At 43.4% G+C, this 144,179-nt stretch overlaps 3 protein-coding genes and 1 pseudogene across 3 annotated transcripts; 3 read left to right on the forward strand and 1 right to left on the reverse strand.

Moving 5' to 3' along the window:
- Positions 1 to 9,825: 9,825 nt before the first annotated feature.
- On the reverse strand, positions 9,826 to 78,282 carry Tbc1d22b (TBC1 domain family member 22B). The gene is made up of 13 exons (XM_047559494.1): positions 78,078 to 78,282; positions 64,156 to 64,212; positions 55,078 to 55,385; positions 52,421 to 52,600; positions 51,824 to 51,894; positions 49,676 to 49,804; positions 48,346 to 48,411; positions 44,123 to 44,237; positions 29,771 to 29,877; positions 29,236 to 29,311; positions 26,800 to 26,927; positions 26,429 to 26,524; positions 9,826 to 11,884 (listed from the first exon to the last, which is right to left on the reverse strand). Exons 1-13 carry the CDS (start codon positions 78,131 to 78,133, stop codon positions 11,756 to 11,758), a joined length of 1,518 nt encoding a protein of 505 aa, XP_047415450.1. The 5' UTR covers positions 78,134 to 78,282; the 3' UTR covers positions 9,826 to 11,755.
- A 5,033-nt stretch (positions 78,283 to 83,315) lies between these two features.
- On the forward strand, positions 83,316 to 86,475 carry LOC124989306 (P antigen family member 3-like; annotated as a pseudogene).
- A 27,862-nt stretch (positions 86,476 to 114,337) lies between these two features.
- Tmem217 (transmembrane protein 217) lies at positions 114,338 to 114,907 on the forward strand. Its single transcript, XM_047559744.1, has one exon. The coding sequence runs from the start codon at positions 114,338 to 114,340 to the stop codon at positions 114,905 to 114,907; it is 570 nt and encodes a 189-aa protein (XP_047415700.1).
- A 12,771-nt stretch (positions 114,908 to 127,678) lies between these two features.
- Tmem217b (transmembrane protein 217B) lies at positions 127,679 to 128,233 on the forward strand. Its single transcript, XM_047559211.1, has one exon. The coding sequence runs from the start codon at positions 127,679 to 127,681 to the stop codon at positions 128,231 to 128,233; it is 555 nt and encodes a 184-aa protein (XP_047415167.1).
- Positions 128,234 to 144,179: the final 15,946 nt, after the last annotated feature.

Genomic DNA, 144,179 nt, shown 5'->3' on the forward strand with positions numbered 1-144,179 from the left:
ACAAGAGATCACAAGAAGTGGGGCATGGTGGCACATTCCTATAATCCCAGACTTAGGTGGCCAGTGCAAGAGGATCGCCAATTCAAGGCCAGCCTCTTCAATTTAATAAGCCCTAAGCAACTTAGCAAGACCCTATCTCAAAAAATAAAAAGGGGGGCTGGGGAGATAACTCAGTCGGTAGAGTGCAGGCCTTGCAAGCACAAGGCCCTGGGTTCCATCCCCAGCACTGCAAAAAATAAATAAATAAAATAAAATAAAATAAATAAATAAATAAAAAGGGCTGTGGATGTGGCTCAGTGGTTAAGTGCTGGGGTCAACTCCAAGTACAGAGGAGCAGGGGTGGGAACAGAGACCAACAAACAAGATCTCTCATCCTACAACATCTTATGTGAACTTGTACTCCTCACATTGCAAGATGGAGTCTGTATTTCCTCCCATGAAGTGGAGGTGGATGCTATATCATAAAAGGCAATACAGCTGCCACCTGGTCTCTTTTCTATACTTGTTGCTAGAAGTCAAGTCACCATGAGAAAGTGGAGACATCACATGAGGAGGCCAAAAGTTGATGTTTTGGTCAACAGCCCCAACTGAGGTCCCAATAGACAAACAGCATCAACTGCCAAACAAGGGAATGAAGATGTCCCTAGATGATACCAACCCTTCAGCCTAAGTCACCCCAACCTTTGAGTCTTTCCAGCTGAGGCCCCAGACACTGGAGTAGATCCAAGCCCTCTGAGTTCCTGATCCAGAGAATCTGTGAGCATAATACAATGCTTATGCAGCAAAAAGGATGGAACAGAGCTGGGGGCGGGGGCACACGCCTGTAATCCCAGCAGCTCGGGAGGTTATGGCAGGAGGATCACGAGTTCAAAGCTGGTCTCAGCAACTTAGAGAGGCCCTAAGCAACTTAGAGCCTGTCTCTAAATAAAATATAAAAAAGGGCTGGGGATGTGGCTCAGTGGTTAAGCACCCCTTGGTTCAATACCTGTACCCCAAAAAAAGAATGAACAGGAAGGGTGTGGAGACATGCTGGGGCTCTTGGGTTGGTTGTGTGCTTTCTGTATTAGGATAGTACTAACTGATGTAACATGCAAACCCCAAATTTCAGTGGTTTAATGCAATCGAAGTTTACTACTCACTCACATTGAGTTGTCACTCAGTATCTCTGGGGGAATGGTTCCAGACTCCCCATCATACCAAAATCCACACATATGAAAGACCCTTATAAGCCAGGCACAGTGGCATATGCCTGTAATCCCAGCGGCTCAGGAAGCTGAGGCAGGAAGATCATGGGTTCACAGCCAGCCTCAGCAAAAGTGAGGCACTAAGTTACTCAGTGAGACCCTGTCTCTAAATAAAATACAAAATAGGGTTGGGGATGTGGTTCAGTGGTTGAGTGGTTGAGTGTCCCTGAGTTCAGTCCCCGTAAGCACCCCCCAAAAAAGACCCTTATATAAAATGGCAGGGTATTTGCCTATACCCTATGCTTATTCTCCCCTATACTTTAAATCATCTCTAAATTTCATATAATATCTCATAGAATGTAAACATTGTGTGAATAGTAGTTTGTACTGGTTAGGGAACAATGACAAGAAAAAATGTCTACACATGTTCAATACATACACAATTTGTTTTGAATATTTTCAGTCAGTGATTGGTTGAATCCACAGGTGTGGAACCCAGGGAGTCGGTTCATTGGTTCACAGCAGTGTCCCTGATGGGTGGACTGCCTTCCATCAAGCCACCCAAGAACTCAGAACTACTCGTGGTGTGTCTTCTCTTCCCCAGGGCTTAGCATGCATCTTTTGTGTTCAGAAAGTAAAACCAGGAGAGAGGAAGGAGAAGGCAGGCTTATTCTTAACTGTCTTGTCCCCAAAATGACATATGCAAAGTCTCTTATTTGGTAAATGACAGAGCTTGTATTTGAACTCACCGCCAGCTCCAGAGTCCACACAACTAACCACCCTGCTCAGCATCCTTGGAGTTGAATGAGTTGGTCACACAAGCTGTGAAGAGAGCAAAATGCCAAGCTTTTACCCTGGTCTTTCACCTACCTCTCTGCTTCCTGGAAATAAAAAGAAAGGAAGCAGGAGAGAAAGCTTTGTCACCATTGTCATTTTGATTTATTACCTTGGGTTCCAGAGTCTGGTAAGATTCACGCTCCCTAGCTGGGCACAGAAATGCACGCCTGTAATCCCAGTGGCTCGGAAGGCTGAGGCAGGGGATTGCAAGTTCAAAGCCAGTCTCAGCAACTTAGCAAGACCCTAAACTTCTCAAGCAAAGTCCTGAGTACTCTGTCCTCTCTCAGCTTGCGGCCACAGGCCAACTTTTCAACACATCACAGAGTTTAGCGTCTTAGGGGTAGCATGGGAAGAGAGCAGAAATGGGCACCCTAAGCTTGGGGCACTGCGGGGTGACTGAGACAGTGTGATCCCAGATGGGATGATACAACCCAGGGAAGAGGATTGGGGAACGGGGTGAGGTACTGATGGTTCCACATTCCAGATGATTCTACCTTTCCCTAACTCCTTTATTCCCTACCATCTCTTCTCCACCCATCCCCAAGGGAGGTGGAGATGTCACACTCTATGCTGAAGGAATTGGGGGAGTTGTCTTGATTTTTAGGGGAAATGTTCTAGCAAACCAAACAGGATAAGGGACCATCTGCTTTGGATGTCTTGCAAATTAAGTGCTATTTAATGTAAACACAGGGTTTCGAGTATAGAATTATAAGATATTCTGATAGCTTTAATCGAGTTTATTATATTTTAGAAGTCGTTATAACAAGTCATCATAATTATATTCTGGAGGTATCTGTAGATCTTGATAATTAAGATGGATATTGTGAAGGTACTTATAATTAGTATTGTATGTAATTGTTTTCTCATTTAATTTCTTTTTAGCCTGGATTCTGGCTATTTAAGCATCTACATCCCTTAGCTTGCCAAGGATCAGCATCCAGTTCAAATATTTACTACCCATCTGATTTTATGGAGGAGGGGGAGGGAGTGAAAGGAGGCGATGGGAACAAGGCATCAGTGATTACTGCCTGCTTTCCTTTCCCTCAAGAGTTGGCTTCAGGTTGTTGATTTTTGAAAGTAATATACAGTATCAAGTGCCTAATATAAAATTTGGTCATGGGCTGATTTATTATGGAATTATATCATTCTGAGTTGACTATTTGTGCACTATAAAAATCACAAAATTCCACAATTCAATTCATCTTTGTTCAGGGTTGGAGAAGATGGGGAGAAAAGGTGGGTTTGAACCTTGAGTTCTGTAATCCAAGGTTATAAAGCAAATGAGTCTCGTCCTGTGTGTGTGTGTGTGTGTGTGTGTGTGTGTGTGTGTGTGTTTTGGGATGGAAGCCAGGGCCTGTACCTGCTAGGCAAGTAAGTGCTCTACCACTGAGCTGCACCCAGCCCAGATTGTAAATATATTAGGTTCTGTGGGCCATGATGTTCTATCACAATCATTCAACTCTGTTGTTGTAGTGCCAGAGCATTTGTTGACAGTGTGTAAATGAACAGGCTTGACTATGTTCCAGTAAAGTAGTTACAAAAGCGGGAGGGGCTGCGGTCATAGCATAGCATGCTCGAGGCCCTGGGTTCAATCCCCAGCACTTGCAAAAACCAAAAACAAACAGGAGAATGGCGTTATTGTAGAGAATTTTTTTTTTTTTTTTTTTTTTTTTATGGAGCTGGGAATCAAACCCGGGCCTTGTGCATGCTGGTCAAGTGCTCTACCACTGAGCTACACTCCCAGCCCACTGTGGAAGATTTGAACAAGACCCAGAGTGACAACATAATGTTCAAAATAATGTCTGGACACAATCCAAAATTACTCAACATAGCCCTAGGAACATATGACCAATTTTTATAAAAATGATAAGAAGATACCAAACCCCAAGCTGATCCAGAGGCTGGCATTATCAAACACAGACTTAAAATACCTATTATAACTATACTCTCTGAGGTAAAAGTAAGAACACTTGAAGGGATAGAGAGACCTTCTCAGCAGAGAAAAAGAAACTATAAAAGGAACCATATGGGAATTTTAGAAACAAAAACACAATCTGAAATAAAAATTCACTGGATGTGCTTGATAGTAGAATGGAGATGACAGAGGCAATGAACTTGAAGACAGATGAAGAGAAAATATTTAATCTGAAGAATAAAATGAAAAGGGAATTGACAAAATAATGAACAGTCCCAGAACTGTAGACCTAACAGTCATATTATCAGAGTCCCAGTGGAAGGGGAAGAAAGAGATTGATGCAGGAAAAAAATAAAGACATGTTCTCAAATTTGGTGAAAGACATAAAATTACAGATTCAAGAAACTCAGTATGGGCCAGGGGGGTAGCTCAGTGGCACAGCACTTGCCTACATGCCTGAGATCCTGGCATTAATCCCCAGCTGCTGTGGGAGGGCGGGGGATGCAAAAGAAGAGAAAGAAAACTCAGTGAACTCCAAACAGGATGAATTCATCTGACTATATAGGAAAAAACAAACTCAGCTTCTCCTATATTCTCACTCAACAACAATCAACACGGATTCTTTTATTTATTTATTTTTTTGTACTGGGGATTGAACCCAGGACACAACCACTGAGCCACATCCCCAGCTCTTTTTTATATTTTATTTAGAGACAGAATCTCACTGAGTTGCTTCGGCCTTGCTACATTGCTGAGGCTGGCTTTGAACTCGCGATCCTCCTGCCTTAGCTTCCCAAGCCACTGGGATTACAGGTGTGCGCCACCACATCCGGTTCAACAGAGATTACTTCTGACACCAGATGTGTTGGATTTTTCCCCCTCCACACATCAAGCAAGTAATCAATTTGGCAGTGGGCACCAGCTGCCCACTGTCAATTAAATTTTGACATTATCTACCTGGAGAGCACCAGATTCCACAGGTGGAGGGCTCAGTCCCAAAGATTGTCACCTTTCCTCACAAGCCCATGATTGCTTTACCTGTGTTTCAGAGGGACCAACCACAACCCCCTTCCTTGGGTTTGATTAATTTTCCTAAGTGGCTCATTGAACTCAGAGAAACACATTTATTAGTTTACTATAAAAAGAATACAGATGAAAAGATGGAGGGGGAAAGGATGGGGGTTTGGAGTTTGCATAACCTCTCTGGCTCAACCTCTCCAGGAACTTCCACATGTTCATCTACCCAGAAGCAATCTGAACCTGTCCTTTTGGGCTTTCATAGAGGCTTCATTATACAGACATGATTGATTAAGTGATGGGCCTTTGGTGATCAAGTCAAGCCTCAGACCCCACTCTCCACCCTAGAGGTTGGGGTGGAGTCGAAGGTGTCAACCCTCTAATCCTGCTAGGTCTTTCCAGTGTCCAGGTCCCATCCTGATGCTACTGAGGGAATACCAGCCATCAACAAACTTATTAGCATACAAAAGGAATCTGTCACAACCTGCTCAGTGGTGCACACAAGTGGGAAGCTGAGGCAGGAGGATTAGAGGTTGGAGGTTATCCCTAGCAACTTAGTGAGACCCTGTCTCAAAACGAAGCTCAGGGGTAGAGGATTTGCTGAGCATGTGCAAGGCTCTGGGTTCAAAATCAAAATAATTCAAAAGGTGGCAGGAAAGGGAGGAGAGAGGAATAGAAAACAAACAAAATGTAACAGGGATTTAGAGAAGCTGTTTTTGCTAAAAGCAGTGACTCTTGGGCCTGCAGACATCCAATGGACAACTGAAAGCAGATAAAACTTGGCATCTCTGTCTTCATTTTGTATCTGTCTTCAGATCCCTGCTCTGCTCTGCACATAGGCATGTTAATCATTTAGGGAGTATCCATCTAAAAACTGGTAATATGAGATTTATTAGCCCTAATTTTACCTTGTCTGACTTTCCCCCTTTAAGACTAAGGCAAGATTTACAGGTACATTTGACTGTCAGTTTTCACAGCGTCCTATTTTAGACCCCTGGAGTGGTGCCTAGAGTCTCCAATCATTGCCCTAAATCTGCAGTCACTTCCAGGAACAGGGGAATTTGCAGGCACATCACCTCACAATGAGACTGCCTTCTGAAATAGAAGCCATTCTCATGGGAACTGGGAATCGCCCCCATCCAGAATTACAGGTTTGATAAATAAACACTCTGAGAAACAAATAAAAATTGCTCCCTCAAGTGATAATGACGTCTCTGGACTTCTCCAGAGCCACTGCACAGAACCAGAACTAAGGGAATGATCAATTAGACCACAGTTTGACCAAGACCGCTTAACTAGGCATACCTCTTCCCTTGCCCCAATTCTTCCTCTGTTTAAACAGAAAGTTCAGCTGGGCACAGTCGCACACCAGCAGCCCCAGCAAACTGCGAGGCTGAGGCAGGAGGATTGAAAGTTCAAGGTCAACCTCAGCAACTTAGCAAGACCCTTTTTCAAAATTAAAAAAAAAAAAAAAAAAAAAAAAGGGCTGTAGTTTGGTGGTAGAGTCCCTGGGTCAATCCCCAATATTGCAAAATAAATAAATCTAAAACTTCTATCAGTGCCTCAAAGACAGGGTGAGATGGTTGGTCTCACTTTGCCTTCCTAATTCAGCCATTTTGATTGAAGTTTTCTTTCCTGCTTTTCACCATTAATTTTTCTATTTGTTTTTTGGGGTAAGTGGCTGAACCTACTTTGCTGGAACTCCCAAAATCATGTCTCTGGCCTAGGACTCTGGTTATGAAAAGATAGACCTAAATCCAACTATATTAATTATAAATGGTATAAATTCACCAAAGACAAAAAACAAAAACCAACCCCCCACAAAAACAAAAACAAAAACCCCCAAGAGATTGTCAGACTGAATTGAAGAATAAGATCCAGCTCTATTTGTCTTTAAAAATCCACATTAAATATAAAGACACATACAAATTAAAAGTAGAGTCCAAAAAAATAAAATGGAGACCAGTGGTCTGAAGAGAAGAGAATGTCTGGGTTTTCTTCTCTCAGACACCTGGGTTGGGTGGGACAATGGAGGGGATCACCAGTGAAATGAGCAAGGGTGGCTACAAGCAAATGTACCCCAGGGTCTAGCTCCAGATTCCCCACACAGCTATCACACTCACCTCGCCCCCCGGAATCCAGGGCTCAGAACCCCCTGCAGCACCAAACTGAACAGGGCTTCCCTTACTTCCAAGAATTCTAGTTCAACCTTTGCCAAAGGCAGGGAATGCTTTTTTTGCCACAACTGTGCGTGCGCTACCGCTACCCTGGCAATGGACACAGACTCATGAGGTTCCGGTCTTGTGGCATTGTACTTTATGCTTTCTGATTCTTTGTGAATTTCATATTTTTCATCATGAATCTAAAAATCAGTACTTGGATGTCCATGGTAGCTACCCAAACTGCCTTCAACCAGGAGGTGTGTATTGCCAAGTCCCAAGAGAGGACCTGGCTACTGAAGGCCTGGGCTCCTGGGGCTGTTTCTGTCTCAGATGCTCAAAGCTTCACATAGAAATACTGCCCAAGTCACCTGCTGTCAAGAAGAGAGTCTCCTCCAGAAGCAGGCGAGGCCACTGCTTGAGGAATCTGTGCCACTGTCCCTTCACTGGTGAATAAAAACCGAGGGAGGGCCTACTTAAGTAGAACTATGGAGATTTGGAGTGCAGAAATGTTGACTGAATTGCAGTCAGAGTATCAGTGTGGAAGTCTTCATCAATTTTCTAGTCAGAATCAAACATGGTTTAGAAGATGCTTGACTTTCTGCATAAATGAAAAGCAGAATTTTTGAAGAAAGCCTAGTTCAGGTTAGTTATTTTCAGCCTCAGGAACAATTAATAGCCTCAGCACAAATAATATGAAGTAGAAAGAGTGCCCATGTTTAATGACAAAAGTTAAATTCTAAAGTTAATTGTGAATAGTCACTAGAATTTCGAAGTCAAATTCCTTCCTTGTACTTATGGGAAGTCTGTCTTCATTTTCAACTTATTTTCATAAATTGTTTTTTGGAGTGCTGGGGATCAAGCCCAGGGCCTTGTGCATGCTAAGCAAGCAGCTCTTCACTGAACCTCCAGCCCTTCTTTTTTTTGATACAGGATCTGGCTGTTGCCAGGCTGGCCTCAACCTTGCCATCCTCCTGCTGCAGCCTCCCCAATAGCTGGGATTACAGGCAGGCACTAGCTGCACCTGGCTCCTTCTATTTTGTAACTTTTTTTTTTAGTTGTAGATGGACATAATGCCCTTGTTTATTTTTACGTGGTGCTGAGAATCGAACCCAGTGCCTCACACATGCTAGGCAAATGCTCTACCACTGAGCCACAACCCCAGCCCTCTATTTTGTAACTTCTTTAATCCATCCTGTTGCTTGGAAAAATACCTGGAATTGGCCAGGTACAACAGTGCATGTCTGTGATTCCTTGGCCTACGCATATGAGGCTAAGGCAGGAGGATCACAAACTTGAGGTCAGCCTAGGCAACTTAGCCTGTCTCAGAATATGTTTTTTTTTTTTTTCCATTTTTAAAAAATTTATTTATTTTGATTCATTGAACATAAGTGAGATACAACTGTTGTTTCTCTGGTTGTATATGGAGTCGCACCATTTGTGTAATCATACATGTACATAGGGTAATGATGTTTGTCTCATTCTGTTATTTTTCCTTCCCCCCACCTCCCACCCCTCCTTTTCCTCTATACAATCCATCTTTCCTCCATTCTTGCCTCCCTCTCACCCCCTGTTATATATTGTCATCCACTTATAAAAATAAGTGGGGATGTAGCTCAGTGGTATAGTGCTTGCTTAGCATGTGTGAGGTTGTGGTTTCAAAATCCAGTTCTGGGGGAAACAAAGCAATAAAAAACCCCACCACCAAGGTGCTAGCGAGCACCTTGAAACACGGATCACTCCTAGGAATGGAGCTGAGCTTGCCCACGTCATCAGCACAGCCCTGGGTTGCCTACTTTTGGATGTCTATGTGAGAAGTAAATTCCCATCTTGTGAAAACCGCTGTTGGTTTCTGTTACATGTAGCTGAGCTGCATCCTTATACAGGTCTAATGACAGAAAGCAAGAAACACTCGAATGAATCCTAGAAAGGACTTCTGGGTGGGAAAACAATTCCAACCTATTCTTTGTAAATGACAAATGGTAAGGTTACCAAAAGACCAACAGCTCGTAACAAAAGTCCTAAGTGAGGACCCTCAATGGAGAGGGCCAGTCTTAGTTCTACACACCTTTGTTCTATATAGTTTGGTGAAAAAACACTCAACAGGAAGCCAGAAGGAGCCTGTGTACTCGCTTGACTCTGAGGCTGCTTTCCTGGCCAGGGCTGGGATTTCCTCTGCACCATGAGGGTGTTGAGCCAGCCATCTCCAGGATTTTGTCCAATCCTGAGGTTCTAGTCCCTTTTCAAACACCTTTAGATTATATAATCCTTTTTAAGGATAAAAATTTTTTTCTTGTAGTGTATGGACAGCATGCCTTTATTTATTTTTAGGCAGTGCTGAGGATCGAACCCAGTGCCTCACACATGCTCGGCGAGTGCTCTGCCACTGAGCTACAGCCCCAGCCCCGATGGCATGCTCCTTTTGAACACCTGAACTAATCCATGAGAAGAGCTGGCCACAGAGCTTGGCACACGTACAGCACATGTTATCTTTTAGGAACCATGTCGCTGATTTCTGTGGTTTCCACAGTACCTTTCACAAAGCAGGTGCTCAGTATTGCTGACCTGGGAGAATGCCCGCTGGTCTTCAGCGGATCCCCTGCCTGCCCCCCAGAAGGCCTGCCCCCACATTTGGGTATCAGCAAGAAAAACCCAGGAAAAGGAGACACCTTTGGCTCCAGGTGAGCCGTTGCATCAGAGAAAAAGCAGCAGATGGAGGAGGAAATACACTATTTATTTACAATTTGTTCACTTTATCCACAATTTCCCATACAAACATAAAAACTAAAAAAATAAAACCACCACTTGGGAACACAAGTGTCTTTCTTTAATTAGTCTGGTGGAGGGAGGGCCGGAAGCCCTCTCGCTCTGTGAAGGAGACTACTGAGGCACACCGAGGGGGAGGAGAGGAGGAGGACGCCTGAGAAACAGCTCCACGAGAACCTCGCATAGCGGTGTGGGTGGAGGTGTGTGGAGGGGCTTTGCTGGCAGAGACTCAGGGATGTCCCCCCTGGGGACACGGCTTGGCTTCCCAAGAGGATGACAGCTTGCCCCCGTTCCCCCCACTTCTCCACTACCAAACACCAAAAGTCAAACACGGGTCGCACATCTCATGAGCTGTGTGGGTGTGATGGTGACAGTAGGGATACCAATGCTGCTCTCTGAGAAGAGCCCCAAACCCAGGGGCACTCAGGACACTCCTTCCCTTGGCACTGACTAGTTGGTCACAGCTTCTGTCCTTAATCCAATGCTGACTTAAACATGGGGAAATGAAAGCCCTCCCCAGAGTCCAGGGAAAGGCAAGAGTCAAAAACAGGGAGAAAGGGCTTCTGCCTCTGCAGTCCCTTCTTGGGGAGGCTGTGGGGTGGCAGGGGAGCTCTGCCACTGAGGAGGGGCGGGGGGGGGGGCAGATGTTCCAGAAAGGCCCAGGATGGGCAGAAAGGGGAGGAAAGACACTGAGACACGGACACTCCGGCTGGCAGCTCCACTGGCCCGGCCTCTCTAGCAGACTCCCTTCAGAGGGGTGCCTGGAAACCAACCCGGAGGCGCTGAAGCCACCTGCCTGGCGATTTCACCTGTGCGAGTGATCTAGGTTGCTTTCACGTGTTGATGCACAATATAAATATAAAATCATATCTGCTACAAAGAGGACATATATTTTACATCTTCACCCATATACATAATAACACAATTTACACATAATATCTTGGAGTGGGTCATCATGGAAACAAAAGTTTGGAGAGGTAAAAAGCCCCTTCTCCCTTCCTGCCTGGTCATTCTCCAGGACGCTTGTACCCTTGGTCACTGGGGCTCTTCCCAACTGGTTCTGATGGGGCTAGTGTGGACACAGCAATTCAGACATGTAACGAAATGCTGATGGGTGTGTACATACACACTCACACACATGCACATACGCAGGAGTCTGGTGAGAAAAAGGAAAAGAAAATTCCTAGCCCTTGGGTGTAGGCCTCTTCCCAGAGTTAACAGCATCAGTGCCTCCTCCATCTGAGAACCGTGGTTCTCAAGCAGCTGCCCTTCAGTGGCTCAGACTCGGGCAGAGAGAGGAGGATTAGGAAACCAGGGAGGGGGCGGGGCCTGGAGTCTTATGAAACATAAGGCATATTTGACCTGTGATCAAATCAAACTAAGTCACAAAAAGCAACCGTATCAGAGCCTAATACTTCCATGCCTTAGGCATGTAATAAATTTGTGGGTTCTTCTTCCTGTTTAAAGAGAGAGAGAGAAAGAAAAAAAAAAAAGCAGTGACATCACTTGGGACTGCAGGCGAAAGCCAGCCAGTCCATGTCAGTCCATGTGGGGACAATGTGAGTGAGACCCTGAGCCTCCCCTTCTTTTGTCCAGTTTTTTTTTTTTTTTTTAAGGGGCAGACAACCCTGTACCTCCTTTTCTGTCCTCTCCCAGAGCTGGGCCCATCCACACGGCATGGAATACTGAGAGTGGTCCAAGAGACACATCCAGAGACATGGAGTGGTGGACGCCAAAAAGTTAAGACCTGGGTGGTGGGGGTGAGCTTTTTACAGCAGGAGTGTTCCTGGCTGGGGTCCACGGCTCGCACAGTGGCCACAGTGATCAGATTGCCATCAGAGATGGGGGCAGTCTGGGTCCCCGGGGGGAGACAGCACCTATCGGCGGTAGTGATTGGGGGCGTCGGCAAACATGTACTTGAGTCTGTACGCCTCGGCCAGAAGCAGCCCGATCTCTTCGTTGCCCCAGTGTATCGTAGGTAGGTTCTGTAGCAGCATGAGGAGACCCTGGAAGGCAAGAAAGGGCTTTTACTGCTTTCCAGGCTGCAGGTCCCAAACTGGCAGCCCCCGTCTCAAGACCCAGAGCTGGAATGGGGCCTTCCTCCTGTGCTGCACGTGCCCAGGTCCAGCCTCCCAAACTGCACACAGCCTTGGCCCCTGGTTCACCCCAAGAAGCCGTGAAAAGCCTCTGCTGATTCTCTGATCCACTAGCACATGCCTCTTTAAAAATCATAAATGGAGAATGATAACAAAAAATCTTTTAAGAGAAATAACAGCTTATCATTCAAATACAGCTCTCCTGCTTTTGAGGTATTCCTTTTCAGTAATTTTTCCCATGTGTGTTTCTTTAAATAGTTGTGATAATAATTATGATTTTATATGTACTTTAGTCATCTTTTTTAAACTATAATTTTCATGCTTTTCAATCCAGCCTTCATAAATGGTTATTCTCAAAGCTAGTAGGCCATGGAGGCTAGACCCTAATGTGCTCAGCCACTTCTCCTTGTTAGACAGGGAATTCACTTCTTTTTTGTCTTTATTAATAATTATTGCAGTGTGTATCCTTTGGCATCTGGACATCTTTCTCCTAATCTCACTGTTTACTTGCTGTCGCCATGTTTCCCTTGTTCTAAGGTTGTCCTCAGCCTACCTGGTCGGCTTATTGCCCTTCCGCCCCGCCCATCCAGCCAGGTCCACTTCAACCACATTTATCGGTGACTCCATGGTTTAATTTATGCTCTTCCTTTCATTTGAACACTTTCTCTTTTCTCCTCCACCTAGCTAAATCCTATTCAGCTTTCAAAGTCCAGTTTTCTCAAAGAGCTCCATGGACATAGCCTATTAAAGAGGATATTAGAATAAAATGAATGTGATTTTGGGTTATCTCTGTAATTTAGTTACCCATGCTATCCGCTGCTGCTTCTTTTATTTTTCTGTCTTTCTGAATTGGATATTCTTATTTTTCCAATTATAAAAGTAAAGTCATAAGACACAAAATGCAGAAGCCATAAGAAACTTATAGGATTGATTACATACAATTCTTTATATGTCAAGAGACACTAAAAACAAATTTAAAATATAAGAAACTAGGAGAAAATATTTATACCACCTTATAAAAGATAAAAAGGTCAATATCCACATTGATAAAGAATACCACCAGGCATGATGGCGCACACCTGCAATCCCAGCAACTTGGGTGGTAGAAGCAGGAGGATCACAAGTTCAAAGTCAGTCTCAGAAACTTAGTGAGGCCCTAAGCAACTTAGCAAGACCCTATCTCAAAATAAAATATAAAAAAGGCTGGGAATGTGGCTCAGTGGTTAAGCGCCCCTGGGTTCAATCCCAGGTACACACACACGCGTGCACACACACACACAAAGAGTACCTAACAGATCAGTGAAAGAAAAGACAAAACGGGCCAACAGAAGAGTGATGAGAACAGATAACAGAAAATGCCTCCAGCCCTTCCACACACTATTATCACTTCCAAAAACCCTGCTTGCAGCTGATCTGCATAGCCCGCCAGTGCTTCATAGTTTTCAGTGTCAAGGTCTTACACATTTTCCAGGAGGTTTCTTGCTTTAGTTAAAGAAGTTTAGCTGGGCACATAGCTGCCCATGGCACTTCATTGCCATGTGCAGCCAATATGACCAAGTCTGAGCCACTTCTGGGATGGGAGCAGAAATGATACACATGTAACTTCTAGCTTCTGCCCTAAGCTTCTCCTCCTCTTCCTAGAAAATGGATATGAATGAAAGACTGGAAACCGTCACCTATGCATGTGACTAAAACAATGTGATGAAGATGGCAGAGCAATAAATAGAAGACACCTGACTCCCTGCCTCTCTGGAACCATGACATTAGTCCTGGACTGCTAGTTCAGGGAAAGTAAACAGCCATCTTGTTTTAAGTCACTGTTATTTTGGGGTCATCAGTTACAGAGACAATTTTATATCCTCTTAACAAATTTGGCTGTACCTATCAAAATTAGAAATGCCCATAGTTGAGCCTGGCACAATGGTGCTTTCTGTAATCCCAGCTACTCAGGAGGCCAAGGCTGGAGGATCACAAATTCAAGGCCAGCCTGAGTGACTCAAAATAAAATAAATTCTCAAAAAAAAATAAATAAATAAATAGAAAAAGGGCTGGGGATGTAGTTTAGTGGCAGAGCACTCGCTTTGCCTGTGTGAGACTTTGGGTTCAATCCCCAGGATCACCACCACCACAACGAAATGTGTGTGTTTGGGCTAGGGCTACAGCTCAGTAGAATAGCACTTGCCTAGCTTCTGCAAGGATGTCAATTTGATCTCTTGCATGGCAAAACAAAAACAAAAAAAAAAAAGAAAGAAAGAAAGAAAAAGAAAAAGAAGTACATGGTCTTTGATCTAGCAACTCTATCCTGGGGAAATATTTACATTCATGGTCAAAGGTACACACTGCATCATTGCTTCACATGATGGGGAAAATGCCCGTCACTATGGCAACAGATAAATGAAGAATTACCCACATCATGAGAGAAATGGTGGTGCTCATGATAAATGAAGGTCTACCTGGACTGACATGGAAAGACAGCCAAGACATTTTTAAATGACTAAAAGCGAAAGTTGCAAAAAATATTTATAGTATATCTCACATATCTATATATATTTATATCTATAAATATCTGTAGTATATCTCACTTAGGTAAAAGAAAACATGACACATTTGCATACACACGCATGTACTTAACAACTTGGGTGGTAAACTCTTAACAGTGGTTACCTTTGGGGGGTGAAATCTTTCACTTTTCTCTATACTTTTGTATCTTTTAAAATGAAGTCTGTATATTACATGTATGATAAAATATTTTTTTCATGTAGTACAGAATAAGTTTTATTTAGTCAAAAGTAAAAAAGCAGAAAATAAATTGCCCATGACTTCATAATCAAGAGGAAGCCATTTTTAAACATTTTGGCATATTTCTTTCTAACCCTTTTCCTGCACATTTTATATAGTAAATATTTTCTCTATATAATTTTGAATCTATTTGACATTTATCATAAGCATTTTTCTCTATTATTAAAAACTCCCAGCTGGGTGCAGTGGTGCATGCCTATAATCCCAGTGACTTGGGAGGCTGAGACAGGAGGATTCCAAGTTAAAAGTCAGCCTCAGCAACTTAGCAAGGACCTAAGCAACTTCGAGAGATCCTGTTTCTAAATAAAATATGAAAAAAGGGCTGGGGATGTGACCCAGTGGTTACGTGCCCCTGGGTTCAATCCCTGGTACTAAAAAAAAAAAAAAAAAATTTCCTGTAGACATTTTCAATGGCCAGAGAATTTTTCCATGATGTAAGATGGCATAATTTATATCTTTGAATTTAATTATTTCTGGGTTTTCACTATAATAAAATTATAATGAACGTATTCGCACATAAATCTATCCTTGGATTATTTTTTGGGGTAAATTCCTAGAAACGAAATTATCATTTCAAAGGGCACAAATGCCTGTAATCCTAGTTACTCAGAAGGCTGAGGCATGGACTGGGGATATGGCTCAGTTGGTAGAGTGCTTGTCTTGCAAGCACAAGGCCCTGGGTTCAATCCCCAGCACCGCAAAAAAAAAAAAAAAAAAAGGCTGAGGCAAGAGGATGGCAAGTTCAAATCCAGTCTCAAGGAATGCTTGCCTAACATGTGCAAGGCTCTGTGTTCAATCCACAGTACTGAAGAGGGTGGGGAGGGGTGGCCAACCTTAGTAACTTAGTGAGGACCTTGTCTCAAAAGTAAAAAATAAAAAGGGACTGGGGGTATAACTCAGTGTTAGAGCACTCCTGGGTTCAAAGCCCATTACTGAAAACAAACCAAAAACAAACAACAACAAAAAGAGTGCAACATTTTAAAGGTACTTAATTCAGAAAGTGCATTCCAAGAGAACACCCTTTTCCTTAGATCACCAATACACTCATTAAAACAGACAGACCTTGTTGTGATGGTTTTCCCTTAGATCCCCAAGGTTGAGGACAGAACTCAAAACCTATAGTCAAAATGGTGATGAACCCACAGGAAGGCCATCATGAGGAAAGAATCAGGTTACACACTTCCGTATGTCTATATTCTCCCTTCCATGGTTGCTAGCATTCTTTCCTTCCTTTTCCTTTTCCTTTTTCCTTTCCTGTCCTCCCTTCCATTCTTTTTTTTTTTTTTTTTTTTTTAACAGTACTGGGAATTGACCCCAGGGATGCTCAACCACTGAGTTTCATCCCTAGTCCTTTGTATTTTATTTGGAGACAGGGTCTCGCCAAGTTGCCCGGGCTAGCCCTGAACTTGTGGCCCTCCTGGGTCAGTCTCAAGAATCTGGGTGTGATGACCTTGGAATATAAATGCCCTCCCTGAACTCCCTGCCCTTAGGTCCTTTTGACTCTTCTTTCCTATTTGCTGCTCCTTCCCTTAACACGTCCGCAGCCCCACACAAACTGGAAAAGGCATATCTCTCTTTGCCAACCTCCTTCTCAGGAGTCAACTTTTATTTTCAGTTGGGCAGATTCAATTCTCGAGGCCTTAACCTTTTCTGTTTCTTAGACTTTTGGCTGTCTGGTGAAGCCTAAGAATCCTTTCTCAGAATAATAATTTAAAATACATAAAATATATAATATAACTATTAAAACCTATTTTTAAAATGGGCAATGCTTACCTCTATATGGCAAATTTTCAGGTACCCATTTTTTTCTTTTTTGGTATTATTAGAATTTAAATTTTTTTCTATAATACTTACATAATTTGTATAATTGATAAACAAAAACAATCAAGAAAGAGCTAAGCTCTCTAGAAGAGAATATACTCTGCTCTGATGGGAGAAATCTATAACTTCTAATTCTTCTAGGCTTAACAGAAACTTCTGGGAAGCTTCTAAATACTTCCACCCCTGGAAAGTTAACCTCTCACTTCCTCCTAGAGAAGCGAGGCTTAGCTGCAAGGAACCACTCTGCCACCTGGCGTCCATGCCTCTGAACTGCAGTACCCCACCCCCAGCCTCCATCACCCCCATGGCTCCCCATCGCAGTGCTGCAAAAATGGGAAACCCTGTCTAGTGGATAAAGACATAGCGTAGTGAATAACCATAGCTGGGGGACAAAGGTATTAATCACAAATCAGGAGCTCTTATCTAGGGGTAGACAAGAGACACTGCAGGGAATGGCTGAAGATTTGTTACAGAGCCAGTTCCGCGGGAGCATTAGGCATGACCAGCAGTTAGATGAAATACGAGGTAGACAGTCGGGAGCAGAAGACGGCTTGTAGGGCAAGCAACAGAGAGCAGTTTTCAATTAATGGGAAAGGGGAAGCTGCCTTTTATAGAAAAGGGCTGGAAATGGCTGAAATGGAAGAAAAGGGCCTGGCATAGCACCTGCTGAGAATCCACAAATCCCAAAGGAAAAGGCACTGTGACAGAGAAGGAATTTGAGCCATGTGCGATGAATGGAAGAAAACAATTAGGTTAGAGGCTAAAGGAGGAGGTTATTAGGTAGTGAACAGAAACTCTGATTAAGAAAAGGCAGGGGGAAGCCCATTAGCAAATAAGTAACTGGGGAGGAAGTGGGAGGACATCAAGGACAAGATCAATCAGAACACCACTTACTGAGGCTTACTAAATACCAGATGGGGCTCTGAGTGCTCCACCTGTACTTTGTACTCACTCAATTAGTCCTCACATCAACTCTAGAAGTTACATATTATATCCATTTTAGAGAAAACGAAACTGAGGCACAGAGGTTAAGGAATCTGCCCAAGGTTACAAGTGCTGACAGCCTGGCTCAAGAGCTTGTGCTCATAACCACAGTACCATGTGCCGCCAGCCCTGGAGTGAGAAAGAAGTGGGGCATAAAGTAAAAGGAACAAAAAGAAAACAAGTCCTAGGAGAAGCTGTTGGAAGGAAATCTGCAAGTTGATTAATTTCACTCAGTGATAAGGGTTCAGCACAGCCAAAGACAGGATGTGTAAAAATTAACAGCAAAAGAACTTAAAAGGTAGCATAAAATTAGACTATTAAATAAGATGCTGTATACAGAATCACTTTGCAATATCGGAACATTATTTGCAATATAAAGTGTATTCAAGCATGTAAAAATACTTCCCTAGTCAAATACGTACTTTAAAACAAACCTCCCCTATTCTGAGAATCAGTGAGGTAACAAAATATTTCCCCTGGTTCCAATATAACTTTTCAAAAACAAGTCCTTGCCACGAACTTCGAACTTCGAGAGTCAAATCTGTATCCATTGGCTTCTCCTGCACCAAAGCACCTAGTGCAGCTGGCTTTTTCCCCCTCACAGAAAGCCATACAGAATTTTTTTTTTACATATCTAGGAATCATTTCCTTTCTCATACCAGTTTTTTTTGGGGGTGGATCTTCAATTCTCAGGGTTCCCTCAAACCCTTCTTATGGGCAGGATTCCAACTGGCAATTCTCCAAATGTCTGTGAAGACGGGGCCCGCGCTCGGGCAACACTCCACAATCACACCCTGAGCTCCCGCAGGAGTCGTGGGCGGTGCCATCTGGTTCAAGAGATTTATTTACTTTTAGTTTGTCACTGAGGACTGGAACGTTCCCTGGTCTTGCACTACTTTACTTAATAACTCTGACCTGCCTCCTATGAAATGGACCTTCACAATGGGAATCTCTCCAAGACTCTCCTGTAAAGAAGAAACAAAGAATTCTCCAGTTCTGTGGTTTAGAGTCACTGGATGGTCACATTGACTCCCTTGTGGTTTCCCTTTTTATACATTTAAAGGAACTTTAATTACTAAGCCTAGGTCCCCTGCGCGGTGCTTCTCAGCCATCTGAGTGTTGGCACCTGAGATGACATGTCTGTAGGCTCCATGTACTCTTGTGGATGCTGCTTTCCCAGAATGGCTTCCTAGACTGCAGAGGGACCAGGTGTCTGTCTTCTGACTCTCACATCCTCCTAGAGATCTCAGGTTAGAGACCAACAGTTCCCAGGCTTCTGCTGAGTTACTTGATCCTGTACAAATTTTCTGCACGGTGCTGCCTTGGTGCCCACAGCTCAGTGTAACTGGTGCTCTTCTGATTTCTTTTCCTTGTGAAGGTGTGTCTCCCTCCCTCCTGGCAGCTCCTTTGTGTTTGGTTGCACTTCCTTGTGGCTGCTCTGATCTAGGGGACCCTACCTCTCAGAGAACTCATTCATGACTCCTGTCCTGGGTTTCACATCAACTTGCTTTGGAAAGTCTTTCCCAGAGTCCCGTGTCTGCAAGCTGCATCAATGGCATATTCTGTGAATGGGTGTCAGGAATAAAAACATGTCTGGTGAGCTGATTCTCCCAGTCTCATTCAACATTTCAGGTTCAGCCTTGGCCAGAGGGTATGGGGCTGAAAGTCTACCCTACAGCTATGGTTTTGTTTAACAATGGAGTGTATTCCTAATGCTCCCTGGTGGGGTGGGACCTAGGTGTTACTCCTCCTTCCAACCCCTCAGAGTTAAAGGGCAGGTCAGGGCCTAAATGCTATAGGGCAGGCTTTATAGGGCTGGGGCTGTTGATTCAGGAAGGGGTTAAAAGTTTCCCTGTTTTAGAATAAACCAATCTCTTTCCCATGGTCTTCTCCAAAATTGGTTCTTGCCCAGCTCTGGCCTCAGCCCTGTGTGACCCACTAGTGGCTGTCTTCTCTCCAAGTCTTCCCTGTTTACTCCTATAGGGCCTTCCCTCTGGCTATTTCCTTTGCCAGAAGGACTCTCCTACCTATCTTTGCATGGCTTGCTGCAGCTGTAAGGACTTGTCCTCTACGAGGTCCTCTGGCAGATGACTCCTAGCAAAGTGCAGGCCAGAGGCATGCATGAGAAGGGCTTGCTCTTGGTATGGCTGTTTTTTTGGTACCAGGGATTGAACTCAGGGGCCCTTAACCACTGAGTCACATCCCCAGCCCTTTTTTGTATATTATTTAGAGAAAGGGTCTCACTTTGCTAAGTTGCTGAGTCTGGCTTTTAACTTGGAATCCTCCTGCCTCAGCCTCCCAAGCTGCTGGGATTACAGGCGTGCACTACCACGCCTGGCTTGGTGTGGCTTTAATGGAGTGGGGATATCGGCAGGTATCTCAGACCTCGCATGCTCCTGCCTAGCTCTCGAGTCCTCTTTGCTTACTTCCTTCTAGGATCATGCTGCCAACAGGACACACACAGCCCTGGCCCGGGCTCACAGCCCTCTGTTCTTAAGCCTGGTGAGAGAAGCCCCCTCGCTCGCTTGGTGGTGCACAACTGCAAGGCGGTTGAGTTGGGTGCTCGCGTCCTGCGCAGGTGTCTTTGTCTGACCATGGCGAGAGCTTCCCTTCGGCCAGGGAGTTCTCCACTATCACTGCTCATGCCCCAGCACACTGAGCACCACGCCATCTCTTGACAGCTTCCACACCTACATTCAACTGGTTCTGTGACTCGGTAGCCCTACATCCTAGTGGTCACCCTTTTTCCCCTAAATACCCAAGATGCCAACAACATCAAGATCCTCACTTGGTACCAAGAGTCTAATCATTTACTCTTCAGCGCTCCCATATGAGAAAGGAAGCATTTGCCCATTTTGCTTTGGGTGATTTTCACAAGGTCAATGGTGTATTTGGGAGGTAGATCTTAGGGTTGTCAACACTTGTCTCCAATTATATTCCTCCCAATGTTGTGACAGTGGCTTCAGGGCCCACATCTTAAGTGTACAGCTCAATAACTTTATACACATACCCAAGTACCCACCACCGAGATCAAGACAGAACCGTCTGTGCCCTGGAAGACACCTGTTGCTCCCCAGTCAATACTGCCCCTCAGCAGCTGATCTGACCCAAATTTCACTGCTCCACCAGGCTGGGGCAAGGCTCCAGGACTCCAGGAGAGGACCAAAGCCCAGCAACCTGTCTCCAGGGACTGCCTGCTGCCTGGTGCTCAGGAGCGCCTCCATCTCCCACAGAGAAACGGGGATAGAATTCAGGCCACCTGGGATGCAGAGCATGAAAGGGCAGCAGGAGTCACAGGTTCTTCTGGCAGTGGAAGGAGAAAAACCCAGAAGCGAGAATTGGACAAGGAGGACCTTGGAGGAATTCTTTTTCAGTTTTTTTTTTTTTGTGTGTGTGTGTGGTACTGGGGATTTGATCCCAGGGCCTTGTGCTTGCGAGGCAAGCACTCAACCAACTAAGCTACATCCCCAGCCCTTCTTTTTCAGTTTTAAAAGAACCAATTTTTGTGTTAAACACTTCTGTGTGAAGAAAGAGCCTGCTAGCAACTGCCAAGATGAGGGGAGGTGGATGGGGGAGTCCTAGGGAGGAATAAGCAGCCCTTTACCTGTGAGCAGCCTAGAAGCTGGTAGCCAGGCCCCAGGAGGAGTGGCAGCAGGGCACAGTGGGTCACAGTGGATTCCAGGTAGAAACCACTCACTGTCTGGGTGACCTTAGCCTAATTACTTGTGGTGATAATTCTCCTATTTGTAAAAGTGGGGGTATTAGTCATGGACTACCTGGGAGGTTAGGTAAACATTTAGGATAGTGTCTACACATTAAAAGCGCCAAGAATTAGCTCTTATTATATGGAACCTTATGAAATTGCCAATATTCAAATATTTTCTCTTATAACAGCAACTGCGTATGATTCAACCTAACATCATCAGCATTATTCTACTATACCAGCCCAGGCGGAGGGCTGGAGGTGCAAAGGGCCTCCTCCTACTACAAAAGAGCTGTGGCCCCGTCCTGCTACAAGCCCTCATTTCAAGCAGCCCATAAGCCCCTGAGGACCTGGTCATTCTACCCCAGAGTACTCGTGACATGCCTCAGACTCCCTTGCTCAGGGCTCTCAGAAAGGAAGCCTCTTAATGTGATGCTCCTTTGTCAGTATTTAGTGCCCGCTCTCAGATAGTAGTCTTGACAGCTGCTCGGCCAGAGAGAAGCAGGTGACCTTCCTCCTGGGGACTCTCACCGCAGCTGGGACACTGCCCTTTGCTCCTGTGTATGTGGACACCTCCTCTCCAGCGCACTTTGCTTGTCTGGTTTGGCAGTTTCACCCGGGATGATCCCAGCATGCTTGACTCATTAGGTTGGAAACTTGGGTCTCCTGCCCCCCACCCTGGTTCTGGGGATTGGCCAGGGCCTCACCCGTGCTAAGCAAGCACTCTGTCACTGGGTTACATCCCTAGTCTTTTTGTGATTTATTTTATTTTGAAACACACCCGGGCTGGCTTCAAACTTGCCATCCTCCTGCATCAGCCTTCTGAGTAGCCGGGATGACAGGTGTGACACTGTACCCAGCAAACACTTAGGTTTTAAAGCTCTGCCTTCACTTCACTGCTTCCCAGACTCAGAGAGCATTGCAGGTATAATAAAATTACTGGGGTTTTTATGTTGTTGTTGTTTTTGGGTTTTTTTTTTTTTTTTGGTGTGTGCGGTACTGGGTGCTGGGGAACTCTACCAGGGACTGAACCCAAGGACTCTACCACTGAGCTACATTCTCTGCTTTTTTTGTTTTTTATTCTTGAGATAGGATCTCACTAAATTGCTAAGGTTGGCCTGGAACTTGTGATCCTCCTGCCTCAGCCTTCTGAATTGCTGGGATTACAGGTGTGTGCCACCATGCCTGCTAATAAACTCACTGTTTTAACAACTATTTGCCAAGTACACTATTCCAATTGATTTACATGTACTAACTTGTTTAATCTTCATAATAGCCCTAGGAGGTAGGTACTATTATCCCCATTTTACAGATAGGAAAACCAATGTATACAAAGTCAAGTGACTCGCTTAATGTTGCACACCCACAAAAGTGGCAGAGATAGAAGTTGACCCCAAGTGGTCTGGCTCCAAAGACCACAGAACTATTTTGCATTGTCCCTAAGGTGACTGTTTTCCCTTTGAAACTCCTCCACTGGCTTGCCTTATAACAAGCTCCTCTTCCCAGCTCTTCAGGGTGACAAGTGGCTGGGCTTTTGAAATTGCCACAACTCCCATTTTTATTTCAGCAACCACTTCACCTGGTTTTTCTTTGTGTCACTTATGGTAGCTTTTAGCCCTAAAATTGGCTTTCTGTGATACCTGAATTCATTCACAGAGCTTCTTTGTAGTGATTTAATACCGGCAGCCCTTTAGCAGGGGGGATGCACACGTCTACCTTCTCTGCAAAGGTCATGTCCAATAGTTCACAATCTTGCCCAGTGCTCTGTGCCCTCATCCGCACACTGGCCATGATTCTTTCTCCTAAAGGCTACCGCCTGTCTAGCCTAACACAGTCAGGCGTATTTTTTCTTTCAGTATTCATAGAACTTTAGAACTGCAGGGGTGGAAGGCACTTTGCAGATTATCCAGTTCAATCACCCATTCTATTTTGTCTAAAGAAAGAGGGGGAGATTCTTCCCCCAAAAGGATTAACTGAAGTGTTAACAAAGCAGCAGATAAAAAGCAGAAAAGCCCAGTGTTATTCTGTGGGTTACTGCTGAAAGGCCTCAAACCCATCAGATAATTGAATATACTATGTGGTAAAGAACATCACTGACTGTTTTTGGTTTTGTTTTTGTTTTGATACTGGGGATTAAACCCAGGGGTGCTCTACCCCTGAGTTACAGCTCCAGCACTTTTTATTATGTACATAAAGACAGGGTCTCACTAAGTCGCTTAGGGCCTTGCTAAGTTGCTGAAGCTGGCCTTCAACTTGTGATCCCCCTGCCTCAGCCTCCCAAATTGCTGGGATTGACAGGCATGCACCACCATGCCTGGTTACTAACACAGTCTTAAAGTCATAGAGCATTGTCCTCTGCTCTGCCAACACTGTGAATTGCTAAAAAGCCATTCCAGGAATCACCTCCACCTCCCTAAGCTAATCTGGGAGACACTCTGATCACATCTGACAAGGCTCTCTGGGCCTGGCTCATGATAACTAAATTAGACCTCATGCTCTCAATATCCTACTGCACCTCAACCACATTATCAAAATTGATAGCTCACCCCGGCGCACAGCCATTCCAGCCCCTTGTCCTCATTTATCCTGGGATGTCACATATGCTGCTCGTTGGCAGGAGCCAGGCTCTTAATCAGCGGTCTGCAGCCCTGGCACCTCAGCCAGCACTGACTCAGGGAAGTGAGATCATCTGCTCTCCTTGTTCTCCATGCCCTCCTCGGGCAAGCTGGGTCCTGTCTCCCCATCTCCCTACCCAACAGACATCTGTTCTTTTACCACCTAACACCACTTAGTGGGCAGAACTGCTCAGGGGTCACACGGAGATGCTGACGCTCTTGGCAACAACTATACTGTTAGTTAGAACTCAGAAACACATTCAGCATCTCTGGCTCCCCACACGTTTCCCCTTTTCCCAGTTTTAAAAGAAACATATACCCATGAAAGACAAAATCCCCATCATAGAAACAAATAACAAAAAACATAGAAACAAATGTCCCTCACACCTGATTGTGACCAGGAACAACCTCCAGGCTGTATTCCCTGCAGATGGCAGAGCCTGGCCACCTCTCTCCTCTCTCCACACTTCCCCTGCCCTAGGGCAGTCACTTGGCAGTCCACCACCTAGATTAGGCCTTTCTGGAGTTTCCTTCTTGAAGCATCCCCACCCAGGCCATCCAGGATGCTGTCCTCCCTCGGGTCATCCGCTCTCGGCCTCCTTTGTTCCGTCTGCCTCTCCTCCTGACCTCTTCTTGGAGGTGTGCCAGGGCTCACCCTCACTTCCTTAGGGATCTCACCAGTATCCCAGCTTTAAGCAGCTTCTAGCCAAAGGCTTCTAAACTACATGTCCGGTTCAGACCTCTCTTTCAGACTCGAGACTCGTAATGTTTCTTTGCTTCGTCTACATCCCTATTTGGTATGGCATTTCAAATTCAACTTGCTCCACACTGAACTCCTGACTTCTTCTCCTTAAACCTGATTCTCTTCCCGCCTTCTCCACACACTGCAAAGTCCCTTCTGTCACACTCTAAACTCAATCCATCAGAAAATCCTGTTGGCTCTACTTACAAAATAGACCCCCAATCTGCGCACCTCTCACTCACACCCCTCCATCACCGCCCAGGTCCAAGCCGCCTTCATCTTTCCCTGGAGAACCTCAGCAGCTTCCCAGCTGGTCTCTGCCTCCACCCTATCCACATCCACAGGCCACAAAAAACCAGCGTGATTCTTTCAAGATTATCAGTCAGATCATGTGCCTTCTCTGATCAAGACCCTCCTGTGGCTTCCCTTCCACTCAAAGTGAAAGCCAGAGTCTTTGCAGTGGCTACAAAGTCCTGTGTCTGGGTCCCTTGTGACTTCTCTGACCTCACTCTTCCTGCTCTTCTCCGGGATCACCTTGCTCCAGGCCACGTGGGTCACCACCATGTATCCTTCAACAGGCCAGGCATGCTGCTGTCTAGGGCCTTTGCACTGGCTTTTCCCTCTCTCCAGTTCTTTCCCCAGAAGTCCTCGCGGTTTGCTCTCTCACCTATCTCAAGCCTTTGCTCCAATGCCATCCTCTCAGTGAGTTTATCCTGACTACTTTATTTGAAATTGCAGCTTGGCTGGGTGCACACCTGTAATCCCAGAGACTCAGGAGGCTGAGGGAGGAGAATCATAAATCAAGGATAGCCTCAGCAACTTAGTGAGGCCCTAAGCAACTTAATGAGACCCTGTCTCAAAAAATAAAAAGGGCTAGGGATGAAGCTCAGTAGAAAACTGCCCCTGGGCTCAATCCCCAGTACCAAAAAAAAGAAAGAAAAAAAAGGAAAGAAAGAAATTGTAGCCTGTCTCCTCCCTACCACCAAATCTCTACGTTTTTTTTTCTGCATGCTGGAGATGGAACTAGGGCGTTGTATATGATAGGCAAGTGTTCTTTCTACCACTGAGCTACACCCCCAACCCCTACCCTGTCCTACTTTTAAGAAATATATAGGAGGGTATACGCCTGTAAAATCAGCGACTCAGGAGGCTGAGGCAGGAAGGTCACAAATTCACAGCCAGCCTGGGCGACTTAAAGATCCTGTCTCAAAATAAAAAATAAAAAGGGCTGGGGAGGTAGCTCAGTGGTAGAGTACCCCTGAGTTCAATCTGTAGTACCAAAAAAAAAAAAGGAATATATATTTCTTATCCCTTTCTAACATTTTTTTTAAATGGACACAATATCTTTTTATGTGTTCATTTTTTTTTTAAAGTAGTGCTGAGGACTGAACCCAGTGCCTCGCACATGTGAGACAAGTACTCTAACACTGAGTTACAGTCCCAGCCCCTTTTTGACATTTTTAAAAATTTACTATTTACTATGCTTTTATTGTGTGTCTCCCATCAACTAATATTTAGGCTTCATAAGAACAGAGACCTCTATCTGTTTCACTTCCCAATTTGATATCCTACACTGTTAACAGGATCTAGCATGGCAGGCATTCAATAAATGTCAATGAATGAATGAAAAATGTTAGGCCTGCCCAGCTACTCTGAACCCCAATGACTTCCTGCCACCTGGGAGGGGCACCCTCTCCTGAGCACCTTTTCTCCCTTCCTCTCCCCACCTGGTACCTGCTGTAGCACCTACTGTTTGTATAGTCATTGAGGGTTGACTCCTGGCCGCTCACCTGAAAGTCCTCTTCGTCCAAGATCTCCTTCCTCCACTTGATCAAGAAGGCCGCACACACATAAAGATGAAAGTGGGAGAACCCTTCTGGTTCAGACTGGAAAGGAAAAAAAGACAGCCCTGACAAGGAGCCAGCAGTGGTCCTCTTAGTTCCAACCCTTCTGGAAAGTGCAAAAGCAACAGAACACCATTTTCACGGCAGGGCAAACAGAGGCTGAGAAGGCTTAGCAAAGGCCCTGATCGAGGCCAAGGCAGACACAGAGGTAGAAAGGAGGTGGAGAGAAATTCTGGGCCACTACATCCCTCACCAGGGCGGGGAGCTGGGCATCTCAGGGATTGCCTGGCATGGAGAAGGCAGGGGTCTCTTCGTACCTGGTACGTGTCCCACAAACGGATGGTGCAGCGAAGAGGAAGTTCCCGCATAAGCAGGTTATTCATCCATCGAAAGGCAAACTGCAGATATTCTACCTCGTACCTCCTGAAGTGATTATGCACCTGCTCTGAAACAGGAAGCGTCATTGGCCCCTGAGGCACAACCACAGGGATCAGACCCTGAAAGGGTCTCCAGAGCCCAAAAGGCAGATTTCATTTCTTATCACCCGCTCCCTCCAGGAGCCAGACCCAGAGGGGGCAAAGAGGCATCAGGTGGTTCTTTGTGTTTTGATTCCCTTTTCTCACAAAATGCTGCATGGCTAAGTGAGCCAAGCACACTCTTCTCTTCTCACATACCAAAGTGATGCTCTCGGTGCCCTCTGCCTGCACGGGGCTGCTCTGGCCACGAAACTGGAGACATAAGGTTCACTTGGCTGCTGGATCTTATTACTCATCAGAGGATGGAAAAGAACCTTGGAGGTCACCTTGGCCATTCTTCCCACAGTGAGGAATTCCCTGACAGCATCCCTGACAGATGGCTAGCCAGCAGGGACTTAGATACTGCCAGTGGAAGTGGCTCACTGACCCCACTCAAGGGCAGCTTCTTCCACTAATACACTGAGTGATTTATCAGAAGGCACTTTACCACATGCAACAGAAACTAGCCACCCACTAACTTCCAGCCCTTGGGACCCATGTGGTATTCTGAAGCAAGTCAAAACAAACCTGATTTCCATTCTACATGACATCCCTTCAAATAATGCTTAACGGGATTGTTTTGGTTTGATTTTTTTCTTTTCAAACCCAGGCCCTTGTGGATGCTAGGCAAATACTCTACCATTGAACTATAGCCCTAGCTCTTAATACCTTTTAAACAATTTTTTTATTTTGAGACAGAGTCTCACCAAGTTGCCCAGGCTGGCCTCCAACTTGTGATCCTCCTGCCTCAGCCTCCTGAGTAGCAGGGATTACAGATATAAGCCACCAAGTCTGGCTCCTAATACAATTCTTGAAAGAACTATTAACCATGCTTATTTCTGGGGAATGGAATTTAAGAAAGGGAATAGATTTCTAATTACTACGCTTTTCTGCATGGTTTTAACTTCTATAACGAGGAAGTATTACTCCTATAATGCAAAAAAACAAAGCATATACATTTAAAAAGCTTCTATCCCAAAGTGCCAGGTCTTTATTTATCAGGTAATTTTAAGGGCAGGGAAAAAAAAGATAGGCAGACAGTGGCAGAAGCCACAGTCTCTGCTCTCTGGCACTGACTGCTGCTTAGCCTCTGGCAGCCAGCTTAGCAACTGGAAGAGGGCAGGACACACCCATACTAGGTTCTGGAAGAGTCATGGGTGCCTACAGCTGGGTTAGGGTGATAAGACACAGGAGAATGTTCCACAGCAATGTGCAGGAAAAACGGTGAGTAAACAAGTGAGGGGGGAAGATGGAATGCTAAGTCATAACAGGAGAAGAGGAGTGAGGAGAACAGATCAAGGAGAGTTTTCATGAAAAGAGAAGTTGGGAAAGGAAAGAGGATGACACACAACATCTGTGTGTGGAAAAAAGAAAAGCTCCTTTTGGGTTATGCACAAAGTCTGTGTACAGGAAAAGTGGGACGTGGCATTTATTGGTTGGTGTGGCGACTGGCAGAATCCCAAAGAACCCCACTGATGCTAAAGGTCCTGCTTTATGGGGATTTCACATCAGTTCTCTCTCTGGCTTGGGTGTCCTCAACAGGGAACAGCTGAGCTTTCTGAGTTGCCCTGTAGTTCTATCATTCCATGACCCCAGGCCAGAGCTGGGGACTCCACTCCTGTAAGGCTGCTGGCTCTCAAAGACATCTGCTTCAGGAAGGCCATGCCTCCATGCCCCCAGCCCACACAGGTCCCAGAGAGCTCTAGGAAGGCCTGCTTGCTGGGGTCTCAATGAGACCAGAGGACCCAGCATCAAGCCTGGGAGTTCTGAGTTGCATCACCACACGAAGGACAAGGGAAGCCTACAGACTTGATGCTCAGGGCTATGGAAACCACAGAGGCTCCAGAAGAGGATGGACTGGAACAGTACCTTAGAAGAACGCAAATACAGGACAGATGGTCTGGAAGGAAAAAGAGTATGGAGGAGGCAAGGCCTTCGAGAAGGAAACTGTGGAAATCTGGGATCAGCTGGACCGGAAGAGGTAGATAGGGCAGAGCTGCTGCGGGAGAACTGATAGAACTTGGTGACAGAAAACTAGGAGAAGACAAAAACTTGAGATAATAGCAGAGGCCTCACCTTACCTTCCTGCTGAGAGGTGGGAGGATGCTGGTGCTGACAACAGCTGTGAGCTACTGGGAAGGACCATGGCTAGGAAGGGAGCTGAGGGACCAAGTGTCCCTGGCTTGTGTCAGAATTCTGTGGACCACTGCTAGAGAATTCCTGTTCCTCCGAACCTACCATCAATCCGGCTGACGAGCTCTTCCAGTGCCTTGACCTTCTTCTGGATCCCTGGTTGTGCAAAAGTATAGTTATCCTGCAAATGATACAGAGCCCAGGATGAACAGGGACCCCAAACAGTGGTACTCCTGCCCCTCAAGTTCACTGAAACTCATCTAGAAGTACAAGTTATTTTTCCAAACCTATTGCTAATGCCTGGTGACAGTGTTTTGGGGAACAAAGAATTGACAGAACAGGAGAGTATGAGTAAGACTGATGAAGTCCTGTTGGGTGTAGCAACAGCCTCAGGTTGCCGTGGGAGGGTGGGGGGGCAGAAACGAGGGGCCTACTCTGATGGTAGAGCCAGTGAGTGCATCACGGAGATTTTCTCAGATTCCCAGGGACACTAGACGGCTGCAAAGTTAATAATAAAAGAGATAAAGGAGGAACCATGGTGGGCAGGTGGCCCTGCCTGATACTGAAGAGCAGTAAGTGCGCTGAAGGCCTGAAGGGGCCTCTGGACCTAGATGTCCCGGCAAAGAAAAAACCAGCTCACCTGGATTCCATCCAGCAGCTTGCTCATGCACCAAAAGCTGTCAGCTTCAATGCTTCGCAGCATGTCCTGAGACAAGTTGGTCACGTCAAAATTCTCCACATCCTCTTCTGTAAAACAAAAGGTGAAGAAAGTCCAGAGGTCTTATCTAAAAATGGAGAGAGAAAGAGTCTAGTGTCTTCAACAGGGTCCTTCTGACCAGGGGAGAACCAGGCTAACCCGATGTCAAGGAGCTGCCCCTCAACTCCCCTTGTCAGGGGAACAAATGGATCCCAGGGAAGTTCCCGAGGATCTCATTACAACACTGAACAGGCCATTTCTCACACCAATCCCATCGGGACCAACAACTCTTTCTCCTCCTCTGCACTTGTTCATTCAGCTTTAGAAAGTGATAATTCAGGTCTTGTGTTCAATGAGCTATACCCAGCTCACTGGAGACAGTCTGGAAAATTCTTTGATTTCAGAAATTCTGTGAGCTGTCTTCACACACTCACACTCACACTGGGATTAGAGAGCCCACACAGTGCATTTTGAGATGCTGATAAGGCAGACCAGTACATGTGTACGTGTGTGCATGCACACATGCACGCACACATGCACACACACACACACTCTTTCATATTCTATCTCACTTTAATTTTTGGCAGTACTGGGGATTGAGCCCAGGACTTGTGCTTGTGTAAATGTTCTACCACTGAGCTACACCCTGGCCCTGAACCCACGGTACTATCACTCAGAAGTGAAGGTATGTGCATGAAGGAGGATGGACCCAGACTGAGTGCTTCTAGGATTTAATTCCACCAAGTTGGTATTTCCCAAGAAGAGTTCTGTAAAATATCAATCCTAAAGAATACTTAAGAAAAAAGGAATTGCACAGACAAATGCAATTGAGAAACACTGCATTATATATCCTGGAGAGTCATCAAGATCACAGAATACAAAAGGATTTGATAAGTTACATGAACTTCTATACTAGGGTAACCTGCTGAACTTTGTTTATCCAACATTTCCCAAGTTTATTTAACCATGGGACCTCTTCTACATAGGATCATCTATCAGTTTCTCACAGAAACCACACAGTGAGCAAGAGGAGTGAGAAGCTGTCTGGTCTGAGATACAAGTGAGGAGAATGTGAGAAACCCTCAAGAAACCTGAAGAAACTGGGCGTAGTGGTACAAGTCTGTGCTCCCAGACTCAGGAGGCTGAGGCAGAAGGATTTCAAGTTCAAGGTCAGCCTTAGCAACTTAGTGATACACTGTCTGAAAACAAAAAATAAAAAGGGCTAGGGATGTAGCTCAGTGGTGGAGCCCTTGGTTCAATCCACAGTAATGCAAACGAACAAAAAAGAAAGATAGAAAAGAATGAAATCCAAAGAAAGAAAAGGACACGTGATATTTCCTTCTGGTCCTTGTTCAACTCTCCCTTCTAGTCACAAAGAGACAAAGTAGTCAGAAAGGTTCTTGTCCAGCAAGGCAGGCACCACACGTCTGTCAGAGGCTTTACATGCAAGTGTTCAGGCCCTTGAGTTCTGCGCCGAAGGCAGCTTTTCTCCTTAGGCCCCAGGCCCTATTTTGAAACAGGATGTTCATGGCAGACTCTTGTGCTACAAAGAGACATGGCAACTGACAACATGTATTCAGAATCCAGTCCTTTCATATTATGGGAATTATTACTATATCTCAACCTCCTCATGACAACGCATACACGTAACAACGCTGAGATTCTCACTCTGCTTAAAGAACACTGAGGGCAATTGAAAAAAAAAAAAAAAAAAACAAAAACACTTCTGGGGAGAGTGAGGGTTTTTGTCAGAAAAACAATGACCCTGGGAATGACTGAAATGTCCAGCTTGGAGTCTGGTCACAGTCAATGTGTAAACATGTCAAGTGCTAACCAAGGTGCCTGGCACACTAGAGTTATTTCTGATGAAGTGTAGAAGGAATGTAAAATGACACAGGAAAGTATGTCACAGTTTCAAAGGAAAAAGTAAGGAACAAAATTATTTATAGTAGACTTTCAGCTACTGTACATACATTATTTGTGTTTATATAAGCACAGAGGAAAGACAAAACATATCACAAGGTTTACAGTGCTTATTCCCAGGTGGTATAAATGAAGAATTTTATTTTCTTTGAGCTTTAATAGACTTTTCAAAATTTCCACAATAGCTAATTTTTATAGCCCCCCCAAATGCACATTATTTTAGAATAAAAAAAAGCCACAACTGAGTACACTTGCCTTTTATCACACACACAAAAAGATTTTGTAAAACAACACTAAACTTACAGAAACTAAGTATTTAGATAATGTATAAAAGTCCATTTGAGAAATCTCACTAAAAAAAAAAAAAAAACTATCCAAGAAATATCATTTGCTTTTTCATCCTAATGTCAACATTTATTAGGTAGTGCTTTTTGGGTGGCCATATATATTATTAATTGAGTTAAATGACATTGAGTCATAAGACCCAGCTCAGACTCATCCTTTTTCTTTTTGCTTTGTATTCCATTCCTAAGAACTTCCAGGTTGCTGTACGTAGCTCCAGCTCATTTCTGCACACTTTATCTATCCATTTCCCCAGGGATTGCCTCCACCTCTCATGACCACAATGTCCCAAGGAATGGTCCCTTTTGAGCCTGTACGAGAACAGCTCTGAGTGGACTCTGGCAGATGACTCTTGGAGACCAGTCTTTCAGTGCAGGAAGGAGTTCCCCTTCCTTACAGTAAGCACAGGACCCACGCTAATCCAGGCTGGGCAGCAGCTCCCTTGTCATGAGAATGGGGGCATGCAAGAAAAAGGTGAAGCCTCCAAGGAAGGCTCCAGATAAAAACACCCTCACCCGTCGGATACACATTTCCCAAAGGAAGATCCAGAGGTCCCTTAAAATTGGAAGACTCTTTCCCAACCTGGCATTCCAGGATTCCAGAACACTAGAGTGGAAGCCACACACAGCTGAGCCATAGGGGAGGAAGAGCCTGCTCCCAAGCACAGGGGGGCAGAGCTAGCCTATCTACCCCCGTGGCCTGTGGTTTTTCTGTTAGACAGAATAGCACTTGTTAAGGGCACACTCTGCAGCCAGACTGCAGAACTCAAATCCTAGCTCTGTCATCCACCAGCTATAGGACTTTGAGCAAATGACTTTACCAAATGTGCCTCAAGTTCTTATCTGTTAAGGTGGTAATATCAGTACCAGTGTCAGAGGATATTTAAGGGTTAAATAAGTTAATTAATATATGGAAAGTGCTAACAATAGTACCTGGGATAAAATAAGCATTATGTAAGTGTTAGCTGGCATTATTATTATTATTACTATACAAGATACAAATATACTGACATTTGAGATGTAGACTATTATTTGCCACCAAATCTAATCTTTAATAATAAACCCTCCATCCTGAATAATACCTTTAAACTGGTCAATGTTCAAAGCTTCCCACTTCTACCTTTTGGTCTTAAGGAGGAAATTCAGGCTGGGAATGTAGCTCATTGGTAGAGCACTTACCTAGCATGAGGCCCTGGGTTCAATTGCAAAAAAAAAAAAAACCAAAAAACTAATAAAATCTAAATTCTTAAAATAAAATAAAATAAAAATAGAAGGAAAGCCAGGCTAATTACATGCCATCAGAAGTTGGTAAGATGCCACTCTTAGTAAGTGCACCAATTCCAAACCTTCAGCTGTGCAGGGAGCTAAGGGACCAAGAGACAAGGTGCTGGAGTATGATTCTGGAGCCTTGAGTTGGTGGCTCTGGCCTGCCCACTGGCCCTCTGCTCTCAGGGACAGGGAGGAAGAGCCCTCGTTTCTGCCTGCTGGGAGGTTAGGATTCACGCATTCAGTCAAAAACTGTGAGCTGAGTGCACCAGCAAGAAGCAGCGAGAACAGGAGGAGCAAATGCTCTCTGAAGGGCTTCATTCAGCATAAACAATCTGTTCAGAAGGATCATTAAGCGTCCACTTGAGGAAATTCAACACATAATTGAAGCTGAAATGGGAAACCATGCCAGCCGTGCCGTCTCCAGTGAGGGCAGCGTCTCTGGTTGTCATGACAAGTATACGGCAGCCAGGACTCAGGCTGGAGTGACTGAGATTTTTAAGGGATATTTTATGGCTATTTTAAGAGGCAAAGCATCTAAAAGGAGGAAATCCAAAAGCTCTTTATAAAAATCAAATTGCCCACTCTGGGCTTGACGAGAACATGCCTATTTATTAGCTGATAAAACGCAGCTGAGTGGTGGCTTTACTCAACTATTTATTTTTCCTGAGGACGCTGAGTCCTGGGCCTGAAGGCACTTAATGTATGCCTCACAAACTCCCTGACAGCTTTGGGAAGAACTGGTTTTGCCCAAACTGACAAGAGTAACGTCTACTCACTGCTTCAGGCACTTCCAAGGATCCATCTGTGATCCCAGGGTCATTTTCAGATCTTGTGAACCAGTGACTCTGCCTGGTTGGCAGCTGCAGGTGGTCTCTCTGTTTTCCAAATCCTCTGATTTACCTGACCAGTATCTTTTTTTTTAAATAAAAACTGGACTCCTAAGAATACCTTGCATAGTATTTTCTAATCACAGAAGGAGACTGAGAAAAACAAAAAATAAAATCTTTTTGGCCATGTGCCTAAAGAATCTCACAAAACAGAAACTTAAATATTTTATCTGGGAATACAGTTTGAAGAAAGGTGCCAAAGGCTGGGAATACATCTCAGTGATAGAGCACTTGCCCAGCGTGTAGAAGGTCCTAGGCTGGACCCCCAGTACTGCAGAGAACAGAGAAGAAAAGAAGCGCCAAGGCATTCATCTGATCAGTTCTATATAATTTCTAAGTGGTTCAAGCACTATACAAACTTACTATTGTAGGTGCTACTCATCTGTCACTTTCAGACAAGGACTTGGCAACATCACCACAAACCTTTAGTATGTACAGACAGGGCACAGTGTCCACTTGGACAAACCCAGGAAAGCCAAACCACCTGACAGAGAAAGGGGAATTGCTTTCTGAAAAAGCATTGCTCCAGAGACAGGTGGAGGGAAGGAAGACTTATTATGAGGCCCTGGTGGAAAACAAACCCATGTTTCTGCCTGCCGAAGGAAAAATGAGATTCTGAAGATACAGAGAAGAAGCTGACTATAGAACCTTCTTGACACTGTACCTGTCAATCAGGGCAGTGACTAGTAACTCAGAATGATACCTGAACTCTGGCTATTCAGCATGGATGTCCTTGTGTTACAATATCCTGGTTAAAATTACTTCTAAAAACCAATATACTAGGGGCTGGGGTCGTGGCTCAGTGGTAGAGTGCTTGCCTGGCATGCGTGAGGCACTGGGTTCGAGCCTCAGCAGCACATAAAAATAAATAAAATAAAGGTACTATGTCCACCTACAACTAAAAAAATATTTTAAAAAAATAATGTACTATCAGGGCATGGTGGTGCACACCTGTAATTCTAGCTATTTGGGAGGCTGAGGCAGGAGGATTGAAAGTTCCAGGTCAAACTCAGCATAGCTCAGTGGTAGAGTGTCCCTGGGTTTAATTCCTAGCAATAAAGCAAAACACCAAAATACCTCCAGGTTTCCTCTACTTTCCTTAAGATTCCTGTATTACTTTTGCTTTTATTTGGCAAACATTAGAAGCTTCTGGGTAGGTCAGCCTCTTGGCACTGCTGTGGGATCCAGATTATGAGCCCAAACCACATGAATGTTCCAGGTAAGGGCAGGAAGGAAGGGCAAGATCCAGCACAAACTAATCTTCTAAGGCCTCCCCAGAGACCACCCACAGTGGTAAAGACCACCCCCAATCACACTGAGTATTCCCATCACCCCCAAAAGTTTCCTCATGCCCCCCTCCCAGTCAGTCTCCCACCAGAGGCAACTTTTGTTCCGATCTCTATTGCCATAGATTAGTTTTGCCCATTTATGAACTTCACATACATGGAATCATACAATATGCACTTTTTATGGTTATCTGGCGTGTTCAGTTCAGTTTAATGATTTCTGAGATTTCTGTGTTGTTGCATCTATCAATTGTATGTCTTTTGTTGCTGAGTACTACTCCCTGGTATGAACAGCTGTTAATGGATTTTGGGGTTGTTTTCAGTTTTCATCTGTTTGAGTATTCTTGAACAAGTCTTTTAGATGCTTTCAGTTTTCATTTTAATTGAATAAATAACTAAAGGTAAAAGGCAGGGCTTTTGCCTAATTTGTTTATGGTTGTAAGCCTAATGCTTAGAGCAGCGACAGGCACAGCAGAGGTGCTAGCAAACCCTTGCTCATGTGTGCTGGATTCGTTTTCACCTTTAGGAAGGAGAATGTTGCGCCAGCTCAGCACTGCATCAGAGAAATGTGATTACTGCCCTCCAGTGGCCAAGCCCAGCAAAGCTTCCGAACCTAGTATCTGGCAGTTTCCATGGAATTTCCATTCTCTCATTCATCTAGACACAAACATGTGGGGAAAGCCTATTTTGGACACCAAAATGAAAGTACTGGGAATATCAAGAAACTTAAAATAGTCTCTGGCCTCTAACAATGCTAGTCTGGTGGCAGAGGGCGGGAGGGAAGCACTAACCTGGTGTGGAAGTGAGAGAAGCATACAGGCTGTGGTGTGCTACTGCCTAGGACAGCATGCGACTGGGATGGGGAGTACTGGGGGCGTGGGGGTGGTCTCCGGGAAGGCTTCCAGGAGGAAGGAGTGTCTTAAACATGCACAAGGGTTCAGCCAGGGGTGAAGAGATGGTGCAGGACAGGGCTCTAGTTTAAAATGTTAATTTTGGATTGTTGAGTTGAAGGAATGAGGCAGGGAGCAGTCTGCCCAGGTCCTTGCACACCAACTTGGAGAACCCGGCTGCTTAGGTTTTATTTTTTTGAGATGGTGTCTTTGTGTTGTCCAGGCTGGGTCTGAACTCCTGGGCTCCAGTGACCCTCCTGCCTTAGCCTGCTGAGTAGCTGGGACTATAGGTATGAACCACCGCACCCTGCTGACAGCCTGGGCATTACAAGCAGCAGTGATGGAATGTTCGGGACTTTAGGCAGAGGAGCGCCTGGGCGAGTCTGAATGGTGTGGATGATAGGATGAAGCAGAGAAAATGAGGCAGAAAAACCTGCTTGGCCATTTGGCAATTCAGACCTGACTGAAGAGTCAAAAAAACAGAGAGGAAGAAAGAGATCAAAAAAGATTTGAGACGTAAAATCCTTAGTGTCATAACTAGACACTGAAGTGAGAAAAGAGAATCATAAAGAATCCTTAGCATTTCTGACTTCAGTGACAGGAAATGCTGCCAACTGAGAGAAAAGGGTGGCGAGGTGAGGGAAGGAGAGGAAACAGTTTAGAGAGCTAGGGGGTGCCAGTTTTCTTCAAATAATTGTTCCTTCTTAACCCCCCCCCCCTTTTTTTTTTGCAGTGCTGGGGATTGAACCCAGGGCCTTGTTGCCCCCTTCTTAAAAGGATTCCTAAGGGTGTTTTAATAGGTATGCTTAGGTATTGGTCACCTGGGCTTGAACATCATGGACAGTTTTGGAAAATGTTCTTAAATGGAAGGAGTATACCTTTTTCCTTTTGTTCTCTATGCTGGCTGGAATACAGATGTGGTGGTTGGAGCACAAGCTGTACCTTGGATCATGAGAAGGAAACCACAATGCTAAAGATGGCAGAACAAGAAAAGAGAAAAGTGTGGATCCCTGATATCTTGGATCAGCTAGCTACCTACCTCTGGACTTTTAATGTGAAAGAAAGAAACTTTCCTATGTTAGTTACAAACTGTTATTGGAATCCTCTGTTACATGTAATCATGCTAATCCTAAGATATATCTGTGTGAAAATGTCACACAGAGAATTGGACACATGGGTCAGAGATCTGGGAAGGACTTCACTCCTGGGAATTCCACTGCTATCAAATAAGACCTGCAATGAAAATCCTGCTTTACTACTACCTGAGGGGAAAGTTATTTCACAACTGGTACCACATTTTGCCCTGAAAGAAACCAACCAGGCATCACTCCTCTGCTGAAAACAGGGCAATCACGAGCTTGCTCCTCTTCACATCACTTAGCCATTGCTGTTAAGCAGTTTACTTTGATGATGACCACACCTCAATACACTGGATCCTAATATGTTCAAAGCTGGATCCATAACAATTTGGGCTTCAGCCCCAGCTCTCAGGTGAGAGTCCAGAGTCCACAGACTCACCAATCCAGTCTGGAGGCTCTCTTGGCCATGACCCTCTAGCACTGTCAGCGGTGAACCTGGGCACAGCTGACTTATCTGCAGAGGACCCACTTTCACAGAAGCAGCTGCCTTCTGCAGATAGAGAAGCTGCTGGGGGCCAGGCTAGCTACAGACTTCTCTATCAACTCAGAGGGAGTTGCCAGGTCTCCCTGTTTTCAACTATTTTACAGCAAACATGATAAAAGTGTAGAGGTTGTAGAGAATGGGAGGGAAGTGATGAGAGACCAAACAACGTCCCAGTGGTGCGTGGACCCCTATAGCTCTACTGAGGCCCTTCCCCATGCCACGGTCAGTGGAGTGACACCTGCCCAGGATGATAGGCAGCTGTAGGCTGTTCCATGGGGAAGGACCACGGAGGCCTCCTGCAGCAGGGAGGGTCATCAGAGGGGTCAAAGCAGAAAGCCTTGTAAACCAGCTGCCTTATCAGGATGGGGTGCCATTAGAGAAAGGGAGAAAAGCAGCATTATTACCGAACAAAAGAACCACTGTTGAAGACAGCAAACAATGTTGTACTTCTGTTAAGAAAGGCCTGGAGGCTGGGAAGAAGTCAGTACTGACTTCACACATGGTAGAGTGTGTGAGGCCCTGGCTTCATCCCTAGCACTAAAACAAACAAACAACAAAACGAAACGAAAACCTTAATTTTTGTCTATTGATTGATAAGTAGATAAATTTAAGAGGCAGAGTGTTACCATCATGAGATATTTGCCCATGAAAAGGAATGAAGTATTAACACATGCTCCAGCGGGGCAAGTCCACAGAGGCGGCTGCTTGGCTGGCTGCCTCGTCTTCCGGGGTTGGGGGTGGCGCCTGGTGGTGCTGGGGGCTGAACGCAGGGGCTCACATAAGCTGGGCAAGCACTCTGCCAATGAGCTCCAGCCCCAGTCCTAGGTTTCTTTTTGAAGTGAGAAAATGTCCTAAAATTGTGTGGTTGTACAATTCTATAAATGCACTCAAAACTACTGAATCGTACACTTTTAATGAATGAATTATATGGTATATGAATTATATATCTCAATAAAGCTACAAAAAAACCCCATAAAATTTAATTTAAAAATTACTGCAACTCCAATAAAAATTCAAAATGGTCCCACCTCCTAAATTTGAGAAACGGATTCTAAAGTTCCTCTGAATGGACCTGGAGAATATTATACTAAATGAAATAAACTATTTACAGATGGACAAATACTACTGATTCCACTAAGAAGGTAGCTGGAACAAGCCAAGTTCATGGGACCAGGAAAGAATAGTGGTTGCCAGGGGCAGGAAGAGGGGCAGTTGCCATATTGTGGGCACAAAGTTTCAGTCATGCAAGATGAATACTTTCTAGAGATCTGCTGTGTAACACTGTACCCACAGTTGACAGTACTCTATTGTGTATGTCAAAATTCATTAAGAAGGCATGGGGTGGTGGCACACTCTGATGATCCCAGCAATTTGAGAAGCTGAGGTGCAAGAATCACAAATTTCGTGGGGCCCTATCTCAAAATATTAAAAAAAAAAATCATCAAGTTAGACTTCATGCCAGGCACTGTGGCACTGTAATCGCAGCAGGAAGATTGCAAGTTCAAAGCCAGCCTCGGCAACTTAGTAAGGGCCTAAGCAACTTAGTGAAACTTTATCTTAAAATAAAAAACAAAAAGGGCTGGGGAGGTGGCTTTGTGGTTAAGTGCCCCTGGGTTCAATCCCTGGTAAAAAAAAAAAAAAAAGAAACAATGTTAAATGTTCTTATCATGGTAAATTTTTAAAAAGATAAAAATAAATAAAAAAAAAAAAAGAAGAGCCAAGACAATTTTCAAAAAAGGGTGAGACTGGAGCCGGGTGCAGTGGTGCATACCTGTAAACGCAGCAAGTTGGGGGGCTGAGACAAGAGGACTACAAGTGCAAGGCCAGTCACAGCAATGGAGCAAGACCCTGTCTCAAAATAAAAAATAAAAAGGGCTGAAGATGTAGCTTAATGGTTGAATACCGCTGGATTCAATTCCCAGTACAACAACAACAAAAAGGATGAGACTGGTTCTGGATTTAAACACACACACACACACACACAAGCCCCCCCCACCACAAGATAAAATAAACCTAAGCCCTGTGGTCCTTGGATAGGAATTGGAGATATATGGAATAGAATAAAGTAGAACAATGTAAATAAAAGAATTTATAAAATATTATAGAGAGATTCTGTATCAATGAAAAAATAATATTATTTATAAATGGTATTGAAACAACTAGCCATCCAATCAGAATAGTAACTTCAAATCCCCACTCCTGCCACACAAGAAAATAAAGCACTAATAGAAATTTTAAAAGCTAAATGTAAAAATGATACCACAAGAGTATTAGAAGAAAACATGGGAATATTTTTATAATCTTGGGGGTAAGGAAGAAAAGACTTCCTAAGCAAGATCCCAATCCAAAAACCCTAAAGAAGATTTTTCCTTCATAGTCTTCATCACAGTTTGCAAATACTTGTTAACTTGTTTTGAGCCTCTCCACTAAACAGGAGGCTCCACAGAGCAGAGTCCACTTTTGTCTGTTTTTAGTCACTAATCCCTGGCACATAGTAAGAGCTCAATAAACACTTGCTGAATGGACAGAGTTGATACATAAAAATTAGTAAGTTACATATAAGAAAACACAATAAACAAAATTATGAGATAAATATGGCTAGGGGTAAAATATTAGGTTGAACCATATAAAATTCTCATATTGGGGAGTGAAAAACAATTGAACATTAGCAACTTCAAGTGATACCAACAAACACACACACGTTTTTGTTGTTTTGGTGGTACTGGGAATTGAAACCAGGTGTGGTACATGCTAGGCAAGAACTCTACCACTACTGAGCTATATCCTCAGCCCTTTATCTTTTGAGACAAGAGTCTCACGAAGTTGTCCAGGTTAGCCTTGAACTCGTGATCCTACTTCCTCAGCCTCCTGGGTCACTGGGATTATAGGAGTATGCCACTGTGCCTGGCCACAATTTTTTTTAAAGGTAAAGAACCTACTTTGGAGCAAAGAATGTTGTAGGGAGAGCCTTTAGATGTGCAAGGACAAGGATCTAAGTTGAGAGATCACCAGGTCAAGTGGTAAGCACATGTATTAAGGTCGTAAGATCTGGATTTGAATTGGGAGCTCATTAAATCTCTGATCCTTGGATTTCTCTCCTGTAAAGTAGGTTAGTACATCTACCTTAAAGAGATATTTGGGTCTGCTAAATGAAATCAGGTTTGTCAAGGTACTTTAGAAAAGGTAAAGTAATTTGAAAATCAGATGCTATTACTGCTTGGGTTGGCCAGGCCCTAGGGTGAAAAACAAGGGCTAGAGCTACAGACTCCTAAGGTGAAGAGAGATGGATGGGAACTGAGAGACTCAAAGAGCTTTATCAACCAACTATGTAACATGGGGATCTGATTTGGACTCTGCTCAATCTGTTGAATAGATTTGTAAGAACTGGGAACTTTTGGACACTGGTTGTATATTAGATTATATTAAAGAGCTATTATTACTTTTTAGATGTGATAATTGCATTATGGCATGTGTTTCCTTATCTTTATGAACAAAATTATATGATATTTGATACTGAGATTGTTTCAAAAAAATTCACAAGTGTGCAGTGGGAGAGCATTGGTAGAGGGGTTGATAAACAGGGCAAGCTGCTGTGGTTGGGTGATGGATACAAGCAGAGATACAATATGATTTTTTTCTATTTTTACACGTATTTGAAATTTAGCATGATTGTGTTTTGTGAAAAATATATGGGCCCCTCTTCCTAGTCAGGAGGTACTGGAGACCCGTGTGAGATATGTAGCAGGAGTGAGACTACACAGCCTGGCCTAGACTGGCCCTGAGGGAACGCAGAGAGCCACCCTGAGCAGATGCTGCAGGTCAGCAACGGTTTCCCTGGTCAGCAGGTGCAACATTGACAAAATACTAGGGTCAGAAATCCGTTCTAACTTTCACAGAAAGGCAGGTGCTTCATGAAACAGATGGAGTTGAGGTAGGAGTGAGATGGGCACCCTTGGAAGGTAAAGGAAAGCTTGGTACAAAATACAAATGACAGCTAACAAGGAATTAAATACCCAATCAGAACTGTAACTGCTGAAAATTATTTTTTAATTGGGTATGATACTGTCACCAACATGTCATATGAGCATTCAGACCTCAAATATAAAGACTGGATTAATATCTTCCTAGGCTCATCCTTCAATTCTACTTCATTTATTCATGCTTTTGAGATGGGGACTTGCTACGTTGCCCAAGCAGGTCTCAAACTCCTGGGCTGAGGGGTTCTCTTGCCTTACCTCCTGAGTAGTGGGGACTATAGGCACATGTCATTTTGCCTGGCTCACATTCTTTAATACTATTTTAGAAAATTACTGGGCTGGGAGTGTAGCTCAGTGGTAGAGTGTGTGCTTAGTATGTAGGAGGAGGAAGAGAAGAGGAAGAGGGAGAGGAGAGAGAAGGGAGAGGAAAAGGAAAAAGGAGGAAGAGGAGGAAAGGAAAAGAAGAAAACACAGTGATTACTATTATAAAAAGCAAATCCCAATCCCAATAAATTAGCTGAACTACTTTCTCCCTCTCTCTCTCTCTCTCTCTCTCTCTCTCTCCAACTGGGGACTGAACCCAGGGGTGCTTTAACACTGAGCTATATCCCTAACCCTATTTATTTTTAATTTTTAAATTTTTTTAGGGAGGTACTGGGGATTGAACTCAGGGGCACTCGACCACTGAGCCACATCCCCAGCCCTCTATTTTATTTAGAGACAGGGTCTCACTGAGTTGCTTAGTGCCTCACCGTTATTGAGGCTGCTGCCTTTAAATTCATGATACTTCTGCCTCAGCCTTCCGAGTTGCTGGGATTACAGGTATGCACCACTGAGCCTGGTTTTGAACTACTTTCTTAACAAAATTGAAAAGACAATAGAATTAAGTTGCCTCCAAAAGTTGACCTATTATGCTGGGGAGGGGAGTAATAAAGTCCTATAGAAAAGACTTTCTTATAAGTTTTTGGAAGCTAAATTTTAACTGGTCTTGCTGCTACTTAGGATCACCTGAGAGAGTGGACAAGAATGACCTTCCACCCTCACTCCCAGTTGTGTGTGTGTATACTTATAGAACTAAGGATTGAATCCAGGGGTGCTCTACCACTGAGCTATATCTCCAGTCCTTTTATTTTTGATATTGAGACAGTATCTCACTAAGTTGCTAAGGCTGGCCTTCCTCAGCCTCCTGAGTAGCTGAGATTATAGGTGTGTGCCACCGTGCCAGGCCTTACCACCAGTTCTACCCTGGCTGCTGCTACTTAAGCAAAGGAAGGGATGATATTCAGTTGTCTTAACTTTTTGAGAATGCCTCATCAAAGACCAAAACACCATCCCTTTGTGCCCCACCAGAAAACCTGAACGGGATGGACCTCTTCCTCCAAGGCCCAAAATAATCCATGAGAATCCTCAGAACACAACAAATGGGTTTTCCTGTGACGCTCTAAGCACAGGTCATCGAGGAAACCAAAGAGGAGAAACAAGAACCTCAACTCCTTTTAAGACTCTGTTCATTTAGGCAGGAACTGTGAGAAAACCTAATTGCAACCAGAAAATTAACCACTCTCCAAAGTGAGGAGAACCCAGTGCGGTAAAGGTGAAGGAGGAGTGGGGAGAAATCAAGGTCCTGGGGCTCTCCCTGGCCCAACCTGTCCAACATGAGTTGGATTCTGGTACCACAATTTCTGTCCCATGTGTCCATATCCTGCTCTTAAGATCCAGCACATGAAGTGACATGTCAGGGCCTGATGTACAACCTAAAATGCCAATACTATGGACAGGAGCCTTTGTGACAAGTTCAAAGTAATCCTAAAACAACTTCCAATAAGCCATCATACCATTTATTCACGGCAGAACATAAATACATCACCTTTTTTATTCTTGTGACAAAACAGGTCTTTTGAGGTGAGACCTGTGATCATCTCAAGAGATGAATCCCAGGCTAGTACCACTGTTAAAACAGGTTTAGCTGTGCATTCCAAAGCCACTATCTGTCTCTTTTTTAGCAGCATATACTGGCTGCACTCTTGGGAAAAACAAACAAACAGATGGCAGATGAGAGAGAGTGACAGCTTGTTCAACTTGGTGCTCGTGCTTCTTACCCACATATTCTGAGAGGAAGACGACAAAGAACGGAGTGACCAGGTCATTAATTCCCTGGACATACCCACTGGCAGGGTGTCGGATGGCCCAAATAAATAGAATTCTTTCAAAGATCTAGGAAAATGAGAAAGAAAGAAGACGCGAGTGTTAAATCATGGGGACACACTCCCTCCCTCCACTTAACTACTGCACAGTTTAAGTCGGGTGTGTGTACAATTTGGGGGAAAATTTTTAAATTCTGTGGGACAAAAAAGATATAAATGCAGGGTTTCTAACACCCTAGTTTTTTTTTAAAGTTACTTCTTGCCCTTTATCTTTTCAGTATCTGGTGACTATGACATAAAATTGGGAAAAGGAAAAGATAGTGACACAAATGACTTAGAAACAAGGGTTGCCATGGATGTGACTGATTCAAACCAGCATGTTCTCCTTTGTGGATGCTGCTTCTCTATTTCCAGGAGTAAGATATCAGAGCATCTTAGTTCTGATACCTTTTTCTAAATCTTTTTTGGTCATCACAGGAATTAAAGAGGAAATACCTTCTCCCTGCTGAGAAGGAAGGAGATCTAGATTTAGCTCTATTCTTGCCTGACTAGGAACAAGTGACAGACTATACATGCAGGAAGTCCCTTCCTATATCAGGATACAGCCCAGACATCTGCTAGAGATAGGAAGTCAAAGAAATCAAATTCTATGAGACTCATGCAGCTGGGACTTTGAGAAAGACAAAACTGCTAAGGTCCCCATGGGAGAACCTCTGGGCTAAAGTATGTTAGTCACAAGAAGCCACAGGTCTAGGTCAGGGATAAAGAAAACATCTTTACAGCTCTTTAATGGAGTCCTGCCCTGTCATCTATGCTCCCCTCTGCATGCATTAGCTTTCCCTCCATTTTTCTCCATCTAAAGATACCTGCTGCCTGGCTTCATCCTGATGACCACAATCCCTGGGCCTGACATATTCTTGAGGATGGCTTTTTAACTGGGCTGCCACCCCCAAGGAATGGCAGAGGTGACAGTTAGTGTGTGCAGGTGGGGCAGGAGTTCAAAGGGCCTCCAGAGCACACAAACTCTGTAGCTAGCTCTGGGGTCAGACTGGAGAGGCCCTCCTAAGCAGGCAAGGGTCCTAGGGAGACCAAGAAAAAGGAAATGGTTCTATGGTTTTGGAGATGGTTATTTAGTGTAGGAATATAAAGAATCTACAGACAATAAAGGATGTTTCTCAGCCCCTGCGTCATCGATGTTGGGTCTGCCTTTCACGGTCAGAGAAGGCCGAGAGCACAGGCAGTGGCAGTGAGAACAAGGCCCTGCCGGGAAGTGAGCTGGCCCCTCTGCCTGCACAACGTGTACCCACCTGCTGTCTGTGGCTGGAGAGGGTGTAGCATTCTCATTTGCATTAGGCCTAACACTAGGGGAGCCTTCTTACTCTTTCCTCTTGGTTGCTACATGACCTCTCTCCTTTCTTGAAAACAAAGTTTGAGCTAGACCCAAAATATTTCAGGAAATCTCAAGAACTCCCTGCCCCCCCTTTGTTTCCCTCCACCTCTTGTGGCCTGTGTTTGCTTGGACATCTTTTTTAAAAAGCTTCTCCAGGGGCTGGAGTGTGGCTCAGCGGCACAGCACTTGCCTATCCCCAGGTCAGTCTTTCTTAGGGACTTACCAGGGCTTCTATGCCACACTACTGGCCCCTTATGAATACACAGATCCTTGGTGACTGGCTTTAACAATGGCTAAGTACAAGGAGACGTGCAGTAATGCCTTTCTAGTAAGTATGGTACAATGCACACACATGCACACCATACAAGCGAAGGCATTTGAAGAGCATCAAACCTGGCGACCAGGGAGAACATGGGATCTGCACTATAGGAAAAGCAGAATAACACTGCCCTACAGACAGGAGTGGACAGGATAATCCCTGAAGGTTTTCTTTCACCTCCTCTGCTAGTGTGAGTGATTCTGACTTACTATAATTAATTCTCAATTGTCTTTCAGGTTTACAAAACAAGCCTTTCGGTTTTGAGTGTTGCTTACTTCTTTGCTTCTTGGTTGGCATTTTTACTTTGCTTAAGATGACTACTGCCTGTATCATAAAAAGGTGATGTGAGAGAAAAGATAAAGTTGTAATCCCAGTAACTCAGAAGTTGAGGAAGGAGGATCTCAAGTTTGAGGTCATCCTGGGCAATTTACTGAGACCCTGTCTCATAAAATAAAAAGGGCTGGGCATGTAGCTTAGTGGTAAAGTCTTGCCCAGCTTGCCTGAGGCCCTGGATTCAATCCCCAGCATCTCAAAAAGCACAACAACAACAACAACAACAAAAAACAAAGGGGGGGAGAGGAAGAGGAAGAGAAAGAAAAAAGAAAGAGTGAAGAATAAGTTTGAATTTCTATTTTCATTTTCAGGTTCCACAACTAGGAACAAACTACTTTCCCATCTCCAAGTTTAGAGTAAGAATGCACAAGGAAAGGATAAGTATCTGAATATCATCAAGTTAAAATAAGGAATAAGCAGGGTTAGCCAAGCACGTGCATCCTATGACTCAGGAGGCTGAGGCAAAAGGATTGCAAGTTCAAGGTCAGCCTGGGTAACATGGCAAGACCCTGTCTCAAAATAGAAGATAGAAAGAACTGGGGATGTAGCTCAGTGGTAGAGTGCCCATGGGCTCAATCCCCAGTACTGCCACAAAAAAAAAAAAAAAAAAAAAAAGGAACGAGCAGGGTTGAGTAGTGGGAAGCTGAATGCTGAAAGCCAGAAAGGGATTTCAAATATGTTTTTAGCTTCTTCTTTTTTTAAATTAGTTCTTCTTGGTAAAACATGACAGTAGAATCCATTTTGATAATTATACAAGCATGGAATATGTTTTTAGCCTCTTTTGAGCTGAATCTTATAGGTAAAATAATGGTGTTACCCTCAAAATATTCCTCATGATATTGGTAAGTCATGAGGAATCCCACCAGGGGAGAGACACCTATGTTTAAATAGAATCATGAATATTGTCCAGAGTCAAAAAGAAATTATTTTTGAGCATTTTTACCATCATCCCTATCATGAGAGCTGAAAACTCAATTCAAAGAGCATTAACACTCAGCATCCTGGCTACCACAAAGCTACAAAGGAAATCCTTCATCTCAAGGAGTTTATAGTTACCACTTGGGCCATAAGATAACAGTCCCACTGAGACCATCTATGTGCTTCATTAACTTGTTAGGTCTCAAAATATCACTATTAATTTCATTTCTGGGTTTAATCTCTGAAGATTTTAAAACATGGACTCAAACAAATGTCTGTACAACCATGTTCACTGCAGCATCACTCACAATAGACAAAAGGAAGAAGTAGCCCAGGTGTCCATTGACACCTGTAAATAAATCAACAGCATGCATTACATACATGCAATTCAATATTATTCAGCCTTGAAAAAGGAAGGGACTTCTGGCACATGTTACAGTAGGAATGAACCTTGAAAGACAACATGCTAAGTGAGGTGAGCCAGTCACAAAGGGAAAAACATTATGTAATTCGGTTTATTTGGGGTACCTAGAGTTGTCAAATTCAGAATGCTGGTTGCTAGGGAATTTTTTAATGGTTAGTGAGTTTCAGTTTGGGACGGTGAAAAAAGATCTGAAAATGGATGATGGTGATGTTCATATATTCCAGTAAATACAATGGAATCTATTTATTGCCACTGAACTGTCCACTAAAATGGCTAGGCACAATGGTACATGCTTATAATCCTAGCTACTTGGGAGGTTATGGCAGGAGGATAGAAAGTTCAAGGCTAGCCTGGGTTACTTAATGAGACCCTGTCTCAGAATAAAATTTAAGAAGGGTGATGATGTAACTCAGCAGTAGGGTACTTGCCTACTCACAAGACCCTATGTTCAATCCCATACAGCGTCCCCGCAAAAAAAAGGTTAAAGTGGTACATTTTATGTTATGTATGTTTCACCACAAATTAAAAACAACAACAACCACTACTTCTAGTTTGATATAGTACAGCAAGCCTAGGAATAAGAATTCTAAGATATGGGTTCTTCACCCTATTACCAGATGGCCCCCAAGACTCTGAACAAGTTCTCCACTCACATTGATGAAGATCAAATGAGAATGCATGAGGAAGTGCTCTGAACCAAAGCTCCACACATGTTTATGAGGAGCACGAGAACTGTAGCCAGGTGCCTGGGCCACGGGGGGGAAGGACCGAAGAAGGTTAAGTGAACCCCTCACCTCCTGTACAAGTGGTTGCTGGAACAATGGAATGAGAGGATTCGTCCTTGGAATGTCAATGTGAATCTGAAAAAGAGAAGCCATATCCAAAAACACAAATGCCAGTGTGTTCTTTTGACGAGTCATTTTCTTAAGAAATGGGAATCAAAGGAGTAAGGGTTAGAGTACAGATTATCTTTAGAAAGAACTGACCAACACAGAAAAAAGTCAGTTAAACCCTCCTATCTATATGCAGTATGTTTCCATGAGAGCAACAGTTCATTAAGCAGCAAGGACCCTTCCCAAACAAGCCACTTAAACAATAGCTTCACAACCTAAGAGAATTCAGTGCTTTTTCCCATTCTTCTGGAGTCTGATTCACTCTGGGTAGCACTTATTTACCAGGTCTGATCAAAATTGTACACCTCTTTCAGAATTTAACTTATCAACAGTTCCCTAGAACTAAAAGAGTTCTAACTGTAAAAAACATGTAGGGAGAGGGAAGCAAAGGACCTGTTTATGAAATCATGACACACAAGAAGTGAGGAAGGACCTGGGGGACTGGTCTTCATGAACTGGAGCTCAAAATCTCACTTGTTGCCAAAGCAGTCACTAATGGTTGGTTTTGACTTTAAGGACTTCCCAATGCCCAGTCTAACCATCCTGCAGACAGTGTCAGCAGCAGCAGAGGCTACTTCAGTTCTTGGGGCTGGTCCACCACCCCTGGACTCCTTAGAACTTTCTGCAGATGGACAGGCAGATATAGGTGCTGACTGGGCACTGCAGCTGCCAGAGGCAATGTCACAGTTCAGAGAGACTGGACCATTCCTGAGTGAGCCTGTCTTTCCTCTTGTGTTCCATAACACTTACCACTCACACTGTGGTCTGTGGACAGCAACACCAGTGTTGCTAGGGAGCTTATTAGAAGGAAAGGCCTCACCATAGACCTGTATTTTCTCATAGTCCCCAGGTGGGGATTTAAGGTCCTAGGGGATTTGCACACTAAAGTTTGGGAATCACTGTCACTGATCAGTGCTAAAAATGTTATATTTAAAATGGTTAAGGGTTTGGGGTTGTTGCTTCGTGGTAGAGCACTCGCCTAGGACATGTGAGGCCCTGGGTTCGATCCTCAGCACCACATATAAATAAATAAAATAAAGGTATTGTGTCCATCTACAACTAAATATATTTCACTGAATGAAAAGCAGGAAAGGAATTCTAGAAATAAATTTCATCCCGAATCAGTACACTAGAGCTTGAAGACTTGGAAAACCTCCACCTGAGACACTACTAGGAGACACATCTAAAGAACATAAAAATCAGGCAGAGAGGCAGCAGGTGAGGACTGTACCTGTCTGTAGGTATCCTGGTGATGTTCCTCATTTCGAGAGTCATAATACTGCTCAATGAAGCCAAAATATTCCTCTCGCTTCCGCTGCAGAGTCAACTTCCTTCGCTCAGTGTTGGCTGGGAGGTAGCCCTATAGATAAGACTGCCCATCAGTGGTGACAGACATTGGTTGGATGAGTCCTTAATTTTTATTGTAGCCTGAGCAGTAGTTTGGAAACTATCAAAGGAACAGAAGGAAAACTGCCAAGAGGACAGAGTAAATCCCTTTTCAGTTTTGGCCACATTGTTTGCCCTTGTTCAACGAGGTCCACATGTGGGCAGAAGAAACAAGGCCAACTTTCTCGGAGTTCCCCACTCTGTTGGCCCTGCATTGCACTTGGAGCACATGCTGCTGTTGAGCACTCCACAGCTCCCAGAGTTGGCAGGCTAGAGCAGCGTATGTAGGTCAGTGGGAGGGAACTAGACCCGGGTCACGGCCTCTAAGGGCCGTGTGCGTATAGGCCAGCACCTCTGGGAATCACAAGGAACTGGCAACTTCTATGGTGCATCTCAGGAACGTGGTACTGGTTACACATTCTATTCCAGTGTACCATTCAGAATCAGCAGCTTAGGAAGCTGAATGGAATCTATGACGTGGCAGTTACAATGCCCAAACAGAACTTCTGGCAGCAGGCCCTTCCTAGCCAAAGCTCCAGGCCAACTCTCAGTCTTATCCTGGTACCGATCCCACTCTCATTCTCTCATCTCCTTTTCCTCTTCTGCTCACCAAATCCACTCTGAGCAGCATTCACATTTACTCAAAGTGGCAGAAGTGATGGATGATTCCATGGTTGCAAAATTGGGGTGGAAGAGCAGTGAAGGAGAGATACATCCTTTGGAAGACTTCATGCAACGCGTCCAGCCAGTGTCTGGAGAGGATGCTGTTTTGTCTGATTTTGTATATGCTTACTGCACCTGGCACTGTGCCTGGCAATCAGTAGGCCCTCAATCAATTCTTACTGGATGAATGAATGAAATTCACAGGTTGAGCAAATCCAAGTGTTCCTACTGCAGTGGCTGCCACAGTGCTCTGTGTTCAGTGAAAGTAAGACTAGTATGGTTCTAGAGGGAGGTTCATTTACTAACTCTTCACAGTTGCTGAGTGGGTTTTGACTACTTTGATTTTTCCTACTGAAAAAGGAGTGAAGTATAGGGAGTGTCAGAGCTTGCTCACAGCAAGTGCTGGGTGGACATGGTGGTATACACCTTAATCCCAGCAACTTGGGTGCTTGAGCAGGAGGATCACAAGTTCAAGGCTAGCCTCAGCAATTTAGTAAGGCCCTAAGCAGCTTAGTGAGACCTTGTCTCGAAAAATTAAAAAAAAAAAAAAAGGGGCTAGGGACTTAGGTCAGTGGTAAACCCCGCCCTGGGTTCAATTTCCAATTAAAAAAAAAGCAAGTGCTGGGATCACCCTTCTTACTATATTCATATTCTGCCTCTTTGCTGTTAAGAAAGTGAGACTGTGACCACAGGAGCTAACTTATGCTTCTCTCCATGTATGGGAATAAGAATACATTCCAAGGGCTGGGGAGATAGCTCAGCTGGTAGAGTGCTTGCCTTGCAAGCACAAGGCCCTGAGTTCCATCCCCAGTACCACAAAAAAAAAAAAAAAAAGAATACATTCCACCCTGCACTGCAGGAATAAACTCTCAAGAATGTGTCTTGCTGGGCACAATGGCACATGCCTATGATCCCAGCTACTTTGAAGGCTGAGGCAGGAGGATTTCAAGTTTGAGGCCAGCCTCAGCAATTTAGGGAGACCCTGTCTCAAAATAAAAAGGGGTGGGGGTGTGGCTTAGTGGGTAAGTCCCCTCAGGTTAAATCCCCAGTATCAATAAAATAAAATAAAATAAAAAAGAAAAAGGACTGAGGATGTAGCTTAGTTGTAGGGTACCCTTGGGTTCAATCCCTAGTATCAAAAAAAAAAAAAAAAAAAAAAAAAGAATGTGCCTCCTCTGTGCACAGAAACAGGACTGCAGCCCCACAGCTCTGTCATGTCCAGTGGGACTACAGAAGTCTATGGAGTAAGACCAGCTTGTCCAGACTAACCTCATCAGGCAAGAAGGGCTGTGTGAGGCTCACGCTTCTCTACACAGTGGGTAGAACTCACCGACAGGAGTCTCCAGGTTACTGGTCGAACCTCCCTGGGAACCCCTGGCCAGCTACACTTCCTCAGTTCATCTGCAAACAGAAAACAGCCTTGCTGGATTAGGTCCTCCCACAAAGGCCCTGAAACAAACCTCCACCAGCGCTGCCTGACTCCTCCCACTTCCTCCCACCACTCGAGTGAGATCACCACCACCTGCCACCTACAAGCACAGGGAAGAGACCTGAAAAAACATCCCTGAGCAGCAGAAGGCCAAGAACACGGCCCTGCAGCAGCCATCAAGTCAGCTCAGAGACGCGTTAGCGGGGAACAGAAAGACCCGTGAGTGTGAATTTCAGTAAGAATCACCTTAAGGCAGGTGACCAAAGCTAGGATAGCTGCACTACGTCTACAGGCCCCAGAAACCAATCCCACCTTACTCGGGTCCCTAATCTCTAGCAACATACTTCTGCCTTAATACCTGCATGTCACTGCAATGGCACCAGATCAGGAGATACTAGAAAAGTAAAAGAAGGAAGAATAAAGAGCAATAGCTTCCAGGCCTCTGAGATTTTCAGTCACCAAGAGCTCCTACCTTGCCTGGGGCTCACAGGGACTCACCTAAGTCAGTGTTGTGGCTGGAGAGAAGCTGACGGAATTTTTCTAGGCGAGTTTTCTCCCGGACTGTCATTGGGGGTGCCCCAGAAGCATTCTGGTCTGAGATCCGGGCAACAAGGGGGATGATGGGTCGGAGAGGGAGTGACTGCTGTTTGTGGAGTGGGTTCCTCAGGCATGTGTCACCTGAGATCATTTGAAAGAGAAAGAGAATGACCATGTGAAGAGCACAGCTTCTGAGAAACCTCAACTCTGACTGTCCAGCACAGCCTCCTCCTCCAGAGCAGGGGTTGTGCCTGCAAGTGCTGCAGGAAGCCCCCAGATGAGGGGCAGCAAGAAGTGGAAACCCCACCGGGCTCCACTCCTCCCCCACAGGGAGGGCTGCATTCTGTGCCATGAGACGAGGCATTTCATGTGCTAACAGACGCCAGGTGCTGCAGCAATTTCTGAGAACACGTGTGGTGCCTCCAAGGACAATCAAATGTTTTCTTTCTGCCCCCGCCTGGCACCTTTCTACCCTGCCTACGTGAGTCAGGTGGCAGTGCAGTCCTGAGGTGGTGCTCTTCTCTGCTCCCATGTCACGGAGCACATGAGAAGTAGTGACACTCAAGGCAAGATGCAATGAAGGGGCGCTGCTCTCTTCAAGCCCAGGCCCCGTGCGGCTGTCCCAAGGCACGGAGACCCACAGCCCCGGCACAATTCTAGCCTGACCTTAGCCCACCAGGGAACCACTGGGTGAGCAGCTCTGGCCAAAGGCAATCCCAGGCCGGAAGCTGCTGTTCCTCTGTGTTCCCACATCTCCCACCAAAACGAACCAGTTTTGACTTCACCAGGATATGACAGAAGTAAGAGGAACGGAACTCTGTCTAGCCCCAGATACTTTAAATCAGACAGTGGGCAGGAGGAAGAGCCATAGAGAACTAACATTTATTGAGTACTTACTATGTATCAGTGTATCAGGCATCATGCCAAAGCCTTTATATGATCTCATTTGATCCTTACAACACATGGTAAGAATTTATAACTATTTTACGGACAAAGAGAGGGCAGCTTGGGGCAGTTAAGTCATTGTGAGAGCTGAGATAATACCTAAGTTATGTCTGACTCCAAAACACTAATTTATTTTGCTACCACAAAAGAGAAGTGTTTTTAATCATGACTGTTTCATATTCTTAACATATCTAGATCTTAAAAAATAGTGGTCACAGCTGGGTGTGGTGGCACATGCCTGTAATCCCAGTGGCATAGGAGGCTGAGGCAGGAGGATCTCAAGTTCAAAGACAGCCTCAGCAACTAGGTGAGGCCCTAAGTAACTTAGTGAGACCCTGTCTTTAAATAAAATACAAAAAAAAAAAGGGCTGGGGATGTGGCTTAGTGGTTGAGTGCCCCTGCATTCAATCCCCGATACCAAAAACAAACAAACAAACAAAAAAGTAGTGGTTGCAACAAAAATTAACAGGCACAACTAGAAGGTTTATAAAAACAGCTGTCAATAAGTACTTGGCTGGGATATCTACTGTAACAAGTGGAACCTAGAAAATGCAAAGCTGAGACAGATACAGAGGTTCCTGTCTGTGTGCCTCTGTCAATAGCCAGTATATTAGATGCACACAGACAGGAACCTCTCTGTAAGGGAAATGTGCTGCAGAGTCCTGGGCTCTCAGTCCTCCCTCATCCCGGGAAATTCTGGAGACAGTCAGTCACAGTGTGTAGACACTTTTCCACAGCCTGTTGCTGTGGTCACCCAGTCAATCACCATCAAGTGCCCATCTGAGCATGGCCCTGAAGGTTCAAGCTGGGACTGGAATCAAGATGGAAAACTGTGGAATGGTTGTAAAGACCTTGCTGTAAAAGAATCCTCTTAGAACATGAGCCAGGACACACTCCAGGGCTCTGACATTGCACTGCCTTTTCATCCATTACCAGTCAGCCGTTTTAACTTTCACTAGAACGATGGCCCTTCCCTTCCCAGCTGAATAACTGACTTCCTAAAAACCCTTTAGGGCAACGTTAAACTCAGCAATGGATACTTAAGAGTACACTGAAAGTCCCCAAACCTCTTATAAAACCACCATCACCCCACCAGTTATTCAGTCCAGTTTCCTGAAAAGAAATAGAACAGGCCTCTCCTCTCATCCCACCAAGCTGACAGGCCTGCTAGATGGGCAGGGAGCTGTGACCTGGTGCTTTCTAGCATATATTGCTCCCTCCTTCAGAAACAGGAAAAAAGACCACCTCATGCTGGTTGCCTTCCCCAGAGCTAAGTAAGTCAATAAAGGGTTGATTCAGGTTCATTTCAGCCATGAACTTTAAAGATGTAAGTCGATATTCATAAACCTGGCAGACCTAAAGCAATGTGAAGCAATCAAACCACAGAAATTTTAGACACCACCACAGAAAAAGGAAGAAGAGGAGGAAAACAGCAGGCAACATCTGGGTATCAGGAAGTGAAGGCCCAGGTCACGGGGCTAAGCAGTGACCACAGTAGGAGGGGCAAGGACAGCTAGTGACCGGTTAGGTTCACTGATGTCATACCTCAGGCTTGAGCTTGCTTTTTATCATCCCATGGAAGTTCTGAGTGATGCCCTAAAGAAAAATCATTTTTATTTAAAATGTATTCTGCTGAGAAGGCCCAGGCTGTGGAGGGGGCAGGATGGACTTACTGGAGTTTCTGGACAGCTGGGCGTCACTGCTGGACTTTATGACCTTATAGCTGGCGGGAACGTCAGATGTCGTTGACTGGGACCGTTCTGGTTTTACCCTCAGCTTGCTGTGGTTTTCTAGAACTTGGGCTGCAGTTGCTAAAGCAACTTTTGAGTTCAGAGTTTGGAAAGAAGGTGAGGAAAAGTCCTCTTCCTCGTCATCGCCAATGTCCCAAGCATCACTGGTATTTCGGGCAAACTCATGGAAACTTGAGGCCTTCTTATTCTTCAGAGGAACTGTGTTGACTTTTGACCGTTCTTTAATGAAGCTTCAAGAAAGGAGACAACATTACCAAGAGGCTGTTCAACACATCTGACCACTTTCATTCACTTGCTTTTATAATATTAATAATATAATAAGTTAGCCCATACACAATCATTACCTTCTTCAGATAAAAACTGCCCATATCCATTGCTCATCCAGATGCATCCAGACCAGCCCTAGGTAGCACAGGTAGATGTAGCAGAGACAGCAATGGTCACCAAATATGTCACGTACTCCTCTAAATTTCCCAGTACCCCTGCACTTAAGTAAAGTCATATGACTTGCCAATGGGTTAAGAAAAGGTGATGTAGTAGCTTCAAGTCCACAGTATAAAAGAACAGGTGTGAGTTCTCCATGACTCCCTTCTGTGATGGTAACTGGCAAGCCTCCACAAGGTGGGCCTCCCTCCGCCTGGGTAACTGAGGGTAGAGCACAGTCTGCCCTCCATCCCATCCCACCCTATTCTGGACAAGCAAGAAACGCACCTTCATTCTACTAATCCACCAAGGTTTCAGAGTTAATGTTTATGGCAACATAAGCTAAACTAGCACTTAGAGTAGGACTTAGCTTCTGGTAGAAGAGGAGATAACACAATACATATGTAGCATTAAGTCCCAAAATGAAAATGTTCCTTTTAATAATTCTGTTAAAAGTCCTCTGCGAGCTTAGAGTATAAAAAGTCTAAGCTTGGTGCTACTCTGCTTTTAAGACTGCTTTTTAAAAAAATTTTAACAAAGTGAGGGCAGCCTTAGGACTAACATTTGCAAGCAACAGGATCTAGCTTAGAATTTAATAAGATTGTTTTGTTTTTCACTTTGTGTGTGTGTGTGCGTGTGTGTGTTATTTTTATTTTTTTTTAGTTGTGGGTGGACACAATACCTTTATTTTATTTATTTACTTTTACATGGTGCTGAGGTCAAACCCAGGGCCTCACATGTGCCAAGCAAGTGCTCTACCACTGAGTCACAACCCTAGCCCCCACTGTGTCTATTTTTAAAGTTACTTTCTATTTATGGCAAATGATATTGGTTTTTCATTTAGAGACATGACGAGGTTTATTTTATTTATTTATTTTTAATTTATTTTTATTGTAAACAAATGGGATACATGTTGTTTCTGTTTGTACATGGAGTAACAGCATACCATTTGCGTAATCATACATTTACATAGGGTAATGGTGTTTGATTCATTCTAGTTATTTTTTCTCCCCCCCCCCTTTCTTTTCCCTCTATACAGTCCCTCCGTGATGAGGTTTATTTTTAAAAATATATCTACTTAAGTAAAGATAATAAAAATTTTTTTAAAAATGTATTTAATAAAGAATAGTATGGGATATAGCAAAAACTCATAAAGATGGAATATAACTAAAATTTGGGAAACATTAGATTAACCCATTGAGGAAAGACAGTTATATAACACCATTCCTACTTTATTGGACTTTTTTATTTATGTCCCAAGTCCCACTTTCCCTTTGTGTCTGAAGGCTATTATTCTGGTTCCAGGGGACCATCTGGTTAGGACACTTCTAACTCAGCCTTACTTAGCATCCCTCAGACCTTGAACAGGGAAGCAGAAGATATAGTCTTATCTAAGTTTACAGTATACAGAGACTGGAGTGTCTTTAAAATGCCTGTGTGCCCACTGTCCCCCGCCCCCGCAGCAGCAAGGCAGAGTACAAAACACTGATCTGCCAGAAGAACTGAAGTCCCCACTTCTAAGAGGTATTACTCCCTCTGGGTAGAGGTCAGTGGTATGCTAACCCATCCCATCTCCCTAGATGGTCCACTACCTGTTGTAAAAGATAGTTTAAATTAACATTGATACATATAGTCTGACAATTTATATAGCTCATCAAAATGCCCCCATTAGGAACACGAAAAAAGGGGGCAGGATATTCTTAGACATTAATTTCAAACACTAATTTCATGCAGAGTAAAGGAAAATACATGGTAACACAATACAGAAGAACATAAGATCTTAAGGACATATCTCAAATGTGAATGGAAACAAGATACAGCTCTTCACCCATTACATAAACAAAGTCTTAAGACATAATTCTTTTTAATGCAGAGCAGGACACAGGGAATTTAGCCCTCTAATACCACAATGGATGTGTGTGTATCACTTAACCCTCTGGAGAATGATCTGGTAACATACACACCATGAGGCTTAATGTAGTTCATTATCTCTGACCATAAGAAGATAATCAGAGGTGCAGACACAGATGATCTAAAACAGTTTATACCAGTGTTACTTCTTCTGGTTAAAAATTGCAAACAAAACAAACTTCTAGCCAGGCTCGATGGCACATGCCCATAATTCTAGAGACTGAGGATGGTGAGACCAGAGAGTTGCAAGTTCCAGGCCAAACTTGGCAACTGTGACTTAGCAAGACCCTGTCTCCAAAAAAAAGGAAGGGCTGGGGTCGGCATGGTGGCACACGGCTGTAATCCCAGTGACTGGGGGAGGCTGAGGCAGAAGGACTGCAAGTTCAAAGCCAGTCTCAGTAACTTAGAGAGGTCCTAAGCAATTGAGCAAGACCCTGTCTCAAAATAAAAACTAAGAAGGGTCTGGGGATGTGGTTTAGTGGTTAAGCACCTCTGGTTCAATTCCTAGTACTGTACAAAAAAAAAAAAAAAAAAAAAAGAAGAAGAAGAAGAAGAAGCAATTAAATTATGGCCAACAATCTCCACAAAGTAAATAAAAATAGGATCCCAAGTTATATATTTCTTTTTTCTTTCCCATTTTGTTTTTGCAGGATGGGTATCACACATCCCTGGCAAGCGTTCTACCCCTGAACTACATCCCCAGCCCTTTTTATTTTTTAGTTTGAGAGAGGGTCTCAGTAAGTTGCTGAGGCTGGCCTGGCCTCTAACTTGGGGTCTTCATGCCTCAATCTCCTAAGTAGCTGGGATTACAGGCATGCGCCACCAAGGCTGCTCCCAAGTTATAAATTTTTTATGATTTTTGTATTTTAAAAAAGGTACATTCATTAAAAAAAAGACCAGGAAAAAAATACCTCAATATTAACAGTGCTTATCTTTGGGCTGTGGAATTATAGGTGACATTTAATTTCACTTTTATACTTCTCTGAATTAGTCATGTGTTCTACAATGAGCGAGCATATTGCTTTTATTATCAGTGCATTAGGTGGTTTTGTTGGCCTTCATCAATCCCTAAAGGAAGAGTACTCATAACCCATTGAAAGAACAATGAGAAACAAACAAGAGATCAAATAAAAACTAATAAAACTAAGCAATTTAGTACAAGTATCTGCAGATATAAAAATCCACCTCTGGGCAAAAGGCAAATTGCTTCTGCACAGACATGCTGAGGGTGCAGCCACTGTGACCGCTTCTCCTCTCTAAGAGGGGATCCAAGGCCCACCACTTGCAGTATCACCTCAGGGCATTCACTCTCTAGAAGAAATCAGCAGAGGTGCAAGAAGGATCTGTCACCTACAAACCACCGTGCAGGAGTATGTGCTTATTGTTGTTGTTTTCCCTCTTAGAGGTCACACATATATCCAGACTGCATAAATACTGCAAGTTTTGAAGACTCTTCAAATAAACCAAGTCAAGAAGTTAAATTTTTCTGGACACGGTGGCACACACCTGTAATCCCAGCATCTCAGGAGGCTGAGGCAGAAGGATTGCAAGTTCAAAGCCAGCCTCAGCAACTTAGCAAAACCCTAAGCAACTTAGTGAAACCCTGTCTCAAAAATAAAAAATAAAAAGGGTTGGAGATGTGGCTCAGTGGTTAAAGGCCCCTGGGGTCAATCATCAATACCAAAAAAAAGTAGGTGAATTTTAGGCCTGGAGGTGTGGCTCAGTGGCAGAGCACTTGCCTAGCATACATGAGGTGCTGGACTCAATCCCTAGCACCAGCAAAAGCAAACAAAAAGCAGAAGGAGTAAATCAGCTAAGTTGTGGGTATGTGGGTATAGGGGTGTTTGTTGTATCTTTCTTTATAGCTTTTTATGTATTTGGATATTTTGTTATGTTTTTAAAACAGATAATTATTCTAATTATTCAATATAATTGAAGTAGATTAAGAATTAGAGGCCAGGTGTGGTGGTGCACTCCTGTAATGTCAGTGACTAGGGAGGTTGAGGCAAGAAGATCACAAGCTCTAGGCCAGTCTCAGTAACTTAGCAAGGATCTAAACAACTTAGTGAGACCCTGTTTAAAACAAAAAATAAAAAGGGCTGGGGATGTGGGCTCTGTGGTGAAGCATCCATTGGTTCAATCCCAGGTACAAAAAAAAAATTTGGAATTTACTCAAATGAAGACTATTTTTGTGCCAGGGGGGCGGGGTTTACTGGGGAGTGAACTCAGGGACACTCAACCACTGAACCCCATCCCCAGCCCTATTTTGTATTTTATTTAGAGACAGGGTCTCACTGAGTCACTTAGCACCTCGCCATTGCTGAGGCTGGCTTTGAACTTGTGATTCTCCTCCTACCTCAGCCTCCCAAGCTGCTGGGATTACACGTGTGCACCACTGTGCCTGCCCTCAAATGAAGATTTGCAGCTGTGGGGCTGAGGATGTAGTTCAGTGGTAAAGCACTTGCCTACCCTGAGCAAGGCTCTGCATTACATTTTCAGGGAAGTGGGGCAGGGAGAGGGAAAGAGAGAAAGAAGAGAAAGGAAGAGAGAGAGAAAGAAAGACAATGAAGAAGAAATCGGGAAAAAAAGGCTGTCATTCTCTGAGACAGAAAGATATAAGATTCAAGGCAGACCATTTTGATGCAAGAAATTATTTTACAGACACCTACCTAGCCTACAAAACCCAAGAACCAACCAGCTTTGTCCTTAGGGAAAAGAAAGGGGTTGGCATCATCAGAAGAGGGTGGGAATCTAAGGGCAGAACAAGTTGGTGAGAACCACCCACAAGGATAGAAGGAACAGTAAGGAAGACACAAACATTGTGGGTCGTCACTAGGTGAAGGCGGAAACAGCTAAAGACCAAGGACGATGAGGGGAAGACATAAGGCTTCCCCTTGAAGCTTTCCCATGTTAACCAATGTCATCATTCCAAAAGAGACACATAAATCCATGGACATGTACACAGATGAGTTAACATTTAGGGGCTATTCACCAGGTAGGTCCCGTGCTCATCTTTATGCATCCCTGTTTTCCTGTGTAATGCTCACTAACACACCTGTGAGGCTGCTACTACCATTTCCCTCTAACAGATGAGGGAACTGGCGCTTGCCGAGGTCACAAGCAGGCAGTGAAGCTGGCCTAAAACCAGGTCTACCTGATATCAGAGCCAGCAGGAGCTCCCTAACTTCTCCACCAAGAAAAACTAGCTGAAAAGAAAAGGGTGAAATCTGGAAGGCGATGCAGTCTGGGGAGAGGAGTGGCCGAGTACACTAAGCCACACACCACAGTTACAATTCCCCAGGATGCACGCAGCCGACAGTCCCTCGCTCACCTTGTAGGGAAATTTCCTGCGACTCAGAATGGGCTGTCAGATTTAGGAAGCCTGAAAAGGAAGAAGCCACATCTAGGGATGGGATCCTTGAAAGAGAAATGTGTCCCTTCACTGTTGACCCCAGTGACTGTGGCAAAAAGTTGATCCAGGTAATTCTAAGTGGAGGTGCCTTCCATTGATAGGCTACCTCACTTTAACATAGTCCCAACTAATTTATACCTAACCCAACATGCAAAAGTGCCGCAGTGTGACTTGAAATTTAACCAACATTATTTAAACACAACTATAATCAAAGTTACAGTCAAACTGGCCTCAGATGGGCCTTTTTACCACACCTCCTCACTCCTGTGTGCCAAAGTATAGTTCAGAAAGCCAGCCCCTTCCTGACACTTCAGCGATTCTCACAACAAACCTGTGAGGTCAGTCTTATTATCTTTATTTTATGGATGAAGAAACCAAGGCTTAGAGAGGCTAAGTAATTTGCCCAAGGTTGGGGAGCTAGTTAAGAGGCAAAGAAAAAGAGATTCAAGAAGTCCAGGTAACACTAAAAACTCAAGTATAAAAATGGCACATTTGAGAAGGAGTTGGTGAAGTATATTTTGAAAAAGAGTGGCCAATATGCTAATATGGTGGTTCCCCTTAATAGAATTTTTTTGGTTGACACACAATATTTGTACATATTTATGGGAAGACAATAGTATTTTCAGAAAAATGTTTGACACTGGTAAGTGATGTGAAGCAAGTGGGGAAATTTATTACCTTTCAAATAAATTACAAGTCATCTTAGTAATACTGTGGCTTCTTCACATGAACCAGTTTTATAACTTGGAAGAACTATCAAACTTTAGTATCAATTCAGAAAATAATACATTAAGAAGCTTGTCTTGCCATCAAGTGGCCAATGGGGCTGTTGGCAATAAGACTAGTTTTATTTGAGCTATAAAAATTATTGCAGGCAATATTATCACTAACAGTAATAATTTGGCAAATTGAAGTCAATACACATGGACAGGGAATGACTTACTGTGCTTGTGCAGTTTAGATAATTGAAGACCTAATGTAATGGCTTCTGCTGTGATGGGGATTAACCACACGGTAATTAATGACAGTTTGAAGTGGAAAGGTAATCATGTAGCAGAGAAAACAATAAAATGCCCCAACAAAGGTATTAAAATAAGGGTGATAAATGTTTTATTAGCAACAATCTGGAACTGTAAAATGGTCTGGTGCATACCTAGATGTTGTCCCATGTTGTAGAGTATTAATAATGAACCACCACATACATGGAAAAGGGAAGCAATTAATTCAGTGACAAGTAATTCCTCCCAATTTTCAAATCTAAGTGATTACTTCTAGTGAAAGTATGACTATAAACTCTGCCGAGTTATCAGTGGAAATATTCATGGTTTTACACCATTAACAGGTGAGAGAACAAGAGTATAAAAAGTTTGGAGATGAAGTTATGGCTCAGTGGTAGAGTACTTGCCTAGCATGTGTGGGGTACTAGGTTTGAGCCTCAGTACCACATAAAAAAATAAATAAAATAAAGTTTAAAAAAGTTTATCTTGGCAATTTGAGATATGGTGGTATTACTGTCATAGATATAGAAAGCTCAGTTGATGACGGTGCTGACAAGATATGGTGACTCTGATCCAAACATAAAATGGGACAGTATACCTCACTGCTCTATGAATGGGAGGACAGATGGATTTATAAGTTAATTACATGTTTGTCAAAGGAAATTATAAACTGTGCTGAAACAATCTATTTCCAACTAACAACTCCTGCCTATGTTCAGAATGCTTTTAACTACAAGTAACAGAATACTCAACTATAATGCTTATATACTGAAGACCACAATGTCAAGCCATTGGTTTGGTGTCTCCACAATCTCTGGCCTTTCCCTCAGGGTTACAAATTAGCTACTACAACTTATGGATCTTACTTTCACACTACCATATTTGGAAAGAGGTGGCAAAGATAGGCTTCCTTCTCAGAAGCTTTCTCTAAGAAAACCTTTCTCCAAGCCCTCCCTCAGGAGATGCCTGATGAGATGAGACCATCCCTAGGCCAGTCACTGGGATGACCAAAGTATCATTTTAAAGGCTTAGACCAATCCTAATACTGCCTAAGAGCACTGTCATTCACTCAACAGCTGCGTAAAATTATGGTTCTTGTGAAAGGAAAAAGCAGGGGCACCTGGAAAGACTATCAAGTAGGTAATCAAGAGTACCTGCCACACAGGTCAACAGAACAGACAGCTCACCCCCATTACCAACATCCCCACCCCCACCGCCACCACAGTGGCACACTGGTCACAATTGATGAGCCTCCACTGGCACATCATCATCACCCAAAGTCCATGGTTTATCTCAGTTTTCACTCTTGGTATTGAACATGTATAATGATGTGACTCTACCATTATAGTATCTGTCCTAAAACTCCTCTGCAACCAGTGATCTTTTATTATTTCCAGAGATTTGTCTTTTCCAGAATGTTATATAATTGGAATCACAATTTGCACATTATCTTTACCTTCCCCACTGACTCTGTAAAGGAAAGAAGGGTGGATATTATTACACAGCAGCCAGGAGGGTGACAACCTAGGTCTGTACTTCCCAAATCATTCAGCTTCCATCACAAACTACAGCTCTCTCAGAAAACAAGTCCAAAAATTAAGCATACCCAAAGACGAAGGCCAAAGTTCTTAGCTGAGCAGGTGAACTACCAGCTCATTTAAATTCACTGGAACTGAGTGATACCCAAGAAAGAAAGGTGTAATAAAGTGAAAATTGGGGTTATGGATATATACTCACAAATCTTGGATTTAACCAAGGTCTCTGTTGTGCTTAAAAGGCATTTATTAAGAGTTTTACCAGAGTAATAGTCTCCAGTGGGTTCTAACTCTACTGTATGTATGCCTGGGATTCCTCGAATTTGTCAAATAGTAAGCAGACCTGAAGAATACCAGCTGACAGTTAACATGCTACTTGCCCTGGTCCTCACAGTGTGTGTGTCTGTATGTGTTTGGGGCAGCGGGGGAGGCAGGCCTACTTATATTCAGAAGCAGAGAGCCCCAGAAATCAGATCTCCTGCTGGAAGATGGGGAGAGGGGTCCCCCTAGGTTTCAGGAATAATATTCACCAAATCTCTGAAGTGAGTTAACTTCCCATTTAGTAATGTACCATTTAGAGGTAAGAAGAATGCTCATCTCCTGGTCCAAAATAGGGCAGAGTAAGAGCTAGAAAAGGACAAAATGGAAATGGTCATTTCAACAAAATAGGAGAGGGTGATGGAAGAAGCAGAGGCATGAAAGGAATAATGTCTTGACTTACTTTTTGGTGAGTCGAGGGTCCAGAGGAGGGTGTTGTGCTCCATACACAGGTTGGATGCTGAAAGAAAGAAACAGGAAGAAGCAAGTGGTCAGGAAGCCACACATGTGGGCTAATCTGTCACCAAATTGGACAGGACTTTGAGAAATAGGTTACCTCTAAGAACAAACTATGCCCAAGTCAGGCCCAACTGATACCAATCTTTAAAAAACAAAGTTTCTTGGGGGCAAGCTGAGGATGTAGCTCAGTGGTAGAGCATCTGCCTAGCATGCATAAGGCCCTGGGCTCAATGCCTAGCACCCCCCATACACACACACTATAGTCTTTGGGGTTAGGGTATGTGTAGCTCCTTGGTAATACATGTGCTTAACGTGCCCAAGGCCTTAGGTTCAATCCCCAGACCAAAAATGAAATAAAATTCAAAAGAAATTTTTAATGTTTTAAAAAGTCTTTTGATGGGCCAGGTGTGGCACACACCTGTAATACCAGTGGCTTGGGAGGCTGAGGCAGGAGGATCTTGAGTTCAAAGCCAGCCTCAGCAACTTAGCGAGGCCCTAAGCAACTCAGCGAGACGCTGTTTCTAAATAAAATACAAAAAAGGACTGGGATTGTGGCTCGATAGTTAAGCATCCCTGGGTTCAATCCCCACTCCCCTCCAAAAAAAGTTTTTTGACTGTTCATTTCCCTGGTGAAATTACAATGCCTTACATATCTGACTGTCAGGAAGTTCTATCTGTAAAGAAGGTAGCATGGAAAGTTAACAGGCTTGAGAGTTAGAGAAAGCAGAGTTCAGAAGCCAGTTCTGTCACCCAGTAGCACTGTAAACTTGCCCCAAATTATTTTACTTCTTTGAACTTATTTTCTCATCTGTAAAATAGGAATATCACCTACTTTAAAGGCTCACTAGGCTAAAAGACAGTGAAGTGACACTGTACATCAAGGGAAGAGTGACTCAAGGAATCAGATACTGCGGGTGGAGGGTAAAGTGACATAATGACTTTCAAATACTACTTGGCTCTAGATAGGAAAAGGAAATATGCACACCTGACAAATCCAGCATTTTCACTCCCAATTACATATCCAAAGAGAAATATAAATATACACAGATCAGGAGACATATAAAACTGTTCAAAACACCATGTTTCCTCTAAACCCCAAACTAGAAAGACTTCAAACATTCCTTCATAATAAACAGAAATAAACTGCAATGTTTCTATGTGAAGTAGTGCTGCAAGTAACAATGTGGATGCATCTTACAAATACCACACTAAGCAAAAGAAGCAAAGTTAAAACCGGATAAAAAGAAAATACTGTATGGTTGTCTGGTTCCACTCCTGTACACTTTATGTGCATCTATGACTACACGACCGGTGTGATTCTACACCACGTGCAACCAGAAGAATGAGAAACTGTACTCCATGTTATGCATGAGGTGTCAAAGTGCATTCTACCGTCACGTGTAACTAATTAGAACAAATGAAAAAAATTTAAATACAAAAAAAAAACTGGCAAAGATAATTTCAATTGTTTAGGGATGTAAGCACAGTACTAAAATTATAAAGAAGGCAAAAAATGATTAAAATAAAAAGATTTAGTTCTCTGTGGGGGAAGCAGGGAGGGGAAAGAACCAACTCAAATCTGCTAGGTGTTCACTTGTGTTCACCTGTGGTCATTCATCAAGCTGTCACCAAACCACACACTGTGTTTCATACACCTGTGTACATCACAATTAAAAGAAAGAAAATGACCTGAGAATAACTGTATATCAAACCAAACTGATCTACATATAATGGAACAGAAAAAAACATTTTTGACATGTAAGAATTCAGGAAACAGGCAGGGTGCAGTAACTCACGCTTGTAATCCTAGCGACTCGGGAGGCTGAGGCAGGAGGATCACAAGTTCAAAGCCAGTCTCAGCAATTTAGCAAGACCCTGTCTCAAAATAAATAAAAAACTTGGATGGGGATGTGGCTCGGTGGTTAAGTGCCTCTAGGTTCAATCCCTGGTGGAAATAAAAGACAATACAGGAATTGTCTCCTACCTGAAGAAACTAGGAGAGGACAAGTTTCAACTAACCCCAAAATAAGTGGAGAAACCACAGCAGGACCAGTATAGGACTAAATCTCAAATTTGAGACTTTGCAGTTGCAGAAGAGAGTGTGAAGGTAATATAACTGACAAACGTTAAAATAGAAAGGAGGAAAATGAGGACAAATAAGTACCTTGATTTCCTCATCTTTGATAGCTCACAAAATATTAAAGCTGATACTCAAACAATAGAAGCATAAGTATATTTTAAGATAGAAACATGCCTGTAATCCCAGTGATTCAGGAGGCTAAGGCAGAAGGATTGCAAATTCAAGGCCAGCCTGGGCAACTCAGGGAAGCCCCGTCTCAAAAAAAAAAAAAAAAAAAAAGTGGGATGGGGTGGGGTTGGGCAGCAACATGGCTCTGTGGAAGAGTGCCCCTGGGTTCAATCCTCAGTACTACAAAAAACAAATAAACAAAAACAAAAGGCAAATAATTTAAGCAAATATGTTTATGTTTTGCCTCTAAGCAAATAAATTTATAAAATAAATAATATAAGGAACTGAAAGTAGGTGGGGAAAGAAGAAGCAAGAAATATAACTATGAATTCAATCATTGATCATGGTGGAAATCAACAAATAATGTCTAAAAAATATAAGAAGTTTTAAGTACAGCCAGGAATGGCGACACATACCTGTAATTCCAGCAACTCAGAAGGCTGAGGCAGGAGGATGGAAAGACCCTATCTCCAAATTAAAAAGTAAAAAGGAATGGGGTATAGCTCAGTGGTAGGACACCTCTTGGTTCAATTCCCAATACCATAAAAAATTAAAAAGGTACAAATTCAATCACTAAAATAAAAAAACAAATTTTCCAAATTATCAGAATGTATACATGCATGACCCCACGAAAAGAGGCACAATCTATAAAATGAAAGACTTTTTTTAGTAAAAGATTTTTTTAAAGAAAATACTGAAAATAGAACTAAGACTAATACATCAGCTATTCCAATTAAAATAAATGGGCTGAAGTTACCTATTAAAAGAAAAGGATTACTGTCAACAGTGAACTGGTTAAATAAATTACAGTACACTGGGCTAGAGATGCAGCTTAGTGCAGAGCACTTACCAAGCACATATGAGGTCCTGGGTTCAATTCCCAGCATCACAAAATAAATAAAATTACAGCATATCCTTCACATATCTTTTTTTTTTTTTTTTGGAATGGGGCCTGAACCCAGAGGTGCTGTACAATACAACTGAGATACATCCCAGCCTCCCATCTTTTTTTTTTGAGACATAGTCCCACTAAATTGCCCAGGCTAGCCTGAAACTTACAATCCTCCTGCCTCAACTTCTGAGTTCTTAGGATTAAAGGCATGTGCCACCATGCCCGGCAGAGTCCATCTTTTAAAAGGAATGAGGCATTGACATGAATCAAACTCAGACATTAATTGAAAAGAGATGCAGAACTATATGTATAATGTGACACCATTTTTGTAAAAATCTTTAAAATGTCCACACATATCTATGTATGATTAAGTCCACATCTTTTTTTTGGTGGTGCTGGGGAAAGTCGATGTCTTGTAGGGTATCTCCAACACTAGTACCAGCGGTTTAGAAGAGGAGGCTAATGACTGAAGGCCAAGACAGACACCAGGGAGACTCAGTGTGTGTTACGAACCCTTTTGTGCCTCTCTGACTCAGCGTCATGTACAAGTATCACCTCTGCAAGAAATAAATCAAGCAATCTTAAGAAGGTTGGAAGGTTTAAATGGGATGATGTGTCAAAAGCCCTTTAGCACAATTCCTGGTGGGTGGTAATACTCACTTAATGGTAAGCAGGTAGTGAGATAGTTTTGCAAACTTAGAACACTACTTAGCACACACTCAGTGCCAAGAAATGTTGGCTTTCTTCCTCCTCTCATTTTATAATTTAATCCACACCCAACATTTAGAAAACAGAACAAGTTCACCAAGTACAGAGGTGATCTTAAAAATTCTTTTTAAATAAAAATGTAAGCAATTCAATCATTTTCACACTGATTCTGTTAAGAGTTCAGGGGAAAGATAGTGTACACCTGTAATCCCAGCTACTTAAAGAGGCTGAGGCAGAAGGATGACAAGTTCAAGGTCAGTCTGGGCAACCCAGTGAAAGCCTATCTCAAAATAAAAAATAAAAAGGACTAGGGATATAGCTCAGTGGTAGAGCACCTGGGTTCAATCCCCAGCACTGAAACAAGTAAAAGTTCAGAGGGAGTTCAGAGGGAATTTTTTTCATGTATTACCTTTAGTTATGTATACAGTCCCTACCTTTTTAGCTATAAGAATCTCTACTCCTTAAACCTTTCTGGAATGTTATTAAGTAACCTGTAGTAGTATGGACACTACTACAGAAACCAAATCTGAAAAGCAAAAACCACTCTAATGGATTTTGAAGAGTCTCCTAGGCTGGGGGAAAGGACAAAAAACAACACAAAACAAGAGCCAAGTGTGGTGGGGTTCACCTGTAATCCCAGCAGTTTGGGAGGCTAAGGCAAGAGGATCGCAAGTTCGAGGCCAGCCTCTGCAACTCAGCAAAGTTCTATGCAACTGAGCTATACCCTGTCTTAAAATGAAAAATAACAAGGGTGGAAGATGTGGCTCAATGGTTAAGCACCCCTGGATTCAATTCTTGGTACAAAAAAAAAAAAAAAAAAAAAAAAAAGGGAGAGAGAGAGAGAGAGAAAGAAAGAGAAACCAAAGAGTAAAGGAGGGGAACTTTGGCTTAGCGAGAGAGAGGACTTAGACAAAATAAAAATTAAAACACAACCAAAAAACCTAAAAGGCCCTTGATTTGCATTGCAGCATTTGCAGATATCCTGAGTACACCTGAACTCTCCAAGTCCAAAAGTCCTCCTCTTAGTGAAACATAAAATCAAGGGATAAACTCTGCAGGAAGATCTCAACAGTCCAGTTAGGTTAGCTGACTGGATATAAAAATAAGAGAGGATCCTTAACTCCTTTCTAAAGAGAGTATTACCACCTGCCAGTAACCCATGCAGAGAAAAAGCAAACCTAACCAAGCAGGCTGAAGGGCCAGAGGACATCAATTACCTAGGAAAGAAATCTTAAAATCACACTAGACTACTTTTAAAGATGTCAGCGATGTGCTGGCACAGGCAGAAAGTCTAAGATAAATGATGGACTTAATCAGCAAAGGTATCACGGCCCAAATTGAATTTGTTAACATATTGCTGAACTAAACCATGATGAATCTAACCTGGAACACTCTGTATAATAAATCAATTTACTGTACCTCAAAAAGACAGGCAAGAAGTTAGAAAAGGAAACCAAAATGATCACAGAGGCTAAACGAAGATAAACTAAAAGAGCTTAACAATTTAGGTGCTCAATTTCCTGATTTTATAATTCGCCCATCAGCCTATTCCATCTCCACATCTCCCAAACCCAAACTCAACTCTAGGGAAGACTGTCCACTCCACCTTCCAAACATAACCTAATTATCATATCAGGCTCTTTCCCCTATTCCAAATGCTTTTCTATTTTGTTTGGTTCCAGTGATTTAACCCAGTGGCACTTAACCCCTGAGCCGCAACCCCAGTCCTTTTTTATTTTAAACAGGGTCTCGCTAAGTTGCTTAGAACCTTGCTTAGTTCCCTGGGCTGGTCCTGAACTTGCAATCCTCCTGCCTCAGCCTCCCAAGCTGCTGGGATCACAGGTGCGCACCACCGTGCCCAATGCTTTTCTATTTTCTACAATCCTGTTTAAAATTGCATCCATTTTGCAACATTCCCTTCAAATTCTATATCCACGCCCCGAGACTTTCCATGTCATAACTCCCCAGTACCCACTAACCCCAGCACTCTCTGATTCCTTAATGTACATAAATCAGGGCTTATCTATATACATTTTAAAAAATAAACTAGATTTAAATCATAATATAAGGCACATTCATGTAGGTGTTCAGTACCTAGTTTCAGAAATAAGACATTATGGAATTCAAACCCCTAGCACACTCCTCTCTCCACTCCCTCTTAGGAAGCCACTTAGAGTCTGACATTTTGCACATTCATTTTTGGTGCGTGTTTGTTATGGATGTTGTTACTGTGTGATAGTAGGGATTGAACCCAGAGGTGCTCAGTACTGAGCTACATCCCCAACCCTTTTTACTTTTTTAGACACGGTCTTGCTAAGTTGCCCAGGTTAGCCTCAAACTTGTGATCCTCCTGCCTCACTATGATTACAGGCATGAGCAGCACATCAGCTTATGTTTTTATTTTCTATGTGTGTATCCCAAAACAATACAAAATGTTGTTTTGCATATTTTTAAACTTAATATAAATGCCACCCAACTGTAAATATGACTTATTTTGACTCTAAATCAAAATGCTATTTTAAATTTTACATAATTTCATGGCTGGATGACTGATATCTAAGAAAGGTTTTGGTTTCATTTGTTTATTTCCACAAACCCAGAGTGCTGGGGACTCGATCCCACGTCTCTAGCATGAGAGGCAGGCACCATACCGGATGGGCTATATTAAGAAAGGTTTTGAGAAAAAAATTTGCTCTCACAGTATAAAAGCATTTAATTGACATTTTTAAACACACAGAAAAGTACAGAAAATAATATAACAAATATCCATGAACTTATACTGATTTCACAAATGTTAACATTTGTCACATTTAATTCAAAAATGTAAAGCACTAGCCAGGTGCATTGGTGCACATCTGTAATCCCAGTGGCTCGGGAAGCTGAGGCAGGAGGATGGTAGGTTCAAAGCCAGGCTCAGCAACTTAACAAGGCCCTAAGCAATTTAGCAAAACCCTGTCTCTAAATAGAATATTAAAAATGGGTTGGGGGTGTGGCTCAGTGGTTAGGTCCCCTGGGTTCAATCCCTGGTAATAGTAATAACTTTGTTTAATAAATACATTAATTAAATTAAAAATAAAATTTAAAAAAGAATATAAAGCATTAGAGAGATCACTGATGTCCAATTCCCATTCACTCCCTCCCCAAGAAACAACTGCTCTTCTGAAGTTGGAGGGTATCCCTTCCATCTTTTGTTACACGTTTAAAAAACATTCTTATTTTTAATTGACACATGGTAATTATACATATTTATGGGGTACAGTGTGACATTTCAATACATATTTATGATGTGTGATGAGGGGGCGCACAGTGCTGGCAATCAAACCTAGGGCCTCGTGCTAGGCAAGTGCTCTGCCCCTGTTCTGCCCCCCCACCCCCCACCCCCGTCCTATACACATATTCTACATCTTGATTTTTTTTCACTCAACAATGTGTTTTCACCCAGCTCCACTTTTAAGTTTTTCTGATTACAAAAGTAGCATATGCTTAGTGGAAAAACCGGAAAGTCAATTATACACAGCGTCCTCACCAGGGGAAGCCATAGTGCCAAGTACATTTTCGGCTTCTAGAAAGCCATGGTCTTTTTCTGTAGTGTTCTCACCACCTGGCAGAGTGCAACACACACCAGCAGGCGCTTCACAATAGTCAGGGAGTAAAAAATCAGAACCCTACAAAATCCAGACTCTGCTCAAGCTGACTCTTCTCCAGCTACACCTGAAAACTAGAGGCAAATCCGCTGCAGCTCAGAGAAACCACAGTGCACACGCAGAGGACGGCGCCACGGGTGTGCTGCCACAGAGACAGGGAGTCAAGGCCACGCTCAACCTCTGTCATTCTCTTTAATAAAACCAACTCCACAGCCTGGATTTGCATAGTTGTTTTACTAAGTTGCAACAGTGCAAAAACCCTGGTAGGAAAAATCAACAGGTATTTGTTTGGCACTGACAAAGGAGCTAAAGCAAATATGGGAATAGAGTTATCCAATTTCAATGCCAAACGTGTTGGCAACCGAGTCAGGTTCACACTTGTGCTCCGTGGACGTCTTCCAAAACTGGGGATCTAGGCTGTTTCAGTGATAATTTAGTATCTTCCAGTCACTTACTTTATCAGAAAAAACATTTCCAAGCCAAGAAGATGTTGTAATGGACCTCCCCATACAAGCTGGGACCATTATACCAAGTCACTATCAGATTCATTAATGTTATGAAAAATGACCAAGTGACACAGAAATTTTATTTAAAAATACACAGTGCCTAAGCAATTCAAGTAAGATTAGCCACTCTTTTTAACACCTGCCCACCCCACCATGCTGGGTGGGAGCAGAACCCAGGGCCTTGTCCACACTAGACAACTGCGTTTCACCCCCAGCCCAACTCCTTTCCATGCTAATACAACTTCCTTGACTTTAGGAATAACATTTGGCTTGAAAAGAGGGAGAAGCCCTTCCCAGCAGGATCAGAAATTAGAATGTGGGGAAAGAGCCAAGCTCACATTGGTCTCTCCCATCCCAAAGGCTTTCCACATCTTCTCACTGGAAGAGTCCACACCCTGGGGCTGGATGGGCTGCTGCCACAGAGAGTGTGTGAATCTTAGCAGAGATGGGAGGGAGGCAGAGGGAGTAGCAGAAAGAGCACTGTGGCAGGAGTCAAGAAACCTACAGCGTGGTTTGGGCACGTCACTTCCCTCTGGCCTGTTTCCTCATCTGCAGCGGCTCTATCAGTCTTGAGTTCTAACATTTCTACAGTTTCGTGGCACTCAGATGTGCATTCGGGTCAGCAACTGGCTACTTTTGAAAGTGCAAAATAGAAAGCCCACTTTCAGCCCCAGTTCCTCCCCTCTATCCACAGGAGGATCTCGTGTGACAGAACAAGAAAGAAATACCTATTCAGGGCAGCTGGAGTTGGGAAGCTTTGAATTCAACACTCAGCTTCAGAACTGGTGGGGGCCTGAGAGTTCACTCATTCCAAACCTCTCATTTCAGAGGTAAGGAAATCCAGCTCCGAGCACTTCAGTACTCTAGCCTACAACAGGCTTTTTCTCGGGAGCTTTGACACCACAGGCTATCTGACCACCAAGGCAGAAACCTCCTTGGCCCCTCCTCCTCCCCTACTCCCTACTGATCTCCTCTCCACTTCCACTGTCACCGCCCAGCTCTAAGCCAACATCACCTTTCCCACCACTGGATGCAGCGGCCTCTCATGAGCCTCCCACACTTTCTCTGATCTCACCGGGTTGAAGGGCGGGACTGGAGTGTTGGACGGGTACAATGTGTGTGGGAAGAGTGTTTGTCCCAATAACTGGTGGACTTCCTGGAATTTAGTGGGCGGGGGCCAGGGATGTTAAATGTTCTATAGACATTGGGGCTGGGAATATGGCTTAAGATGCTTGCCTAGCATGGGTGAGGTCCTAGGTTTGGTCCCCAACACAGAAACAAACAAACAAAAAAAATGAGTCCTGCAGTCACTAAAAAACAGTCTCCACAGGGCAGCCAGAAAGGTTTTTGTTTTGTGGTGCTGGGCATACTGGGCTCTGGTTGCTCTAACCATTGCACTAATCACCAGCAGGGTATTTTTATAAATGCAGCTCTGGTTGCTCTAACCATTGCACTAATCACCAGCAGGATATTTTTATAAATGCAAATCTGCTGGTATCAATCCTCTCCCAACAACTTTTTTTTTTTTTTTTTTTTGGTACTAAGGTTTTAACCCAGGGGTGCTTTACCACTAAGCCACATCCCCCAGCCCCTTTTATCTTTTATTTTTGAGGCAGGGACTCACTAAATTGCTTAGGCTCCCTTTGTGATCCTCCTGCCTCAGTTTCCCCAGTCACTGGGATCATAGGCGAGCAACACACCCTGCCTAACCTGTAGGTTAAAAGAACCCGATGATGATCCAATTCACTCTGAAACTGGTGCTGGTCAGACAAAACCATCCACACTCCAGATAAACTCACTAAATACCATTGAACTGAAGGACCTGGAAAGCAGGGAATCTGAATTTTATTCTAACCACAAATGGGAGGTCTGTAGAGGGGCAAGAAGAGAAGTAGGAAGACCAACCAGGAGGCTACAGCAGTCGTCAGGCAAGAGAGGACTCAGTTTGAGCCAGGGTACCAGGGGCAGACGTGGTAGAAACAGCTCAGATTTGGGATATATTCTGATGTGCCAGCAGGACTTGATGACTGGGATGGAAAGAAGGGAAAGAATCACAGAGCTTAGGATATGGGGCCTGAGAAGCTTGGTGAGTGGTGGGGCCACTGAGATGGGAAGAGCAGCTTTGCAGAGGGGTCAACTGGAAATCCAGAGTTCTGGCTGGACATGTTAAGTACGAGATGCCTGTGAGACCACCAAGTGGAGATACTTTAGTTGTTCAAGATTCATATGACAAAAGTACCAGGACTCGGATTTCTCTCAATCTAATTCAGGACTCTTAGTGATTCTCAAAGTGCTGTCCCTACACTAGCAAGCAGCAGCTGTTGTACATGGGATATTAGGAGAAACTCAACTTCTCATGTCCAGACCTATTGAATCAGAAGTTCTAGAAGTGGGACAGGTCATGTGTGTCTTAATAAGTCCTCCAGGTGACTCACTAAAGTTTGAGAATACTCATCACTAATGAAACCTGCTAGCCACAGCTGCCCTACATGGGTCTTCTTTGCGTCTCTGTAAACCTTTTACCTAATTAACAGTGGATGGTGGTTTGGTTACCCTTCCCTGCAGTGGGCTCACTGAGGGTTCCAGACACCAGCTGATCAGTTTTTCAATTCCCATTGCACTATTCATAGTTCCCCAAAGTGAAAACAACCCAAATGTCCACCAGCTGATGAATGGATCAACAAAATGTGGTATCTCCACACAATGAAATATTATTCAGTCATAAAAAAAAATAAATGCTACAACACAAAAATGTTCTGAAATTGGTGATGGTTTGACAAAACCATCTATACTCTAGATAAATATACTAAATAGCATAGAAGTGTACACTTTAAAAAGGTGAGTTTTGTAGTATGTGAATTATATCATAATAATGTTATTTTTAAAAGCATGCTTCATTCATTTTGAATTTGGCTATTTTCTTTCATAAAATTCCTAAAATTCCTATTTGTTGTCACTTAGGTCATTGAATTATGATCAAAGAAAGTGAAAGTAACCTGCCATTGCTTTGATTTTTCTTTCTTTTTTTTTTTTTTTTTTTGTACTGGGGATTGAACCCAGAGGTGCTTAACCACTGAGACACATCCCCAACCCTTTATTTCTTTTGAGACAGGGCTCACTAAATTGCTGAGGCTGGCTTTGAACTTGCAATTCTCCTGTCTCAGTCCCTTGAGTCTCTGGTATTACTAGTGAGCACCACTGTACCCAACTGATTTTTAACCTTTCAATTTGCAAAGAGCAAACTAGTTTCACTTCTAGGTCGCCCTGAACCTAGTCCATGGTCATTGGTGTCACTAATCTGCCTAGGAGAAAGTTTTTCTTTTTCAAGACTGAAAGAGTCCAGATGTAAAAGTTCTATTCTTTAGAAAATGCCTTAGCATTTTCCTTAAACCAAAAGCACCTTTCCAGCTAAAAGCACCTTGGTTTTCTCCAGTAACTAGGAGCTCCTGGGGTTTCCCTGCTAAAAATACACAGCTGAACAATACTTCTCCTCAATAAACAAGAGACTAACAACTATTATGAACTGTAGCAACATTTTAATGCCTTAAGAATAAATAAGACAAATAATTTGTACTGGTATAAGGATCTGAGAAACATTCTTTTACATTTGTTCTAATAATAACAGTAATGTTAATAATTACTATTTATTGTGCATAATGTGCTAAAATTCTGTCCTAGGTTTTTGAAAAAATTGGGTATTTCTTTTAGTCCTCACAGTAACCCCAAGGAATGTATTTTTTCCCTAATTTCATAGATAAGGAAACTGAGATCTAGAGAGATTGTTCATTATTTGTTGTTTGTCACACAAGTTAAGAGAGTCCAAATAATGATCCAAGTTGTTCTGAACTCAAAAGTTCTCTCCTCTAGCCCTGTATAGTCCTCAAAATGAAAAAGGAAAACAAAAACTTGAAGAATCTGAAAACTCTCCTTCCCCTCTCACAAAAGTAGTGTTTTAAAAAAGGTGACTGTTGCTGGGCACAGTGGTACGAGCCTGTAGTTTCAGCTACTCAGGAGGCTGAGTGAGAGGCCAGTCTTGGCAATTTAGCAAGACCCTGTCTCAAAATTAGGGAAAAAAAAAAAAAAATCTGGGGATGTAGTTCAGTGGTAGAGCACCGTTGGGTTCAATTCCCAGTCCAAAAAAAAAAAAAAAAAAAATTGTTCCTAAAATCCAGTGGAAGAAATATACACACAAAAAAAGATAGTTATAACAAGCTGGGTGTGGTGGTGCATGCCTGTAATCCCAGCAGTTTAAGAGGCTAAAGCAGGAGGATTGCAAGTTCAAAGCCAGCCTCAGCAATTTAGTGACCTCAGCAATTTAGTGAGGTCCTAAGCAACTCAGTGAGACTCTGTCTCTAAATAAAATATAAAAAAGGCTTGAGGATGTGGCTCAGTGGTAAAGTGCCCCTGGATTCAATCCCTGGGATGAAAAAAGAAAAAAAAAAAAAAATGATAGTTAATAACAACCAGCAGACAGAGGCACTGAGGACCAGGCCACATCCCACATCTCCTATTGCTGCTTCCTGATTTAACAGTTTTCCCACTGATTATGATTATAATCTTAGAATGTCAAAATTTAATGATCTCTTTATGGAAAACCCCAGAGAACAACAGTTAGCACAACTGGAGAGCTCACAAGACCAGGAAGGAAAAGGAATCAGATGGCAGGAAGTGGTGCTTATCTAAAAACACAGAACATCTTTAGCACTGTTATTCCACAGCACTTTAATCTGAAGCTATCTTTGCATTCCCTTGTATTATTTTAATATATAATACTAAAAACTGATTCCCACCCTATTCAACATATCTAATAGGACTTAAATAAAATAAGACAGTTACATAGCCAGAGTCTCTCTTGCTTAAAGAAAGAAAAAAAAAAAAAAAATCACAAGGTCAAAGGATTATCCCAGAAGGAAAATACCTTAATCTATTAGGAAAGGTGGCATGTGGGGCACAACCAAACATGAATTTTATCATTAAGTAATCTGTGGCTGGCAGAAATCTTAAATTCACAACTGAAACACACACTCCTCCTTTTACTTTTCAGGACTCTGCCCAAAACAAATTGAAACTGTAAACGAAGAGTAGATTGATGAATGGACAAAAGCTAGGAGTGTCAGCATACATGGAGAAGGGGGGAAAACAGCTTAGAAGGTCTGCTCTCCAACTATATACAATTTAAGAATGAAAAATTTTGGTGCATTTGGACAAAAGTGCGTAACTACGTAGGGGAGGGACAGATTACTTTGGATTGGACAAATTCGTAGAAAAAGGAATAACCCCGATCCTGTGGTCACCCTGTAATAATTCTCAATGGAAAAAGGCCAACTCAAGATAAAGTAAGATCAGGTTTGAAAATTGCTCAGTTTTCCTACTCCCAATCCCTCAGGCAGTCCAAACTCCCACCAGAGCCCTTCGGGAATCCAGTAAAAAGATTCGTACGTGCTGACCTGGGGTTCCAAGGCAAGTGGCCATCCTCAAGCAAGCAACCAACCACCTGTGCTTGGTAGAGACCCCCGAGAAGGAGTCCTGTCTAAAGTGGGAAGCAGCTCTGGGGATGGCCTTCCGAGCCCAGGACCGACACAGGCTCTCACCCAACTCCACTGCCTCTTGAACCAGGTCTCTAGCTACCTGCTGGTTGAAGTCACCCCTCCTGAGACCTCCGCCCCTGCACCCATCGGTCCCCACAGCTCGCCCGCTCCTTAACGTGACAGCTGCCCTGCCACCGCCAGGCAGCCCCAGCTTCCCCGGTCAGGGTTCCCCAAAACCGGGCTTCCGGCCTCAGTGGCACCTCGGGCCCGCGGGATTGAGGGATTAGGATCTGGAAGGGTTTGGTCCAATCCCCTCTCCCTCTCAGCGTCCTGGGCTCACCTCCCCGGCAGCTTGGCGCTCCTCTTCCAAAACTGCTTGCTGTTCTCGGAGGCCATTGCTCTGGCCCGGGGAAAGCCTGGCAGGCGGGCCGGGGGGTGGCCGGCGAGATGCCCCCAGGACCCCGCGATCTGAGGGCCAACCCAGGCCGCTTCCCCGCCGCCGGTCACCCGCTCCCAGCTCCTGGGGGCGCCATCTTGGATATGGGCACCCCCCGACCCTGCGCCGCTGTCATTGGCGGGTTGCGCAGGCCGAGGCCTGGCGGGCCAATCGGGAGTCGGAATCCTGCAGGCCGCTGAAGCCCAACGGCAACGTCAGGGGCTGGGCACACAGGTGGACCAAGAAGGCGGAGCTTGGATGAGCAGGGAGGCGGGGCTGAAAGTTCCCACCGCGGGAGGAGGAGCCAGGTAAAGAAAGGGACCCAGGGCAGGAGGAAAGGCGGCTTTGAGGGGCTGAGGTTGCTGTAACCGATTCTATTTTTTGAAGGACAGAGCATTAGTATATATTTATATACATAATTCTTTGGCCTGAACGTTAAGGGCCCATCTAATATTTGTGGCACATTTATAAAATCTCCCAATTTGGGGACACTCTGGTAATTACCCTACCCTTTCTCATCCTGTTAAAATCCTGATTTTTAAATTTTTTTCTGTGAAGAAAGATTTCTACGACTCCCCTGTCCAGGGTTGGTGATTGTTCAACACCTAACAGTTGGTTCATCAGAATCTCCCTCTCCTCTGTGTTAACTGAACACCATTAAAGGACTTGTGCCTTGGGTAAAATTCATATGAATTCAGTCCATACTCTTACTTTCTAACTATGAGAACCCAGAGGCTGACAAATAGGGTTTAAGAAATGTTCTTATTTTTTCCATCCAATTCATATTGCCAAGTACCTTTTCTTTTGAGGACACAGAATATCTGCATGGCATCAATCACAATCCTTAAGGATGTACCCCTCCCCAATATCCTTAATTTCCCTAATTAATACATTTTAAATCTTTCACTTGAATTTATTTTTAGTCTAATTTTGACTCATAATGAGGTCTAATATTAGAATTTTTTAATCCTTTGAAAGTTTTGTCAGTGAGTCTTACTCTTTTTGAGTTTCTGAGGTTGTATTCCCTGATGATTTGGTGGCACATGGAAAGTACTCACCAGTCTAGAGTAGTTTTTGTCCCAACAAAGGACTGTGAAGGTGGGTTGATTACCCTCCACTTCATCCCATTTACTGCTAGCCCAAGTTCTTCCATACATTGAAGAATATTTAAGGACCCACCCTGTCTAAAGAAGGTCCTTCTTTTACATGCCTCCAATGGTATCTTTCTACATAGACATTACTCCCATTTTCAAGTTTCTTTTGTCCCTAATTTCAGAATTATAGGATGGTATGAAAAGGGTCATTTTTATTCTCTCTGAATCTTTAATGTTTCTATAGAATTTGATCTTGTCTTCTCTTTGCACCTTTAACCCATCAACAACCCCCTCCCTAGTTTCCCTGCCTTTCCCTCCCACTGCCCCTTAAGATGCAGTGATCAGCACTGCACACCGAGTTCTAAGAGGGGTGTCCTGAGTTTTTGTTGGAGCTGATGTTTTTATAATTATTCTGAATAGTCAGAACTTTTACTGGTCTTTTGGGTTTTAGAAGAGCTGAGGTCTTGAAGAAAAGATTTCTTTCAACTTCTAGATCCCATTCCTTGGTGGCAACAGGCAGTTCAGAGTTCATTGTCTTAAAAGCTATCGCCTGAATTGTCTTCCCTGACATGAGCTGCCTTACACTTGGTCATGTGGCAAGACATTTGCCACCTTCCAGTCAACTCACATAGCTTTAGAAATGTTCCAGAAGATGCTCCCTGTTGACTTGACATTTCATTCTCTGGGAAGGAAAGTATAATTTGTGTACCTATAGACGTCTCAAAGTATCCCTTTTTGAAAATCATTTATGAAATGTTAAATAACACTGATTCCCAGGGGCTGCGTTTAACATTGTTCGACCCAGAGAAGCTCCATTATTCTTCTTTGTTTCCTATATTTAAACCAGTTTTCCATCCAAGATTTTAAAAAAAGAAAAAAAAAAAAAAAAAAAAAAGAAAGAAAAAGAAAACCAACTTCAGGCACCCAGTGATAACTTTTAAAATAATAGTTGTAGAACTGGTGATGTAGCTCAGAGGTAGACCACTTCCCTCACATGCATAGGACCCTGGGTTCAATCCCCAGTACCAGAAAAAAATGAAAATAAATATTTGGTAGGGAAGCCAGGATTATAGTACTCTTTCTCACACCTACCATGACTGACTACCCTAATAAACTAAACCAATCACACCCTTAAAGCAGATTTTCTTTTTCTTTTTTTTCTTTTCTTTTTTTTTTTTTTTTTTTGGTTACTGGAGATTGAACCCAGGGGCACTTACCCCTGAGCGACATCTCCAGTCCCTTTTTATTTGTTATATATTTTTTATTTAGAGACAGAATCTAAGTTGCCGAGGGCCTTGCTAAGTTGCTGAGGCTGACTTTGAACTTGTGGTCCTCCTGCCTCAGCCTCCTGAGTCACTGGGATTACAGGTGTGTGTCACCATGCCGGGCCTTATAGTAAATTTTATTAGGCCTCCCTATTTCTACTCTTGCCCCCTTAGATTCTATGCCCCATACAGTAGCCAAGGGAAGCCTTTTAAAATGTAAGTCATATCATGTCACTCTTGTGCTCAAAACCTTGCACTTTGCATAAAAGTCAAGCTTCTTAAAGATCCTGCATGTTTTGGACTGGGTGCAATGGCATGTGTCTATCATCCCAGAGACAGGAGAGGCCAAGACAGGAGGATCTCAAGTTCAAAGCCAGTTTAGGCAACTTAGACTCTGCCTCAAAATAATTAAAAAGGGCTAGGGGTGTGACCGAGTGAAAGATTCAATTGCCAGTACTGGTGGGACAGGGTGGGGAGAACCTATATACTTTGGTTCTACTCACTGCTCTGGTCTCCTCTCATTCTCTTAATCCTCTCCAACCACACTCTTAGGTCTTTGTTGCTTATTGCTAGAACATTCTAAGCATGCTCCACTTCAGGTCTTTGCATTAGCCATTTACTCTTCTTGGAAGTCTCTCCCTCCAAAAAATTGGACGATTTCCTCCCTCATGTCATTCAGATATTCCCAAATGTCTTCTCCGTGGAGAGGCCTGCCCTAACTGCCATTTTTAATTGCAGGCTCCACCACTCCATTTTTCCTTTTGTTTCTTCATTCTTTCTTCTCTCTCTTTTTTTTTTTTTTTTTTTTTTTCTTTGTTACTGGGGATTGAACACAAGGGCACTTTACTCCTGAACTACACCACTAGTCCTTTTTATTTTTCAGTTTGGGAAAGGGTCTCCCTAAGTTACTGAGGCTGGCTTCCAACTTGCAATCCGCCTGCCTCAGTCTCCTGAGTTGCTGGAATTAAAGGCATGCACCACACCTGGTCACTCTATTTCTCTTCAAAGCATTATCATACATGCCGCATGATGATTTCTGTCGCTGTCCATCTCCATCCCTGTAAACTCCACTAAGGCAAGGACTTTGTTTTGTTCCCGGCTATATCCCCACCACCTACAAGAGAGCTTAGCACATAGTAGGTGCTTAATAAATACCTAATGAGTAAGAGGGAATGAAGAATATGAACAATCTGGTCTTCTGGTTCTATGCTGTTCATACACGTTTTTTGTTAGGAGAGATTATGTTTCCTTACCCATTGTGAGATGTGTCCACTTTACCAAATATTCTATAAGCTTTCCTACACTCTTGGTTGAAGAAGTCATTGCCTCTTGAAAAGAAGTGTCTTCTTCAAACCCTTTTGCAGCTTCAGCAGAATGTACCTGTACCTAGAATAATGACAGAGTACCTGCCTAGCTAGGAAATCCTTCAGATCAACCCTGTTCATCAAAGGGATGATAGCTGCGGCAGCCAGATCACCCTCACATCAAACTTTGTCCAACTAGAGGTGAAAGTCATTGTTTGATGTTCCAAAGGGGGTCCTTGAGCCTTTTTTTTTTTTTTTTTTTTTTTTTTTCCAGTACTAGGGTTTAAGCCCAGGGGCAATCTACCACTGAGCTACATCCCCATCCCCTATTTTTATTTTTTATTTTGAGACAGTATCTTGCTAAGTTGATGAGGCTGCCCTCGAATTTGCAATCCTCCTACCTCAGCCTCCTGAGTAGATTGCATAATAGGAAAAAAAAAAAAAAAAAAAAAAAACAGGTATGGTGGCACACTAACCCCAGCTCTGCAGGAGACTGAGGCAGGAGGATCACAAGTTCATGGCCAGCCTGGGCAACTTATTGAAACCCTGTCTCAAGATAAAAAAAATGAAATAAAAAGGATTTGCCCAGCACATGTGAGGCCTTGAGTTCAATCCCTAGCCCCAGAGGAAGAGAGAGAGAGAGAGAGAGAGAGAGAGAGAGAGAGACAAACTGACTGACCTTTGGACCTACAGAGAGATCACTGGTGGACTTTGGCTTTAGCAGAGGAATGGAGTGCAAGGAGGAAGACAGTGTGATGAGAGGAGGAATTAAGAGATTAGAACAAGAAGGCGTCTTCACAGAGCATTGTCAAATGTTGAACTAACTAAGAAATAGTGAGGTCAGGCTGGGATTTTTGAGTGGAGAGCTTTCTCAGTATGTAAACCACCATCAGGAAGAGTCAAAAGAGAGAGGTTGGTGTATTAGAAAAAGCAAGGGAATAAGCAAAAACACAGAAGAGGCAAGAGTATATTGGAGTGAAGAGAGGAAGAGAGAGTGGTTAGAGTTTGTGGGGTGAAGGGATGATTAGGTACTTGGGGGCACACAGCAGGGTTGACCTGGAACCAATCCCCACAGGTCAGGAGGAACCACTGTAAAGTAGAACTGGATTCTAACCCCAGATATAAAATAAGTATCCATGAGTCCGTACTGACATAAATCAATGATTGAATAGGTTACTAAATGGGGAAGAAGAGACAGGTCTCCAGGGTGGAAGAATTCCAAATAAATTTTGTAGCTGCTCCACCCTACAGGAATTCGAGCAGAACTCCAGACTGCCTTAGCCATTTCTTCCCGAGAATACAGTAGTGGAAGAGGGTTGGAGAAGAAGCAACTTTACAGTGGAAAAATTGGACTAAAACACCCAGCCTGGTGATCAAGGTCACATCAGTCACAAATCACATTGATAATGTGTACCTTGATACGATGTGATGAATGGCACTTGACCTCTGTAAGCTTCCTCCCAGCAACCCATAACCCTAATGGTCTCATGGTGAGAAAAACAGCAGACAGACCTGACAGAGGGAATCCTGCAGCACACCTGCCCACTGTTCCTCGAAACTGCAAGGCCTTGCCCGCCACCTCGAGGCTGTGCACAAGGCCCTTCCAGGAGAGCCCATATCTTCATTTGTTCTCATGGAACTGCAAGATCAACATCTAACTCTAAAGGAAGAAGAGAGGAACAAGAATCTTCTCAGCTGGTTGGGCCTGTGGTTGCCCAGCAGTCTGGGGATGAACCACCTCAATGAGAACAACCACCAACTGAAAGTCAGGACATGACCCCTGGTCAGGAGAGAGAGGACGAAGGAGCCCTTGAGGTTCATAAGCCTGATCTGGAAGCTGATCTCCAGGGACTGCTGCAGGCAAAGACTGGAGGTAAGAGGAGATGGTCTTGATGTTAAGAGGGAGACTGTATCAGACCCAGAGCCTGCTCAAGAGCCAGAAGCAGGTAGAGGACGACCAGAGGTTTATATAAGCACACGCAGAAACTCTTCTTGCATTGGATCTTTGACTTTAAGTTCTCTCATGAAGTTTTACAGTTTTCTAAAAAAAAAAAAATCATCAAAAACAAGGAAGTCGCTGGGCATAGTGGTACACACCTATAATCCCAGCCACTGAAGAAGCTGAGGCAGGAAAATCAAAAGTTTGAGACCAGCCGTGGCAATTTGGCAAGATCCTGACTTAAAATTTGAAAGTTGGGCATTGGTGGCACACACCTATAATCCCAACTACTTGAGAGGCTGAGGCAGGAGGATTGCAAGTTCATGGCCCAACAATTTAGCAAGACCCTCAGCAATTTAGCAAGACCCTATGTCAACTAAAAAAATTTTAAAGGGCTAGGGATGTAACTCAGTGGTAAAGTGCCCCTGGGTTCAATTCCTGGTACCAAATAAATAAGTGAATAAATAAAAAATTGAAAGCCAAATATGGTCACACACACCTATAATCCCAGCTACTCAAGAGGGTGAGGAAGATGGTAAGTTTGAAGCCAACCTCATCAACTTAGTGAGATCCTGTCTCAAAATAAGATATAAAAAGAGCTGGGTATATAGCTCAGTGGTAGAGCGCCCCTGAGTTCAATCTTCATTACCACTAAAAAAAAAAAAGGAAGTCTGAGGAGCCGTCACAGCCAATAGGAGCCTAAGGAGACATGAAGACTCTATATAATGTTATCTTGGAACAGGAAAAGGATATTAAGTAAAAGTTAAGGACATCCGTTCCGAATGGGATGGATTTTAGTTAATAATCCTTATTGATATTGGTTCAAATAATTATAGTAAATGTACCATACTAATTAAAATACAAGATGTTAGCAAGAAGGGAAACAGTGTGGGGTGCATGTGGGAACTCTCTTTACTATTTGCTCAATTCTCTGTAAATCAAACTGTTCTAAAAAATAAAGGTTATTAAAAATTCGTTACCAGAAAGAAAAACAAAAAGATGTTCTTTATCTCGTAACCAATTAAAAACAGGAGGGAATGAAACCAGGTTAAGGTTTAAACACGAGAAGGTAGTTCCACAGAGATGGTGTATAGTTTGTAAATTTGAACCATATTATGCCACGACAGAGTGCAAATTTGGATGCTCCATGTCACATCAAAAAGGTGTAAGAAATGATGCACAGCAGGGGGGCAGTAGAACACAAAATATCTTTGCCTGATGTCAATAAAAATATATGGATTTTTGTCAAGGACTGGAAGAACACATGGAAAAATAAAACAAGTTTCAGTAGATGGTAGAATTCAACATCTTTTTACTTCTGGAATTTTTCTTTAATGCTGCATTTATTTATTTATTTATTTGGTATTCAGGATTGAACCCAGGGGCATGCTACCATTGAGCTACGTCCCCAGTCCTTTATTTTTTATTTTTATTTTTTTTAAATTTTGAGGCAGGGTCTTGCTAAGTTGTTGAGGGTCTCACAGAGTTGCTGAGGCTGGTTTCAAGAGACTTAGGCTTCTGAGTCCCTGACATTACAGGAATGCAGTAGCATGCCAAGGTAGTGCTACCATTCTTTAATATTATAAAATATATGTCATACAATAAACCAGGGGGTAGCTGGGCTCTGTGGCGCACACCTATAATCCCAGCCCTCGGGAGGCTGAAGCAGGAGGATCAGGAGTTCAAACCCAGCCTTGGCAACTTACTGAAGCCCTAAGCAACTCAGTGAGACCCAGTCTCTAAATAAAATACAAAAAAGGGCTCGGGATGTGGCTCAGTGGTTGAGTGCCCCTGAGTTCAATTCCTGGTACCAAAAATAAATAAAAAATAAACTAGGGCTTAGCAAACTTTTTCTATAAAGGGCCAGATTGTGTATATTTCAGGTTTTGCAGGGCATATGATCATCTGTTGCAACTACCCAGTTCTACTATGTAGTGTGAAAACGGCCATAGACAATAGGTAGGTAAACTAGCATTGTTGTGGTTGAATAAAACTTTATTTAACAACATTAAAATTTGAACTTGATGTACTTTTCACATGTCACAAGATATTCTTCCAATTTTTCAATAATTTTAAAATTTAAAATCCCGGGGTGTGGTACTGCATGCTTGTAATTGCAGCGTCTCAGAAGGCTGAGGCAGGAGGATCACAAGTTCAAAGCCAACCTCAGCAACTTATCAAGGCCCTAAGCAATCAGCAAGACCCGGTCTCTAAATAAAATATAAAAAGAGCTGGGGATGTGGCTCAGTGGTCGAGTACCCCTCAGTTCAATCCCCATTACCCCCCCTCAAAAACGTAAAAACCGGGGCTGGGGAGATAGCTATAGCTCAGTTGGTAGAGTGCTTGCCTTGTAAGCACGAGGCCCTGGGTTCGATCCCCAGCACCCAAAAAAAAAAAAAAAAAAAAAAAAACCGTAAAAACCACTTTTAGCTTACAGGTCACAAAAATAACACATCAGATTTTGTCCACAGGTAATAGTTTGTCACCTGTACAGTGAATATTAAACAATGAATAATGTATAGTGAGAAGATTAAGAAACAAAAAACCCATTAAGAAACAAAAAACCTTAAGATACAACACAAGCCTTTTTGTCCCTCTCTGACCCCTTCGCTGTCTCCAGTGGAAACCACGATCCTGAGTGAGGGGCTGGGCATTCCCGTGCGCACGACAGATTCTTCCTACATATGTGTGTATTCATAAACAACATGTTTTTCATGTTTTGAAACTTTATAAATAGCATCACACTGTACATATGCTTCAGCAACTGGCTTCCTTCACTCCCAGCCTGTAACGGAGCGCTAGTCTATTCATCTCAGTTGTGATATACTGCTTCGTTATATGAATATTCCTTAATTCTCATTTCCAGTTATTTTTGTTTTGAACAGTGTTGGTCAACATTCTTTCACGTAGTATCTTGTGCAAAATTTTCCTCTAGAGCAGCTCTCTTTCAATTCTTGCCTGTCAATTGTCTTTGTCTACATGGCTGCTGTAACAAAATATAGGCTGGATAACTTAAAAACAACAAATTCATGTCTGAGTTCTGGAGGCTGGGACGTCTGGGATCACAGGACTGACAGATTTGGTGTCTTTAAGGGCCTGTTTTCAGGGTTGTAGATGGTGCTGCTGACCACACCTTCATGTGGTAGAAGGCAAGGAAGTCTCTGGAGCTGCTGCTTTTTTTTTTTTTTTGGTGGGGGGGAGGAGGAGGAATTGAACCCAGGGCACTTAATCTCTGAGTCACATCCCAGCTCTTTTTTTAAAAAAGGTATTATTTAGATGTTGATGGACCTTTATTTTATTCATTTATTTGTATGAGGTGCTGAGAATCAAACCCAGGGCCTCACACATGCTAGGCAAGCGCTCTGCCACTGAGCCACAACCCCAGCCCCAACCCTTCTTATACTTTAGAGACTGGATCTTGCCAAGTTACTTAGGGCCTTGCTAAGTTGCCGAAGCTGACTTCGAACTTGTGATCCTCCTGCCTCAGCCTCCCAAGCCACTAGGATTACAGGGTGGGGGCCACCACGCCCATCTCTGGAGCTTCTTTAATAGGGTACTTACTAATTCACCCCCATGACCCAATTACCCTCCCAATTACCTCCTAATTCCAACTCATTGGTATTTAGGTTTCAAAATATGAATTTGGAGGGAACATAAACATTCAGACTATAGTATTAACCATTAGTGATTTGAAATAAACTTAAAGATTGGGGCCTTTCATGAAATAAAACAGACAGGAGTAGAAATGATCAGACTATGCTGCATTTAATATGAGAAACTGTTACTCTGCAAAATTTTTGTTTCAGCTTTTTCACACCTGTATGTGTGTATATACACATGTGTGTATGTGTAGGTAGATAGACAGATAGATAGATAGTAGATGGATAGATGGATATCTTGGAGGTAATTTTTTTTTTTAGGGGGAGTACTGGGAATTGAACCCAGGAGTACTTAACCACTGAGCCATATCCCCAGCCCTTTAAAATATTTTCTTTAGAGACAAGTTCTCACTGAGTTGCTTATGGCCTCACTAAGTTGCTGAGGCTGGCCTCAAACTTGCAATCCTCCTGCCTCAGCCTCCCAAGTCACTGGAATTATGGTGTTTGCCACTGTTTTAGTCAGCTTTTTCACCACTGTAACAAAAGGACCCAACCAGAACAAATTTAGGGAAGAAAAGTTTATTTGAAGGCTCACAGTTTTAGAGATCTTAGTCCATAGAAGCCAGGCTCCATTCCTCAGGGCTCAAGATAAGGCCAAATATCATGGCCAGAGACTGTGGTGGAGGGAAGCAGCTCACATCATGGTGATCAGGAAGCAGAGAGTCTCCACTTAGTAGATACAAATAAATGCCCCAAAGCCACACCCCAATCCCCACCTCCTCCAGCCACACCTACCACTTCAGTTACCACTCAGCCATCCCTCTCAGGGGATTAATTCACTAATTGGGTTAAGACTCTCACCACCTAATCATTTCTCCTCTGAACCTTCCTGCATTGTCTCACACATGAGCTTTTGGGGAACACCTCACATCCAAACCATAACAGCCACTGTGCCCAGTTATAACTTTTATATTCATGTACTCGCTCCCCATACTACACAATAGGACATGGTCGTGGGGATCCCTCCCTATGGCTCCTCTTTTTCCTCTATCAGATGTAAACACTGTGTCAAATATTGTATTAATCATTCCCTTTTTTTTCTTTATGCTTTCTACATTCCCATGTTTGTCCCCTTATCTAATATATTACCTATATTAATAATATTGCATTATAGCTATTTGGTTGCTTCCTTCTTTTAGACAATAGCACGGTTTCGAGTTTTACCCATCCCATAGCTAGGGTTACTCATTTTCACTGTTGTATAATACTCCATTTTAATCATCATGTTGTATCTATTGACAGACATTTGGGTGTTTCACACTCTATGCTACTATGAACTCTATGCCTATGAACATTCTCTTCCCTTCCTCCTAGAGAAGAAAACAAGTGGAAGGAATTCTCTGGGATGATGTAGGAGTGACATTGCTGGTTTAATGTACATGTGTATGTTTAATTTTGCAAAATACTGTCCGGTTGCTTTTTGAATTGTCTGTATTGTTTTCCACAACCACCCACATGGGTTGAGAATTCCATTTTCATGTCCTATAACATGGTTCCAATAATAAAGTAAAATTAGAAGAGAAATGCCACATCTATTTCCTACCACTCCGACACTTGACACAGTTTTGTTGAAAGATCGTCCTCCCTCTTGGGAGCCATAGGCGTGGCATGTCTCCATGTATAGTTGCTTTTTAATATTAATAATCAATATATCATTAGAAACTTATTGGAAAAACATTGGGAAAGTTTTACTGTATTGGAACACAAAATAGTGCACAATAAAAATGTAGCAGTAATACATAGATAAATATATGAAAATAAACAATTGTAGCTATGCTTGAGTTAAAAGGAGCCTGTGATTACTTTAGTATATAATTTCTAAATATAGATGGATAAAGAGGCATTCCTCTGAGCTAGGATGCGGTGTTTAGCCTTTGTTGCTTTCCTAGTTTTAATAATTGATTCTAGAGCTACTTTACATAATAAAAATATTTGGGTTAGTCATAAATATAATTTGTGTTTTTCCTATGTTTAGTCTAATTCTTTGAGAACCAAAATAAGATTGTAGTCTGCCATTAAATGAAATAGAATAGACTAAATACTAACTATAAGTTGATTTCTTTGCCCTTTGTTAATAATAGTAAAAGCTTTGCACTGTTAAACATTGGAGTTCATGGTGGGGTTGGTTTCTCAGAAAATCTAGTGACATGTTTGTTCTGGAGGCTGAAGGTTGGCAGATCATGGTGCCCTCGGTTTGGCTGGGGACGGGGTTGTTTTGGTCTGGGCTGTCATACAGAGGGAATGTGTACTTTGGGAAGAAGCATAGATTGTACTTTTGAAGGTTTTTCTTATTTAAACTAGCCGTAAAATGATATAATCATTACTAAAGAAAAAATGTATAAAAAGGCTGGCAGAAAAATAAAGGGAGAGATTCAGCCTCAGAACACTTGGTGTCTCTGCTGTTTCTCCACAGTGTTGACACCTCCCATCCACCTAGGACCCCTGACTGCTGCTAGGGCTGGAGCCCGGCAGAGAATGGTCGATCAAAGTCATATCCTTAAAAAGGAACAAAATTGGGTTGAACAGGAAGTAGAAAAGTAGAAATCTTAATCTCTATTTGGTCACACATGAATCTTTCTTTCTTTCATAATTTGTGCATGGCACAAATTCAAAACATACAAATGGTTATGCAGTGGATTAAACAGTAGACCCAAAAAGATATGTCTCCATCCAAATCACCAGTACCCGTGAATGCTGCTTTATTTGCAAAAAGGGTCTTTACAGGTATAATTAAGATTTTTGAGATGAGATCATCCTGGATTGCTTGGTTGGGCCCTAAATCCAATAACAGTATCTTCATAGAAAAGAAGACACTGAAGAGAATGAAGCAGTGTGGCCTTGGTGGCAGAAACTGGAGCCATGTGGTCACAGCCAGGGAATTTCTAGAGCCACAGAACCCAGCAGAAGCGAGGAAGCTTTCCGTCCCGAACATTTGCAGAGAGTGGTCCCACGGACACTTGGATTTTGGACTCGTGGTCTCCAGAACTGCGAGGTAACACATTTCTGGTTTTTGATGCTACTACATGTGTGGTAATTTGTTGGAAACCATGCAGAATATGAAGAGGTTTGTCTCCCTCATACTCTTGGCCCATAGCCACCATTTCTCCTTCCCAGAGGCAATCACTGTTGTCCGTTCCTTGTGTGTCATCCAGTTGGATGCTTGGAAATGTGGTCTATGTGATGCCAATTGTGGATATCTCAGTTCATTTGTTAGTTGGTTGAATTTACGTTCTTTCAGAGCGCCTTAATAATTAACAGAGAGTCTGGATGTGGTGCAGGCCTGTAATCCCAACAACTCTGGAGACTGAGGCAGGAGGATCACAAGTTTGAGGCCAGGCTGGGTAACTTAGGGAGACCTGTCTCAAAATAAAAAATGAACAAGGGTTGTAGGTATAGCTCAATGTTGAAGTACCCCTGGTACAACAAAAAGCAAGATAGATAGATAGATAGATAGATAGATAGATAGATAGATAGATAGATAATGGACAGAGACGTTAAAGGTCATTTTTCAGATGAGGAGACAACTTAAAAAGATGAAGGACCCCCCCAAGCTAGTCAGTGGCAAAGATGAACAACAAACCCGGTTTCCTATTTCTTGGTCTCCTTTGAGACAGGGAAGCATCTAGGAGCAGATTTAGATATTACAGTAGGAAGAGAGGTGAGGAGGGCACTGGGTGAATGAAGGCAGAGGATGCCTTAGAGGTGAAAAAGGGACATAAAAACTGGTATAATTTTGCCTCAGTTTAAGGCAGCACCATACCAGATCATTGTCACACTCTGAATAGAAGTTGTTCATTCTCCCATCCACTTAGCTTTTATTGAGCATCTTCTGTATCCCAGGCGCCAAACTACGTCATAGACTGTGAGCAAACTGTCTCTACCCTCAGCAATCAAGCAGGGATGTCCAGCAAGTAGGTAAAGCAAAATGACACGTGATGCAAACCCGTGTGTGCTATACCCTCAGGACACAGTGAACATGATCCTTTAAGCAAGCTGCAAAAGGTATTGAAGGATGAACAAGAGTTTCCAGGGAGAGAGGGAGAGAAAAGCATCCGGGCAGAAGGTGAAACACGTGGAACCCTAACGGTCTACAAGGGGCGTTACACTTGGGACACCAGTAGGAGGCGCTGTCGAGCCTCTCCGCATCCTCAGCCCCTGCGTGCTCAGTGCGCTGTTTTTTCTCACCCCAGCTCCCAAGGTCACCTCGCCCACACTCGGGGCGCACTGGAATGCCTGGGAGTTCATTCCTCCTGGGAGTTGCCCTCAGACAATGACTCTCAGAAGTTGGGGGTTAAATACCCAGGTCCTTCTACATGTAGGTGGCGCTATGGTTAGGATATGGTTTGAGCGTGTCCCCCAAAGGCTCACTGGAAGCGTGGTACTGGAAGCGTGGTCCCCAGCGTGGTGGTCTTGAGGTAATGGACCTTTGAGACGTGGGGCCTGACAGAAGGTAACTAGGTCACAGGGGCACGGACCTGAGAAGGGGAAGGTTTCATGAGACGGGATTAGATCTCAAGAGAATAGGTTGATGTAATGGAGCTTGGCACCTCCCCCAATCCCTCTTCTTCATGCTCTGCTCACCACACTCCCACCGCAGTGAGGCCATCTATCTTGAAGCCCTCATAGGGCTGAACAGATGTTGGTGCATGCTCTTGAAACCTCCAGAACTGTGAACTTAATAAAACTCTTTTCTTTATAAAATACCCAGCTTCGGATATTTTGTTCTAGGAACGGAAAATGCACTAAGATAGGTGGGATAATTCTGAAGCACGAGTTTCTAAGTTCCTTTACCCATCACTATATGGCATGCATCTCTCTTTATGTCACCTGTTACACAGATTTAGAAGAATCAAGCTTCTCAGGCAGGTGCAGTGGTGCACATCTGTAATCCCAGTGGTTTAGGAGGCTGAGGCAGGAGGATTACAAGTTCAAAGCCAGCCTCAGCAATTTACTGAAGCCCTAAGCAACTTAGTGAGACCCTGTCTCAAAATAAAATATAGAGGCTATCTATGCTAAGCCCACAGCCAACATCATTCTAAATGGAGAAAAACTGAAAGCATTCCCCCTAAAAACAGGAACAAGGCAGGGATGCCCTCTTTCACCACTTCTATTCAACATTGTCCTTGGAACTCTAGCCAGAGATATCAGACAGATCAAAGAAATTAAAGGGATATGAATAGGAAAAGAAGGACTCAAACTACTCCTATTTGCCGATGATATGATTCTATATTTAGAGGAGCTGAAAGATTCCACCAGAAAACTTCTAGAACTCATAAATGAATTCAGTAAAGTAGCAGGATATAAAATCAATGCTCATAAATCTAATGCATTTTTATTCATAAGTGATGAATCCTCTGAAAGAGAATTTAGGAAAACGACCTCATTCACAATAGACTCGAAAAAAAAAAAAAAAAAACTAACTAACAAAAGTGGTGAAAGATCTCTACAATGAGAACTACAGAACACTAAAAAAAGAAATTAAAGAAAACCTTAGAAGATGGAACGATCTCCCATGTTCTTGGATAGGTAGAATTGATATTGTCAAAATGGCCATACTACCAAAAGTGCTATACAGATTCAATGCAATTCCAATTAAAATCCCAATGACATACCTCATAGAAATAGAGCAAGAAATCATGAAATTCATTTGGAAGAATAAGAGACACAGAATAACTAAAGCAATCCTTAGCAGGAAGAGCAAAGGAGGGGGTATCACAATACCAGACCTTCAACTATTCTACAGAGCAATAGTAACAAAAATGGCATGGTATTGGCACCAAAATAGGCAGGTAGACCAATGGTACAGAATAGAAGACACAGAGGCAAACCCGCGTAAATAGTTTTCTCATACTAGTCAAAGGCACCAAAAACATACAATGGAGAAAAGATAGCCTCTTCAACAAATGGTGCTGGGAAAACTGGAAATCCATATGCAGCAGAATAAAACTAAACCCCTCTCTCTCACCCTGCACAAAAATCAACTCAAAATAAAATATTGAAAGTGGGCTGGGGTTGTGACTCCATGGTACAGTGCCCCTGGGTTCTATCCCTAGTACCAAAAGAAAGAAAGAAAAGAAAAGAAAAAAAAAAGAAGGAAGAAAAGAAAGAGAAGAAGAGGAAAAAGAACAAAGTTTCTGTTGTCCACGGTGGCAATTTGCTTACCAGTTCCTACTTTGTTTACTCCTTCCCTGCATCACTTCCACATCTTCCCAGCTGGTGTTTCCATCACCTCCACGTAGACTGCTCGCACTCAAGTCCTTGTCTCGGGTGAGTGTGTGGGAGAATATCAGTTAAAAGAAACCGTTAACCACATGGCGATACCAACGAGTGCAAAGATTGAGGCCAGGGCCTACTGATGGATCTCTAATGCCACACGAGCCTGTCCTTTCCTCTGAGTGACGGGACATTCATTGACAGTGTAAGCAGGAACATGACATGCCAGGTTTCCACGGTAAAAAGACCACTTAGTCACATATCCAACCCCAAATGGCTCCCATTGCACTTAGAATGAAATCCATGCTCCCTGCTGTGACCTAAGCAATCTGGCATGCCCTGTCCCTGCGTGCCTTCCCACCCTCCGAGAAGCGTCTATTTGATTTGGCAGTGGTGGGATCCACCTAATGACAGGGCAGGGGCAGATGAAGAGTGGAGTAGACTAGACTGTTGCTTTTAGTTGCCACTGACCTCACGGTGCTGGAGAGTGGGGGGTGTGTATTTCCCTACTGGACTTACGGCCAGTGGAATGTAAGCAAAAGTGACAGCTTTAAGAGGTGTCACGTTTCCACTCGCACTCTCAACCTCCTGCCCTTCACCTGGAGCAGTACTTGCCCGGGGGAGCTTCTGAGCCAAGGAAGAGAGACTGGTAGAGTAGACCAGAGCCCAACCCGAGCCTGGAACCCAGGCCAGGCAAGCTGCAGCTGAAGCAAGAGTGGGAAATGCAGAGGCCTGAGCTTGTGCACCGCTGGCTTCTACGATAGGAGGGAGGGCAAGAAGTGGAAAAGGGAGCTGGGAGTGCTCTCTCAAGAGCACAGCTGTGGGCTGGGCATGTGGCGCTGGCCTGTAATCCCAGCAGCTTGGGAGGCTGAGGCAGGAGGATCGCAGGTTCAAAGCCAGCTTCGGCAATTTAGCAAGGCCCTAAGCAACTCAGCAAATAAAATATAAAAAAGGGCTGGGGATGTGGCTCAGTTAAACGCCCCTGGGGTCAATCCCTGGTACCAAAAAAAAAAAAAAAATTCCTCTCTAGGTTTATGAATCAGCAGGAGCTTGTGATGCAAAGAAGCAGAAAAGAATTTGTTTATGGATGGGCAGTGCCAGGCATGGCAGCAGCTTCCAGTTCGGGAGAACAGTTAGGGCAACAGTGACGCCTGGGGTCCGGTGCCAAAAGAACTCTCGGTGTCACTGTGGCGTCAAATGCTCATTGGGGCAGTGGCAGCGTCTTCAGTGGCCTGGCTGGGCCGTTTGATGTTGGCTCCCACTCTAGATTGGTTGCATAATGGCCTGGGTTCTTCCCTGCAGGGCCTCATCTTGTTGGGCTTTCCGTTTCTGGCGCGGGGCTCGCCCTTGTGATTGCTCTGGTCAATGGGATTTTAGTAAACATTACACAGCAGAGGCTTGAAGAGCACTTGTGTAATTGGGCTCGCTCTCACTGCTGCCCCCTGCCATTGCCGTTAGAACATGTCTAGGCTCGCCTGCCGGAGGATGGGAGACACAGGGAACTAGGCCAAGTCTCCCTGAGTTAGCCCAGACGAGGCCATCCTGGATCAGCCAACAGCCAGCTGAGCCTCAGACATAAGAATGAACTCAGCCAAAATCAACAGAGCTGCCTGGTCAACCAAGAGTTGATCCTAGACACTCAAGCAAGTCTAGCTGAGATCAGCCCAGCTCAGCCCAGCCCCAAAGAAGCAGAACACCACACACTTGTGAACTAAAGACGCACTCATTTGTTACACACTGCTGAGGTTTTATGATTGTTTATATGGCATTATTGTGGCAACAGAGGTTGATTCACATGACTCTCCAGCCTTCCCCACCGGTTTATAAACTCGGCTTTTTCTGCTTAAGTCAGCCAAGAGTTGTATCTGTTGCTGTAACACAGAGAAAGACTGAAGGTGAATGAGAAAGAAAATAGGGTCAAGGGAGAGACTGAGCTAGGAGAGACTTCAGCATGCTTATGGATGGGACTGGAGGCAACTGGGTCTGTTAAGATACAAGTGTTGGGGTTGGGATTGTGGCTCAGTGGTAGAGCGCTTGCATGGCACCTCAGCACCACATAAAGTGAATAAATAAAATAAAGGTATTGTGTCCACCTACAACTAAAAAAAAAAGAAAAGAAAAGAAAAGAAAAGATACAAGTGTTGCTGCAAAATAATAGTGCTTTAAACATGATAGAAGTGTACAGTTTGTCCCTCTCCTGGGAAACCCTGAGCTGGTGTGTCTGTCCTGTACTCTAAAATCTTCACGGACCTCAGCTCCTTCTCTCTTTCACTCCATCACATAAGGACATGAAGGTTTGAGAAGGTCCAGTTGGTCCAGAGGGCCCCCAGCACATCCACATTTCAGTCACTGGAACGAGAACAAGAGAGGACACGACCTTGATCCTTAATATGGGATGGTGAGCTTTGCTTCTTCCTCCTTCAATTCATTCTCAGAAATGGGTCACATGGCTGCACTCAGCTGCAGAGAAGGCAGGGAAATGTAAACTTTAACTCGGCCAATCAAGCGTTGATCTAAACACCATTCCTGTGGAATGGGAGACAGCAGTCTCCGCCATGTTAAAGAAGAGATAATAAGTGGAAGGAGATCGCCATGGTAGACTGTGTTAGCCTTCTCGTCTTTCATGTGAAGAGGGCTCATTTTCTGGCAGGGTAGGGCAACTCTGTTCCCGTCTGGGCCTAAATCATTTGTCTAAATCTGTTTTGGCAATCCTGTTCAGCTTTGCCAGGAATTTGCTTTTCCAGCCTCCCATGTGGCTAGGAGGGGCCATGTGACCCAGTTCAAGGCCACGAGGGGAAGACTGCTGGGGGTTTCCAGGAAATGTGTTATCTCCTCTGAAAGGGACAACCACAGAGAGCTTACTGGAACACTCCTGCTTGGGATACCGGTGAGAGGCACTGTGGCAGTCAACTGATGACCACAGAAGAGAGGCCAGGCCATCCACAGCTGCCCACCTAGAGCCCGGAGCCTTTCTGAGGATCTGAGTGACCTTAAGTGATGAGCCAGGTGGAGAAGGGAAGAAAAGATAGCTGAGGAAGTGAGAGTATTACACACATGAGAAAGAATGCTGAGAAATGCCCCTGGGAGTCGAATCGGAGCCGGATCCGGAGGGTTTTGTACACAGCAGTGTGATTTATTGTCAGAATTGCCTCATTCCGAGTCGGGGCTGGTTTCCCTGCTTGTCCGCTTATTCCCCACCAAAGCGTGACAGGGATTTTCTTTGCAGGTTTAAGAGGATTACCCATTTCTTTCCCCACTGGGGAGTTAAAGGGCTTTTGTTTGGGAAAATCTTGACTCATGAAAGCAGAGATCTAGACTATGTGAGTGAGTAGGATGTTTCGATTTGAAAAGTTGAGAGAAGGGAATGGTTCCCAGCCCCCTCCAGCAAGTGGGATAAGAAGAGAGAGGGGGTGGGGCGCGGTGGCCCACACCTGCAATCCCAGCGACTCGGGAGGCTGAGGCAGGAGGATCACGAGTTCAAAGCCAGCCTCAGCAACTTAATGAGACCCTGCCTCAAAATAAAAAGGGCTGGGGATGTGCCTCACTGGTAAAGCGCCCCTGGGTTCAGTCCCCAGTTTGGCTCCCTGTTATAGACCCTGGGGTGGGAGGAGGACATTTAGCTGGGTACTGAGCTCTGAGCCTCAACCTCAGGTCTAGAAGAAGTGGGACCACCAAAATTTGGACATTGAGTCCCTCACAATGACCACACCTGTGTGAAATCCAGAGCCCTTCCCTGAGGTTCCAAGATGGGGTGAACTTGGGGGTTCTATGTGATTCCAGCAAAAGATAGGGGAAAGAGAAAGAGGAAAAAATTCCTGGAGGAGAGAGGATGAGTGAGATTTTACACTATTTTTAACAAATACGACAACAAAGTCACTTCTTGCACTACAGTGTTCAACGATGGTGTAAATTCATACTGCGGTGTACAGAACCAAGGGAATGAACCTGAGAAGAGGCCATAAATGATCTCGGTAGCTTTTTTTCTTTTTTTAGGTTGATGGATTTTTTAATAAGAAAATGTACAAGGTATAGCTCTAAGAACTCAAGATCGTATGCACACAAAATGTCTATTTTCATTTTTTAAAAATCTAATTAAATTGGCCCAATAGTGCTAGACTAAAAGGAAATTCAATCTCTGTTATCACTCAGGCTCCCTGGGCCCCCGGGTATGGCTCAGAATGCAGATGCGGAATTGGTGCCACAAACAGACTGGCCTCTCACCGGTGGCATCCTGGGGCTGCCGGCTGCCATCACAGGCCTGCCCACAGAATGGGGCCCTGAAACCCAGAGCTCCTGGCTCAGGCCCCACGTGAGTGGCAGACATTCCTGCTGAGTGGAGCAGAGCGTCCCTAATACTTGGGATCCACTCCCCTCTCCAGATACAAAGCCCAGAGTCCCTTTTGGGGTTCAGTTCCTTCCTTGGAACTCTGTCACTAGGCATGTAGGATTTCCACACTGTCCTAGAGGGAAGTGAAGAAATTCTTTCTCTTTCTTTCTTTCTTTCTTTGAATTATGCATTTATTACATAAGGAACTCATATACACTGTAAAAAAAAATTATTAACATCCTAATATGTGCATGTATTAGGCAAAGGACATAACTTGCAAAAAAGGCACTAAAACCAGTTAACAAATACTTTTTTTAAAAAATATTTTTTAGATGTTGATAGACCTTTATTTTATTCATTTATTTTTATGTGGTGCTGAGAATCACACCCAAGGCCTCACACATACTAGGCAAGTGCTCCACCACTGAGCCACAACCCAGCTCTAACAAATACTGTTAAGATGTTCAACATTAGGAGTAATCACAAGATGCAAAAATGAAAATAATACTTTTCACCTACCACCTAGGTTAAATGGAGGGAATAAATTAAAATAGGAGAGAACTTGAAAATAATAATACAAAATGGGGACAAGTGTACTAAAATGGGTATGCATATGTATCTTGGGTGAAAAAGTGAATTAGCAGCAACCATTTGGTGTGTTCTTAGTCTTTTTTGAGTGTTTATTGTTTTAAATGAATTTTATGCAGACATAGTTGTGGTAGCTAGCTTCCAAGTTTGCCCTCACTAATGCCTGCCTCCTGGCACTTATGCCCTTGCACCGTCCCTCCCCATAAGCCCCTGCAGGGTCAGTAGGTGTGGCCAATCAGATACAGCTGAAATGATGACATCACTTCTAAGATTATGCTGTGAAAGATACTGCAGCTTCTATTTGGGTGCCCCTTCCGGTCATTGCTTGCTCTGGAGGAAACCTGCTGCCATATCACAAGGAAACTCAAGCAACCCATAGAAAGACCCAGAAGGTGAAGAACTGAGGTCTCTGGCCAACATTCAGCAAAACTGAGGCTTTCTGCCAACAGCCACATGAGTGGGCGTGGACAAGTGGAAGGCCCTCTCTCCCACTGGGAGAGCCTTCAGATGACAGAAGTTCCAACCTGCAGCTTAACTGCAAGCTCACGGGAGACTCTAAGCCAGAACACCTACCAAGCCACTCCTGGACTGCTGACTTAGAAACCGAGTAATAAATGTTTGTTCTCAGAAGTATTTAAGGTTTGAGGTAATCTGTCACAGAGAAGTAAATAACTAATACAACATTTGGAAGGGGAAAATAATTGGATATACCCAAAGTTCTAAAAAAAACCAAACAAAATAAAAAAATTAAAAAAAAAAAATTAAATAAATAAATAAATAAATAAAGCTGGTAGTGTAGCTCCATGGTGGAGTGCTTGCTTAGCAAGCCCAAGGACCTGGGTTTGATCCCAGCAGTGCAAAAAAATAAAATAAATAAAAACAAAAACAAAACAGCTGTTTTCTGCCCCATCTGTTCTTAGCCACCCAGACATGTTCCCCAGAGGCCACTCCCCAAATGCTGGACTGTTGCTGGCCAGATTTCCTGTTATGAAAAGAAAATAAATCTCTATTAATTTAAACTATTGTTGTTTGAGTCTCTGTTCCCTACAGCCAGCTAGACCTGGGTGCCTGAGCTCTAAAGCCTTATAATGTGCTCAGAACAATTATTCTCTTCCCCCTTACCCAATGTTGCAAGAGACCCAGTCTAAAGGAACTGGCAGCAATAGCTTCTGCCAGCATCAAACATTAAATTGTGAGAGCAATTGAAAATGTAAAGTTCTTCCCATAACTTAGTGAACCTACAATGTCATCAACTGCAAGATACACCATTATTTTAGCTACCACTGAGAGAAAAAAATGCTCTTAATCATATTATGCCCCAATGCTTTCTTGAGTCTTTTAATTTTTATTTTCTGCCAGTCGAATTAATTTTCAGACTTATTTAGACATATTTTTTTTTGTTTTTGCTTTTGCCATGCTGGGTATCAAACCTGGAGTCTCACACAGGCTAGGCAAGCACTCTACCACTAAACCACATTCCCAGACCTTGACAGATTTTAAAAAATCAATGCTTAGGTGAATCCTCAATTTCAAGGGTAATAAGAAAAATGCAAAAATAAAATAAGACTGTTCCTTTTTCCTATTGACATCCCTAGCAAATTTCTTTTAGTTGTCATGCCTTTTACCTGGGTACAAAATAGCTGCTGAGGCTCCAGGCATCACATGACAGTCAAGCTAAGAAAAAAGAAGATGTAAAGATGGTGTCAGTCACATTATCCTCTTTATCAGAAATAACAAAAGTCTTCCTAGAGCCACCAGCAAATTTCTGCTTGTATATCATGCTACAATTGTGTCTTATGGATATCCTTGATACAGACCAATATCTGGAAAAGCAAATATTTTACCTGGATCTGGGCTCATTGCCATTCTAAACAAAAGCAAACTTCTATTAGCAAAGAAGAAAGAAATAGGTATTGGGAAGGAAGTTCATGGGTGTCTACTGTAACACAGTGTAATAAATAGTGGTTTTATATGCATGATAAATAGTAGTTACTCCTTGGCATAAAGTAAAAATAATGATAACAAAAGCATTTATATAGTACAGTGATTACCATGTGCTAGGAACAGTTCTGAGTGTTTTAAATATATTCTCACAGCAATTTTATAAGGTAAATATTGTTATTATCTTTGTTTTATCTTAGTATTTTTTATTATACCTCATCTCACAATTAGGTTTATCATGATCTTTGGTTCATGACATACCCTCATTGGTCTATTATGTGTGATTATCTTTTATTTACTTTAAAAATATTAGTTATTTCTAAATAAGGTAGCAGGTATCCTCAAATTCTCCACTCAAAATAAAATTAGGATCTTGTTAGGAATTTCTGTCTGACATTATGGTCTCCACAACTCATTTCACTTCCTATCCTGGCCTGAAGTAATCATCATCCTGGTTCCTGAGTTTATTATTACTTTACTTCCTTTTTCATACAATTGTATTGTTTTATTACATCCATATGCAGTCCTTAAAAAAGTATGAGTGTGTAGTTTTTTTGTTTGTTTGTTTTTGTTTTGTTTTGTTTGGTTTTGATACCAGGGATTGAACACAGGGGCCCTTAACCACTGAGCCACATCCCCAACCCTTTTTATTTTTCATTTTGAGACACAGTCTTGGTAAGTTGCTTAGTGTCTTGCTAAGTTGCTGAGGCTGCCTTTGAACTTATGATCCTCCTGCCTCAGCCTCTCAAGCCGCTGGGATTACAGGTGGTATCACTCTGCCTGCTCATGCAGTTTTTCTTAACAGTATGTCTTCTCCCAAAATCTACCACGTCCTTATGTGTGGCTACAGTCATTCATTTTGACAACCATTTAATAGTTCAACAGAGCAAATATGTAGCAGTTTATTCATCTTCCAACTATTCTTATTGAAGTGCCTATTACATTCTTATTGATTTTCTTTTTCTAGCTATTAATCGGTCTGTCACATCTGTGTTTTCTAATACCTTTGCATGTGATTCTAGCAGTTTCCCTACATCATTTTTAATGATGACATGAGAGCCTGCATTTTCTGCAAGACTTACTATAATGCTTTGCAAGTGATTTACCTTATGTTGTGTGTTGTCAGTTATTGACATTGGGCTACCCAGAAGAGACTGACCAATAAAGACTTCGACTTGAGGCAGCTTGATGCACACAGAGAGCCCTTAGTTTCTGCAAAGAGGAATGTTGCGGGGAGTGGAGAGGCAGAGACTATCTTTTCATTGGTGAATATTCCTTTGTTATGATGACTTATCTTCCTTGGGCCCTGGCAAAAATGGGAACTTGGATCATGAACACCCAAATAACCAGAATCCCCTGAGCTTTGGCACATTCCTTTAACACTCTCCCATATAGATAGAATCTAATTCCCCTCCCTTTGAGTATGAGTTCACCTGGATGATCCACTTCTAAAGAGTAGATACAGTAGAAGTTTCACTGTGGAACTTCAGATGCTAGGTTAAGACAAGTTGAGATAGCTTGCCCCCCACTTGGTCCTTGAGGGTACTCAGGGGATGCCAATCATCAGGTTGAAAAGAAGTTCAAAGGAACCTTCTCCACACCCAGAGAACACCAGGTGGAGAGGAACTGAGGCCCCCAGCTGACAGCCAGCAGCCATTCCAGGCATGTGTGTCCTTTGGCATCTCCAGAATTCAGAGGGGTGAGAAGTCATCCTGAATGTGCCCTATCAGAGTCCCACCAGGCACAGAATTAAGCAAAACCCCTGCTCTGTCCAGAGTCTTCGTTCACAGAATCCATGCACACAAATGATTGTCTTGTGCTGCAAAGTTTGGGGGTAATTTGTTATGCAAATCAGTAAATAGTAACTGGTACATCTGAGTGAAAGATGAGGAAGCTGAGACAGGGAGAGAATGAATTCACAGCAAATGGCAAAGCCAAGATCTAAACTCTGATCATTTGACTTGAAAACTTGCTACTCTTAACCTTGCCACCTACCTTACAGATTTCTTTCCTTGTGTTTTCAGGATGCCCTTGGTGACCCAGAACATGACTAATTAACTCACCTAACCCAGAGATTGATCCTATGAGGGCTGTCCTACCACCAAAAACAATACACATACTCATGTCCTAACATAGCCTGCACAAAAAGGGCTAAACTGAGTTGCAGATTGGTGAGCGAGATCTGCAAGTAGGATAAAAACTAAGTTCAGGACCTATAAAACAAAGAGTATTTTAAAATAAACATAACATACTTTCATGGGTTCCAAAATAATTCTGTCAAAGTGAGGTAAAAGAGGGGCCAGGTGTGGTGGCACACACCTGTAATCCCAGTGACTCAGAAGGCTGAGGCAGGAGGATCACGAGTTCATGTCCAGCCTCAGCAACCCAGTGAGGCCCTCAGTGACTTAGAAAGACCCTGTCTCAGAGTAAAATATAAAAAGGTCTGGGGATGTGGCTGGTGGTAGAGGACCCCTGGGTTCAATCCCTGGTACTAAAACAAACAGTAAAATGACTAATTTTAATTTTTCTAGCTTTATTTTTCTAGTATAAAGAGTTTGTTGAAAAATCTACACAAATACATTGGTATCCTTTGAATGTTTTTGTCCCCTCCAAAATGTAAAATGTGTCCAAACCTCAATCCCCTTGCAGTGGTATTAAGAGGTGCGGCCTTTGAGGAAGTGATTAAGTCATGTGCGCTCTACCTCCTAAGTGGATTAGTGCTTCACAAAAAAGACTAGAGGGAACTAGCTGAGGCCCTCGTGCCCTTCTGCTTTGGGAGGACGTGAGGACCTGGCAAAAAGGCGCCTTCTTGGAAGCAAGGAGCAGCTCTCACTGGACACCAGTGCTGGCTGTCTTGCCTCCCCAGCCCCCAGAACCGTAAGAAATAAACTTCTGTTCTTTAGAAAGTACCCTATCTGTGGGACCCTACTGTATTAGAGTTGTGTGTTGCAGCACAAGGGAACGCCGACAGGTATCTTTAAAATGATTTAAAATGTCGTGAACGTGCCAAGATGGAGTCAGAATCACTCCTAATTGTGTAGGACAGCTGACCCCCAACTTACAATGGTCTGGCTTATGATTTGTCAACTTTACAATGGTGGGAACAATGCATTCAGTAGAAACGGTACATTTGTTTATTTATTTGGGGGGTGGGGTTGGATGAAACCCAGAACCTAAGGCATGCTAGGCAAGGGCTCCATCACTGATCTACATTCCCACCCCCAGAATTTGAATTTCAATCTTTTCCAAAGATAGTGATGTGCACTCTGGTAGTCTCTTGCGAGCTGCAGGTCCCAGTCAACCAAGCGAACACAAGGACAAACAACGGACACTCTGGTCACTAAGCTACCACGTTCAGTGGGCTAGGTGTATGAAGTGCATTTTTTACTAAGAATATTTTCAACTTACAATTGGCTTACCAGGTCGTCACCCTATTGAAAGTCAAGGAGCATCAGTATTTGAGATAATGTACTTCTCCAGAAAATTTCACAAATAAACCAAAAAGGCATAGTGTTTGTAGCCCTTGGTTTAGACTCTGACAGTTATCCTGCTGTCCTTCCACATTGCCTGTTTTAATCATTTCTGCAGCTAAGAAGATACTGCATTTTTAAAAAAAAGCCCTACCAGCTTTAAAGGAACAAGTGGTATTTATTTAATAGTCTATTTATTAGGACTCATGAAATAGTTATATTTTCACACATTTATTTTTATTAAAACTGGAGTACCAGACACAGTGGGGCACTCCTGTAATCCCAGTGACTCCAGAGACTGAGGCAGGAGGATCACAAGTTTGAGGCCAGATTCAGGAACATAGTGAGGCCCTAAGCAACTTAAACCCTATCTCAAAATAAATAAAAAATAAAAAGGGCTGGGGATGTGACTCAGTGGTTAAGTGCCCCTGGGTTCAATCTGGTAAAGAAAAAAATCATAACTTCACGAAGTTGTTAATTGCCGCAGTCCAGATGAGACATAATTGGTCTCGAATGGCAGCAGTGGGGAGGGTGCTGATTTGAATCTATGTGTCCTTCCCAAATTCCTATGTTGAGACTTAAACCCCAAGCTGGCAGTGTTAAGAGGTGAAGCCTCTGGGGATGGAGAGGTGGGGGGCTCCGGCCGTGGGAAGGAGATGAATGCCTGGGTAAAAGAGGACTCAGAGAGCTGCCTTTCGCGCTTCTGCCTTCCACCAGGGGAGGATGCAGCAGAAAGGTACCGTCTTGGAAGTGTGGAGAGCCAGGCCTGCTGCTGCCCTGATCTTGGACTTCCCAACCTCCAGAACTATGAGAACAGGAGATGTTAACCAGTGTGTACTACGGGTTCCCAGCAGTGTCGAGGGCCAGTTGAAATTGATGACCCTGAGTTAACAGGGGCACAAAACTCTTATAAGACCTTTGGTCTAGATTACCCTTGGAGGTTTGGAAAAAGTATACAGAGAATCCATTCTGGGCAGGACCCTTTTGGTGGAGAGCATTCCTGACTTTTGCCACTTCAGCATGTTGTTCTGTTTGTGATCTCTAATTCTATTTGCATCAGTTTGGGAAAATTCTGGCTTGGGGGACAAGGCATCCTTGGTAACTGTTAATCAAAGATGTTAGCCCTCCAATTTTAAAAAGGCTTATATAAGCAAAAAGGAAAATACTGTATAGGGTGACTTTTCTTTCTGTTTTATTCAGCTGCCCAGAAGGCAAATAATTAGGCTCATGCAAACTTACGACTTTTGTCGGGTCCCACTCCAGAGATTCTGATTTTAGTAGGTCTGGCTAGAGACTGAGTTCTGTCTCTGTAATTTTTTTCTTTTGTTATTTTTGTTGTTGTTGTTGTTCCGGGGATTGAACCTGGGGATGCTTAACCATTGGACCACATCCCCACTCCTTTCTATTTTGAGACAGGGTTTCACTAAGTTGCTAAGGATCTCTCTAAATTGCTGAGGCTGGCTTTGAATTTGTGATCCTCCTGCCTCAGCCTCCCGAGCCGCTGGGATTATAGGCATGTACCACCACACCCAGTTCATAATTTTTCTTTTTCTTTTTTTAGAAGATACACAGGAAGGGTTGGGGAGATAGCTCACTTGGTAGAGTGCTTGCCTTGTAAGTACAAGGCCCTGGGTTCAATCCCCAGCACCATAAAAAAAAAAAAAAAAAGATACACAGGAAGACTTAGAAAGCAAGGGTTTGAGGAGGAATAACAGTCTGTAAGTGGTTTAAAAAAAAAAAAGCCTAAGAGCAGAGCAGTCTCACCTCCTGAAAAGAAAATTTACATTTCGAAATTGGAAAAAAATAGATATTAAAGACCACATAAGCATGGTGGCACACACCTGTATTTTCAGCAACTCTGGAAGGCTGAGGCAGGAAGATCACAAGTTTGAGGCCAACTTGGGTAACTTATTAAGACCTTGTCTCAAAAAAAAAAAATTAGAAGGCCTGGAAATGACAGAGTGTCCCTGGATTCAATCCCTAGTATCAAAAAGTAGTCGGGGTGTGGGGGAGGACTGAACACCCAAAGAAAGTTCCGCAACTGCTTAAAAATGAAATGCAGCCAGGCATAGGGGCACACACCTGAAATCCCAGTAAACTGGGAGGCTGAGGCAGGAGGATCACATGTTCAAAGTCAGCCTCAGCAACTTAGTGAGACCCTGTCTCAAAATAAGAAGTAAAATGGGCTGAGGATGTGGCTCAGTGGTTAAGTGCCCCTGGGTTCAATCCCTGTACCGAAAAAAAAGTCAGAGAAATTGCAAGCACAAGAAGGGTTTGAAGGTGCACTCTTGGCTCTGAGATCACAGGAGCTAAGAGTCAAAGCCTACCATCACGAGCCAAGGCTAGGGCTGGGGATCGAGCTCAGCTGGTGGAGTGCTTGCCTCGCATGCACGAAGCCAGGGGTTCAATCCCCAGTACCATAAAACAAACAAAAGGTTCCTAAGGACTAAGGGCGGCCTGTATGCTAAAATAAAATAAGGAATGGGAAGGTCGGTCCCACACTTAAGAAACTGAATTCAGCCAACAACCTGGAAGCAAGCCAACCAATGATACCTTGGTTTCTATCTAGCAAGAATTAGAGCAGAGAAGCCAGTTAGGTGTTGAGAGAACTGGAACCTCTGGCCTACGGAAGTGTGAAATCATACGTTGGTGGGGGGTTTTGGGTTTTTTTGTTTTGTTTTATTTTGGTTTCTTCTTCTTCTTCTTCTTTTTTTTTTTTTTTTGATACTGGAGCGTGAACCCAGGCGTGCTTAACTACTGAGTCACATCCGCAGCCCTTTTATTTTGAGACAGGTCTTGCTAAATTGCTTAGATCTTCCCTAAATTGCTGAGGCTGCCTTTGGACTTCTGAGTCTCCTGCCTCAGCCTCCCACACCAGGCCCCACTAAAGCATACTTTTTTATTGACTTTGTATATATAATTTATATATAACTTGAGAGATATAATTCTGTAGGGACAAAAAAAATGAGTCAGTACTAAGATTTTCAGTCACAAGTATAGGAATACAGGAAAAAAGACATTAATAGTATTTTCATGGGCTGGGGATATGGCTCAGTAGTACAGCGCATGTGTGAAGCCCAGGGTTCAGTCCACAATACCACAAAAAAACAAACAAATGACGTTTTCATGTAACAGAAAATTTCACATTTGTTTTATCAAATGAGCTACTGAGATTCTAAAGCTTGGATCTCAAACTCCAAGGCCTTCCAGAGCCAGGCAAGTAGGATAAATTAGTAAGGTTAAGGGGTATGCGGATAATAGGGAATACTGGGGCCTGGAGCAACAGGACAGTGTCCAGCCTGCCTAAAAGCATTTTGAATTCCTTTAAAAGACTGTTGTTTAAACAAAACATGTTCGAGGGTCAGGTTGATAATTTTTGTCCCCTGCAATTCCTGGTCTGTTCTACTTTCCCAGGTTGGAGACCGTTGCTTCCTCTTGGAACAATTAAGAGTTCACACGTAGGCTGGGGCAGTGGCGTTTACCTGTAATCCCAGTGCCTCGGGAGGCTGAGGCAAGAGGATCAATGCCAGCCTCAGCATAAGGAAGGTGCTAAGCAACTCAGACCCTGTCTCTAAATAAAATACAAAATGGGGCTGGAGATATGGCTCAGTGGTTAAGCACCCCTGGGTTCAATCCCTAGAACCAAAACAACAACAAATCCTGTTTTTGCAACTGAAGCAGATGACCAACTTCAGACAAAATTAATTAGCTTCTCTAACCCTTAATGCCCTGATTGATAGGTATTAAAGTGATTATTAAGTATGAAATATTTAAGTAGCAATTAAAGCAAAAGATATTGGAAAACAATACATGATGTATTACCAAATGAATTATAAAGACAACAGTGACCCAAAGATTAAAGGGATATAATCCCAGTGATTTGGGAGGTTGAGGCAAGAGGATGGCAAGCTTGAGACCAGCCTCAGCTATTAAGCAAGATCCTAAGCTTAGTGAGATCCCGTCTCAAAATAAAAAACAAAAAGGGCTGTAGATGTAACTCAGTGTCATAAAGCGCTTCTGGAACAACCTGGGGGCGCTCTACCACTGAGCTAGCTATATCCCCAGGCCTTTTTATTCTATTTTGAGACAGGATCTCACTAAGTTGCCAGGGCTGGCCTCGACCTTGCTATTCTCCTGATGCAGCCTTGCCTCCCCAGCTGCTGGGATTTCAGGGGTGTGGCACTGCACCAGCAAGGAGGCACCTTTATGAGGAGAACATGAATAGAAACATGGGCCAGTGAGATGGACAAGCAAAGAGGGAGAATCTGCTGGATTCTGCAAAAGAACTAGTGACCCATTGGGTCACTAGTCCTCTTTGGATTTCTCCAATGGAGGAGTTTCAGTAGTATGTTAAAGTACAGGATAAGCTACTGCAGCATACAAGAAAGCCTTGCCAGGCACGGTGGCACACGCCTGTAATCAATCCCAGCAACTCGGGAGGCTGAGGCAGGAGGATTGCAAATTCAAGGCCAGCCTCAGAAATTTATGGAGACCCTGTCTCAAAATTTAAAATAAAAAGAACTGGGGATGTAGCTCAGCATTACACCGCCTCTAGGTTCAATCCCTAGTACCAAAAATAAATAAAATAAAAATAAGAAAGACTTAAAGATAGTAGCTTATTTGTGAGAGGAGTTTTATTTCTTTTCTATCTCAAGGAGCAATAATAATCCGTGACTGATTAAGGTGCTTTCCATATTCAGCAAGAGCTTCCAAGTCTGGGTCAAAGATCAGTTCTGATCATGGCTAAGAAACAGGAAGGAAGAGGGGCTGGAGGTGTAGCTGGGTGGTAGAGGGCACGCCTAGCATATTGAGGCCCTGCATTCCCAGCACCAAAAGGAAAGAAAAAGGAAATAGGAGGAGAGAGCGTGTGCGCCTTCCTGATTCTTCCATGAGTGCCGCTGTGAAGTGGCACACAAGGCTTCCACTCACATCCCCTGGTCATGTGGCCACACAAAGCTACAAGAGAAGCCAAGCAAGGATTCATTTACTGGTTGGCCTCGTCTCTAGCTAGAAGTGAAAAGAGGAAAATGGATATTGGTAGACAATTATTAATCTTTCCCAGAGATAGATCAATGGGAACCCAAATTTTTATGAGATTTTTTTAAAAATCTTTTTTATTTAATTTGTTCTAATTAGTTGTACATGACATTACATTACAGTAGATTGCATTAATGTTTTTATGAGATTTTAAAGGAATACTAAGAGGACAGATGTCTGCCTGCTATCCATTACAGGTAGGTGAGGCAATTATGCAGCAGGTACAAAGTACAAGTTTAGAGTACATGTTTTATTTTTTTCATCTATTTTTTTTTCCTTCAGGAACAAGGTGTACAGCATTGGATTTCTCATAATCCCAGGTCATAAAAAGCAGTCATCATTAGTACATGCATGGCTCATTTTTATTCTTTTTTTTTTTTTTTTTTTTTTTTGGTACCAGGGATTGAACTCAGGGGCACTCAACCCCTGAGCCACATCCCCTGCCCTTTTTGTATTTTATTTAGAAGACAGGGTCTCGCTAAGTTACTTAGGGCTTCGATAAGTTGCTGAGGCTGGTTTCAAACTCCTGATCCTCTTGCTCAGCTTCCCAAGCTGCTGGGATCACCGGCATTCATCACTGCAGCTGGCACTTTTATTCTCTTATTTAACCATTTGTATCTTTGAACTATGACGAGAACTTGTGAATCCCTTACATTTTTCTTCACATCCTGCCCTATCCTCAACTCTTACCACTCTTACCATAAGCAAAAATAACCAACACGGTCTTGGCACCACAATGAAAGCACAAATAACCGGGGCAGAGCAGACTTCACGGGCCAGCTATGCCTTTTATTCAGCAGCGGAGTCAGGCTTTGCAGCAGCTCACTCTCTGGGTGGAAAATGGCCACCGGTTACAGGAGGGGGCTGGGTTTTTATAGGTTACACTGAGAGGTGACTTAATTATTGAAAGAATGTGTCAGTTTGAGGAACTGACAGGAAACAGGTTGTGAGAATTTGAAACTTGTTTTTACTGGGCAAGGATGGAGGGTCCAGAGGTCGGCGTTCAGGGCTTATCTTTTTCCTCTGAAGGTCATAATATTGTCACTGGGACAGGATTAATGTGTGACTACATTGTCACTGGGAAAGGATTTACTGAGAAGGGATCAATGTTTATCCTCTTCCCAGGGACTGCCATCTCAGGATTGCTGTGTGCGTCCTTCCCAGGGATTGTCTTGTCACTGGGAGAGGATTTATTGGGGAAGGGTCAATGTTATGCCTTCTTCCTCCCTACCCCTCCCGGGTCACACTGTCTCGGGGATTGTCATTTTCCATAACCTTCACTTATACTTCAATTCGTTCCGTTTTGTGGGTACTGGAGATGGAACCGGGCTGCTCTAACACCAAGTCCCATCCCATCCCTTTTCATTTGATTTTGAGGCAGCGTCTCGCTGAGTTGCCCAGGCTGCTAGCACTTGAGATCCTCCTGCTTCAGCCTCCTGAATTCCCCGGATTATAGGCATGTGTCACCTTGTCCAGTTTGTTTTTTAAATAAATTTTTATCCACACATGTATGTATGCCCAAATAACATATTATCTCACTTTAGTTGTTTTTGAATTTTTTGAAACAGTTATCATCATCCTATGGCCCTCAAGCTCAAAAGATATTTTTTCTGGTTATGGAATCTTAGGTTGACAGTTGTTTTTTTTAACCGTGATTAGAATGTAAGTCCAGGCTGGGAGTGTTGCTCAGTGGTAAAGTGCATACTGAGCATTCACGAAGCCCTGGAATTAATGTGATCCAATGTGATCACCTGTATAGCTTCTTCTGTGAAGTGTCTGCCCATTTCCTTAGCCCACTTATTGATTGGGTTCTTTGTATTTTAGGTGTAAAGTTTTTTAAGTTCTTTATAAACTTTGGAGATGAGTGCTCTGTCTGAAGTGTGTATGGAAAAGATTTTCTCCCACTCTGTAGGCTCTCTTTTCACATTATTGATTGTTTCCTGTGCTGAGAAAAACCTTTTTCGTGTGAATCTATCCCATTTATTGATTCTTGCATTTATTTCTTGCACTATGGGGGTCTTGTTAAGGAAGTCTGGTCCTAAGTTAACGTGATGGAGATTCAGGCCTACTTTTTCTTCTATTTGGTGAAGGGTCTCATTTGATTTTGGTTTCCTTTGATTCTCTTTTGAATAGAAAGATCCCTGGTTGCTTTTGAAACTTCTTTTGTTTGTTTGTTTCTTTCTTTTTATTGTATTTGATTTTATTTTTTGTAGTGCTGGGAATTGAACCTAGGGCCTTGCACATGCTGGGCATGCACTGTATCACAGCTACACCCCAGTTCCTGCTAGGTCCTTTTCTATGATTTCCTACTTCTATATATATTTTCAACTTTACCTTTTATTTATTTCAATATAGTAATCAAAGGAAATTGTGACACATGCTACAGCGTAGACGAATCTTTTTTTTTAAATTTTTTTAGTTGTAGATGGACACAATACCTTTTTATTTTATTTTTATGTGATGCTGAGCATTGAACCAAGTGCCTCATATGTGCGAGGCAAATGCTCAACCACTGAGCCACAACCCCAGCCCCCATTGATAAATCTTAAAGTTATTGTATCAAGGGAAATAAGCTAGTCACAAAAGGACAAATACCCTGTGACTTTGCAATATAGCTATCTAGAGCAGTCAAACTGACAGAGACAGAAAAAGAATGGTGGTTTCTAGGAGCTGGAGGAGGCAAAAATGGGAATATCTTGTTTAAGAGGTATAGAATTTATTTTACAAGATGAACAAGTTCTGGAGAGTCTATGACAGTATAAATATACTTAACACTCCTGAACTATATGCTTAAAAATGGTTAAGATGGTGGCGGGGCACAGTGGCACACATCTACACATCTGTAACCCTGGCTACTCCGGAGGCTGAGGCAGGAGGATCATAAATTTGAAGCTAACCTGGGTAATTGACCAAGACCCTGTCTCAAAAAATAAAGAAAGAAAGAAAATTTTAAAAAATTGTTTTAAAAGGTTACAATGGCAAATTTTACTTTATATGTATTATACCACAGTACAAATAAAATAAAAATGACATCGGAGTTGTTTTATAATCTGGTGTTTATTGTAGTTCTATTCCTGAAGTTCGGATGGTTCTCCCTGCAGCTTGTTCTTATGTGCTTGGTTATTTTTTTTTACCATGTACTGGTCATTGTCCTTGAAAAGTTGCTGATGGTGACTGAGGGATTAGGACCAGCATAAAAAGTGCAGTCCTCCAGGGAGGATTTGAGTTTGTTCCTGCCAGGCACTTAGAGACACTTCCAGTTTAAGACCATTCTAAATCAGATTTATGAATGAAAGGATTTAAGGAAAAAAAAAAAAAACTATGTAAGTTGGGTTATAAATCTACAGACACTCACAAGGTGATGGTTCTAAGGTCTCAAGAAGGATTTTTCCCTTGTCTACTCAGTGTGGTATTGTGAACTTAGTCTCTCCTGGGAGAAAGATGTAGGGGGCATACTTTTGAATCATGGTTATCCTGGTCATAGCCCTTTGGAGGACCAACCACAGCTAATGTGCAGGAATTCCTCAAAACAGATGTGCCATGTGGGTGGAGCTCGGTTCATTCCTCTTAACTCTGCAAAACAGTCATAATGAAATTTACATTTGCCAGGCAAGGTTGGGGGCGGGCACGCCTGTAATCCCAGCAGCTCTGGAGGCTGAGGCAGGAGGATTATGAGTTCAAAGCCAGCCTCGGCAACTTAGCGAGGCCAGGCCGTAAGCAACTAAGTGAGATCCTGTCTCTAAATAATACATAAAAAGGGCTGGGGATGTGGCTTGGTGGTTCATCCCTGGTACCAAAAAAAAGAAATTTACATTTGCCTAGATTGGCAAATATCCTCAGCACAACCGAATCCCTGTTTTGCTTGCCAAACTCCTAAACTTCCCACCTGATCGACACTTCAGCGCTTTTAAAATATTTTAAAACTATTTCAGGGCTGGGGTTGTAGCTCAGTGGTAGAGTGCTTGCCTAGAAAGCTAGAAGCCCTGGTACTGCAAAAACAAAACAAAACAAAAACTTCTTTTTTAGATATTTTTAGCCTCAAGTTACCCTTTTAAATAACCTAGCCAACCAGAGGTCCTTCCACTTCATTTCCTGCTTCATTGATGTCCGCTCTTTCTGTTTACTTCTTTCTCCTATTTTTTTATTGTTCTTGGTTTTTGTCCCCATTATGTTGAGTTGTAAATTGTAGTAAACTGTAAATACCACTTTGCTTTTTCTTTCCTACTATAAGGCTATTCTATTCTAGGGCTCTAAATTTCCCCTACAACACAACTTTCACTAAAATTCAAATTTTGGCATGGATAGAGTGACTGCCCAAAGCTAGGAAGTTTTCACCAACTCCTCAGCCGCAGGGCACTTTGTCCTTGTCCTGCCCTGGTGATTCGCCTGAGACCTGCTCTCAGGTCTGAACAAATGCAGTCGCCAGGGGCAGCAATAGTTGCCTGAGGCAATGTTGGGAGAGGTAAGAGTATAATTTAAACCACCTTTTTGCCTGAGGTGACACACCCTTATAGTCTCAGCAATTCCAGAGGCTGAGGTAGGAGGATTGCAAGTTCAAAGCCAGTCTCAGCAATTTAGCAAGGCTCTAAGCAACTTGGTGAAACTCTGTCTCAAAAAAAAAAAAAAAAAAAAAAAAAATTAAAAGGACTGGGGATGTAACTCAGTGGTAAAGCATCCCTGGGTTCAATCCCCAGTTTAATAATAATGATAATAATAAACCACCTTTGTATAACTTGATGTTTTTCAACACTGCCTACATATGAAAATTACTAGGAGGTTTTGAACCCAGAGAAGTTTTGATTGGTCTGGGGTGGGTACTTCCAGCAATTCAAATGCCCAGCCGGGGTTGAGAATTCCCCACTTTTAATTTATCAGTTTGCTGCTCCCAGCTGCAGACTGAATCCTCCCTCTTCCCCACCCCACAATCGGGTGGGGTTTTTTTAAATACCTTTAAAAAAATTTTTTTTTAGTTGTAGATGAACATAATAACTTTATATGATTTATTTTCGTATGTGCTGCTTAGGATCGAGCCTGGCACCTCATGCATGCCAGGCAAGCCCTCCTTCGCTGAGCCCCAACCCCATCCTTATACCTTTATTTTTATTTATTTGTTTTTGTGCGGTGCTGAGGCTCCTGCCCAGGGCTTTGCACTTGCTAGGCAAGCCTCTACCACTGGGTCCCCACCCCAGCCCGCCGGCTTTTCTACGCGACTCCCCTATTTCCATCGTTCCTAGGTGGATAGGAGAAGGAGGCGGAGGTCCTGGCACTTGCAGCACGGGCAGGACCCGGCCTCGGGCGTGTTGTCTGTCTCCACAGGCGGACTCAGCATGAAGCAGCAGCAGTGGTGTGGGATGTCGGCCAAAATGGGCACCGTGCTGTCGGGGGTCTTCACCATCATCTCCACCAACATGTACCTCATCTTCGAACAGAAGCACCTGGGGAACGGCAACTGCTCGGAGATGGGCCCTCAGGAGAACATCAGCAACCTGCGGCAGTTCGTCATCTGCTGGAGCTTCCGCATTGTGCTGTTCCTGTCCATGGTCACCATCGCGCTGGGCTGCTGCCTGCTCTACTCGGTCTACGCCCAGCTCTACAAGGGCCTGCTGCTCTACGTGGCCTGGATCCTCTTTTACGAAGCCATCAACCTGGTCATTCAGATCTTCACCAACGAATTCAGCATCGGAGAGGTCCGGGTCATGCGCTGGCTGGGGTTCGTGTTCAGGGCCCTCTTGCACTGCTTCGGGATGTTCTTCGTCGTCGTCTACGCCCACATGATCTACAAGAGTCAGAACCAGGGCAACATCGTCTTCTACAACCGGCGCGTTTCCGTGGGCAGCGGAGAAACCCCCCGGCGGAAGTCCAAGATCTTGAGCTTTGCCCACCACTACAAAGAGTGAGGTGGCTCCGGCCTTGCCCCAGAGGCCGGCCTCGGGCTCCGAGGGTCGTTCATGTCTTGCCTTCTCCCCCCACCCCGCCCAGTTTGCTGAGTAGTTGGGCAAGTAAAGACCCCACTGCCACTCGTTCAGGGGAATGTGGACAGAAAAGTGAGTACGATCCCAAATGGAATCCCCTGCTCCTTGAGAGCATTTATTTCGTTAGAGAGCATGATTGTCTATCAAGCCCTCCTTGAATTCTGTCTTCCTTTTCTGGTTAGTATCGCACCTTATTGGTCAAAATCAAGACAGTAAAGGAAGAAATGAAGCTTATTCACTGGAGAGCCAGCCCTTCATTTTGGTATGTCTTCATTAGCCTTCAACCTACAGCTTTCCTAATTTAACCCCAGGTTGGCCTCATCTGTATTTATTCGCTGATTTTTGTAGCACAAGTATATTACTGTTAGCTTTGGGATGGATCTGTGCTATCATTTTCCCCTGTCTTCTATGCTATATTCCAGATAAGTAAGACAATAAAAATAGAGGAGAATCATTCTTCAATCTCTGACTTCTTTCCCTCCTTTGTCAAGAAGCACCAAGGGGACTTGATTATTCAAAAGGTAATTAAATTTGTGGGGCACAGTGGCCACTCCGGGAGGCTAAGGCAGGAGGAACACAAATTGAAGGCCAGGCTCAGCAACTAAGCAAGGCCCTGTCTCAAAATTTAAAAAAATTGAAAGGATTGGGGATGTAGCTCAGTGGTACAGCACTCCTGGGTTCAATCCACAGTACTGGAGAAAAAAAATAAAAATGGTAATTAAACTTATTTATATGACTATCCCTGTGCTATACACTGTGGGAGTTACCAAAAAAAGTATCCTTGAGGATTTTGTAACTTAGTGGAAGAGACTAATTTACTGTTTATGAATTAATTAACCAACCATATGAGGTGATGTACAGTTGTACACTGCTGCAGATCAACAAACTCCACTTCCTGGTTAGGTTCCAAAAGTGTCAGAAGCACTTTAAACTGGTGTGGAAGAAACACTGAGGAAACTTTTGCTTCAAACGTTATACATTATGCTAAGCTTTTGTCTGTTTAATATCTTTCTGAAAATACAACCGACATACAATAAATTGCACACATTTTAGAGCATATAGCCGGGTACAAGGGTGCATGCCTGTCATCCCAGCAACTCAGGAGGAACACAAGTTCCAGGCTAGTCTCAGCAACTTAGCAAGGTCCTGCCTCAAAATAAAAACTAAAAAGGACTGGAGATGTAGCTCAGTGGTAAAGTGCCCTTGGGTTCAATCCCCAGTACCAAAAATCAAATAAACATAAAAACAATGCCTGTGCTCTTCAGTTCCTTGCTACTCAGTGTCAAATTCCTGGACCAGCAACAACACCATCAATAGAGAGCTTGTGGATCCAAGATGATGGACTAGAGGGAGTCTGAGTTCCTTGTCGCTCTGTAACTCGGGTTTCAAGCAGAGTGTAAGGAAAAATGCAGCTCAGCTTGGGACCCATGGTAGCTCCAGCCCCTCTGATGGAACTGGCGCTCCATACGCTCGGTCTCAGTTGCGGCTCAACAATAGCTCCCAGAAATCCACGCTGGACGCGGGAAATCACATAAGGGAGTTTATTAGGCAGAGTGTCTCCCTGCAGGGTAAGAGAGAAATTGAGAGGAAAAGAGAAAGAAAAGAGAAAGGGTGCACACTAGAGAGAGTGGAAAGCGAGGATGAGAAAATGCAAGTGTGTAGGAGAGAGAAGCAAGAAAGGAAATATGGCGGTTGAATTCCGCCGGGCTAACAGGGGACCAATAACGGAGAAGGATACTTGCAAGCTGACTGATGAACCAATAGCTAGCCAGGATGTTCACAGATTGACAAGTGGTTGGAAGGCTGGGAAAATGACTGCAACGGAATGGGCGGGGGAGCAGCTTTATACATTACACAGAGGATATCTGTTTCTTGCAGTTTTTGCTGCTTATCGATCCCCTGCTGTTTACCCCATTTGTCTGCTGTGATCACCTGCAGTCAGCCAGCATATCGACACCTTTTTGAGTGCAGATTGCTCACTGTCAGGCGCCTATCATCCACCATTTGCCTGCCTCTTGCCTGCATCACCCACCGCCAGAGGTTCACCTCCCGATCCTCTGACAGCAGTCAGCAAACTGACTGCCGACCACCAGTGGAGTGCCAGCTGCCTGCTGTTGCCTGGAAGTTCACTGTTACAGTACCTGCAGGTTTGATTACACGTGGCTGCCGCCATTTTGAGACAACAGCCACGCCCCATAGGACCCCTGGCTGGACTGACTGAGCCCCATCTCCAGGATCCCTCAGCCTGACTGATCACTCCCTGCCTCCAGGAACCCCAGCCCGACTGACTGCTCCCTGCCACCAGGACCCCCAGACTGACTGCTCCATGCCACCAGGACCCCCAGACTGACTGATTGCACCTGGCCTCCAGGATCCCCGAAACCATACCAACCACACCCCACCTCCAGGCTGACCAACTGCACCCGCCTACAGGACCTCCAGCCGACCATACCCACACCCCCAGCTGCAGCTCCCCATTTGCCAACACATTTGGAAGCCAGAGGTGCCATCTTGGATAATCCTGGAAGCCATAGCTCTGATCTTTAGGTGGGGCAAATCCCATCCTGAGACACCTGCTGGAGACTTGAAGCTCATTGTCAGGTACCTCTCATACATCAGGCTACTGAAGACTGGGAGGTTTGAATACTATATGACTGTTAGAGTGTAGATTTTCTTTTTTCTCATTGAAAAATTTTAAGTTTTTATTTCTTTACTTTTCTTTCTCTCTTTTCCTTTTGTTTACCTGTTCCTCAGAGTCTCTTTCTCCCTTTTCCCATGCTAATAAATGACTTCTTTTGATTACACTCTCACCCTTTCTATGATCTAGAACTTCTATATATTCCTTTCTTATCCCATTAACAGATACATCCTACACCCCTCCACATCCTCTTTGTCCTCCATTAGAAACTGCAGACCTTATTGCAAATCTGTTTGTTATACCAAAGATAATATTTGAACTCATTCTGTTTATTATGACAATATTGTTAATGTCCTCATAGGGGCTATTTGGTCTAGGATTGCATACTGTCTGAATTGGGCACTGCTAATATTAATCTCCCCCTTAAAGAAAAGGTTTTGGAAACCTATAGGATCACTATAAGCCTATGGGGGGAAACTGCAATACCCCAGATCTGCACTGCTGGAGGGGAAGATACATGAACAACATGAGAAAACAAGGGAAGAAAATGATCCAAACAAATCTAGGTTCTATATTAATAGAATCCAGTGACAGTATGGTAGAAGAAGTGTCAGAAAAGGACTTCAGATTATACATGATTAAGATGATTCATGAAGCAAAGGATGAAATAAGAGAGCAAATGCAGGCAATGAATGGTCATACCAATAAGCAGTTGAAAGAGCAACTGCAGGAAGCAAAAGATCATTTCAACAAAGAGATAGAGATTCTCAAAAAACAAAAAAACAAAACAAAACAAAACAAAAAACCCAGAAATCCTTGCAATGAAGGAAACAATAAACCAAATAAAAAATTCAATGGAAATCATCACCAAAAGACTAGACCACTTGGAAGAACCTCAGACAATGAAGTCAAAACATTTAGTCTTGAAAATAAAGTTGCCCAAACAGAGAAGATGATAAGAAATCATGAACAGAACCTCCAAGAACTATGGGACATCATGAAAAGACCAAGAATTATCAGGATTAAGGAAAGCACAAAGATACAAACCAAAGGAATGAACAACCTATTCAATGAAATAATATCAGAAAATTTCCCAAGCCTGAAAAATGAAATGGAAAATCAAATACAAGAGGCTTACAGAACACCAGGTGCACAAAATTACAACAGATCCACACCAAGGCATATTATAATGAAAATGCCTAACATACAAAATAAAGATAGGATTTTGAAGGCTGTGAGAGAAAAGCATCAGATTACATATAGGGGGAAACCAATATGGATATCAGCAGATTTCTCAGCCCAGACTCTAAAAGCTAGAAGGGCCTGGAACAACATATTTCAAGCTCTGAAAGAACATGGTTGCCAACCAAGAATCCTATACCCAGCAAAACTAACCTTCAGATTTGAAGATGAAATAAAATCATTCCATGATAACAAAAGTTAAAAGAATTTACAAATTAAAAAAAAAAAGAATTTACAAATAGAAAGCCTGTGCTACAGAATATTCTCAACAAAATATTCCATGAGGAGGAAATGAAAAACAACAATGGAGGTCAGCAAAGGGAGGAACTACCTTAAAGAAAAATCCATTCAAAGGAGAAACCAAGCCAAGTTAAAAACCAAAAATAAGCCCAAATGACTAGGAATACAAATCATATCTCAATAATAACCCTGAATGTTAATGGCCTAAACTCATCAATCAAAAGACACAGACTGGCAGATTGGATTAAAAAGAAAGACCCAACAATATACTGCCTTCAAGAGACTCATCTCATAGAAAAAGATATCCACAGACTAAAGGTGAAAGGATGGGAAAAAATCTACCACGCACATGAACTCAGTAAAAAAGTGGGGGTTTCCATACTTATTTCAGATAAAGTGGACTTCAAGCCAAAGTTAGTCATAGGGAATAAAGAAGGATATTTCATACTGCTTAAGGGAACCATAAATCAGGAAGACATAATGATAGTAAATATTTATGCCCCAAACAACGGTGCATCCATGTAAATCAAACAAATCCTTCTCAATTCCAGGAATCAAATAGACCACAACACAATAATTCTGGGTGACTTTAACACACCGCTGTCACCACTGGATAGATCTTCCAAACAAAGAAACCATAGAATTCAATAACATAATCAATAACCTAGACTTAATAGACATATATAGAATATTCCACCCATCAACAAGCGAATACACTTTCTTCTCAGAAGCACATGGAACCTTCTCGAAAATAGACCATATGTTATGCCACAAAGCAGCCCTTAGGAAATACAAAAAAATAGATATACTGCCTTGTGCTCTATCAGATCATAATGGAATGAGAGTAGAAATCATTGACAAAATAAAAAACAAATTACTCCAACACCTGGAGACTAAATAATATGCTATTAAATGAAACATGGATAACAGAAAACATCAGGGAGGAGATAAAAAAATTCTTACAGGTCAATGAGAACGATGATACAACATATCAAAATCTCTGGGACACTATGAAAGCAGTACTAAGAGGAAAATTTATTGCATGGAGCACATTCAAGAAAAAAATAAAAAGTCAACAACTAAATGACCTAACATTACAGCTCAAAGCCCTCAAAAAAGAACAGAATAACAGTAAAAGTAGTAGAAACCAGGAAATAATTAAAATCAGAGCGGAAATCAATGAAATTGAAACAAAAGAAACAATTGAAAAAATTGACAAAACAAAAAGTTGGTTCTCTGAAAAAGTAAACAAAATAGACAAACCCTTAGCCACACTAACAAAGAGGAGAGAGAAAATTCAAATTACTAAAATTTGTGATGAAAAAGGAAATATCACGACAGACACCACTGAGATACAGAACACAATGAGAAGCTACTTTGAAAATCTGTATTCCAACAAAATAGAAACTACCGAAGACATCGACAAATTTCTAGAGACATATGCTCCTCCAAACTGAACCAGGAGGACGTACACAATTTAAACAGATCAATATCAAGCAATGAAATAGAAGAAGCCATTAAAAGCCTACCATCCAAGAAAAGGCCAGGACCAGATGGATTCTCAGCCGAGTTCTACACGACCTTCAAAGAAAAATAAAGCCTGTAATTTAACAAGTGTTGGCATATGTATAGCCCATGAACCATCACCAGGATCAGGTTCATGAGCAGACATCATACCACATTCCTTATAATCCCTGTCTTCCAACTCTCTCTATACCTCCCCCTACCATCATCAGGCAATGGTTCACTGTCGCTATATATTAACCTTTGCTTTCTAGAATTCACTAATGGATGTGCCCTTCTGGTCTGGCTTCTTGCACTCATGTCATGCTTTGAGATTGATCCAGGTGTGTGTGGATGGGGTATTCTTCTGACAGGTGTGCCTTGGCATGAAGGTACCACAGTGCATTTATCCATTTGCTGGTGGAAGGACATCTGGCAGGTTTTTCTCTTGTTGTTGTTTTGGTTTTTGATTTTTAAGTAATAATGAATAAGAAAAATTTAAATATTTGTGTACAAGGTTTTATATGGATTTGTGCTTTGATTTATCTTCACTAAATACCATTTGCACTTTTAAAGAAACTGTTTTTGGTTTTTTTTCCTCTCCCAATGTGCCTGTACCATTAAATTCCCTCTAGCAGTCTACGAGAATTACTGTTCCCTCACATCTTCCCCAGAATTTAGCTTGGACAGGAATTTTTCATCAGAGTCATTCTAGTAGGTTTATAGTAGTATTTCCTTGTGGTTTTAATTTAAATTTCCCTGATGGCAAATGATGTTGAATATTTTTTCATGTACTGATTTAGCACTCATATCTTCTTCAGCAAGGTGTCTATTCAGAGCTTTTGCCAATTAAAAATATGTTGTTGGGGCTGGGGAGATAGCTCAGTTGGTAGAGTGCTTGCCTCTCAAGCACAAGACCCTGGGTTCAATCCCCAGCACCGCCAAAAAAAAAAAAAAAAAAAAAAGTTGTTAGGCACAGTGGCACATGCCTATAATCCCAGCAGCTCAAGAGGCTGAGGAAGGAGGATTACAAATTCAAAGGTAGCCTCAGCAACTCAGCAGGGCCTAAGCAACTTATGAGACCCTGCCCCTAATAAAATATAAAAAGGACTGGGGATGTGGCTCAGTGGTTAAGAACCCTGGGTTCAATCACTGATACCAAAAAAAAAAAAAAAAAAAAAAAAGAAGAAAGAGAGAGAGAGAGAGAAGAAGAAAACCTGATACTGAAACGAACAGAAATTCATCATTGACTGGGAAATACAAGAATGAGGGGCCGGCATCTGGCCAGGGCCTTCTTGCTATGTCATGACATGACGGAAGGTCTCACAACGCAGATGGACAAGAAGAGGGTAAGAAAGGGAACACACTGGGCAAGCCCCTCCCACAGTTATAGCTTGAGTCCACTCGTGAGGGGAGCCCTGGTGACCCTCAAAGCTCACACCTGGGGCACTGCCGTAATGCCAATGAAATTGCAACCCGCGTTTGGAGGGGCAAACATTCCAACAGCAGTCAGGCATTTACATTTCCTTAGGAACTTCAGAAGCAACTCTATTTTTAAAAGGCCTGCTAAAATAAATTTTTAAAAGCCTGCTAGGATGTTGATTGGGATTGCATTGGCTCCATACATGGATTTGGGGAGAATTAAAATCTTGATTTCAAATCTTGGTGATTTCAATTCTAATACATGGGATCTTCCCATTTATTCAAGTCTTTAATTTCTCTCATTAATGTTTTATAGCTTTCAACATTCCAGTTTTCCATGTCTTTTGTCAGATTTATTTTATATTTTATTTTTTTTTTCTTCTTTCTCTCTCTTTCTCTCCTTTTTTATTTTCTTCCTAGTGGCATTGGGGATTGGATCCAGGTAGGTGTGCTCCACCACTGGGCTACATCCCCAGCCCTTTTTATTTTTTATTTTGAAACATAGTCTTGCTAAGTTGCCAAGGTTGATCTGGAACCTTGATCCTCCTGCCTCGGCCTCTGGAGTTGCTGGGATTACAGGTGTGCGCCCCTGCACATGTCTTGTCATTGATTTCCAATGCAATTTCAGTTATAAGCATTTTAAATTTATTGAGATTAGTCTTCTGTTTTTGCTTTTCAGTGCTGGGTATTGAACCCAGGGCCTTGCACATGCTAGGCAAGCACACTACCACTGAGCCATATGCCCAACCCCAAGACTAGTCTATGACATTAAATCTTGATAAATGTTCCACCTGTACCTGGAAAGAATATTCTGCTATTGTTAGATGCAGTGTTCTATAAATATGAACTAGATCAAATTGGTTGATAATATTGTTCAAATTCTTGTAATACCTTTCCTGATTTTCTATCTACTTCTTTTCTAAATTTTTAAAAATATTTTTAGTTGCAGATAGACACAATACCTTTATTTTATTTACTTATTTTTATGTGGTGCTGAGAATCAAAACCAGTGCCTCACATGTGCTAGGCATTCGCTCTTCCACTGAGCCACAACCCAGCCACTTCTGTCTACTTCTATCAGTTACTTGAAGAGAAGTATTAAGATCTCTGACTATAATCATAATCATGGATTTGCTTATTTATTTTTGCAATTTTATAAGCCTTTTCTTTGTGTATTTTGAATGTTAATGAGTATGTAAATGTTTAGGTTGTTATATCTTTTTGCTATAATAATAAAACGATCCCTTTGTCATTTAAAGTGACTTTTATGGAAAGGGGGATACTGGGGATTGAACCCAGGAGGATTCCACCTTTAAACCACATCCCCATCCCCTGGTCTCAAACTTGGGATCCTCCTGCCTTAGCCTCCTGAGTAGCTGGGATTAAGACCTGTGCCACTGCACTTGGTTGAAATGAACTTCTTTACCTCTGGGAATACTCTTTGCCCTGAAATTATTTTTGTCTGGTATTAATGCATCCACTCCATTCTTCTTTTGATTTGTGTTAATATGGTATGTCTATCTTTTTACTTCTAACTTATTAACTCATTTGTGTCCTTATTTTTTCTGGGGTGGGTTCAGGGTATTAAACCCAGAAGTGCTTAACCACTGAGGCACATCCCCAGTCTTTCTAATATTTTATTTAGAAACAGGGTTTCACTGAGTTGCTTAGGGCTTCACTAAGTTGCTGAGGCTGGCTTTGAACTCATGATCCTCCTGCCTCAGCCTCCCAAGCTGCTGGGATCACAGGTCACCTTGCCCGACTGTGTCTTTATGTTTAAGGTATGCTTATCGTGCAGGGGATGTGACTCAGTGGTAGTGCAAGTGCCTGTCATATGCCTAAGGTCCTGGTTTCAATCTCCACCAATGTAATAAATAAATTAATTAACTTTTAAAGTATGCCAAGTATAGGTAGTATATAGTCAGGTCTTGCTTTTTTACTTTTTAATTCTAATCTGACAACCACTGACTTTTAATTTGAGTATTTAGGCCATTTACATTTAATGGTCATCTTGTTATTTGTTTTCTGTTGTCTCATCTGTTCATTCATTTTTACTGATTTTCTGTCTTCTTTTGTATTAATTTAATACTTCTTATGGTTCCATTTTGTCTTTGTTACTTTATTGAATACAATTATCTTGTGTTATTTTAGTATTTCATTTAAGGTTTATGGTATACATAGTTAACTCATCACAGTCTATTTTTAAGTGATATTATGCTACTCCACATCTAATATAAGAACCTTATGGGTAGTACAATAATATGCTTCCTTTCCTTTTATTTTATTTATTTATTTATTTATTTATTTATTTATTTATTCATTTTAGTACTGGGGATCAAATCCAGGATCCTGTACTTGTTGGGCAAACATTCTACCACTGAGCAACATCTTCAACTCTTTTTATTTTATTTTCAGACAGGGTCTCACTTTATTGCACCGGTTGACCTTGAACTTGAGATTCTCCTACCTCTGCCTCCCTAGTAGTTGGGATTACAGGCATGCACCACTGTGCCTAACACTCCAGGGCTTTTTTATCATCTCCAACAAAAATCCCATGCCCATTAAACACTAACTCCCTATTCTCTCTTCCCCTCACAGCCCCAATTAACCATAATCTTACCTTCTGTCTTTATGAATCTGATTATTCTAGGTCACTCATAGAAGTGGAATCATACAATATTTGTCCCTTTGTATTTGGCTTATTTCACTTAATATAATGTCTTTTTCTTTTTCCTTTTTTTTTTTTTTTTTGTACAGAGGATTGAACCCAGGGGCAATCAGCCACTGAGCCACATCCCCAGCCCTTTTTCATTTTTTATTTAGAGAGAGGGTCATACTAAGTTGCTTAGGGCCTTCCTAAATTGCTGAGGCTGGCTTTGAACGGCCATCCTCCTACCTCAGCCTCCCCAGCCACTGGGATTACAGGTGTGCACCACCATGCCTGGCTGGTATCATGTTTTTAAGGTGCATCCTAGTTATTCCTGCACTTAATTTCCCACCATCCTCCTGACCCTGCATGACTTCAGATACACAAACCTCTCACTGTACCCCAGGTCTGGAAAAGCTCAAGGCAGGCAGAAGAGGCGGTGTATTGGCTGTTCATAGCTGTATTGATACCTCCCTGACCCTCCAAGCATGACCCACCTCTGTCCTGCATCAAACAGCAGCTTCCAGAGCGAACACTACCAATGGAGCATTGGCCTGAACTCTCCAAAAATTGGACCCAAATCACACAATTTTATTCCTTTGCTTTATGTCTGTATTGTAAGTTTCAAGGTGGTGCCTTTATATATCCCAACGGTGCCACATCCCTACCGCCCCAGCCTCGGTCTCTACCCTCAACACCTCTCCGGGACACTGAACTAACCACTTAGCTTCTCTCTCTGCCTCCTGCAGACATCCTCTGGTGCATTCTGTTCATTCAGCTTTCCCTCAGCAGACATCCAGTGAGTACCTACTGTGTGACAGAAACTGAGCTGTACACAGCGGATACACAGGCAAACACACCAGTGTGGAAGCCGGACAAATAAAAGGCGAATGAATAAGATGCTTTTTAAAATTAAGGAAAAGAAAACAAACAAACGAACAAAACCTTATAATGCAGTGTGGTAAATGCTGTGGAGGAAGAGGTGATCTAGCCATCAAGATCTAACAAGGAGCCGGGTGCCCCATTTGTAATCTCAGTTACTCAGGAAGCTGAGGCAAGAGAGTCCCAAGTTTGAGGCCAGTCTGGTCAACTGAGTAACACACTGTCTCAACATAAAAATCTCCCTCTCCTCTCCTCTGAGCTCTCTCTCTCTCTCTTCCTCCTTCCTGAGCAGCTTTTCTCTGCCACACCCTCCCACCATGATGTTCTTCCTGAACTTGGGCCTCGAGCTGTGGAGTTGGCCTACCATGGACTGAATCTCTGAAACCATGAGCCAAAATAAACTTTTCCTCCTCTAAAGAAAACAAACAAACAAACAAAAAAGCAGTCATGTTGTTCAGTGGTGGAACACTTTCCTAGCATGTGCATGACTGTGGATTCGATCTTCAGAACTGCAAAACAAACAAACGAACTAAAAAGAAGAAGAAGAAGGAGAAACTGGAAGCCTCAGAAGAATATGGACAATGACATAGCCCCAGTCCAAGGCCGAAGGTCCGGATACTCCCTAGAATCACTGTGTTCAAAGGTTGGAGAGTCCAGAGTCTGGTGTCCACAGGCAATGGCAAGGATGCACCCATTCAAGAAGAGTTGAGCCAGGTGTCACACATGCCTGTCATCTCAGCAGCTCAGGAGGCTGAGGCAGGAGGATCCCAAGTTCAAAGCCAGCCTCAGCAACTTAGCAAGGCCTTAGCCAACTTAGTGAGACCTGTCTCTAATAAAATACATTTTTTTAAAAAAAAGGGCTGGGGATATGGTTCATTGGTTAAGCATCCCTGGGTTCAGTTCCTAGTATCAAATAAGGAGGAAGAAGAGGAGGAGGAGGAGGAAAGGAAAAAATAATAATAATGAACTGGCCTACCTGCAGAGGATGTATCCCTTCTCCCACTTTTTATTCCCTGAAGGTCCCCAGCCTGTTGGCTGGTGGTGCCCACATTCAGGGTGGGTCCCCCCTACCCTCAGTTTGTTGACTCACAGGACACACACACACACACACACACACTCCAGAAGTGCTCTTCACAAATTTTCTAGATGTCTGTCAACCTGGTCAAATTGACAGCCACGCCTAACCATCCCCCATGGGGAGTTTGTCAGTCAGAATAACTGTGAGTTCCCTTCAGTGTGTGACTGTGCCCCTTCCTTCTCCCTCACCAGGTAGCTCACAGGGTGGTGAATGAAGAGGCAAGAGTCTTCTGAACTAGGAACTAGAAGGAGGTGATTAGGGTTGTGGAGGGACATCTTTGTTATAAATGCTCAGCAAAGTTTGCCTGGGCTCTGGGAATCTCCACCCTGGCTGGAGCCAACCTGTAGAGTTCAGCTCTAACCAAGGTTGCAGCTGGAGGTCTGCCTGCCTGCCGGGTTCTCCTGCTTAGCATCTTGGTCTCAATAGTAAACCTGGCATTCATAAACCTTCCCCCAGGTCACCCACTGCTGGCCCAACCCTATGGGGACAAGACTGGCACTCTCAGGGAACAAAGCAGGACAATTCCATTTCTAAGGGTTTGGAAAGAAAGAAATGGGGAAGGGTCAGGGGATGACACCAAGCTCTGAGGAGCCAGAAGAGTCTTCTTTCTGTGGAGAAACAAATTCACCAGAAGGGAGCCCTGAAACTCATTCCATGATTACCCCAGACACAGGAGCTTCCTGAGGCCCACAGACCTACAGCAATAATAGCACTTTTTTTTTTGTTTGTTTTTGCCATCTTCAAGCAAAGCCGGCGTTAGAACAGCAGAGTTGGAAGCTTCCTTCGGGTCATCCCAGGCCACGGGTGCTTTCAGTTTCCAGCGATGTGGTTCCCCACAGCTGCTTAGATCAGAGCAGGGATCACACCCCTTGTCCCTTGACCTCCAGTCCACTGCTTGTCCTCAGAGCAGCATTGCTCTCTGCAGCCCTAGAGGCTTGGGGAGTTAGACAGGCCAGTTCTGCCATCTTGTTATGTGTATGTGTGTGTATCTCTCTCTCTCTCTCTTTTGGTCTGCAGGAAGTCCTCTGGTAAACCAGGTACACAATGGACGCCAGGATGCTGTCCTTCATTGTGGGCCTCTTCTCCCTCTTCAACACCATCCAGCTCTTCATCTTTGACCTGAACCAGATGACGTATATTGGCTACCAAGACAAGTTCCACATCTACAAGACTACAGATTCTGCGCTGGACTCTTGGGTCATGAACAAAAGGAAGCTCATCAACACCGTCCTGTCCGTCATCACTGTGGCCGTCAGTTGCCTCCTCCTCTACTGTATCCACCACAACGTCTACACGGGGCTGCCGATCTACGCCGCGTGGATCGTGCTCTACGAGTGCATCCACCTCTCCATAGTCATACTCCTCCACAAGATCATCAAAAACCAGTTCAGGGAGCTGAGTCACTTGTACTTGGTCTTCCAAGTCTCGCGGATGATCCTGCACTTCTGTGGCCTGCCCTGCGTGGCCACGCACGGCTATTCCATCTACAAGGACTCCAGGATCTTGGGCAAGCCCGGCCGCCGCAGGCACTCCTCCATCAGCACCATGGACTCGTGGCCACCGGTCGGTCAGGGAATGTTGTACCGCAAGTTAAACTAAACTGTGCCAGGGCACATGCCTTCCGGTGATTCTGCTTGCCCTTTCTGGGTTTTTGAGTTTTCTGCACTGAGGGGAGTTCTTGGGGGAGGGAAAGTTGCATGGACTGATCCTGTGTCAGGGTGAGGATGCGCAACTTATTTTAGCGTTAATGATATATTACCTTCATGCTTGTTCACCATCGCGTTGGTGTGTGCTTCTGTCCCTCACAGTCCCCTCCTCTCCGCACTCTTGGCTTCTAATTTTCCTGTTGTGGATTGTCCAAAAATTGCATAGCTCTGCTCAGCCCCCCCCCCCTTTTTTTTGTGGTGCTGGGATCGAGCCCAGGGCCGTGTGCTTGCAAGGCAAGCACTCAACCGACTGAGCTATCTCTCCAGCCCATTCAGCCCTTTTTGAAGCAGTGCTGGCCAATAGAACTTTCTGTGCTGGTGGAAGTATTCTATCTCTGTATTGTCCATGAGCCACAGCTGGCTACTGAGCACTTAGGATGTGGCTATTATCACCCAGCAAGGACTTTTTAAATTTTATTCCATTTTAATTAATTTCGATTTCAATAGTCACATGTGACTGGCTGGTGTTACTCTCATTGGAGAGCATGGTGTACCGGAGACTCCGTTTGCTTCTAGCCAGAGAAAGGACCCCCTCCAGTTTCATGCATCAATCACTCTCCTTCTCTCAGACTCTTCAGAAAGTAGATCATCATGTTGGTTCATAACAACAAGGCAAGAAAAATCCCCACTTAAGAAAACTCCAGCTGGGCACGGTGACTCACGCCTGTAATCCCAGCAGCTCGGGAGGCTGAGGCAGGAGGATCTTGAGTTCAAAGCCAGCCTTAGCAAAAGCTAGCACTAAACAACTCAGTGAGACCCTGTCTCTAAATAAAATACAAAATAGGGCTGGGATGTTGCTCAGTGGTGAGTGCCCCTGAGTTCAATTCCTGGTACCCCCTTCCCCAAAAAAAGAAAGAAAGAAAAAACAAGCAAACAAGCAAACTTGCTCCAGGATCTCCATTCAAACACTTTACAATCTGGACCTCATAATTCCTTGTGCTGGGCACCCGTCCTGTACATGATAGGATGTTAAACAGTTTCTTCAGCCTCCACCCCGCAGATGCCAATAGCATCCTCTCAGCCTCCTGTAGTGACAACCAAAAGTATCTCCAAGCTGGGAGCAGTGGCACACACCTATAATCCCAGTTACTCAGGAGATCGAGACAAGAGATCGCAAGTTCAAGGCCAACCTCAGTAATTTAGCAAGACCCTGTCTCTAAATAAAAAAATTAAAAGGGCAGGAGTGTAGCTTAGTGCTAAAGTGCCTCTGGAGTCAGTCCCCAGTACGGAAAAAAAAAAAAAAAAGCAAAACTCCGGACATTGCCAAATGTCCCTGGAGGACAAAATTACCCCCAGTTGAGAACTATACTATTTTAAAGAAATGCATCCCTGGAGTTGAGAGTTGTTACATTCAACTGCCTTTTGTAATGTTTTGATTTTGTTTTTGTTTTCTTTTGGGTACTGGGGATTGAACCCAGGGGGACTTTACCACTGAGTTACATCCTCAGCCCTTACCATTGTTTATTTTTTATTTTGAGACAGGGTTTCATTAAGTGGCTGACCTGGGACTTGTGATCCTCCTGCCTTGGCCTCCTGAATTGCTGGGATGACAGGCCACTGCACCCAGGTTGGCACTCTTTGAACAAGATAAAAGGAGGGACTTGGGGGCTGAGGGTATAGCTCACTTGTCCCTAGTCAAGGGACACTGTTTTGACTACAGTTTTCCAAACCATGATCACCATGATAGTATCTCACTTTTACTGAACATTTGTTTAATAACTGCCAGGTCCTATTCTAACGCTTCACCCAACTTGTAAAAGATGAATTTGGACCCAAGGCAGTTCCCAAAATGACCACAAGATGGCAGTCAGTAATAAGTTTCCAGTCAGCACCAGTTTCCAGTCACCAGGTCTTCTGAAGGGAACTAATTTAAGATTTAGAGAGCCTGGAACTGATGACCGGAGCTAAGGGTGTGTATTTCTGCCCTAGTCTCAGGCATGCCTTTTCTTCGTAGCACCAAAAACACAAAAAATAAAATATGAGCAGATTTCTGGTTTCTGATGGCCCTTCCTAGTTGGAGTGGCTGGAGTGCAGAGGCCAGGAGACGGAGACCCATGTGTCATGGAGGAGCAGCCCCCTATCAGGTACTTGATGAGGAAACATTTCTTTTTTTTCTTTTTTTCTTTTTTTTTTTTTTGGAACTGGGGGTCGAACCCAGGCCTTTGCGAATGAAGACGCTTTGCCACTGAGCTACACTGAGCTACATCCCAGCCCTTGATGAGGGAACATTTAAAATACTGGGCTGCACTCTAACATTTAAAAGCTGGGCTGCACTCTACACTGAGACTCCTCAGAAGCGGCTGCCTCCACTTTCTGGCCCCCCATTCCCTCTAGTCAAGCCTTCACCCCAACACTGCGCTGAGGCTGCTCTTGTCAAGGTGACCTCCACGCCACCCAGTGCCTCGTTGGTTCTCCGCCTTCACTGATCTGCGTGCTCAGTGGCTTTTGACTTGCTGACCCTTCGCTCTCCTGAGAATAGATTTCTCCCTGGGTCCATGGGGCACCAGGGCGGCCACTCTCTCCACTCCCATCCACCTCCCTGGCCCCTCCTCATCCTCCTGACCCCCAAACACTGGAGGGCTCCAGACTCGGCCCCGGGCCTGTCTTCTTCTCGGTCTTTCCCTCTCCCTGAGCACCTCACTTCAACCAGGCCCAGCACTGACACGCCCCCGTATGTCTCCAGCCCCGAACTCTCCCCTGGACTCTGGACGTGTTTATCCGGTTGCTTCCTGGAATGAGGAGACCACCTCTAACATAGTCCCCCAAATGACATTCACACTCCTCATCCCTCAACCTGGGCTGGACCAGGTGACCCTCTTCTGACAAAGAGACACAGCAAAAGGGATGGATGTCACTTCCAAGATCAGGTCACAAAAGGCGATGAATGCTGCTCCCTCCCTAAGGGAAGTCAGCTCCCATGCTGGGAGGATCCCCATGCAGAGGCGCAGGTGGCCAGCACTGAAGACACCAGCCCACAAGGGACTGAATCCTGCCAGCAGCCCCTGAGTGAGCTGGGCAGCGGATCCTGCTCTAGTCAAGTCCTGGGGCAACTTCAACCCCAGCTGACATCTTGGCAGCAAGGGAGAGAGCCTGAGGCAGTGGATCTGGCTGGTCTGTCCAAGGCCACGTCGTTCCTCCTGAGGTCAATTCTCCACCCAGCCACCAGAGGGAGACTATTGAAACCAAGTCGGATCACGTCCTGCCTATTAATTTACCAGAGTCCCGCCCACCACAGCATAAAACCTCCCAAGTTCGTGCCATGTCACTAGGTACTCAGTGACCCAGTTCCCTGCTATCCCTCTGATCTTTCTAATCACTGTGTCACCCTTCCTTCTGCTCCAGCCACGTTGGCCTCCTTGGGGTTCCTCTAATACACCCAGCACTTTCCGGGCTTGGGGCCTTTGTACCTTCAGCCTAGAATGTTCTTGCTCAATATGCACTGGCTTCCTTCAGGTATCCACTCAAAAGACCTCTTAGCAGACAGGCCTCCTACTGACCTACGTGAAACGGCCTCTCCCTGCCCCTCCCATCCCTCTCTGACCCATTTATCCAGCTTTTTATTATTTTTTTATTTAAAAAAATTTTTTTAGATGTTTAAATTTTTTATTAATTTTAAATTATTTTCTGATGCTGGCGGCGGAATCCAGGGCCTTGCACATGCTAAGCAAGCATTCTAACACTGAGTTATGCCCTAGCCCCTTGCTTCTTAAATTTATTTTTTTGGTACTGGGGATTGAACCACTGAGTTACATCCCCAGTCCTATTTATTTATTTATTTATTTATTTATTTTGATATGGGGTCTCACTAAGTTGCTTAGGGCCTTGTTAAGTTGCTGAGACTGACCTCAAACTTTTGATCCTCCTTCCTCAGCCTCCCAAGTTAATGGGATTACAGGTGTGCACCACTGAGTCCAGCTTTATTTTTCTTTATTAGCACATATTATCACCTGCCTAACCATATCCAGCTATACTTTCCACCCGCAAGATGTGGGAGCACCATGCTATTTCCCTACAGCAAGGCCCAGCACCTAACAGGCACTTGAGAAATACTTCAGGAGTGAATGGACACAGACCCTCGGCAGAACAAAATGGCCTGTTGTTTCTGGTTTTCCAGCTGGTGAGACAGGCAGATTCTTACTGGTCTTTCAGCATCTCCTCTTCCTACCCCTTTCTTCTCTCAGTCACTTCTGCAGACCCTGGTGAGGAATCTAGAGAGTTCCAGGGAGGACAGCACCCACCAAGGAGAAGATCTCAGCTTCCTTATTCGGCTTCGTTCCCCATTCCTTTTCCTTTGCATCAACCGCTGAGGCCAGAAACACCACACCACCTCCAGCTCCTTCTCTTCAAGTGTGAAATAAGTGCTTTTAGCAGTGCAGGTGTCCCTGGGCAGGGTGACCCTCAGAGCCCGCATCCCCCCATCCCCTCCCTTTGTGAAGATTCTCTAGCTGCCCCCGCTGCTCTTCTTACAGTTTATTTCTGTGTCACGAAGCTCATGCTAGCACGAGGCAGTATCTTGGGAAGCAAGTCCTAGCCCACGTTTCAAAGTCTCCCAGCCTAGGGAGGAGACCGGTCACTTGGGTCACTTGGACCCAACATACCAAGTGCTGGAGGAAGCACTGTCAGAGGGTGCAGTCAGGGAAGTCTTCCTGCAGGAGGACACCGCTAGGTCTCTTGGAAGACTGTGAGTTAGCCCTGAGGAGGGACGGAGGAGAGGTGAAGGAGGAGCTTGAGAAGTTGCAGATACCCCTGGGAAAGCGAAGTCATCAGCTCTTATCAGACATTTCCACCTGGGTGAAGCAAGGGGCTCCGTGTGGGGGACAGTGGTATAAAGAAGAAGTAGACAAGGAACTTCCCCAGGGAGAAGAGGGTCTCACCTTTTCCCACGGCCTCTGCTCTGAGGTGTCCGCCGCTGAGTGTTTCTGAAAAACTTTCCCACCTGACAGCCACCACCTATAACCCCAGGTATCTTCCAGCAACTGGGTCCCTTGGAGGACACACTGTTGGCCTCTGCCACTGGCCCAAATATGTAAATATAGCCGGGCACGGTGGCACTACTTGGGAGGCTAGGGCAGGGGGATTGCAAAGGCAGCCTCAGCAACCTAGCAAGACTCTTGGCAAGTTAGCCAGACCCTGTCCCAAAATAAAAATTAAAAAAAGACTGGAGATGTCGCTTGGTGGGAAAGTGCCTCTAGGTTCAATCCCCAGTACCAAAAAATAAAATAAAATAAAATTTCCTATCAAAATTGCCTTTTCCTTTCAGAAATGTGCCTGGAAAGAGCAACACTGAAATGCTGGCTACTGGTTTGTTTGTTTTTTTTGTTTTGTTTTTTGTTTTGTTTTGTATTGTTTTGTTTTGGTACCAGGGATTGGGCCAGGGGTGCTTAACCCCTGAGCCACATTTTCAGCCCTTTCTTGTATTTTATTTAGAGACAGGGTCTCGCTGAGTTGCTTAGGGACTTACTGAGTTGCTGAGGCTGCTTTTGTACTGGCGATCCTCCTGCCCCAGCCTCCTGAGCCACTGGGATTACAGGCCTGAGCCACTGTGCCCTCCTAGAATGCTTCTTATGTAAAAGGGGATTTTTTTTGTGGGGGATACTGAGGATTGAACCCAGGGACACTCTACCACTGAGCTACATCCCTAGTCCTTCTTTATTTTTTATTTTGAGACAGGGTCTCGCAAAGTTGCACAGACTGGTTTTGAGACCCCCTCCTGCCTCAGACGCCTGAGTAGCTGCTCCAGGTGTGTGCCACGTGGCACCCAGCTGAAATGGAAATTTTGATTTTGTCTCATCCAGATGTCATGACACTGACAAGATGTATTATGAAAAATGTGACGGAGAAAGGAACTTGACACCAGGCTGCTTCTCAAACGGAGTTTTAGGGCAAATAAAGGACGCCTTTCAGAGGCACTGGGACAAAGTACTTGTCAAAAGAGCCCAAGCAACTCGCAGTCCTCTCCATTCAGCAGTACCTTTATTTATGTATTTATTTATCTATTTTTATGTGGTGCTGAGAATTGAACCCAGTGCCTCCTATATGCTAGGCAAGTGCGCTACCACTGAGCCACAACCCCAGCCCCTTATTTATTTATTTATTTTTATGTGGTGCTGAGGATTCAACCCAGTGCCAGCCTTTCTCCTCCTGCCCTTGGATGTTAGAACTCCAGGTTCTCTGGCCTTTGGACTCCAAGACATCTGGCTCTGAGGCCTTTGGGTTCAGTCTGAAAATTACATTATGAACTTCCTTGGTTCTAAGGACTTTGGACTTGGACTGAGCCATGCTACCAGCTTCTCAGATTCTGCACTGACAGATGGCCTCTCATGGGACCTCTCAGCCTGTATAACTGACTGAGCTACTTCCCCTGGTAAATCCCTTGCCACTGCCAGACACGCCTGCAATCCTAGCAGCTCAGGAGGCTGAGGCAGGAGGATCGTGAGTTCAAAAGCAGCTTCAGCAACTCAGCGAGGCCCTAAGCAACTCAGTGAGACCCTGTCTCTAAATAAAATATAAAAAGGGCTGGGGATGGGGCTCAGTGGTTAAGAGCCCCTGGTACAAAAATAAAAGAAAGTCAAGTGTTCCTGACAACTCTATAAAACGTAACTACTTCAAACAGTAAGAATCAACTGTATTTAGTAGCACTTGCTATGTGCCTGACCCACCCTGTACTTTCTTTGAGGTAATGTCAAGTATTACTCATAACATCCTAGGAAAAAAAAGGTGTTTGTCTAAGGCTTCAACCAGACATCTACGTGTTGAAGTGGCTGGTTTTTCTGCCATTTTCTCATGCCGATGGCTGTCTGAGTAGCTGGGCACTCTATGGTCCCAAATATTCTCAAGGAAGTTAACAATATTTCCTGATTATTATATTCAATTTTTGACAATTTCAGGGAGAAAACAGCCAGGTGACCGACACATGATTTTTTTTTTTTTTTTTCAAAAAATTTCTGCTACTTTTTATCATGAAAAATTAGGGCTGGGGATTTTAGCTCAGGGGTAGAATGCTCACCTGGCACACGTGAGTCCTGGGGTTCAATCCCCAGGACCATACCCAATTTTTAAAAAAAAAATATGAAAAACTTTGAAAAATAATAAAATGAAGACCTATATGACTTCCACTTAGATTCTGTGACTGCTAACATTTTGTTATATTTGCTTTCTGTCTCCCTATAAACACATTCTTTTTATAATTTGTGTTTTTGAGGTGCTGGGGATTGAACCCAGGGCCTTGTGTGTGCTCTACCACTGAGTTGGACTCTCATACTTCCAGTCCCTTTTATTTTTGCTTAATTTGTCAGTCATGGAAATCAAGATTCTTCACCTCTAAACATATCACATTGGCACTGGAGATATAGCTAAATGGTACAGTACTTGCCTAGCATTCAGGAGGCCCAGGGTTTAATTCCCAGCACCACAAAAATAAATAAATATATTGTGTATCTGTTAAAAACAAGGACATTCTCCTGTATAACAATAGCGCCATTATCACACGTAAGATAAATAACCATAATTCCAAAATATCATCTGATATCCAATGGATATTTAAATCTTTCCAATTTTTCCAGAAATGACAGACATGAAGTTGAATACCTCATCAATATAGAAGCCATTCATTAAAACAAAAAATTGAGCCAGGCACTGTGGTGCATGCCTGAATCCCAGCAACTAGGGAGGCTGAGGCAGGAGGATTGAAAGTTCGAGAGCCACCTGGGCGATTTAGCAAGACCCTCTCTCAAAATAGAAAATAAGAAGGGCTAGGGATATAGATCAGTGGAAGAGGGTCTAATGCCCAGGACTGCATACACTAATAATATTAATACTGGTAATAGTAATAATAATTTAAAAAATGGGCACAATGACACATGACTGTAATCCTAGCTACTTGGGAGGCTGAAGTAGGAGGATCAGAATTACAGAATAGCCTGGGCAACTTAGCAAGACTCTGCCTCAATATAAATTTTTAACAACACACTGGGGAGGGCTGGGGATATAGCTCAGTTGGTAGAGTGCTTGTCTCGAAAGCACAAGGTCCTGGGTTCAATCCCCAGCACTGCAAAAAACATAATAATAATAAAAATGGACTGAGGATATAGCTCAATGGTAACAAAATTGCTAGCATGTTCAATTCCCCATACTGCAAAAAATAAATCCATATGTGTGATCAGTCAAGGGATTTTTAGGACCAATAGGCCTGAAGATCCCTTTGATTTCCCTAAGTTTTTGAAGAAGCAACTACCTGCACCCTGCTTTCCCCCCTCACTCAGAGGCACTTAAATGCCCCCAGAGAGCAGCTGCTCTCTTGGCCTAAGCCACAGTCTCCACGTGTGACCCCAGGAATGTCCTGCCCAGTACACACAGGCTGCCCCTTTGCCTCATTTTATGGGGTCCTCATTCAGTTCATTTCACTTCAGGAAATCCTAAACGGAACTTCTCTTCCTCTCTTTTAAAATTCCTTTTGTAAACAAAAAACAAACAAACAAACAAAACCAAAAAACCACCTTAGTTAGGACTTGTCCAATAGGATTATTAGTAATTTAACTTGGTCAAGAAAGAGGGAATATACATACAGCCAAATTTTCCAGGTTAAATTAGAGGTAATGAGTATCTGGAGGCTGCATCCGATCACTTTAAAGTGCTTTACACAGGCCAGGTGTGGGAGCACATGCCAGGAATCCCAGAGACTCAGGTAGGAGGATCACAAGCTCAAGGTTGGCCTCAGCAACTCAGTGACACCCTGTCTCAAAATAAAAAATAACAATACTATAATAAAAAGGCCTAGTGATGTAGCTCAGTGGTAGATCACTCCTGGGTCCAATCCCCAGTACCACAAATAATAATAATAATAATTTACACCCCTGTCAGCATTGACCTCTATCACACCTACCTGTCTGTTCTCCACCACTTAAGCTTACCTGCTGTAGAGGCTCAATCTTCAAGATACATCAAAGGAGCTGGGTGCAGCGGTGCACACCTGTAATCCCAGCAACTGGGGAAGCTGAGGCAGGAGGATCTGCAAGTTGGAGACCAGTTTCAGCAAAAGATGCAGCAAAGGGTATGCTACGCATGGTGGTACACCCCTATAATCTCAGCAACTCAGGAGACAGAGACAAGAAGATCACCAGCCGTGGCAGTTTAGCAGAAGCCCATCTCAAAAGAAAAAAGGCTGGGGATGCGGCTTAGTGCTACAGCACCCCTGGGTTCCATCCACAGTACCCAAAAGAAAATACTCATTACCTCTAATTTAACCTGGAAAATTTCTTATAACTGTTAAAGTTTTTAAAGTGCATTGCCTCTTGCATCTTGGTTCTTTCCAATCCACAGTTCATCAGTGTCTCAGACAAGAAGGTCTTAAACCTTTGTGGGTTAATAGGGCAATTTAGGAGCGTAATGAAAATTATGCCTACTGTCCTCAGACAAACGCATGCCAGTCAGCTTCCTGTCATTGTGACAAAATATCTGAGATAAACAACTTAAAAGGAGGAAAGATTTATTTTGGTTCTTGGTTTCAGAGGTGTCAATTCATGGACACCTGGTCCCATTGCTTCTGGGCCTGTAGCAAGGTAGAGCGTCACCTCAGAAGCACATGAAGGTGGAAATCGCTCATCATGTGGCATCCAGGGAACAAAGAGAGGAAGAAAGGATAAAGGTCCCAATATCCCCTTCAAGAGCACAGCCCCAGTGACCTAACTTCCACCAGGCCCCAATTCTTAAAGACTCCACCATTTCCCAATAGGGCCAAAGGCTGGCCACCAAACCTTTATCATATGGCCTTTAGGGGATGTTAAAGACTGCAACCAGGCGGGGCTGTAGCCCAGTGGTGGGGTGCTTGCCTAGCACATGTGAGGCACTAGGTTTGATCCTCAGCACCACATAAACATAAATAAATAAAATAAAGTCATCATGTCCATCTACAACTAAAAATATTTTTTTAAAAAGATTGCAATCATAACAGTTGCATACTCACAAAACCACATATATTTTTTCTGAGGATGTTCACTGAAGCCTCTCTATGGGTTGCAGTTCTAATGTTAAGAATCCCTGTAACCTCAGTGACAGAGTGCTTAGCCATGACTGGGCGCAGCGCCACACGCCTGCCATCCTAGCTACTTGGGAGTCTGAGGCAGGAGAATCACAAGTTCAAGCCAGCCTCAGCAATTTAGAGAGGCCCCAAGCAACTCAGTGAAATCCTGTCTAAAATAAAAAATAAAAAAGGCTGGGGATGTGACTCAGTGGTTGAGCACCCCTGGGTTCACTCCGCAGTACCAAGAAATAAAAATTAAAAAATAGAGTTCTTACCTAATATGCATGAGACCCTGGGTTTTATTCCTAGCACCACCAAATAGAAGAAGAAAGAAGGAAGGAGGAGGAGGAGGAGGAGGAGGAGGAGGAGGAGGAGGAGGAGGAGGAGGAGGAGGAGGAGGAGGAGGAGGAGGAGAAGGAGAAGGAGAAGGAGAAGGAGAAGGAGAAGGAGAAGGAGAAGGAGAAGGAGAAAAGCAGCCGCCCTTTAAAGAAGAAAGTAGAGAAGACAAGTTCATTGAGTCTGCAAATGACGTTCAAACAGAAAGAGATGTTTTCAATATTGAACTACCCAATTAGAACAAAATATGCTGGGACCATAGGCCAAAAAATTCCAAAACTGTCACTGAAAGAAATATCAAGTTTTACATGTTACTTAGATTTACAAAAAAAGAAAGAAAGAAAACTATAAAAATGTATGATAGCTAAGACTGAGGAGTTCATACAAAAAAAGACCAAAGAGTTCAACCCAATTAACTCAACAGAAATGGTTGAGAAGAAAATGTAGGTGGAGGGTTCCATACTGAGTGTATTCCTTCCGTTAGTCAATGTCTGGGACACTGACTTTGATTCTGGATGCCCTGTTTTAACGAGGTACATTAGCACACCTTTGACGGCAACCAGGATTGCAATGGCAGTGTGTGCTGGTGATAACAACTGGCTTTAAAGCAGGGCATGTGGCACACCTGTGAGCCCAGATACTCAGGAGGCTGAGGCAAGAGGATCTCAAGTTCAAGGCCAGCCTGGACAACTTAGCTAGAACCACTCATAAATAAATAAATAAATAAAGGGATGGGAAAGTAGCTCAGTTGTAAATGCTTGCCTAGCACGCACTAGGTTTTAGATTAAATTCCCAACACTACCCCCCCAATTTTTTTTATTTCAAAAAATAACTGGCAAAGAAAGGGGACGAGGCCCTAATTTGCAGCATTTTCTGATTTCTCTAATGTGAACAGTCCTGCCATGACTTCCAATGTGTGTCAATTGACTCATAAAAATTCCTGAGTATTTAACATCTGGTTCTCCGGAGCTGGCATGGCTGATTCCAGCACATCACAGGCAAAGGGAGTCTGGAAACCTGGTCACCTAATCAAACAGTCAAAAGACTGAGCCTCCTGGGTTGTTGGGAATGAAGACTTTACTGGGGAATAAGGTAGGAACACTCAACTATTTGAAAACTTGTCTCCTGGAAGTGTCAATAGATTCCTGAAGAATGGACTCAGTTAAGGCAGAATGGCCACAGATGGGAATGTGGTGGAGCTGATTCCTGCCTGGGTGGGAGGGGGCCAGGCCTGGGGATGGAGCTCAGTAATGGAGCACTTGCCTGGCATGTGCAAGACCCCAGCACAAAACTAAGTAAGTAAGCAAATAAATAAATGAATACATAAATAGATGGCTGAAGGACCAGATGACAAGATGTCCAAGATTGACTGCAAAGGGCAGACTCAGACGTCCACAATCCACAATCCACAATCCACAATCCACTGTTTGGTCTGCGTTCTACAGTCGCCGGCTATGGTTTCCCTAGCGGTTATAGAGTGTTTCCACCAGCGCATGTTAGCTCAGCATTTGAGAGTGCATCCGGCAGCCCAGCCTCCATTGGTAATGCGGTTTCCATGGGAAGATGTGTTGAATTTCTAACAAATGATACAAAACAAACTTTTGAAACAGGATCCTTAAGGAGCTAGGGAACTGTCTGTTCTATTTTACTTGTCCTTAAATTCCTTGAGGTATCCAACTGCCTTTCTTGTGCTATTGTTCTGGGATTGGAGGACTAAGACTCTGTTTGTTCATTAAATTACAATTTTCTAGACTTCAGATTCCAATACAGCTTTGACCAGACAAAAAGGAAGAGCTGAAACCTGGCCCACCTGAGTCAGATTTTCCCAAACGAACCTCATGATTCTGTCTGAAGTAAACATGGAGGGTGATAACCTTGCTCTGCTAAGAACATACCATGGCACCTGCAGCCAGTGTTCTCAGGCCTCCAGTAGCTATTTGTATCCATACAGTCAACATATTTTTGGTGCTTAGTTACAATTTGTCTTATCATTTTACTATGTACCTTCTTGTCTATTCTCTGGTTTGTCCCATGTGCCTTACTCTTGCTTTCCTAAGACTGGAAGCCTTGACCTTATACTTGCCTCCAACATATTCATCTTTTAGGGCCTCCATGAGACCAAGGCCAGGAGAGGCTCTGTAGCTCCTGTGACCCCAGCTGCCCGGGAGCTTGAGGCAGGAGGATTGCAGGTATAAGGCCAGCCTCAGCAACTTAGTGAGGCCCTATGCAATTTAGCAAGACTCTCAAAATAAAAAAATAAAAAAGTGCTCAGTGATGGAGTGCCCCTGGGACCACTAACAATAATAAAAAATGCTGGGGTTGCAGCTCAGTGGCCGAGCACTTGCCTAGCTAGCATGCATGAGGCCCTGGTTCGATCCGCAGTACTGGGGAGAAAGGAATTCCAAGGACATCAGCAGTGTGAGGTGTTAAAGACCCTAGCCAGGCAAGGTGTGCAGCCTGTGATCCCATCTTCCGAGGAGGCTGAGAGAGGAGGTTTACAAGTTTGGGCCGGCCTCAGATATTTAGTGAGACTCTATTTCAAAACAAAAAGGGTTGTGGATATGGGTCCATGGTAGAGCACCCTTGGGTTTGATTCCCAGAACCAAAAAAAAAAAAAAAAAAAGTGGGGGTGGGGCGTGCAGGGAAGACTCTGAACTTAGAGACACATACATTTAGTCAGAATTCTGTTCCGCCATTTATTAGCCACTGTGACCTTGGTGAACTGTTTAGTTTCTGAGTCTTGGTTTTCTCATCTCTAAAAAGGAAATGATCATCTGCTCATAAAGTGTCTGTCGTACGCTAGGCACCCAATACATGGTCACTCCTACCAATGAGCACATGCTGTCTGGCACCATTTAAATGAAATTCTGTAACAGGCAAAACTAATCTATAGTGACAGAAAGTAGATCATCCGTGGCCTGGAGCCAGTGGGGCAGGAGGGAGAGATGGACCACAAAAAGCCCAGGGAACTTTGGGAGTAGTGGTGCTTACGTGAGTGTGCACATCGCTCACAACACATCCAACTGTGCACTTAAAGTGGATGCTATTTACTGCAATGTAAATTATTCCTTAGTAAAGTTGATTAAAAAAAAAAAGTTCATTCCCTTCCTTTCTCCATCAATGAAAATGTGTGCTGGATTAAGGAACACATTCAGAGCCAAACGTACATTTCAAATTATCTTCCATGCAGGAGGCTGAGGCAGGAGGATCGAAAGTTCAAAGCCAGCCTCAGCAACTTAGGGAGGCTCTAAGCAACTTAGCAAAACCGTCTCTCAAAATATAAAATAAAGTAGGCTGGGGATGTGACTCAATGGTAAAGTACCCCTAGGTTCCATCCCTGGTACCGAAAAAAAAAAAAAAAATTACCTTTTATGTTAGATTATTCATACTACCGTGTACTTTGCAGCATAGACTGATATAAATAAGAGCTGGCTTGATACCCAATCTCACTTTCTAACTAACTTCAGTGTAAAATTAGAGAGATGTGTCATAAGGGGGTGGAGGGGGCAGAAGCTGGGGCCACGATATGATGATGGTATACTTAGATACCACACATTTTTAAAAATCACTAACTTAGAAGAAAAATGTATTTTTCTGGTGAAATAGTAAAAGCTTCTTACAGAGCTGGGAGTTGTGGTGCTCGCCTGTGATCCCAGCAACTCAGGAGGCTAAGGCAGGAGGATCACAAGTTTGAGGTCAGCCTCAGCAGTGTGCGTGTCTCTAAACAAAAAATAAAAAGGACTGGGGATGCAACTCAGTGGTAAAGCCCCCCTGGGTTCAATTCCCAGCACCAAAATAGTAACGACGACATCAACAACAATAATGATAACAATAGAAGCAGCAGCAACTTCTTACAAATCAGGATGGTGGTGATCAGCGTCACATGGACTGCCCACAGTGTCTTCCCATCCCCCACGTCCCCTGCCCTCACCACGGCTCCTCTTCTCCTGTAGGGGTGCGTGGGGGCACATCAGAACATCTCTGAAGGCACTTGCCTGGAATTTGCCCCGGCAACATTTTTGCTTACATCTCAGTGGCCTTGACTTTGTCATGTGTCCACAGACTTCTGCAAGAGAATTTGGGGAATTTAATCTTTATTCTTAAGACAGGCCACGCGACTGGATGCGTAGGGGGCACACTTTTGTAATCCCAGCCGCTTGTGAGGCTGAGGCAGGAGAATCACAAGTTTGAGGCTAGCCTGGGCAGCTTCGAGAGACCCTGTCTCAAAATAAAAATATAAAAGGGCTGGGGCCGGCTTAGTGACGCACACCCGTAATCCCAGCAACTCAGGAGGCTGAGGTAGGAGGACCACAGATTCCAAGCCAGCCTCAGCAACTTAGCAAGACCCTGTCTCAAAATAGAAAATAAAAAGAGCTGGGGATGTAGATCAGTGGTAAAGCGCCCCTGGGTTCAATCCCCAGTACCAAAAAAAATAAAAAGGATTGGGGATTAGCTCAGTGATAAAGTGTTTGCTTAGCAAGTACAATCCCCAGTACAGAAAGAAACAGTCTTGTGACTAACTAAAAACTAGAAGGAAAAAGAGGATAGTGGCTATTGGTACAAGTGACAATCAATCTCTACCCAAACCCCTATCCGGTAACAGAATATTTTATACATAATGGTGGAATTTGGGAAATGATTAAAATTAATTATGAATATTCATGTTGTGGTCATATCAAGTGATTATGTTTATCCATAATTCTTGAATGGAAGCATATCAAGGCTAGCACATTATTAAATTATAAAAATATAAGCTCTGTTCTATAAAATTATATATAATATATATAATATAACATAAACATAATATATATATATAACATATATATATAATATATATAACAAACTATATATATATGTAGTTTGTTTATAGCCTGGATGTGCTGAAAATATTTCTTAATGGTAGGACTATAATATACAACTTTAATTAATTTACTTTAGACCATTACTTTTACAAAATAAAACATATGCTATTTTTAAAAGCAGGATAAAAAAGCTACTCTCGGAAAATATATGGACTCTGTCTCTCGGGCCTATCACGAGTGGAGGAGCTGAAGCGAGTGAGTGGCGGCAGGTGGGAGTCAGAGGGTGTCGCACCTCCCCTTAGCACCCAGGAACGTTCAGGGAGGGGTTGCCCGGGGGCTCTGGACTGTGGTATCTGGGACGCTGTTGATCCCAGGCCGGCAGCTCAGGAGAAAGCTCTGTCTGCAGTTCTAGGAATCATCGAAAGAAAAGTGTCAATGCCAGCTACGCAGGCAACTTAGCAAGTCCTGCCTCAAAATAAAAAGAGCTGCGCATGTCGCTCAGTGTACAGCACCCCTGGGTTCAACCCCAGTACCCCACCACCACCACCACCACCAAAAAAGTCCGTGATTCCAAGCCTGGCTTCTGGTTGGGTTCAACCAATGGGAAGCCACAGGAGGGGATGAGAGAGGCCCGACGTTTATTTCCCTGGTTTCCTCCAGTTGGGTGTTACTGCAGGTTCTTT

This window comes from Sciurus carolinensis, chromosome 7 (genome assembly GCF_902686445.1).
Source record: "Sciurus carolinensis chromosome 7, mSciCar1.2, whole genome shotgun sequence".
In the NCBI taxonomy this organism is placed as follows: Eukaryota; Metazoa; Chordata; class Mammalia; order Rodentia; family Sciuridae; genus Sciurus; species Sciurus carolinensis.

Coding starts and splice junctions, on each gene's coding strand:
- Tbc1d22b (XM_047559494.1), bottom strand. CDS start 78,133: ATGGCCTCCGAGAACAGCAAGCAGTTTTGGAAGAGGAGCGCCAAGCTG. Junction 52,601..55,077: donor CCAGCTGTCCAGAAACTCCA/GTAAGTCCATCC, acceptor AAATGATCTCAG/GTGACACATGCCTGAGGAAC. Junction 49,805..51,823: donor TAACCTGGAGACTCCTGTCG/GTGAGTTCTACC, acceptor TCTTATCTATAG/GGCTACCTCCCAGCCAACAC.
- Tmem217b (XM_047559211.1), top strand. CDS start 127,679: ATGGACGCCAGGATGCTGTCCTTCATTGTGGGCCTCTTCTCCCTCTTC.
- Tmem217 (XM_047559744.1), top strand. CDS start 114,338: ATGAAGCAGCAGCAGTGGTGTGGGATGTCGGCCAAAATGGGCACCGTG.